Source organism: Plecotus auritus, assembly GCF_963455305.1.
Source record: "Plecotus auritus genome assembly, chromosome: X".
In the NCBI taxonomy this organism is placed as follows: Eukaryota; Metazoa; Chordata; class Mammalia; order Chiroptera; family Vespertilionidae; genus Plecotus; species Plecotus auritus.
Window position 1 is genome coordinate 38,043,682 of NC_137784.1, and position 144,179 is coordinate 38,187,860.

The 144,179-nt window shown below is 38.8% G+C and overlaps 1 protein-coding gene across 2 annotated transcripts; it reads left to right on the plus strand.

Moving 5' to 3' along the window:
* The first annotated feature begins 20,651 nt into the window (after positions 1–20,651).
* On the plus strand, positions 20,652–115,311 carry LOC308240630 (charged multivesicular body protein 1B2). 2 transcript variants are annotated; one of them, XR_013959817.1, is made up of 10 exons: positions 20,652–20,798; positions 49,554–49,651; positions 63,548–63,694; positions 66,480–66,548; positions 66,624–66,731; positions 71,985–72,028; positions 75,194–75,266; positions 75,741–75,797; positions 91,732–91,819; positions 115,240–115,311. XR_013959817.1 is itself a non-coding variant. In XM_080653962.1 (8 exons), the coding sequence occupies exons 1-8, from the start codon at positions 20,783–20,785 to the stop codon at positions 75,783–75,785; spliced, it is 600 nt and encodes a 199-aa protein (XP_080510088.1). In that variant the 5' UTR covers positions 20,652–20,782; the 3' UTR covers positions 75,786–77,414. The 2 variants fall into 2 exon arrangements, 1 of the variants encoding a protein (XP_080510088.1); XM_080653962.1 differs by lacking the exons at positions 91,732–91,819; positions 115,240–115,311 and having other exon boundaries at positions 75,741–77,414.
* The last annotated feature ends 28,868 nt before the right edge of the window (positions 115,312–144,179 follow it).

Genomic DNA, 144,179 nt, shown 5'->3' on the forward strand with positions numbered 1-144,179 from the left:
AAACAGATGGAAGAACATACCATGTTCATGGATTGGTAGAATCAACATCATCAAAATGTCCATACTACCCAAAGCAATCTATATATTCAATGCACTTCCCATTAAAATACCAAGGGCATATTTCACAGATCTAGAATAAACTTTCCAAAAATTCATCTGTAATAAAAAAAGACCCTCAATAGCTGCAGCAATCCTGAGAAAGAAGAACAAAGTAGGTGGGATCTCAATACCCGATATCAAGCTGTACTACAAAGACACTGTTCTCAAAACTGCCTGGTACTGGCACAAGGACAGACATATATATATCAATTAAATAGAATACAGAACCCAGAAATTGACCCAAACCACTATGCTCAATTAATATTTGACAAAGGAGGCATGAACATACAATGGAGTCAAGACAGTCTCTTCAATAAATGGTGTTGGGAAAATTGGACAGATACATTCAAAAAAATGAAACTAGACCACCAACTTACACCATACACATAAATAAACTCAAAATGGATCAAGGACTTAAATATATGACAGTAAACCATAAAAATACTAGAGGAATCCACAGGCAGCGAAATCTCAGACATATGCCAAAGCAATTTCTTCACTGATACTGCTCCTAAGGCAATGGAAACTAAAGAGAAAATAAACAAATGGGACTACATCAAAATAAAAAGCTTTTGTGCAGTAAAGGAAACCATCAACAAAACAACAAGAAAGCCCACTCCATGTGATAACATATTTGCCAATGTTATCAACGATAAGGGTTTAATCTCCAACATTTACAGGGAACACATACAACTTAATAAAAGGAAGTTACACAACCCAATAAAAAAATGGGCAACTGATCTAAATAGATACTTTTCGAAAGAAGTCAGAAGGAAGGCCAAGAGACATATGAAAACCTGCTCAAAGTCAATAATCATCCGAGAGATGCAAATCAAAACAACATTGTGGTACCATCTCACACCTGTCAGAATGGCTATCATCAACAAATCAACAAATGACAAGTGCTGGTGAGGATGCGGATAAAAAGGAACACTCGTGCACTGCTGGTGGGAATTCAGACTGGTGCAGCCACTGTGGAGAACAGTATGGAGTTTCCTCAAAAAGTTAAAAATGGAACTCCCATTTGACCCAGTGATCCCACTTCTAGGAATATATCCCATGAAGCTAGAAACACAAATCAGAAAGGATATATTCACCCCTATGTTCATAGCAGCACAATTCACCATAGCTAAGATTTGGAAACAGCCTAAATGCCCATCAGCATATGAGTGGATTAAAAAACTGTGGTACATCTACACAATGGAATACTACACTGCGGTAAAAAAGAAGGAGTTCTTACCATTTGCAACAACATGGATGGAGTTGGAGAGCATTATGCTAAGTGAAATAAGCCAAGCAGAGAAAGATAAATGTCACATGATCTCACTCATTTATGGAATATAATGTACAACATAAACTGATGAACAAAAACAGATCCACAGGCAGAGAAACATCGATCAGAACCTCAAACCTCAGGGAAGGTAGGGGAGGGTGGGGGTAAGGGGGAGAGATCAACCAAAGGACTTATATGCATGCATATAATCCTAATCAATGCACACAGACTACAGGGTGGTAAGGGCATGAATGGGGGGTTTGGGGGATAAGGGGGATTAAGGACACATATGTAATACCACAATCAATAAAGAAATTTAAAAAAAAAGGTGGGGCTGATCAGCAGCCCTGGTGGAGGCCTGTAGAGAAATGGAGGCGCGGCTGCTGATTAGGCCCGGAGCTAAAGAGAGAGGCCTGTGCTGGTCAACAGTTGCCACAGAGGCTGTGGATCAGACCCTGCTTCTCTCTTCAGGCTTCTCTCCATGCCTGACTCGCAGCCCCCTCAGCAGTCAGCGCTGACTGCAGGACTCACTTCGGTTGGTCGAGCCTCCTGGTCGTTGCAGATGTGATTGACCCAGGGTTTTTATATATTAGGATTATATTATATTATTATATTATATATATTATATTATATTATATTATATTATATTATATTATATTATATTATATTATATTAGTGGCCCAGTGCATGGATTCATGCACATTGAAAGGAAATTAATTAGAAGAAATATTTTAGAAGCCAGGGAGGAACCACGGGGGAGATTGGCTCCAGGGCGTGTCCCACGCATCTTGCCCAGTCCCTATTGACTGGACCCCAGCAGCAAGCTAACCTACTGGTTGGAGCATCTGCCTCCTGGTGGTCAGTGCATGTCATAGCGACTGGTCGAATGGTCTAATGAACTGTCAGACACTTAGCATATTAGGCTTTTATTATATAGGATTATATTACATTATATATTTCTGTTTTTATGTGCTCTCATTGTTTACTGACCAATTAGTCTATATAATTCTAGCAAACATCAATGAATTATTTCATGATTCATACCTATTTCTAGCCCTCTCATTTTGGAAATGTGCTTTCCTGGGCCTATCTAGAAAATCAGCTATCAAGTTCAGCAGATTATATGCATCTATATCCCTATAACTTTTGGGTTTTTCAACTATGCTTTATAAAGTTAATACTTTCAATATTTTCCAATCTTATTTCTGTTTTTCATCCTGGGTACTTATAATTTGGACGTTTTAAAAATTTTAATTCTTATCCTGTTCTTTATGTTTATTTGGGTTCTGAAGACTTCTTTGTTTTCCTATCGTTACCCTTATCTTTGTTGTTGTTGTTGTTGTTACTTTAATAGTAAGCAAACTCTCTAATTTCAATTTGAAAATTTTAAATCTTTTGATCTCTCTAGACCAGTGGTTCTCAACCTTTCTAATGCCGCAACCCTTTAATACAGTTCCTCATGTTGTGGTGACCCCCAACCATAAAATTATTTTCGTTGCTACTTCATAACTGTAATTTTGCTACTGTTATGAATCGTAATGTAAGTATCTGTGTTTTCTGATGGTCTTAGGCGACCGTGCTAGCGGTTTTCAACCTGTGGGTCGCATTAGAAAGGTTGAGAACCACTGCTCTAGACATTATGAAACTTTATCACTATTCTTTGCCACTTTAAAGATGTTGTTGGGTACCTGTACTTGCCCAAAAATGTGAATAAAATAATCTTCTTATTCCATTTCTTTTTCTTAAAGGGCTATATTATTTTAGCAAGTGTAGTCTTTAAATCCTTGATATCCTCAACATTTCACTGTCACTCTCTAAAAGATATACTACCTCACACCAGTCAGAATGGCTATTATCAAAATGTCAACAAATAACACATGTTGGTGAGAATGGAGAAAAGGGAAACCCTGAGCACTATTGGTGGGAATGCAAATTGGTGCAGTGACTATGGAAAACAGTATGGAGATCCCTCAAGAAACTAAAAATAGATCTATCATATACCAGCAATTCCACTTCTGGGTATTTATCCAAAGAAAATGAAAACATTAATTTAAAAAGGTATATGCACCCCTATGTTCATTGCAGCATTATTTACAATAGTCAAGATATGGAAGCAACCTAGGTGTCCATTCATCGATGAATGGATAAAGAAGATGTGGTACATATAAACAATGGAATATCATACAGCAATAAAAAGAATGATATATTGCCACTTGTGACAACATGGATGGAACTAGAGGGTATTATGCTAAATGAAATAAGTCAGATAAAGACAAATACCTCACCACATAGTTTCACCTATATGTGGAATCTGAAAAAAAAAACAACAATAACAAGAATCCAACAAACAAATGAACAAATAAAATCAAAATAGACTCATAGACATAGAGAACAAAAGGATAGTTGCCAGAGGAGAGGGGGGATAGGTGAAAAATGTAAAGGGGAATATAGTCAATAATAATGTGGTAAGTTTGCATGGTGAAAGATGATTACTAGAAGTAGTGAAGTGATCGCATTGTAAGGTATAAAAGTGATCACATTGTAAGGTAATCACTAAATAGTACATCTGAAACTAACATAACTAATATAATATTGTATATCAACTATACATAAATAAATAAATAAATAAATAAATAAATAAATAAAGCAATCAACACTAAGGGATAACTATAGCCAAGAGAAATACAGTTATAGAAGCTGAAATTTAGTATGAGAATCCCCTTTTTTAAAATAGGAAAAAGCTTTTATTCAAACACACAACTTCAATAACACAGGGGAAAATGTACCCAATTACCAGTAAACAAATTGGTTTTAGTAGACATTCTATCTTTGCCATACTTCTTCCAATGTAGAAATTCCAACCAAAGCCATCAACTATAGGCATGTATTCCTGTTACTAGTCTCTAATCAATTCCATAGGATTTGGAGACAGATGAGAAATATCTCTGCTACCAGGAAGTTTCTATCCATTATAAGCTTTCATATGCCTTTGATTTTTTAGTTATGCACTTTCTGTGCAGATTTCTGACACTTCCAGAACTCAGTGAGCAATAACATTTAATCTTTAAAGTAAATTACCACTGAATTACATTAATATTAAGAATATGTGTAAGTAGCTACATAGAATTCAGATTGAAAAGAATGGAAAATGCTCAAAAGAATAGGAATAAAAATTAAGACTTTGTAATCCCCTTTTAGCTGCTATTATTTACAATTGTTATAATAATGTTTGCAATCAAGTATACTTTACTATGAAGCAGAACAATTTTCACATATTAGAAAATACAGGGTGTCAGGAAATTAGTATATACTTAAATAAACACCTAACTTTGAACAATTTTTTATACCTCAGGGGGGTGGGGGGGATATAGACACATATGTAATACCTTAATCAATAAAGAAAAACAAAACAAAACAAAAAATTAAATTACTGGGTGAGGAAATGTCAGAGTAAAGCAACAATAGAAAGTGTGTCAGGAAAGCAGAAAGCATACAGAGTAAATATGTATCAGAGCACTAGACATATTTTGGCATTTAAACAGATTGTTTAGATATTTCTTAAAATCCTCAGTAACAAGACAAAAAGCATGTTAAAATACTTTATATTTTTCTTAGATGTTTTTTAGGTTTATTATTTTATGATTTCAAATTTCAAGGCCAGAAAGGATTAAGGATTTTAGGAATTCATTATTTCTCATATTCTCATATTGTCTTTCTTAATTTTTTGTAACTTTTGTACTTTTATACTGGATTTGATTAATGGGTGTTTTATCACTGTGCATAAAAATGTTTAGACTACTATGCATAACATATATAATAATGTTGGAAAATACTGAATAGCCTCTAAAATAATCAACAAACTATTTTTGTAAATCAAAAGAAACTTGATATAAGTGATAATCCTTCTGGAGTAATTTTTCTTAAGGTATTATTAATATCAGTACTATGTCAAAATGAATTAAGAAATATAAAATCTGAATTCTAATCAGAATTGAACGGTTAATGTAAGACTAATTTTAAAATTCACAATAAAAGGGATCATGTTACATTACGATTAGTAATACATACGGAATTATTGGATTGTGGTCATTTCTCATTATCTATCTAGGTTAAAAAATATGACAGCTTTTAGGCTCTGGAATTGCTATACTGATATAGATTAAAATTCCAGCTCTGCCACTGAATAGCTATGGAGTCATGGGTAAATTACATAAATTATTAAAGTCTCACACTGTTCATTAATAAAATGTATATAATTTTTATCTACATGGATACAATGAAAATTAAAATGGGAAAATATACTATGTAATATGCCCAGCATGGGTACCTCAAACATTATAGAGCCTTCAATAAATATTGAAAGCAGCATGATGAAACAGAAAAAGAATATGATAGTCTCCGAATCCTACTATACCAGGGCTTGAATCAGAATATTTGTAATTTATAAACTATGTTAGTATGAATAAATTATTTAATCTTTGTACCTTAGTTTTTTTATCTCTAGAATCAGGGTTAATGATGATACACTTTAATGGCTGTTGGAAGATTAAGAGAAAAAGCACAATGAACATTCAATAAAACACCCATTCTTTTACCCTTGCCTAAAAATAAAATGGAATATATGTGACTCTTATCTTTTCTAAAAAATCCATATCTGGTATGCCACTTTAAAAACTTTCAGCTCTTGTATCCTTTGTAAGACAAAGGATAACTGAGCAAGTGATTATCAAAAATGTGAAATAATAAACTATAGCCAAAATACTACTTTTTAACTTTTTATTGGAAAGTATTATTTCTTTAAGTGCATTGTAATAAAAGGGCAAAATTCTGAAGTTATTTTATATGGGGTAGGGAAAAAGTAGATTTACAGTTATTTGTATGGAAAATAATATAGTCTATACTAATAAAAGGGTAATATGCTAATTAGACTGGGAGACCTTCCGGATGTCCTTCCGGACAAAACCATGGTGGCAGGGCAGAGGCAGAGGCGGTTAGGGGTGATTAGGCAAGGAGGGGAGGGCAGTTGGGGGTTATCAGGCTGGCAGGGACGGGGAAGTTGGGAGCGAGAAAGCCAGTGAGGGGGCCAGTTGGGGGCGAGCAGGCTGGCAGAGGGGGTAGTTGAGGGTGAGCAGGATGGCAGTGGGGGGACAGTTGGGGGCAAGCAGGCCAGCAAGGGGGGGCAGTTGGGGGTGAGAAGGCTGGTGGGGGTGACAGTTGGGGACGAGAAAGCTGGCAGAGGGGAGCAGTTGGGGGAGACCAGGCAAGCAGGCAGAGTGGTTAGGGGCAATCAGGCAGGCAGGCAGGTGAGCAGTACACAGGGATTGGGCCTAAACTGGCAGTTGGACATCCCCCAAGGGGTCCCAGATTGGAGAGGGTGCAGGCCAGGCTGAGGGACACCCCCTCATGCACGAATTTTGTGCACTGGGCCATTAGTAATTAATAAATATCAATCTACACTAATAAAAGAGAAATATGTAAATTGACAATACCTCCATGATGCCCACCAGCCAATCAGGAGGGAATATGCAAATTAGCAGGGCAAAGATGGTGGAGGCCCCGCCTCCCAGCCACTCCAGGCGTGGAGTGGCCTGGCGGGGCAGGATGCCTGCTATGAGGGAGAGGGCGGGATGTGGAAGGAGCTACAGGAGCAGCGCTCTGGCCAGAGCAAAGCGAAGACTGTAGACTCCGGCCGGAGTCAGCGAGATGCCTGCAGACTCCGGCCGGAGTCAGTGAAGACTCCAGCCAGAGTGAAGGCGGAAGGCGGTGGCCAGAGCAAAGGCCTGGGTCTTGGGTACTGGAGGAAAACTGGTGCCAGCAGCCAGGTGAAGGAAGGCCTATTGCACGAATCTTCGTGCAATAGGCCTCTAGTAAAAGAATAAACTCTGTTTTGCGTACTCACAACCATAAACCTACTTTTGCCCTACCTTGTACAGTAAGTAACATTAAGATCGATATTAAAACCAAAGTGCTAGAAAAATGAGACATTTTACTATTTTCTCAATGATAATACTTATTACATTATTAAGGTTTCATAATACACTTATGGAATTTATTTTCCATAAGGAATATACACACATACACTCACCGACCACTAGAGCTATCTAGTGTTATAAATAAATAATGACACTGACAATACTATCAACTTAACATTTTAAAAATGCATATAATAAACTATTAAACAGCACAAGTAAGACTTATGAATTAGTGAACTAAATGTCTACTAAAGTGATTTCACAGCTGCTATAACGTATTTCTATTATAAAAAATGGTGACAAGAACAACAGTACTATTACTATAATTATTCTACTATTGATGTTGTTTCTCTTAATGATAATAACTTCTCTCTTTAATTGAACATTAGTTCTATTTCTTGTGGTCTGCTATATACAGTCATATATCCTTAAATGACACAGATGCATCTTGATAAATGTGTTGTTAGGCAATTTTGTCATTGTGTGAACACCATAAAACACACAAAAACCTAGATAGTATAGCCTACTACACACCTAGCCTATATAGTATAGCCTATAGCTCCTAGGCTACAAACCTGTACAGGATGTTACTGTATTGAATGAATACTGTAGGCAACTGTAGCACAATTGTGTATCTAAATTTTATGTGACTGGCAGTCCTGTAAATTGGTTTACATCAGTATCACCACAAACATGTGAGTAATGCATTTTGTTATGGCATGATGGCTATGATGTCACTAGGCAATAAACCTTTTTCAGCTCCATTATAATCTTACTAGAGGCCCGGTGCATGAAATCGTGCACTGGAGGGGGGGGGTCCCTCAGCCCAGCCTATTCCCTCTTGCAGTCCATGACACCTCGGGAGATGTCTGCCTGCCAGCTTAGACCTACTCCCTGTAGGGATCGGACCTAAGCCGGCAGGCGGACATCCCTCTTGCAGTCCGGGAGCCCACGCTCCTTACTGCCTGCTTGCTTGCTGCTCATTACTGCTCAGCTCCCTGCTCCTTAGTGCTGCCGAGGAGATGGGAGAGGCTCCCACCCCTGCTGCTGCACTCACTGTGCTGCCCCCTGGTGGTCAGTGCACATCATAGCGACCAATCGTTCTGGTTGTCCCGCTGTAAAGGTCGCTTAGGATTTTATTATATAGATGGGACCACTGTTGTTGACTGAAACATTGTTATGTGGCACACAACTGTTCTATTTAGTATATTATCTCATTTAATCCTTACAATAACTATGATTAAGGTATAACTACCCTCATTTTATAGATGAGGAAACTAACTTGCAAAAAGTCATAGGTGTCAGAGTCAGGATAAAACAAAACAAAACAAAACCTAAGGCTCACATTTAAAAAAACAAAACTATTACTGTCTCCTAATATTTCTAGAAGCTTTAGTTTTAGACTGCTATAAATTAAATATATAATTTCCCAAAAATCTTGTTTCTTTCACAAATTTTTAAAACAAAAGCCAAGCCATGGAAATTTATACATTGGATAATTCCAATATTCTTACATAAAAATGAGCAGAGTACTTACTCTGTATCAGGCAAGTTTCCTTAATATTAGCTATACTGCTAATTTAATTGAATCATTAAAAAAACAAAAGTACTTTGAAAATCTAGAAATGTAATTCCTGGTAATCCAATATGGTACTCAAAATTTTAAGTTATAAAGTCTACTCTACAATGTTTTGCTAAGACCAAATTTGAGTACCAGCATATAAGTACCATATTTCCAAAATTTCATAAAAATAGCCAAAGAAATATGTACAGAGGAAAAAAAAAACTGGCATCATCACAAATTTCTGGAATGATACCTACATACCAGAAAAAATTTTTGAGGAATTTCTGTTTGACATAGAATAAATGAGGCCTGGCTGAAGGAAGGCACCAAATTATTCCTAATAAAGAAAAGTGGCATCAAGAAGTGAGGACCTTACCAGTGAGTTCACACACAAGATCTTCTATCTGGAAGGAAGGAAGGAGGGAAGGGAGGGAGGGAAGGAGAGATGGAGAGAGGGGAAGGAAGAATCCTCTTTTGGAGATAAAGTATATATATTTGCAAACATAATCTCTGGAAGGATATTTATAAGTACCAATATAAATATGTTACTTATTGGTGGAGGAGGAAACAGATCAGGCAGTGAGGGACATAAATGGGATGGAAACAGACAGACATATATGTGGTGTGTGTGTGTTTTCACTTCGAGCCTATTTATTCAAACTAAATAAAACAAAAATAAGCAAACAAAAGAGGTCCCTGATCTCTCATCCTCCTCTACAACCACCCTATTCACTCACTTTTAACTCTTCATTTGGCTTCTACCTCTCCTACCCTAAGTACACTGAAACTCTTCTTATGTTCATGCACAGAGTACCTACTGAGAAATCTAACAGGCACTTTTTAATATTATTTCATTTCATATATAGATAAATGAACAAATCCAGAAATATTTTTTGAGGTAGAGCCCAAAGGACTTGGTGACAGATTCAATCCTATATAACAAAAACCTAATATGCAAATTGCCTCGACTGAAGTTTGACTGCTCGCTATGATGTGCACTGACCACCAGGGGGCAGCACGAAACATGGTGGGTGGCGGTGATGAGGCGCTGACAGTGGGCAGCAATGGAGGTGCGCTGCCAGCCCCGATGGGCCCCAACAACAGCGGGACCACGGCAGGATGGTGGAGCAAGTGAGCGGGCGGCACCAGGCCAAGGCAAGTGCAAGTGGGGCCCATCGCCCTGCCGATTGCCCCGCAGACGGTGACCAGCGGTTGCAGCAGGGGGCAGGGCCACTGCCTGGCTCCCAGGCACTGAGGGAGCCAGGTGGGGAGCCCGGCCCCCGATTGATTGCCCTGCAGGCGGAATGGTGGAGCAGGTGAGGGGCAGCACTGACACTTCCATCACAGAGAAAGGGCAAATAGCAAAATTAAAATATTTCTTCTAATTATTTTCCTTTCAATGTGCAGGAATCCGTGCAACAGGCCACTAGTGTATAATATAAGAAAGAGGAAGGAGTGAAGAATTAATCCCTTTTTTCTGGCTTGAGCAATATGGGCAATTGGTGCTACTTACTGAACTGGAGTAAAGAGAGACAAATCGGCTTAGTGTGTTGGTGCATGTGTGTGCATTGCAGTGGGGGTAATCACTATTTCACATATAGACATGTTAAGTAGGAGATGCGTAAGAGACATCAGCTTATAAAATAGGCAGTGGGTTTTTGAGGCTAGAGTTTGGAGGAGAGGTTGAGCCTAAAGTTCTAAATTTGGGAGTAATTTGTGTATAGATGGTATTAATAGTTATAGAAATGGAAAAGCCAATAAGGAAGAGAGCATATAGTAAGAAAAGGAACCAAGAGAGATGCTTCATGAACTCTAATTTTATATATTTATTAAAAATATGTTTTTATTGATTTCAGAGAGATGAAGGGAGAGGAAGAAAGAGATAGAAACATTGACAAGAAACATCAAAATCGATCAGCTGTCTCATGCACGCAACCTACTGGGGATCAAGCCCGCTATCCAGGCATGTGCCCTGACCGGGAATCGAACCAGTGATCTCCTAGTGCATTGGAGGATGCTCAACCAACTGAGCCACACTGGTTGGGCTGAACGGTGATTAATAGTGAATTAATCACTATTAATTCAATAGTGATTACCCCCACTGCAATGCAGGTAGACAAAGAGGAACCAGCAAAGGAGATTGAGGAGTGAGAAAGAGGAATGAGTAAATCAAGGAGAATATGTTATCATGGAAACTAAGAAAAGAAAGCATTTTAAAAACAAGGGTGTGACAGGCCAAGACATGGAGATAACCAAAGTGTCCCTCAATAGATGATTGGATAAAGATGTAGTACAAAATATACAATGAAATACTACTCCACCATGAGAAAGGATGAAATACTACCATTTGTGAGAACATGGATCCACTTTGAGAATATCATGCTAAGTCAGATGGAAAAAGTTAAGAACCATATGATTTAACTCATATGTAGGGTATGAAACTGAAAGTAACAAATGAACAAACGAAAACTCATAGACACAGATAACAGTATGGTAGTTACAGAGGGAAGGGGGGTGGGAGGTAGAAAGGCTAAAGGAGGCCAAATGTATGGTGAGGGAAGAAGATTAGATTTAGGTGGTGGTTATACAATGCAATATACAGATCATGTATCATAGAATTGTACACTTGAAATCTATACGGTCTTATTAACCAATGTCACTCCAATAAATTTAATTAAAAATAAAATAAATTAAAGAATAAAAACCCAAGAGTATGGCTAAATTTTTGTCATATTTCAATTAATGGACAGTGAAATATGTGGATTATAAAAAATCATTTAATTAAGGCCACTGAAACATTTTGTAAGAAAAAGCAAATGAAAACAATGTACCTTTGAAGTAACTTTTTAAAAAATAGATTTTTATTGATTTCAGAGAGGAACGGAGAGGGAGAGAGATAGAGACATCAATGATGAGAGAGAATCATTGATCGGCTGCCTCTTGCACACCCCACAGTGGGGATTGAGCCTGAAACTGGGGCATATGCCCTGACCAGGAATGGAACCATGACCTCCTGGTTCATAGGTCAATGCTCAATCACTGAGCCATGACAGCTGGGCATTGAAGTCACTTTTTAAAAAAACAAAGGAATGACTCATGGCAGTAAAGATAAAATTTTAACATTTATCAAATTCTGCTCTAACCTGGATATATTTTTAAAAATGAATACCATGCCCCATTTTATGTTAAGGATATTAGTTCAACAGGAAAATTTGTTTTTATATTCAGTGTCTTCTAAATTAATATAATTAAGTTAGAAAAATGCAGTGATTGGTAAATTATGAAGTCAATACTTATGTATTGCCCTAGCTGGTTTGGCTTAGTGGATAGAGCATCAGCCTGAGGACTGTAGGTCCTGGGTTCGATTCTGGTCAAGGGCACATGCCTGGGTTGTGGGCTCAATCCCCAGTAGGGGGCATGCAAGAGGCAGCCAATCAATGATTCTCTCTCATCATTAATGTTTCTCTCTCTCTCTCTCTCTCTCCTCTCTCTCTCTCTCTCTCTCTCTCTCTCTCTCTCTCTCTCTCTCCCACTCCCTTCCTCTCTGAAATCAATGAAAATATATTAAAAAATTATGTATTAACCTGCCATTGTCTTTTAAGACATTTCCAAACAATCTATAATAATAAAAGGGTAATATGCTATATAGACTGGACGTCCTTCTGTATGGCATTCCGGACAAAGCTGGTGCCAGAGGGAAGCCTGGGTTCCGAGTGCCTGCCGGCAGCCAGAGCAAAGCCAGCCCAGGTCCCAGGTTCCTGCCGGCAGCCAGAGGGAAGCAAGCCTGGGTCCCGGGTGCCAGAGGGAAGCTGATGCCAGCAGCCAGGGGAAGGAAGGCCTACTCTTGCATGAATTTCATGCATCTGGCCTCTAGTATAATATACAGATGATGAATCATTAGAATTGTACATTTGAAACCTATATAATTTTATTAACCAATGTCACACAATACATTGAATAAAATATAAAAAATGGGTTAAGGACTTACATGTAAGGGCTGAAATCATAAAACTCTTAGAAGAAAACATAGGGAGCAAACTATATGACATCAGTCTGAGTATTATCTTTTTGGATACATTAACTTGAGCAAGGGAAACAAAAGCAAAAATAAACAAATTGGACTTCATCAAACTAAAAAGCTTCTGCACAATGAAGGAGACCATTAACAAATTGAAAAGGAAAAACCTACTAAACAGTAGAATATATAAGAAAGTCATACAACTTAGTAACAAAAAATGAACAATCCAATGGAAAAATGGGCACAGGACACAAAAACATATTTCTCCAAAGAAAACATACAGAAGGCCAACAGACATATGAAAAGATGTCCAACATCACTAATAATCAGGGAAATGCAAATCAAAATCACAATGAGATACCCACCTCACACCCACCAGAATGGCTATTATCAAAAAGTCAACAAATAATGTGTGTTGGGGAGGATATGGAGAAAAGGAAATCTGTGTGCACTGTTGGTAGTACTGCAGATTGATGCAGCCATTGTGGAAAACAGTATGGAGATTCTTCAAAAAACTAAAAATAGATATACGATATGACACAGAGATTCCACTTCTGGGTATTTATCTGAAGAAAAAAATTCAAATATATATATATATATATATCCCTCTATTCATTGCACCATTATTTGCCAAAATATGGAAGTAATCTAGGTGTCCATCCACAGATGAATAAAATATATTATATATATACTAGAGGCCTGGTGCATGAAAATTCATGCACTGAAAGGGGTGTCCCTCAGCCCAGCCTGCCCACTCTCACAGTCCGGGAGCCCTCAGGGATGGGGAAGACAGTGTCCCCATCACACCTCTGCTGCTGCCACAGCTGGCAGCACAAGCCTCAGCCAGTCCTGGTTACCTGAGCCTCAGGTGGCCTTGGGTGGCTGGGCAGCCGCCATCCAAGGCTTGCCTGTGCCTCGGGCTGGCCCTGGGCAGCTGAGGAGCTGAGAGCGGGTCCGGCTGCACCATGCGCCTGCCGCCCACCCTGGCTGAGTTGAAAGGACTGGGGGACTTAGGCAGGCTGAGGGGACTGGGGGCTTCCACCTTTGTGATGGTATGGCAGTCAATTTTCATATTCCCTCTTTATTAGATAGGATATAATAGAACTAGAGAAGCCATGGGCAAACTACGGCCCGCGGGCTGGATCCGGCCCGTTCGGCTGTTCTATCCGGCCCGCGGAGCTGAAAGAGCGGAGGGTTCTCTTGCTCTCCCCTCCACTCCTTTACTTTGAATTTATATTAGTTCACACAAACACTCCATCCATGCTTTTGTTCCGGCCCTCTGGTCCAGTTTAAGAACCCATTGTGGCCCTTGAGTCAAAAAGTTTGCCCACCCCTGAACTAGAGGCATGGAATTCATGCACTGAGTGTGTGTGGGGGGGTCTCTCAGCCCAGCCTGCGCCCTCTCACAGTCCGGGAGCCTTTGGGGGGGTGTCTGACTGACAGCTTAGGCCTGCTCCCTCTGGGAAATGGGCCTAAGCTGGCAGTCGGACATCCTTAGGGCTGCCATGGAGGCCGGGAGAGGCTCCCACCACTGCTGCTGTGCTCGCCAGCCATAAGCCAGGCTTCTGGCTGAGCAGTGTGCCCCCTGTGGGAGCGCACTGACCACCAGGGGGCAGCTCCTGCGTTGAGCATCTTTCCCCTGGTGGTCACTGCGCATCATAGTGACCGGTCATTCCATCCTTCGGTCGATTAGCATATTAGCCTTTTATTATATAGGATATTATACAACAATAAAAAGAATGATATCTTGCCATTTGTGACAATATGAATGAATCTACAGAGTATTATGCTAAGTGTAAGAAGTCAGACAGAGAAAGATAAATATCATATGGTCTCACTTATATGTGGAATCTACAAAAAACCCCTAATGAACAAATAAAACAAAAATAGAAACAGAGACAAAAGGGATGGTTACCAGAAGGGAGGGGGTGGGGAGTAGTTGAAAAAGATGAAAGGGGATATAGTCAATAATATTGTGATAAGTTTGCACAGTGACAAATGATTATTTAGAATTAGTGGGGAGATCACATTGTAATGTATAAAAATGTCAAATTACCATATTTTATACCTGAAACTATTATAACTAATATAATATTGTATACCAACTATACTTAAATAAAAAATAAACAAAAATATCTATTTCTACCCTATATCCCAGTAATTCCACTTCCAGTATATACGTTAGAGAACTCTTGCAATGTGTACAGTAAGACACATTGAGTCACTATAGCATTGCTCATAATTGAAAAAAATGAAAGTAACCTATAAATGTCTATCAAGCTAGAAATAAATAAAATACACCATATTCACATGATAGATGATTACATATGTATACAAATGTAGGTACATTAACATAGGTAGATCTCAAAATAAATGTAGAGTAAAAAGTATGGAAACTAGACATATATTAAGTACAATATGTAAATTTCAAAACACAAATGCATATTACCTATTACCTGTGAATACATATTTATGCACGGAAAAGAATACCTAATACCTCATGAAAGTAGTTGTCTGCAGAAAGGAGAACAGAGAATAAAGCTGGGTAACATGGTCAAAAGAGATTTCAACTTCATCTATATTGTTTTATTTATTTTAAGAAGGACTTGAAACAAACGTGACAAAATATCAACCATTGTAAATTCTTGGTGGAGGTGAAGACATACGTTGTTCTTTATATTTTTTATATTTAGAAAATTTATCATAAAATTAAAATTTCTTACAAAACTACAGAAAATCATGTAATATTGAGATAATATGCTATTAAACTTGTTAAAAAAATAACGAATATTTCCTTCTAACATTGAGGAGGCTGATAACTACATATTATAATCATCAAACATCACCATTTATTATTAAAATAACAATGAAATCTTAAAAATCATTATAGAAATGGTAAATATGTGTATATATTTTTCCTAAGTATCCAAGAATATTTTTTCATTATGTTCCTATTCACTTGAATATTGCATTCAGTTTCTGATCTTGTGTCCTTATGCTCATCTCTCACTTCCTAATTATAAATTGAATAATTTTTCTGATCACCTATGGAAGGCACTCAAACCCATTCTTGTCTTTAAACATCTGTTCCTGCCTCATCTTCTATTTGCCTCAGCTCATAGTTTTACCTCTTCTGCAGCTCCAATCTTTTTCACCTGCCACTTGAAGAGTTCTAGGGCTAGAATATTTTGAAAATCAAATAAAAAACAGAACAATGAAATCAGGAAGTTGTTCTCTGCTTGCCTAGTGAAACAATTTTTCCTTCATGAAGAGGAAAGACCTTTAGTTTTAAAAACTTTAGGATTTCTAGGAAACTGAATTTTCTTATGGAAACTAGAAAGAATGCTAGTCAGCTGGAATTCTTCCTTTTACTTTTATAGTAAACTAGAGGCCCGGTGCATGAAAATTCATGCACTGGAGGGGGGGTCCCTTAGCCAGGCCTGCCCCCTCTCACAATCTGGGAGCCCTCAGGGGCAGGAGGCGACCTGGCGATCAGAGGAAGGCGATGCCCCATCACACCTCTGCTGCTGCCACTGCCGGCGGTGCAAGCCTTGGCCGGTCCTAGTTTCCTGAGCCTCAGGTGGCCCTGGGTGGCTGGGCAGCTGCCATCCGAGGCTTGCCTGCTCCTTGGGCTGGCCCTGGGTGGCTGGGGGGCTGAGGGGTCTGGGGGACTCCGGAGGCAGGCGTGCGGAGCGGCTGGGCCCACCTGCCACCCCAGCATGGCTGAAGGTACTGGGCACCACCATCTTGTGGCTGTGGGCACAGCCATCTTTGAGGGTGGGGCAATCAATTAGCATATTCCCTCCTTATTGGCTGTGGGCACCGCCAACTTTGAGGGCAAGGCAGCCAGTTAGCATATTCCTTCCTTATTGGCTGTGGGCGCCATCTTTGCGACAGCATGAGGGTCAATTAGCATATTCCCTGTTTATTAGATAGGATGGGCACCTGAACTATAGAAAGCAAGAAGCAGAAGTGGCCTTATTTATGATTCTTCCTTGCCTATCAGCTATATACATTTAAAAGTACTGGATTAGGAATCAAGGAAGTCTGAATTGACTATAGATTCCATTTCCTAAAAACTTGCCTAAGCAAATATTATTTATCCGTACTTTGTTTTCCCCCTTTTTTTAAATTGGAAAAGGAGGATAAAGCCTACCCAGGCTGCCTCAAGTTACTTCCAGTATAAGAAGTATTTTGTAAACTATGAAATTCCATCCAAACTGAGCTACATTAGGCAATATAGGATTTATATTACTCTATATTAGAATGTTCATTTCCATTACACAAACAGAGGCAATATATAGACTTCTGGGCTCAATTCCAAACTTATGCTATCAGAATCTATAGAGGCGAGGCAAGCCATGTCTATTTTTAACAACTTGACAAATACTATATAATACTACACCATTTGCTTTTCTGGTGTGCTCCTTCCTACGTCAGTGACAGTTTAACTGTTACATACCATTTAATTTTCTAATCAAATTTAAATAATTTGCTAAAAAGTAACAAAAATCTTGTATTGTCATAAAACAACTCAAATTAAAATTAAAAATTAAATAATTTATATTTCAACTGCAATTATTTTATAATTGTTTTTAATTTTAAAAAGCGATGCTCATTATGTGTAACACAGTAGATTGCAAATTATTTAGAGGACTAAGAATCATTAATCATGCAAATAACTCAATTTCCTGGGGGGAATTATTATAATTTACCACATTAACTTCATTCATGCCAAACATTAGCATATTCAGTAGTTGCTGAGTTAAGATACTGCATTGGTTCTTTAGATCTCAATTATCCCAGTAAAACTTCACAAGTATTTTAAAGCACATATTTGTAAGTATCCATAGGTGATCTGAGTTTATCAATATGTGACTGATGTTTCTTCAGTTAAACCTTCATGTTTAGAGTTAGCTAAGTCCCCAAATAACAATTTGGGTGGTCCTATACCTATTGTCTTTATCATTATAGCCCTGTTATAAAGGTGAAAGGAGAAGAAAGTAGTTGCCTGTTAGGTGAGACAGCATAGGCATTATTACTAAATCTGATAGAGTGGAAGAAATAAAGCTAAGATCCAAGATAACCCAAAACAATGAGAAATTTGAATAAATTTCCAGATTTCATCCTAACCTGGTTAAGAGACTAATGCTATTGATCTAAATGTGTAACCAGAGTATATAATAATAACAATATATTCTCAGAGACTATATTAACCTGGAACAACCCAAATGGATGGGTTGGAGAATGGAGAATGGATGAATAAATTATGAAATATTCATACAGTGGAATACTTTAGAGCAGTGAAAATGAATGAACTATGGTTATATGTAACAACACAGATAAAAAGCATCATAATGAGTTACAAAAGCAAGTCAAGAAGAAGAAGCAATATGATTTCATTTGAACCAAGTTCAAAAACATGCAACACTAAATAACATAATATTTAGGAATGCAAATAATATGGTAAAACAATAAATAAAAACAGGAAAATTATAAAGAGCGAAGGAAAAGAATATGATTAGGAAAAGGGGTACACAAAGGAATTTAAAGGGAATGCTCATTTTCTTTTCTTAAATTGGGTGACAGGTCACAGGTGATTGCTGTATTGCATTTGTTTATTCTGTACTCGTGATTTGCAAATATTATTTTATAGGTTTTCAATATTTAACAAAACAAAATTTAATGTCTTTCCTTTTATACTTTCTTGTAATAAAACAACTTTATGATTTTAACAAATTTCAATTCATTGTTTTCAACAGCAGCAGCTACAAAAGAATATACATATATTTTAGTTTTATTACTATGCCTAAGAATAAAATCTAAATCTAACTTTTAGAAATAAGACATCCAATAAAAATTAAAGCAATTTTTGGAGTCAAAATTAGTTCAGGACTCATACATTAAAACTTCTTAATCTTTTAAGATAAAGACTATGTATATATTTTTTTCACTTAAGATGGGCATAAATAACAAATTTCCTAACTGAACAAATATCTTCAGATCTTGGTTTTACTAAAAACCTAATCCTATCCCTAAGGAAACATCTCTTAAGAAATTCAACAATTGGCCTAACTGGTTTGGCTCAGTGGATAGAGCGTCGGCCTGTGGACTGAAGGGTCCCGGGTTCGATTCCGGTCAAGGGCATGTACCTTGGCTGCGGGCACATCCCCAGTGGGAGGTGTGCAGGAGGCAGGTGATTGATTGTTTCTAACTCTCTATCCCTCTCCCTTCCTCTCTGTAAAAATCAATAAAATATGTTTTAAAAAATTCAACAATATGCAAAAACACTTTAAAATATTTTGAAAGACTTGTTCTTATTGGTTACCTAATTATAACAACAAAATCTTTACATAAAACCTGGAAATGCTTAAGCTTTAGTGGATTGTTCTGGTCTATATGTGAATTTATTCAAACAACTGTGTTAATAAATATTAGGCTCCTAGGGAATAACTTGTACAAAACATTTTTTAACCTTTATCCCCAAAATAGTTCTCAAATGGTGAAATACATTGGTTAGCATGGAAAGTGATGAAGCAATGAAATCTACCAAGTTTTGTCTGTCCCTTGGGAAATATATGTTACTTCTCAAATACCCATTCATACATAGAAAGAGATAAAAAATAAAAACAATATTTATACTGTTTCTTCTATGGAAGTGGTTTCCAGATTAACCTAATATTAAAAAAGGTTTGTTTTTCCAGCATTAAGGGTTTGTAATTAGGAAACAGTCTGAAGCCTACCAATCATCATTAACAGAAAAGTAAAACAGCAGCTTTTGGAACCACTTTGATTCAATAGGAAACTTTCCTAAAGATAAAAAGAAGCTCAGCCCATTGTGTACTCATTATTGTCCCCAAATATTGAAATTTTAAAGATTAGGAAACATTTAAAGCCAAATTTATAAAATCCCTCAGTAAGAGAATAATTTTCCTAGCTATTTTCAACAAAGTAATATCTCTTAGCTCTTCCTTGGACTTTCCAAGAATTCTGAAATGCAGTGACACCAGCGTCAAAGATCAGCTTCCTTCCTATAAATCTAGAGATGGCGTCTTATAAATTATATTTGGTTGTTTTAATAAGTCACATATAAACCACCAACCGTTATTTAGTATTTCGATTAACCTCTCCGCCAACTACAGTTTAGAGATATTTAGTAATTTTCATATTTTACACCTTCTATTGTAAAAAATAATCATTTTGTTACGAATATATGTCTCACAGCAACTTTACCTCTTACAACTAAGTTTACTTTTTTTGTCCTGCCCTAAAAGTTTAAGGATCACGATCCTTTTTAAAACTTCAACTGAATGAACATCACGTTTAAAAATTGCCAACCCCACTTATCCCTTAGGTTCTTATTTCATATGATTATAGCTTTTTTAAAAAAAAGTACTTAAAAGCCCTATACCTTTTTCCTTCATCCGTAAGATTTAAGCTCTGAGAACAGAATTGAGGGGCCAAAGATAGTATGAAATCTGAGGGAAGAGGTGGGACGCAAGGTTAAGAGCTCGGAACTAGGTTAGCTGAGCGAGCGAGGAAAACCGTTAGGCGCCCGAAGGTACCGGAGGGGGAGGGGCGTAACCGCTTGCCCTGGAGTTCCCAGGCCCCCCAGCGACAGCAGCCCACCCTAACCACCTTCGTTGGTGGCAGCCATTTTGGCATAACCCCAGCTCCGCCCCTGGAGCACTGACAGCTCCGCCTCCCAGTGGGCATTGCGCAGAAACAGGAAGTGGGATCTCAAACCTAAATGCCAGGCTAGCCGCAGGTCCAGACCTGGACGGAATTCTGATCGTCCTCTCATAAAATCTGTGCCGCTGTCCGGGCTGTCGTCACCTAAGAAAAGTCGTGGGGCCATGTCGAACTTGGAGAGTATCCTTTCTCGTCTGATAAACTGCTGCTAGGGCTTTAGGGAAAGAAAAGTGGGGGGTGTGCGGGGGGAGGGGGGAGAGAGCTGGGGCTGGAGCCCAGGGAAGAGCTCCGTGGCGTTATCTTTTAGGTCTAGTTGTAGAAGGGCAAGGTAAGCGCCGGCAGCTTTTTTTGGTGTGTTTTTGTTTGTTTTGTTATTGTCTTCTGGTAGCCGTGGCCACCCTACAATCAGGGGACTTGGAACTGAGTCACTGGATTGGTTTGAGAACATTCTTGAGCTTGAACCCTCCCTCGTTCTGTCACTTGTTCTTTCAGTGGAACTATCCACTTCTTAGCAATAAATCCGAGAGGATGGTGTGGAAACAGGCTGCAGGAGTTTGCCTGAGGTTTGGAGCGAAGGTATAGGTTTTGAATGCAGTAGCTTCTGTGGAACTTCTTCCTTTTTCTCGATGGAGGTGACTGATAACAAGGTAAAGTGCTTAATATCGCCCCTTCAAAGTCATTTGAATGCGTGTGTTAGTAATCTGATTTAGCATATGAGGAAACTCATCCTTACCTAAAGCTATAAAAATTCATCAGTTGCACCTGCATTCCCAATGAAGCAAGAGGATTAGGAATCAAGCTGTGTGAAACCCTGAAATGAAGAAGGATGAAATTGCTTTTCTCAACTGAAATACCATCACAGGTTTTCCATGTCGCTGTAATTCCTCCCTTATTCCAGGAGTTGGCATTATAGAAAATAGAGTAAGTAAGTTGGTATCTTGCCATTGAATGAAACTTGGCAAAATGACAAAATGTAGATAATAGTATTTGTTTGATAGCTCATTTTAAAGCTCTTTGCCTTCATTAGTTTAGAAAGACTTTTGGTGAGAGGATTACATTATATAAGTCATACAGGGAATATTGATAACACATACTAGGCTGAACTGTCCAAGATAAACCAAGAATAAAGTGTGAGAAGGTGCAGAATAGGTCATTTTATGAACAGAGTAGATGACTAAAAGGCCCAGTTATCACTGCACTTTAAAGGATATAATTTATGAAAGTGTAGCCCTATTAAATGATTTTTTAAAGCAGTATAATAAAGGAAACACAACTGGACTAAGTCAGAAAATCAGTTTCTAATCCAAGTTTTGCCTCGTAAGAAACATATGAATTAGAGGGAGTCATATGGCCTCTGCAGGCAAAGTTGACTCATCTGTAAAAATACTAACCGACCTGTCAACCTTATAAGGCTGTTATGAAGATAAAATGAAATGGAAAGACATACTAAATCATAAAGTTTTGAACATGCTGTTAAATATTAAGAAATAGAGTACTAATTGCTATCTCCCAGAACTTTTGGAAGGATTTGAGGTAATAGCTCTAAAATTGCTTTTTCTATTCTAATAATGCAAATTAATTTTTCTCTACCTAAGCCTACCCTATGTGATTTCCAATAACAAGATAATTGGTTACTAATTCTTTTGCTGAAATTTATGTATGTGTGACCATAATTAAAATTAATGGTACTGTTATCAATAGTTTATACCATAAAAATGAACTATTAGCTACCCTTCAGTCTGTCAGAAGAAGTGAGGAGGTGTAACTTGACTCATCTGTCAATGGTTACTTCTCTTGGTTCCATTTTGTAGATTCCAGACCTTTTTCTTGTAGTATAGAGGAGGAAATTTCATACTGACTCAGACCTGTCTTTCATAAATAACTAACTTGAACTGAAACTTGAGTAATATTTATTTGTTGCCTATATTTAATGCAGCATTTAAGAAGATTTACAGCATATAAAAAGATTAAATGTGCTAACAATGGAATTAGCATGATAATTGTGACTTCTGTGTTTGGACAGTTAAAACACACTGAATTTATCATGGTGGATTAGATCAAATCTCACTTTAAAAAACTCAATGGAATGACCAAATTTATTTGTTGTAACATGTTCATATAGGTGTTTTACAAGTATATAATTAATAGCAATATGTGTGCAGTATTAATACAGTGTGTTTCAGGAGTAGTGTTGATTAACTATAGGAATTATACAATAAAAGAGGAATAATTAAGGATACTTTCCTACTTCCCTACTACATGCTCTTATTTTATTTTATGTTTTTTTGCTTCTCTCTGCTATTACCCCTCTTTTGGCATTTTGTTGGATCAAATATGCTTCGTTCTCAGGAAGCTTTCCATGTCATCTTTCTAATCTAACCCACCATCCCCAACAAACTAGAGATCTGAGAGCACCAGTTCCTACTCTGTGGTTCTTTTCCCATGTTTTCCCTTCCATTGTAGCCATTTTTCCACTATTGTAATCAGATGCTTGCTTATCTATCTCTTACATTAAATTGAGTTCCTTGAGGGACATGGTAATTATTTATTTAGTCTTTGAATCCTCATTTCATTGCACAGAACTTGGATGCAAAGTGGGTAAATGACCTTCTGTTAAGCGTTAATTATGAATATATATTGAGTCTCTTCTGTAGGCTGAGCAATGTAGCCAGACTGTTGATACAGGGGATTATAAGACCCATTCCCAACTCTGAGCAACTTTTGATCTAACTGAGCCAGGACACACTTGGGGTGGGGGCGGGGAGAAGGTGGGTAAATAGCAATATAAGACAGCACATACTAACTTAGATGAATACTAGAACAGTGATTCTTGATCCCATGTTTGGATTTACTAAACTCCTTGAAATTGTATGCAAAATTTTCTGTCACTATGTGCCTTTTTTCTGCGGGAAATATCTATAGCTGACATCTGTTTCTCCAAGGGATTCTAACCTGAAAAAGGTTGAGAAATAATAAAGTAGATAATGGGTACTGCATACGTTCTGAGAGTACAGAAAGGACTCTGAACTGGACTGGTATCATTGTCTCCTTTTGTAGTCTTCCATATAGATGAGACTGTGTTTTAGGCAAATATTGTTAGTTATCTTAAAAATGTCTGTTAACCGCTATGAATGGCTTTATATCCTAAAGCAGAACTAATTACTTATCAGAATCTCTGAGGCTTTGCTAGTGTTGACAAATGTATTGTGATTTTTAGACCAGGATATTAATAATATTTTGTATTTTACTAGAGGCCCGGTGCATGAAAATTCATGCACTGAAAAGGGGGGTCCCTCAGCCCGGCCTGCCCCCCTCACAGTCGGGAAGCCCTCAGGGGTGGTAGGTGACCTGGCGATCAGGGGAAGGTGATGCCCCCATCACACCTCTGCTGCGGCCACTGCCGGCAGCGCAAGCCTTGGCTGTCCCTGGTTACCTGAGCCTCGGGTGGCCCTGGGCAGCTGGGCAGCTGCCATCTGAGGCTGGCCTGCTCCTTGGGCCAGCCCTGCGGGACTGAGGGGACTGGGGGACTCTGGAGCAGGTGTGCAGAGTGGCTGGGCCCGCCTGGGGGCGGACCTGGCCTTGCCATGTGCCTGCCACCCTGGTGGTGCTGAGGGGACTGGGTGCCGCCATCCTGTGGCCATGGGCGCCACCATCTTTGAGGGCAGGGCAGTCAATTAGCATATTCCCTCCTTATTGGCTGTGGGCATCGCCATCTTTGAGGGCGGGACAGTCAATTAGCATATTCCCTCCTTATTGGCTGTGGGCGCCCCCATCTTTGAGCGCGGCACAGTCAATTAGCATATTCCCTCCTTATTGGCTGTGGGCACCACCATCTTTGTGACGGCGTAAGGGTCAATTAGCATATTCCCTTTTTATTAGATAGGATTCTTTATTAGATAGGATGTGAGCGTGAGGCAGTCCGCGTTTCTGAAATTCAATGACATGAATTTTAGCTATTACTTTGCCAAATAAATGGAATTTACATATATCATTTAAAAGAGCATTCAGCTTAATATTAAAAACTCTGGCTACCAAGTCAGGTCTGTTTTCAACTTTTTGCCAGCGTTGTAAATTGTTTGTAATATCTGCCCATTTGGGGTTGCATGTCATGGTTATGAATAAATTGGGCTTGCCATACTTCATTACAATTGCCATAGCATCCTGATATCGCTGCTGCATATTTCCGGGACTACCCTCAAAAGATGACGGAAATATTATCATTTTACCAATTGGCACATTGCCATTTTCAGATCTAGATTTGAGATAATCCATCAAACCACCATATTTTTCAACTCTCAACTTAGATTGGTTTGCTTTAATGAAATTTATCTGATTGGCCTCCATTTTTGAATATGAATCCACAATAAACTGTTGAGTTAATTGTCTTACATTTAAAATAGGATTGAACGTGTCTCGCACAGAGAGATGAAATCCATAATACTGCATTTGTGTGATTCGTGTCCTTACATTTTGTCTAGTATTATTGTCGAATACACTGTTGTCTCTGAGTCTTAATGCAATATCTGTTCCCCAGCCTTTTTCACCATGTGGAAAAAGAATAGGATATGTCATTGCATCTAATGTAGGAAACAGGATACCGATTTGTTTCATTTTAGTGGCATTCGGATTATTGGGATCTGGTTTACAATGAATGAGCAAGTCCCTTTCAAAAGGAGGTTCTCCATCTTCATTTCTGAATATGACAGCAACCTCGGTTACACGGTGAGAATTATATCTACCTGGGTCACTGTTACAATCGTATTTGATCGCCTTTGTTACTTCTGTGGGAGCAATACCTTTTGCTGCTGCTTCAGATTGGGCTTCCTTTTCTACCTCATGTAGCATCTTGTATGATTTTGTTAATTCATTTATTTCATGCATGAAGTTGTTGATGTTGATCATGAGTCTTTCTGAGCAGCCCTGGTTTTCTGGCATTGCTAAACTTTTACTTGTCGCTTCGGCTGTATCCAAAATATAGAGTTGAGCAAACTTCCAAGAAACACCATCCAAAGGATGTAAAGTTCCAGTACGGTGATAAACTTGTCCATGTATTCTAAAACAGTATGTCTCATATCCTGATGGTGATGCAATATTTGCACCCATGGAAGCAAAAGCAAGAGAACTATTTATGAAACGAATATTTTCCATGAAATTTTTATGGTCAGAATCTTTGTTTATCATTAAATTTTTTAAATATGCTGGGTATTCTGGAAAATGTATTTCATTTGGACAGGCTTTACCTTTGCTACAACATTGAGTAAATTTCCCATCAGATGGTGTTTCATCAGAGAAATTTAGTGATAGGCAAAATTGACATCTAACAGTCATTCCACCACAAATATGTTTGAGAATTGCATCCTCATGTACTCCATTTTCGCTGAGAAGGCAGTTCCTACCAGTATTGATAGTACATGTTGATGACTGCTCTTTAGACATATTCTGTCGTTGCCACCACCTTCTTTCAACTTCAGACGCACATTGGTCTTTAGACATTTTCTGTCGATGATGCCGCCTTCTTTTGCCTTCAGAGCTACGTTTTGTCAATAGCAGCTTTTCAGATACATTCTGTCACCAACACCACCTTCTTTCAGCATCAGAGGCACATTGGTCTTCTGACATTTTCTGTCGATAATTCTGGCTTCTTTCGGCTACAGAGCTACGTTATATCAATACTTGCTCATTAGACATTTTTCCATCTCCCTGCTGTCAGGATCTGAGATGCAGGTGAATGAGAGTCCTGGCTGTGAGTTGTCTGACCAACGGCTGATTCTGGCTGATTCTGTGGGGGTGTGACTCCCTCCTCCCTGCTGTCAGAGTCTGGGCCAGTGACCACAGGGACACAGCATCAAGTCTGCCTGCATCGGGATACCCAGAGTCAAGTCCCAGCCCACTTGCGTGTGGCTGTGCCCACACAGAGGGATGCAGCATCCAGCCTCATGAAGGGGCTGAAAGGACTGAGGGACTTTGGCCGCCTCCCCGGTGGGGCTCAAAGGACTGGGGGACTCTAGGCGGCAGCAGGCAAATGGTGCAGCTGGACCCGCCTGGGGGACTCGGGCTTCCCCTACCCCAGCGGCGCTCAAAGGACTGGGAGACTCTGGCGGGGCTGAGTGGACTGGGCGCAGCCATCTTGTGGCTATGGGCACCGCCATCTTTGTGGCGGTGTGATGGTCAATTTGCATATTTCCTCTTTATTAGATTAGATGTGACTGTAGTCTTATAATTTATGGACTGACTAGCTATTAGGATGTTGTGTCTTAGAAGAAGTATTGCAAATAATGATTACTTATGGTTTATCATTTAATGTCATTTGAGTACCAATTCTGAGCAATTTGCTATGAAAGTTAAAATGCAAATAGAAATATAAGTTGAGCTGGATTTGTGTTCCTTTTAATTCTTTTATTCAGCAATTACTCCTCAATTATCCATCTCTAGGTTTCAGTTTTCCCATCTGTAAAATGAGGAAAGTTAAGTGATCGCTAGGGTTCCTTTCAGTTCTGATGTGTTTTTGTGATCCCCAACTCTATCTCCCAGAAACACACAGGGATGAACAAGATGCAGATAGCTGAAAAGGGGGAAATGTAGATATATCATGGCACTTCTCATAAAATGTATATATAAACTTTCTGTGGTATTGGTACCACTGCTTTATTTTGGAGCAGGCAGGTGCTAGTGGAACATTTTTATTTCCTTCCTCTTACCTCCTTTTTTTTTCATCCTCTACTTTCCTGTGCCCAAATGATTACATAATCCTGCTTTTGGCACTTGGAATCCAAGAGCTTTCTGTCCTACTGTGTTTGAATAACTTACTTTTACTTGGTGTTGCTCCACCCACTTCAGAGAGGCAGGCAGGACCTGAGATTTCTGCCATGAATTTCTTCTAGGAATCTTGAGGAAGTAGATTGAAATCTTAAAGCAAGGCTTCCTTCTGTATACAAAATGAATATGTTGAACCCTAATTATTCTTATTTATTTAAATTTTAAAGCAATCATCTATTAAGACATAATTGATTTTCATCCTTTGCTTCTCAGTAGTGTAATTGCAAATAAATGAAACCACATAGAATGTTTTAAATAGACAATGGGACATTTTATTCCCTGACTAACCACATTACCTAATTAAGATAGGTCACTTAGCAAAGTCATGAAGTGGTAATGATAATTTATTGAGCACCTACTATGTGTCAAACTTTGTGCTAGGGCTTTTGTATATATTATCTCAAACTCTCAACAACACTAGAAGAACCCTAATTTTATGGAAGAGGAAATTAAAGCTAAGAAAGCCAGAAGATTATAAGCATATGGTAAAGGATCTGGCCTGATCTCCAAAATCTCTGCTGTGTTTGCTTTTGCACAGTGACTCCACAACTTACAGTGAAATTCTGTTGTGTTTGATAGGGTTATATAGAGCTACTTTTTCTATATATTGACATTCCACTTGAGATTTTGTTGAAAAGAGTGTAAACAATCATGAATCTCCATAATCACTTTAGGGATAGCCTACTTTAGATGATCATGAAGAAAAATCTGGGTCATAGGTATTTCCTATTAAAAGGTACATTTTTTTATTGTCTAAAGTTTTACATTTGTTTTCTTTTTCCCCAATTGACCCCCCCCTCGCCAGCCATTCCCACCCTAGGCAAGCCCCCACCGCTTCAGTGCCTATGTCCATTGGATATGCTAATATACATGCATCCAAGTCCTTTGGTTGCTCTCTAACCTACCCCTCCCTCCCCTACCTTGGTCTCTGGATCTATTCTTGTTCATCACATTATGTTGATCATTATATCCCACATATCAGTGAGATCATGTGATATTTATCTTTCTCGGACTGGCTTATTTCACTTAGCAAAATGTTCTTCACTTCCATCTATGCTGTTGCAGATGGTAAAAGTTCCTTCTTTTTTATAGCAGCATAGTATTGCATTGTGTAGATGTACCACAGGTTTTTAATCCACTCATCTGCTGATGGGCACTTAGGTTGTTTCCAAATCTTAGCTATTGTAAATTGTGCTGCTATGAGCATAGGGGTGCATATGTTCTTTCTGATTGGTGTTTCTGGTTTTTGGGATATAGTCCTAGAAGTGGGATTACTGGGTCAAATGGGAGTTCCATTTTAAACTTTTTGAGGAAACTCCATACTGTCTTCTGCAGTGGCTGCACCAGTCTGCATTCCCACCAGCAGTGCAGTAGATTTCCGTTTTCTCCACATCTTCACCAGCACTTGTCATTTGTTGATTTGTTGATGATAGTCATTCTGACAGTGTGAGATGGTATCTCATTGTTGTTTTGATTTGCATCTCTCGGATGATTAGTGACTTTGAGCATGTTTTCATATGTCTCTGGGCCTTCTGCGTATCCTCTTTCAAAAAGTGTCTATTTAGGTCCTTTGCCCATTTTTTGATTGGGTTGTTTATCTTCCTTTTGTTAAGTTGTATGAGTTCTCTGTAAATTTTGGAGATTAAACCCTTATCGGAAATATCATTGGCAAATATGTTCTCTCATGCAGTGGGCTTTCTTGTTGTTTTGTTGATGGTTTCTTTTACTGTGCAGAATCTTTTTATTTTGATGTAGTCCCATTTGTATATTTTCTCCTTAGTCTCCATTGCCCTATGAGCTGTGTCTGTAAAGATACTGGTACAACATATGTCTGCTATTTTGCTGCCTATGGAGTCTTGTAGGATTTTTATGGTTTCCCATCTTACATTTAAGTCTTTTAGCCATTTTGAGTTTGTTTTTGTGTATGGTGTAAGTTGGTGATCTAGTTTCATTTTTTTTGCATGTATCTGACCAAATTTCCCAGCACCATTTATTGAAGAGACTGTTTTGACTCTATTGTATGCTCTTGCCTCCTTTGTCAAATATTAATGGAGCATAATGGCTTGGGTCTATTTCTGGGTTCTCTGTTCTGTTCCATTGGTCTATATGTCTATTCTATTTTTTAAATATATTTTATTGATTTTTTTACAGAGAGGAAGGGAGAGGGATAAAGAGTTAGAAACATTGATGAGAGAGAAACATCGATCAGCTGCCTTCTGCACACCCCCTACTGGGGATGTGCCCGCCATCAAGGTACATGCCCTTGACCGGAATCGAACCTTGGACCCTTCAGTCTGCAGGCTGATGCTCTATCCACTGAGCCAAACCAGTTAGGGCTATATGTCTATTCTTGTGCCAGTACCAGGCAGTTTTGAGAACCGTGGCTTTGTAATATAGCTTGATATCTGGTATTGTGATCCCTCCAACTTTGTTCTTCTTTCTCAGGATTGCTGTGGCTATTCCGGGTCTTTTTTCATTCCAGATGAATTTTTGGAGAGTTTGTTCTAAATCTTTGAAATATGTAAAAGGTACATCTTGATGTAATGTTTTAAATTTTAATTTAGTCGAATTGGAAGGTGGGGAATTAATACTTTCAGAATATTAGAAATAATTGAAATGTTCACATGATTAATTTGATTTCCTTATTATTTCCTTATCAATCCCAAGGACCAGGTAAATTAGGTTTTTGTTCTTGCATGGATTTTGACGGGAGGAGCGAAACCTTTTGCCATTAATGGAAGTGTTTGAGATCAGTTTCTCAGAGTGAGTGATATTGTTTATGTTAGCTACAAAGCAAGCCTGGTGCTAAGTGCTAAACCTCACAGGGATTAAGAGTAGGATTTTAGGCAGGGTGAAAATAAGGGTACATTAGACAAAGGAACTGTATATGAAGCCACAGTCAGGTAACCATTGGAGACCAACATCACTGATGCACAGGTTGCTGGAGCCTGGGATAACTCAACATCTAGTCTAGGACCTTATACTTCTTTCTATAAATGATAATAAATATTACTCTTCAGTCTTTCTAAACTTTCAGTCAATCAATAATAAAGTATTTCAGCCACTGCTTTTTCAGTGGGCAAGGAAAAACAAAAGCTGTCTTAATAGCAACCACTTTGCCAAGTTGAATTTATGAGTAGTCAGTGAAGGAGATTATTCTGCCAGTGTTATTTTTCCAAATAGAAAAATACTCCTGGAATTTATAGCCAACTAAAGTATTTAAAATATTGCACTGCATATCAAGTCTGGTTCATAGCTCAATTTAGTAGTTGAATTGATTCCATTATTTTCCACATCAGCAATCAATTCCCCCACCTCAGTATAGAGGATATTCACTTATTGTAGTATACACAAAGGATGATAATTTGAATAGAAGATACCTGAATTTAAGAATCTTGTGCTCTGCATGTAAAAATTACCCAAGAGTTATAGAGGTAAGGTTTTAGATTCAGCGATGTTTTGATTTCTGGCCTGGGTCAAAATATTTATCAGAAAAACACTGGTTTTACAAGTTGTCTGAACTACATAGACACACATGAATATATTTGACAGTGGTGATAGTCTAAGATATGTAGTCCTTCTATGTGTATTCATGTGATAATACTTATTTCTACTTAAACTATATTAAAAATGTTGGTAATCTTGTCTCTGCCATATTCTTTTGCAAGGTTGAGGTCGGAGAATTCATCTCCTTACTCATTTCTGAATGTATAGAACTATTTGGAATAGGAACTGGTAAAAATTCACATATCCTTAATGTACATCTAGCCTCATCATAGTATATATTTCTTAAATTTAAAAAAGAACTTGGCTAGAGGAAAGGGAGAGAGAGGGTAGGGAGGGAGAGAGGGAGGGATGGAGGGAAGAAGATGAGAGAGAATAAGAGAGAATGAGAATGAATGTGTACACACATACATTTTCTACTTTTATGGGATTGAATTGCTAACTCTGAATTTATTATAAGTGTAATTTTCAGAACTGCTAGTAATTATGATATAATCAAATCTCATACTTTATTTTACTAATCATGGTTGCATTATATGAAGGACTTTTCATGGTTAAAATATTACTGCTGGCAACTAAAAGTAAATTGTATTTTAAATCATTTGAGTTCCTTTAAATTTTAATTTATAAGTATTTAAGAGTATTAAATTTTAGACTATTTACTAAGCCCAATATGTTTTCAAATAGAAAATATTCCTGGTAGGAACATATAATTTGATTGTGCAACATAATAACTGTCTACAAACAGCTCTTTTCCAAAAAGGAACATTTTAAAATTGTCTTGTTCCTCATTCTTAGTTACTTATATACTTTTAAGGGGTGAACATTTTATTTATTTAAAAATATTTTTATTGATTTCAGAGAGGAAAGGAGAGGGAAAGAGAGATGGAAACATCAATGATGAGAGAGAATCAGTTATTGGCTGCCTCTGGTATGCCCCCCACTGGAGATCGAGACTGCAACCCAGGCATGTGCCCTTGACCGGGATTGAACCTGGGACCCTTCAGTCCACAGGCCAACACTCTATCCACTGAGCCAAACTGGCTAGGGCATGGTGTGAACATTTTAAACAATAGCCATTCCATATAATGGGTAATTGAGAAAATTGCCATATACAGGGAAACAGGTTTTTTATTTGAGTGGCCATTTGTTTTAATATTCAAATCAAAATTATACTTCTTTATATTTTAGAATACCAATAAGGCACATATTCCATATATTGCATTATTACTTGGTTGCTTTGGGAATCATAATCACACACAATATTTCTACACTGAAACGTATGATAAATTAAAGACTGTTACTTGTTGAGATCAAGATTTGTCATCAAATTTTTCTAGTGAGGTCATGTTTTACTACCAAATATTATATATAACTTTCAGTTTTCAGAACTGTTTGAATTTTTGATTGTGGATAAGTGATCATGGAGATAGATAAACAGATAGGAAAGGAGGAAGGAAGGGAAGAAAGAGCAACAGTGCATTTCAATATATACCTACATATTTATAAGACTATATATGTATATCATAAGAATCAAATAGAGATCCATGATCTCTTATCATGTTGCTAATGATAGCAACAGAAACAATATTTCAACTATTCCTGTGGAAGAAGATAACTAAATCAGTGTTTTCTAAACCTAGATATCTGTGAGAATCATCTAGTGAGCTTTTAAAAACTACAGATTTCAGAGACCCATTCCAGATCTACCAAATTGAACATTCCAGAGGTTAGGTTCAGAACTCTGTATTTTTAAAAGCGTTTTATTGGTTGACTAGTGGCCTAGGGCACGAATTCGTGCACATTGAAAGGAAATTAATTAGAAGAAATAGTTTAATATTGCTATTTGCCCTTTCTCTGTAATAGAAGTGTCAACGAAATTCACGATTGACAATGACAGATCTAAACACACATGTGCAATTGGCGCCAGCGAGAGCTTTATATATATCATGCATACATGAGTCAACTTAGCCTTTTATATATATAGAATAAACTTGCTTAATTAGATCTGCTTTGTAATTAGGTAAACTTTTTCCAGCCCAGTGAAGAACCCCAACTTCTCTTTCAGGTAATTGTCAGCAACACAGCAGTAAATATCAACAAAAGCAGATTATTATTGTAGATCATGCAGGGAGAACAAAGGTTAAAATATTTAACTGCAGCAGTGTTGGACTATATTCTGCACAGTGAGAAAACCTGAAGTCATTTTCAAGGTTCATCATTTCTTATTTCTTTTCAGTTGGGTCTAGTTTCTAAGCTTTCTAAATCTCCATTTTCTGGCTAATGAAAAGAAAATAGGATTCCACCAAGTCTCCTATCTACCTACTTCAGGACTTCTGTGAGGATCAAATGAGATGAGGCACAGGAAAACACTTCACAGACATTTGGTTAAAGTGTAAAATATTTGCACCTGACTATATAGCATGTCGTGTTCCTGGGCTGAAGAAACTCCAAGGAAGCTAGTTGCTAGGAAGAGGAAACCGGGAGTTGCTATGACATCATTACCAGGCACCCACAGCCACCGTATCCGGGCTGGGCTGGGCTGGGCTGGGCTGTGGGCCACATTTTGCACCATGGGGTCTTGGCAGCATCGGCTGCAATTTGGTGGGCTGTTGCTCTGGGGTGGTGGCAGGGCCTGTGTCCCACTTGGGGGAAGCCAAGTGTTGTTTGTCGGCGCCAGGTCCACGGTGCTGTTTCTCTGTAAATGGCCAGTGCACATCACAGCAGCTCCTGTGTTGAGCATCTGCCCCCTGGTGGTCAGTGTGCATCATAGCAACCAGTGAGACTGTCAGACACTTAGCATATTAGCCTTTTATAAATATAGACTAGAGGCCCAGTGCACGAAATTTGTGCACGGGGGAGGGAGGTGTCCCTCAGCCCAGCCTGCACCCTCTCCAATCTGGGACCCCTCGAGGGATGTCCAACTGCCCGTTTAAGCCCGATCCTGGTAGAATCAGGCCTAAACGGGCAGTCGGACATCCCTCTCATAATCCAGGACTGCTGGCTCCCAACTGCTCGCCTGCCTGCCTTCCTGATTGCCCCTAACCGCTTCTGCCTGCCAGCCTGATCACCCCCTAACCACTCCCCTGCCAGCCTGATTGATGCCTAACTGCTCCCCTGCCAGCCTGTTTGCCCCTAACTGCCCTCCCCTGCAGGTCTGGTCACCCCTAACTGCCCTCCCCTGCAGCCCTGGTCACCCCTACCTGCCCTCCCCTGCAGCCCTGGTCACCCCTAACTGCCCTCCCCTGCAGGCCTGGTCCCCCCAACTGCTCTCCCCTTCAGGCCTGGGTCCCCCCCAATTGCCCTCCCCTGCAGGCCTGGTCACCCTTAACTGCCCTCCCCTGCAGGCCTGGTCGCCCCCAACTGCTCTCCCCTGCAGGCCTGTGTCCCTCCAAACTTCCCTTCCCTGCAGGCCTGGTTGCCCCCAACTTCTCTCCTCTGCTGGCTTGGTCACCCCTAACTGCCCTCCCCTGCAGGCTTGATCACCCCCAACTGCCCTCACTTGCAGGCCTGGTCCCTCCCAACTGCCCTCCCCTGCTGGCCTGATCGCCCACAACTGCCCTTCCTTGCAGGCCTGGTCCCTCCCAATTGCCCTCCCCTGCCGGCCATCTGTGGTGGCCATCTTGTGTCCATATGGGGGCGGCCATCTTTGACCAATGGGGGTGGCCATTTTTGTGTTGGAGTGATGGTCATTTTGCATATTACCTTTTTATTATATAGGATTAAATTTATATTAAGTACAAACAGGTTCAACTTACCCAAGTTGCAATATTGCTACACATTTTTAAGTGTTGTCCATATACTAGTATTATTTAATACATGCTTTGGATTTTTATTTTTATTTTCAAACATTTTTTCTAGGGGATATACCAAGGAATGGGATTTCTGGGTTGAAACATATGTGTACTTTGAATTTTTTATGTAGATGTTTGTATCATGTGAAAAATAATGATGCTTTGATGATTTCCAATGTAATTTGTATACCTTTTATTTCTTATCATGTTTGTTAGGACTCCAGAACAATGCTTAATTACAACAAAAAGTTATAGCAGGATGTTTTTTTTTACTGATTTTAAAAGGAATTCTAAGTATTTGCTATTAAGGATGATGTTTTTTGTAGATTTTTCTTTTTAATCCTCACCCAAGGATGTGTTTATTGATTTTTGGGAAGAGAGAGAGGGAGGGAGGGAGAGAGGAAGGAAGAGAGGGAGACGGGGGTGGGGGGAGGAGGGAGGCTGGAAACGGAGGTAGAGGGAAACATTGATGTATGAGAAGCATGCATCAGTTGCCTCCCATATGTGCCCTCACTAGGGATAGAACCCACAACCTAGGTATGTGTCCTGACCAAGAATTGAACCTGCAACCTTTTGATGCATCGGATGACATACCAACCAGCGCTAGATTTTATATATATACTTTTTTTTCAGGTTAAAGATTATTTTTCCACCCAGTTTGTTAGGAGTTTGGTCATGAACCAGTCATCTGAACGTTGGTTTGATGAATCCATTAAATGTTGGATTTTAGTAAATGACATTGGGGGATGAGGGCATGTATGGGAGTGGGGTGTGGGGGGGTAATGGTAAGATATGTACACATATAATACCTTAATTAAAAAAATTAAATTAAATTAAAAAAAACACACACAAAAAAAACAACTTTATTGTTGAAAGTATTACATAGGTCCTCCTTTTCCCCCCATTAACCTTTCCCAGCTGGCTCTTGTCCCCCTCCCCCAGGTCCTCACCACCCCATTGTCTGTGTCCACAGGTTATGCATATATGCATATAAGTTCTTTGCTTAATCTTTTCCCACCCATCCTCCCCTGCCTTCCCTCTGAAGTATCTATCACATGATCTCACTCATATGTGTAATCTAATGAGCCAAATAACCTGATGATCAAAAACAGACCCAGAGCCCTAACTGGTTTGACTCAGTGGATGCAGCTTCACCCTGTGGACTGAAGGGTCCCTGGTTCAATTCTGGTTAAGGGCACATGCCCAGGTTGTGGGCTCAATCCCCAGTGCGGGGTGTGCAGGAGGCAGCTGATTGATGATTCTCTCTCATCGTTGATGTTTCTATCTCTCTCTCCCTCTCCCTTCCCCTCTGAAATCAATAAAAACATGTTAAAAAAAAAAAAAAACAGACCCAGAGACATAGAAGCATCAACATACTGTTAAATGCTTATTCTTTATATATTGAGATTGTTGTCTGTGTTTTCTTCTTTAATCTCTGAATGTGGCTTAAATACATGGATAGATTTTTTATATATATATATATATATTATTGATCTTTTTACAGAGAGGAAGGGAGAGGGATAGAGAGTTAGAAACATCGATGAGAGAGAAACATCGATCAGCTGCCTCCTGCACACCCCCTACTGGGGATGTGCCCGTAACCAAGGTACATGCCCTTGACCGGAATCGAACCTGGGACCCTTCAGTCCATAGGCCGACGCTCTATCCACTGAGCCAAACCGATTAGGACAATGGATAGATTTTTTTAATTATAAATTACCCTTGTATTTCTAGGATAAACCCATTATGAATATGAAGTCTCTTTAATACATTGCTTGATTTCTAATATTTGTAGTATTTTTGCATCCATGTTCATAAATGAGTTTGATCTATAATTGTCCATTCACATACAGTATTCTTTTTTTGATTTGGATTTCAAATTTGAGATGTGTTCCTTTTTTTATTCTTTGGAAAGTTTGTATGAGGCAGGAATTGCTTCTTTCTAAAATGATTGATATAACGTACCAATCATGAAAACCATATAGGCTGTATCTGTTGTTAATTAATTTCTATGTTAAAATATTTTAACATTGAATCAGGAATTTAGAATTATTTACTTATGTATTTATTAGTTCTTTAATTCTAGGATTGTCCATTTTGTTTAAGACTTTTAGTGTATTGCCATTATGTTCATAATTTAGTATTTTCAAATATCTTTATTGTATCTGCAGTTACTTCTCCTTTTTCATTCCTGCACTATATATATATATATATATATATCTTCTCTTCTTTATCCATCAGATACACTAATGTTATTAGTCTTTACAGAACTCACCTTGGGATTTTTTACCTTTTCTATGAAATCTTTGTTTCTATTTTTTACTCTTTCTTTTTTCCTTCTTTATACTTCCTTTGAGTTTGTTCTATACTTTTCCTCATGTTGTGAGATGAATGCTTATTGTATTAATTTTTAGCTTGCCTTTTAAAATTTGAAATTTTAAAGCTAGAAAATTCCATCTGCGTATGGCATTAGCTGTACATCCTACAAGCCACGTTCTACTCATTCCATTGTCAATTCTATTTTTAATTGTTCATTTTAATTTCCTCTTTAATCCATACGTAGATATAGGGTTTTTTTTTAATTTCTGAATATATGCCTTAATAAACTTTTAATCTTAGAACAGCTTTAAATTCTTACAGAAAAATTGTGAAGAGAATTCCCATATTAATTACTTCATCATGGAGTTGTGGTAATACAGCAAGTCCATCTGATATTTGTTATTTCAGATTTGTTTTTTTGACCTAATACATGATCAGTTTTCATAATGTCTCATATGCTTGAAAATTATGTGTATTCTCAAATTATTGGTTACAGGATTGGCTATAATTCTCTATGTGTTTATTAAGGTTCTTAATAGGGTATTTTTTGTTTGTTTGTTAATTCTCACTGGAGGCTATTTTTCCATTGATTTTTAGAAAGACTGGAATGGAGGGGGAGAGACAGAGAGAGAAATATTGATGTGAGAGAGTCCACATGGATTGGTTGTGAAAGGGCAGAGACTCCATTTTTGTGCTAGGCCCTTCATCCTGTCCCCAGAATAACCTCCCTTCCGAGAAAGACTACAAGAAAGCAGCTAGGCTCAAATTGGGCTATACTGTAGCATGCTCCTTCACCCATCAGGTGCCAGGGCCAGCCTGACAGGTTGAACCGGGGCTGAGGTAGGGAGGTGGGAATTGAGAAAATAAAGAAAGACAGGAGAGCGGGATCGGGAGGACTACAGATCATCGAGAGACTGCAGCAAGTTTATTAACTGCATAATGCCTTTTGTGCACAAAACACTGAATAGGAGGTCTGTTAAGAGGAATGTATTCTTTGTTCCTCTTAATCTCTAAGGGAGAGACAGAGCAGAAGGACAAATTCTCAGTACAGCAAATCTCATTAAACAGTTACAGACTTCTTGGTAAGCTATGAAAGGTTGCTCTCATTCTACTGATAACCACCATCCAAACAAGCCTGGGAAAACTGTGTGGGTAGGGGACAGCCTTGCTAGTCCCTTCAGGTGACCTGGAACTGACCAATCGGGGTCAGCCAACTCAGGGTACCCTCCCCCTGCCCCAGACCCCTATAAAACCTTTGTCCTGTTGAAGCTCTCTCTCTCTCCACCTCACCGCTGCGCTGGTGTGTGTGTGTGGGACTGAGCTCGAGCTAGCTCAAATAAAGGCTCTTTGCTTTTGCATCAGACTCGGCTCCCTGGTGGTCTTTGGAGATCACGAAATCTGGGCATAACAGTTGCCTCCCGCGGGAGTTTCAACCAGAGCCAGAGATTGAGCCGGGAACCAAGGTATGTTCAAATCCTTGAGCAGAATTGAACCCAGGACTCTTTAGTCTGAGGGCCAATGCTCTAGCCCAGTGGTCAGCAAACTCATTAGTCTGCAGAGCCAAATATCAACAGCACAACGATTGGAATTTCTTTGGAGAGCCACATTTTTTAAACTTAAACTTCTTCTAACGCCACTTCTTCAAAATAGACTCGCCCAGGCCGTGGTATTTTGTGGAAGAGCCACACTCAAGGGGCCAAAGAGCCGCATGTGGCTCACGAGCCGCAGTTTGCCGACCACGGCTCTAGCCACTGAGGCAAACTGGCTAGGGCTTAATAGGGTATTTTGTAACTTTTCCCTTCTTAATTTTGTCAGTTATTGAGATAGTTTTGTTAAAATCTCCCAAGCTTGATCATTTTCGCTTTGTCAGTTTTTTTTCCTTTTTTTATATGTTTTTATTGATTTTTAGAGAGGAAGGAAGAGAGGTAGATAGAAACATCAATGAGAGAAAAACATCATCAATTGGCTGCCTACTACACACCCCCTACTACTGGGAATTGAACCCATAACCTGGGCATGTGCCTCAATGGGAATTAAAAAAGTGACCTTTTGGTTCCTGGGTCAATGCTCAACCACTGACTCATACTAGGTGGGCTGTCAGTTTTATATATGTATACACAAAGATACTTTGAGGCTATGTAGAGGTACACAGACATTTAGAATTATTTAAACAACTTGTAAATATACTATTTATCATTTTTTAAAATCCTCAACTGAGGATATTTTTTCCATTGATTTTTAGAGAGTGGAAGGGAGGGAGGGGCAGAAAGAGAGAAAGAAAAAGAAACATCATTGTGGGAGAGACACATCAATTGGTTGCCTCTCGCAAACACCCTAACTGGGGATGCAGTTCGAACTGGCAACCCAGGTATGTGCCCTTGACTGGGAATCAAACCTGCAACCCCTCTGAGCCCAGGCTAATGCTCTAACCACTGTTCAGTGGCTAGGGCTGTATTATTTTTTTTAATTCTTTATTGTAAAGTATTACATATAGTATTACATATGTTTCCTTTTTCCCCTATTGACCTCTCCCCGGCCATCCCCACCCCCCAGCTCATGCCCTCACCTCCTAGTGTGTGTGTTCCTTGGTTATGCTTATATGCATGCATATAAGTCCTTTGGTTGATCTCTTACCCACCACCCTCTCCCCTGCCTTCCCTCTGAAGATTGATGGTGTGTTACATGCTTCTCTGTCTCTGTATCTATTTTTGTTAATCAGTTTATGTTGTTCATTATATTCCACAAATGAGTGAGATCATGTGATGTTTATCTTTCTCTGAATGGCTTATTTTGCTTAGCATAATGCTCTCCAGGTTCATCCATTCTATTGCAAATGGTAAGAGTTCCTTCTTTTTTACAGCAGCGTAGTATTCCATTGTGTAATGTGCCACAGTTTTATAATCTACTCATCTGCTGATGGGCAGTTAGGCTGTTTCCAAATCTTAGCTATTTTAAATTGTGCTGCTATGAACATAGGGGTGCATATGTCCTTTCTGATTGGTGTTTCTGGTTTCTTGGGATATATTCCTAGACGTGGGATTCCTGGGTCAAATGGAAGTCCATTTTTCACTTTTTGAGGAAACTCTATACTTTTTTCCACAGTGACTGCACTGGTCTGCATTCACATCAGCAGTGTATGAGGGTTCCTTTTTCTCCTCATCCATGCCAGCACTTACCTTTTGTGGATTTGTTGATGATAGCCATTCTGACAGGTGTGAGATGGTACCTTATTGTCATTTTGATTTCCATCTCTTGGATGTTTAGTGACTTTGAGCATGTTTTCATATGTCTCTTGGCCTTCTGTATGTCCACTTTCAAAAAGTTTCTATTTAAGTCCTTTGCCCATTTTTTGATTGGATTGTTTATCTTCCTTTTGTTATGAGTTCCCTATAAATTTAGGAGATTAGGGCCTGATCAGATATAACAATGGCCAATATGTTCTCCCATGCAGTGGGCTTTCTTGTTGTTTTGTTGATGGTTTCTTTTGCTGTGCAGAAGCTTTTTGTTTTGATGTAGTCCCATTTGTTTATTTTCTCCTTAGTTTCCATTGCCCTTGGAGCTGTATTGGAAAAGATATTGCTACGACCTATGTCTGATATTTTGCTACCTATGGATTCTTCTAAGATTTTTATGGTTTCTCGTCTTACATTTAACTCCTTTATCCATTTTGAGTTTATTTTGTGTATGGTGTAACTTGGTGGTCTAGTTTCTTTCTTTCTTTCTTTTTTTTTTTTTGCATGTACTTGTCCAGTTTTCTCAGCACCATTCATTGAAGAGTCTGTCTTGACTCCATTGTAAGCTCTTGCCTCCTTTGTGAAACATTAATTGAGCATAATGGCTTGGGTCAATTTCTGGGTTCTCTGTTCTGTTCCACTGGTCTATATGTCTGTTCTTATGCCAGTACCAGGCAGTTTTGAGAATAGTGGCTTTCTAATATAACTTGATATCTGGTATTGTGATCCCTCCAACTTTGATCTTTTTTCTCAAGATTACTGCAGCTATTCGGGGTCTTTTTTTTGTTTTGTTCCATATGAATTTTGGGGGAGTTTGCTCTAGGTCTGTGAAATATGCCGTTGGTATTTTAATGGGGATTGTATTAAATCTATAGATTGCTTCGGGTAGTATGGACATTTTAATGATGTTGATTCTTCCATTCCATGAACACAGTATATTCTTCCATTTGTTTATGTCTTCCTCTATTTCTTTTTTCAATGTCCTTAGTTTTCCGAGTACAGGTCTTTTACCTCCTTAGTTAGGTTTATTCCTAGGTATCTTAATATTTTGGGTGTAGTGGTGAATTGAGATTTTTGTTTTGTTTTGTTTCTCTTTCTGTGAGTTAATTATTGGTGTATAAAAAAGCCATGTATTTCTGTTTGTTAATTTTGTATCCTGCTACATGGCCGAATTCATTTATTAAATCTAGTAGTTTTTTTTTAATTCAAGAAAAATGATTTTACGTATAATAATGTTACATTCAATAAACCTTAATATTTCAAGAAAATGATTTTAAATATAATATTACTTGCGATAAAAATTAATATTTCAAGAAAAAAATTTTACATATAATATTACCAAAACTGTACTAAAATAGTATATCACAAAACTTGTAGAAAGTATTAAAAATCTGCAAATAACGATTATTTCTATTATATTCTAAAAATTTATTTTATTATTATTTTTTTATTGTCTAAAATTTTACATGTCTCCTTTTCCCCCAATTGACCCCCACCCCAACCATTCCCACCCTGGGCAAGCCCCCACCGCCCCAGTGTCTCTGTCCATTGGTTATGCTAATATGCATGCATACAAGTCCTTTGGTTGCTCTCTAACCCACCCCCTACCATTTGTCTCTGGATCTATTCTTGTTCATCAAATTTTGTTGATCATTATATCCCACATATCAGTGAGATCATGTGATATTTATCTTTCTCCAACTGGCTTATTTCACTTAGTATAATGCTCTCCAGTTCCATCCATGCTGTTGCAAATGGTAAAAGTTCCTTCTTTTTTATAGCGGCATAGTATTGCATTGTGTAGATGTACCACAGGTTTTTAATCCACTTATCTACTGATGGGCACTTAGGCTGTTTCCAAATCTTAGCTATTGTAAATTATGCTGCTATGAACATAGGGGTACATATATCCTTTCTGATTGGTGTTTCTGGTTTCTTGGGATATAATCCTAGAAGTGGGATTACTGGGTCAAATGGGAGTTCCATTTTAAACTTTTTGAGGAAACTCCATACTGTCTTCCACAGTGGCTGCACCAGTCTGCATTCCCACCAGCAGTGCAAGAGGGTTCCTTTTTCTCCACATCCTCCCCAGCACTTGTCCTTTGTTGATTTGTTGATGATAGCCATTCTGATATGTGTGAGATGGTATCTCTTTGTTTTGATTTGCATCTCTGGGATGATTAGTGACTTTGAACATGTTTTCATACGTCTCTGGGCCTTCTGTATGTCCTCTTTCAAAAAGTTTCTATTTAGATCCTTTGCCCATATTTTGATTGGATCATTTGTCTTCCTTTAATTAAGTTGTATGAGTTCTCTGTAAATTTTTGAGATCAAATCCTTATATGAAATAACATTGGCAAATATGTTCTCCCATGCAGTGGGCTTTCTTGTTGTTTTGTTGATGGTTTCTTTTGCTGTGCAGAAGCTTTTTATTTTGTTGTAGTCCCATTGGTATATTTTCTCCTTAGTCTCCATTGCCCTGTGAGCTGTGTCTGTAAAGATATTGGTACGACATATGTCTGCTATTTTGCTGCCTATGGAATCTTGTAGAATTTTTAAGGTTTTCCCGTCTTACATTTAAGTCCTTTAGCCATTTTGAGTTTGTTTTTGTATATGGTGTAAGTTGGTGATCTAGTTTCATTTTTTTTTGCATGTATCTGACCAAATTTCCCAGCACCGTTTATTGAAGAGACTGACTTGACTCCATTGTATGCTCTTGCCTCCTTTGTCAAATATTAATGGAGCATAATGGCTTGAGTCTATTTCTGGTTTCTCTGTTCTGTTCCATTGGTCTATATGTCTGTTCATGTGCCAGTACCAGGCAGTTTTGAGAACCGTGGCTTTGTAATTTAGCTTGATATCTGTTTTGTGAAACTTCCAACTTTGTTCTTCTTTCTCAGGATTGCTGTGGCTATTCGGGGTCTTTTTTTATTCCAGATGAATTTTTGGAGAGTTTGTTCTAGATCTTTGAAGTATGCTGTAGGTATTTCAATGGGGATTGCATTGCATCTGTAGATTGCTTTGGGTAGTATGAACATTTTAATGATTTTGATTCTACCAATCCATTAACATGGTGTATTTTCTTCCATTTGTTTATGTCTTCCTCTATCTCTTTCTTCAATGTCATGTGGTTTTTTGATTACAGGTCTTTTACGTCCTTAGTTAAATTTATTCCTAGGTATCTTAATTTTTTTGGTGCAATGGTAAATGGGATTGTTTATTTCATTTCTCTTTCTCTGAGTTAATTATTGCTATATAAAAAGGCCATAGATTTCTGGGTTTTAATTTTGTATCCTGCTACATTGCCGAATTCATTTATTAGGTCTAGTAGTTTTTTGATGGAGTCTTTGGGTTTTTCTATGTACAGTATCATGTCATCTGCGAATAAGGACAGTTTTACTTCTTCTTTTCCAATTTGGATGCCTTTTATTTCTTCTTCTTGAATGATCGCTATGACTAGCACTTCCAGTACTATATCAAGCAGGAGTAGCGAAGGTGGGCATCCCTGTCTTGTTCCTGTTCTTAGGGAAATGAGTTTAGTTTTTGCCCATTGAGTATGTTGTTGGCTGTAGGTTTGTCATATAAGGCTTTTATTATGTTGAGGTATGATCCCTCTATTCCCACTTTGCTGAGAGTTTTTATCAAGAAAGGTTGTTGGATTTTGTCAAATGCTTTGTCTGCATCGATTGATATGTTTGTGATTTTTGTCTTTCAATTTGTTTATGTGATGTATCACATTTATTGATTTTTAGATATTGTACCATCCTTGCATCCCTGGAATAAATCACACTTGGTCATGGTGTATGATCTTTCTAATGTAATGCTGAATCTGATTTGCTAGAATTTTGTTGAGGATTTTAGCATCTATGTTTATCAAGGATATTTGAATGTAGTTCTCTTTTTTATTGTGGTGTCTTGATCTGATTTTGGGGTTAGGTAATGCTCGCTTCATAGAAAGAGCTTGGAAGTGTGCCTTCCTCTTGAATTTTTTGGAATAGTCTGAGGAGGATAGGTTTTTGTTCTTCTTTAAATGCTTGGTAGAACTCGCCTGTAAAGCAGTCCAGACCAGGGCTTTTGTTTGCTGGAAGATTTTTTGATCACTGTTTCAATTTCTTTGGTAGTTCATAGGCCTATTCAGATTTTTTCATTCTTCTTGATTGAGTTTTGGGAGCTTATATTTTTCTAAGAATATGTCCATTTCATCTTAGATTGTGCATTTTGTTGGAATAGAGTTGTTCATAATATTATTTCATAATTGATTGTATTTCTATGGGATCGGTTGTTCCTTCACCTCTTTCATTTCTGATTTTGTTTTTTTGGGTCCTCCCTTTGCTTCTTGGTGAGCCGGGCTAGAGGTTCATCAATTTTGTTTATCCTTTCAAAAAACCAGCTCTTGGTTTTGTTGATCTTTTGTATTGTTTTTTGGTCTCTGTGTCATTTATCTCCACTCTGATCTTTATTATTTCCTTCCTTCTGCTTATGCTGGGCTTTTCTTTTTGCTCTCTTTCTATCTCTTTGAGCTGCAGGGTTAGATAATTTATTACCATTGTTTCTTGTTTATTGACATAGGCCTGTAGAGCTATGAAGTGCCCTCTCTAGAATGCTTTCACTGTGTCCCATAGATTTTGGATTTTTGTGTTTTCATTGTCGTTTGTTGCCATGATGCTTTTTATTTCTTCTTTGATCTCTTTGGTGCCCCAGTCATTGTTTAATAGCATGCTATTTAGCCTCCAGGTGTTTGATTTTTTATTGGTTTTATTGTAGTTGATTTCTAATTTTATGCCATTGTTTTCTGAGAAGATGCTTGATATGATTTCTATCTTCTTGAATTTGAAGAGACTTTGTCTGTGTTTCACAGCATATAGTGTATCTTTGAAAATGACTCATGTGCACTTGAGAAGTATGTATATCCTGTGGCTTAGTGGTGAAATGTTCTGAAGATGTCAATTAATTCCACCTGATCTAGTGAGTCATTTAGGATTGATGTTTCTTTGCTGATTTTTTGTTTAAAGGATTTTTCCAGTGGTGTTAGTGGGGTATTAAAATCCCCTACTAGGACTGTATTGCTGTCAATCTATCCCTTGATATCCTCCAGAAGTTTTTTATGTATTTGGTGCTCCTGTATTGGGTGTATATATGTTTACCAGATTTATATCCTCTTATTGAACTGCTCCCTTTAGTATTATGAAGTGGCCTTCCTTATCTCTTGTTATGGCCTTCACTTTGAGGTCTAATTTGTCAGACATAAGTATTGCTACCCCAGCTTATTTTTATTTTTATTTCCGTTCGCCTGGAAAACCTTTTTCCATCCCTTCATCCTCAGTCTGTGTGAGTCCTTTGTTTTGAGGTGAGTTTCCTGTAGAGAGCAGATATATGGGTTATGTTTTCTTATCCACTCAGCTACCCTATGGTTTTTTATTGGCGCATTTAATCCATTTACATTTAAAATTATTATTGCTAGGTACTTCTTTTGTCGCCATTTTTATTCTTTGTTCCTTCTTCGCTTCCTATTTCTTACTTTTACAGCAGTCCCTTTAGCAGTTCTTACATTGCTGGTTTGGTGGTAATAAACTCTCTTAGTCCTTTTTTGTCTGTGAAGCTCCTGATTTCCCCCTCAATTTTGATTGATAGCCTTGCTGGGTACAGTATTCTTGGTTTCAGACCCTTCCTTTGCATGACTTTATACATTTCATTCCATTCATTCTAGCCTGATGTGTTTCTATTGGGAAATCAGTTGATAGTCTGATGGGAGATCCCTTGTAGGTAACTTTCTGTCTCTCTCTGGCAGACTTTAAGATTCTTACTTTGTTGTTGGTGTTTGCCAGTTTCATTGTAATGTGTCTTGGTGTCGGTCTTTTGGGGTTCATTTTGCTTGGGACTCTGTGAGCTCTTGGGCTTGTGTGAGTTTTTTCTTCCCAATATCAGGGAAATTTTCTGTTATTATTTCTTTAGGTTTTCTATTCCTTGCTCAGTTTCTTCTCCTTCTGGTATCCCTACTATGCGGATGTTGTTTCATTTTGTGTTGGCCCAAAGTTCCCTTAGGCTCTCCTCCTGTTTTTTAAGTTTTTTTCCTAGATGCTGCTCTGCTTGGGTATTTTTTCCTATCTTGTCTTCTAGCTCACTGATGTGATACTCTGTTTTTCCTAGTCTACTGTTGATGGTTTCTATTGTGTTCTTTATTGTAGTGATATCATTTTTCATTTCTTCTTGGTTCTTACTCATATTGTTGAATTTGTCTTCCATCCTTTTTAGTGTACTTATGACCATTGCTGTAAATTTTTTTCTCTGACCTATTGCTTGTGTCCATTTCCTTTACTTCTTTTTCTGGTGATTCCTTCTTTTCTTTAATATGCAGGCTGTTTCTTAATCTCCCCATTATTGCTGCTCTCAAGGAGTCCAGTTATGTAGATCTCTCTCTGCTGCGTTGACCTATAGTCACAAAGTACATCATGACAAGACACAACACACAGGGCACTAAACACAAATGTATTCACAATACTAATAACCCCAAATAAAGGTGACCACCAGAGAAAAGAGATTAGGGGATAGAAAAGAGTGCAAAAATGATATTGAGAAAAGGAAAAAAAATGTAAAAGAGAAAAGAAAGAGAAGAAAAAAGAAGGGGAAAAAATACATGTATATGGGGAGAAAACAACAACTAATCTAAAAAATGCAAACAACTAACACCCAGAGATGAATGCAAACTACAAACAACTAATCCAAAAAATGCAAACAACAAACCCAAGCAACAAACACCCAGATAAATCTGAGGAGGCAGAGCTTATTTCCAGAAGGTAAGGTCAAGGAATTGAATGAATTGGGAAATAACCACAATTTAGTATAGAGGAGGTAGAAAGAGAATGAGTTTATAAGCAAAAAAGTAAAAAGCAAGATACAAAAAAAGAATATATATATATATATATATATATATATATATATATATATTAAAAAATATATAAATGAAAATGTATATATATATATATATATATATATATATATATCCCTTTCTTTAATCTATCTATTATGTATTTGTCTGTTATTTAAAATGGAGAATAGAGAGTAGATAAGCATGAGTTTTTGATTGGAATTAATTAAGCTAGTAGTAGAAGAATAGAACAAGTGAGGAGAGAAAAAACAGAAGCAAAACAAAAGAAAAATACAAACTAACAATCAACAACAGACAGAAGGAAAGAGAAAGGAAAAAAAGGAAGAAAAAATTTCTATAGTAAAGAAAGAGAAGAGAGAAGTGTGCATGGACTTAGGGCAGGGGATAGGAAATTAGATATATGAGTTAGATAAATTTTTAACAGGGTGTAAAAAGAAAGGATAGAGAAAAACTAAAGCAGGAATAGGGTAAGAGCAACAGGAGGAAAAAAGGGCAAAAGTGAGGAAGAGAGTGTTGGCATAAAGAAAAATTGAGATTGAGTAAAATAATGCTAAAAGAAAAAGAAAAATAGAATATAGAACACTAATTCCAAAATAAAATAAAATAAAACAAAGAAAAAATAAAATAAAACTTTAAAAAGGTAAACTAATAGTAGTTATAACAACAATTAAAAATAAAAATATAATAATAAAGTAAAATCAAGTGAGAAAAAAATTGAATTTCTTAAGTAAAAGATAAAAAACAAAAAAAGTGAAGTAGTGAAGGTCGTTCACTTCCTCTACTGTTCTCCTTGGCACATCTCTTTCCTGTCAGGTGGTCAGCACAGTGTTGATGTTCCCTGTGATCCACTGCTCCTCTGTGTCATAGGCCACAACCTTGTTTTTAAGCAGGTGGGATCTCTCTGCTCACTTTGTTTCTCTGCCTGCCCTAAGTTGTATTTACACAGGAGTCAATTTCTGACACAACCCCTGGGTGGCAGTGTTTCAGTATTAATATCCAGGACTAAATGGACCCGCTACCCAGTGTTTAGACTCTTCTTTCCCAGCCGCATTTAATAATGGGTTGGAGGGACGGACTGCTCATAGCTGGTTTCCTGTTTGTCTCTCCTTATTCTGATCCCCAGTTTCCACAAAAACCACTTTCCCCTGCAGTCTCAGTGACTGTTTTTAATTGGAAGATCCTATGTACTGGACTTAGCAAGCAAAAGCATGGAGGAAAAAAAAAGACAAAAGAACTGCACCGACTCACATATTTCCCCCCCTGGCACTGCACAGCTGATGTAGAACTTCAGGCTGCCTTTCTGGGCACAGATTCTTATGGCTGTGGGCTTATATCTAGAGTCCCCCTTTGCCAGCAGTGGAACCCCTTCCACTTTCAAGGGCTACACTGACCACCAAGGGCCACGGGTTTGGTGGAGCGCAGTCTCCCTCTGAGAGATCCTGCTGCACGCATTTCTCCCTCCAGCCGGATCCCGGATCTCACCTTCCTCTAGGTGATCTCTGACCTTTTCGTCCATGGATTGCCTCACCAGCTTTGTTTAATTCACCAATTACAGGTGTATGTTATTCAATGCAGCTGTTCCTTCTATCTGCTCTGTGAGAAGGCACAGGGCCCATCCGTGAATTTGGCGCCGCTTTGTATCCCCCTAAACCAGTGGTCGGCAAACTGCAGCTTGCAAGCCACATGTGGCTCGCGAGCCGCAGTTTGCCGCTCTGTTGACTAATGAGTTTGCCGACCACTGACCTAGACTCTCGATTCCAATAATTACAGGCTGTTGTTGTTCCTTGTGATTAAGCCCCTATCCCAGTGGTTGGCAAACTCATTAGTCACTCATGGAGTCTAGGTGTTCATGGTTTCGCAGCTGAGGCAGCTGGTCCCTGGGCATTGTGGTTGTAGGGTCTGGGGAGGTATCCAAGGTCTCCCCGGTTGAAGATAAGGCTGGGCTTCCAATCACAGCTGCTCTCCCCTTCAAGATGGCGTGGTCTCTGCTGCAGAGCCGGCCACTCTGGGAGAGATTTCAGCAGCAGTAGAGGCTGCCCGGTCAGGGGAGCTTGGTCTGCCAGTCCCCAACAGTCCTGTGGAATATAGCTGTCCCTCACTCACAAATACAGACACTCCCCACACGTCCACGCACTCTCCTTTTGCTCTGTCATTCACACACTATCTTGCAGCCTGCCGTCCCATTGGCAGCCATTTTTGTAATGAAGTTTTTAAATTAAAAAATGTGTAATAGATAAAAGCTTTTCTATTTTCTCTAATACTTTGTGAATAGTTGGTTTAAATAACATAATTTTATCTGATAATTTTTATAAATTTAACATCTCATTTGCAGTTAGTTATTGGGAAATGACTTTTTTGGAATAGCCTTAACATATATTTATAGAACACCTATTTAACTTGAAGTTTGCTGCAAAAGAGCTTAATAGGAATGCCAAGAAATGTGATAAAGAAGAAAAGTCTGAAAAGGCTAAGATTAAAAAGGTAAGCTACTTTTATTATTTTTATCTTTTTAAAATTCATGATAGCACAATTAATCATGCAAGAGTGAATGTTTCAGTTTATTTTACATTGAAGAAAGATTACTGGCTTAGAGAAAGACAAATATCACGTGATCTCACTTATATGTGGAATCTAATGAACACAATAAACTGATAAATAAAATAGAACCAGAGACATGGAAACATGGAACAGACTGACGAATTCCTGGGGCAGGGAGGAACTGGGTGGTGGGGGAGAAAAAGGGAAAAAGTGGGGTGCATTTAGAATACTTTCAACAATAAAGATGAAAAATAGAAAGATTTCTGGCTTTAGCATTCTAAACCAAATATATATTAAAATAAATTATTTATTATCTGACATAGTTAATAATGGCTCCTTTTTGTTTATTACTACTTACATTTTCAAGTGTGGCTCACATACAGAGTATAACTGTTCTGTTACCTATGTCTAAAGATTGCCCTTTGGTTTGTAGCCCAAACTACTCTTAGAAGTATAAAGCCTATATGTAAGAATAAAATTTAATGTTTTTTGGTTCATTTTAATTTCTATAGTCTCTGAAGTTTTATATCTAAGCAGTGTATAGTATTAATGTGTATTGTGTGTGTGTATTTGCTAGGAGGTTGAACTGCAAATAGTTGTACTCATGGCTATAGTATACTTTACACTAAAAGGATCAAAGCAAAATCAACAATAAAAAGCCATAAAAAGAAGGAAATCCTTCCATTTGCAATAGTGTGTATAGACCTTGAGGGTATTATGCTAACTAAAAATAAGTCAAACAGAGAAAGGCAAATACATGTGATCTTACTTATGTGTAATCTTAAAAACAACTCATGGATAAAGAAGAGGTTGATGGTATCCAAAGGAGGGGTAGGGGAGGTGAGTGAAAAGGGAGAAAATGGTCAAAGTATACAAACTTCTGGTTATAAAATAATTAAGTCCTGGGGTCCTAATGTACAACATGGTGACTATAGCTAATAATACTGTATTGTATATATGAAAATTAAAAGAATAGATCTTAATAGTTCTCACAAGAAAAAAAATTATAACTGTGTGTGGTGATCGATGTTGACTAGAAAAAAAATGGAAAGTGTGAAATTGCATGTTCCATTATCTTTATTACATTGCTCTTTATATTATTGAAGAATTGGAAAGAAAATAAATTCCCAGCATTAAGGGATTTTTAAAATTTTGTATTAAATTTATTGGGGTGACATTGATTAATAGTATAATATAGGTTTCAAGTGTATATTTCTTTCTTTTTTATTGTTTAAAGTATTACAAATAGTACATATTTCTCCTTTTTTTTCCCCACTAACCTTCCCCCGGCCTCCCCTACCACCCGGCACATACCCTCACCCCACCCCCCAATGTCTTGTATCCATTGGTTATGCTTATATGCTTGTATACAAGTCCTTCAGTTGATCTCTTAACTCCCCCCCCTCAAACCCTCCCCAGCCTTCCCACTGTAATTTGACAGTCTGTTTGATGCATCTCTGCCTCTGTATCTCTCTTTTTGTTCATCAGGTTATAATGTTCTTTATTATACATAAATGAGTGAGATCATGTGGTATTTTTCTTTCACTGACTGTCTTATTTCACTTAGCATAATGCTTTCCAGTTCCATCCATGCTGCTGCAAATGGTAAGAATTCCTTCTTTTTTATAGCAGCGTAGTATTCCATTGTGTAGATGTACCATAGGTTTCTAATCCACTCATCTGCTGATGGGCATTTAGGCTGTTTCCAAATCTTAGCTATTGTAAATTGTGCTGCTATGAACATAGGGGTATATATATCCTTTCTGATTGGTGTTTCTGTTTTCTTGGGATATAGTCCTAGAAGTTGTATTACTGGGTCAAATGGCAGTACCATTTTTAAATTTTTGAGGAAAAGCGATACTGTTTTCCACAATGGCTGCACCAGTCTGCATTCCCACCAGCAGTGAAGAAGAGTTCCTTTTTCTCCGCATCCTCTCCAGCACTCGTCATTTGTTGATTTGTTGATGATAGCCATTCTGCCAGGTGTGAGGTGGTACCTCATTGTTGTTTTGTTTTGCATCTCTCGGATGATTAGTGACTTTGAGCATGTTTTCGTGTGTCTCTTGGCTTTCTGAATATTTCCTCTTTTGAAAAATGTCTATTTAGGTCCTTTGTTTATCTTCCTTTTGTTAAGTTGTATGACTTCTCTGTAAATGTTGGATATTAAACCCTTATCGGAGATAACATTGGCAAATATATTCTCCCATGCAATGGGTTTTCTTGTTGTTTTGTTGATGGTTTCTTTTGTTGTGCAGAAGCTTTTTATTTTGATGTAGTCCCATTTGTTTATATTCTCCTTAGTCTCTCTTGCCCTAGGATCTGTGTCTGTAAAGATATTGCTACAACATACACTGAGTGGCCAGATTATTATGATCTATGAACGCATAATAATCTGGCCACTCGGTGTATATCCTGTATAATAAAAGGCTCATATTGTCCCATCGACCAGGAGTTCGACCAACAGGCAGGCTGGCAAACTGCCCATGTCCCTTCCCCCTGGCCAGACTGGCCAGACCCCACCCATGCCGGGGAGGCAGTTGGGGGTGAGCAGGCCAGCTGTGGAAGCAGTTGGGGACAGCACACTGGCATGGGGGGCAGTTGGGGGTGATCAGGCTGGTGGGGGACATTTGGGGGCGAGCAGGCTGGCAGGCAGAGTGCTTAGGGGCAATCAGGCAGGCAGGCAGGCAGGTGAGCAGTTAGGAGCCAGTAGTCCTGTATTGCGAGAGGGATGTCCGACTGCCAGTTTAGGCCCAATCCCTGTAAACCGGCAGTAGGACATCATTCGAGGGGTCCCAGATTGGAGAGGGTGCAGGCCGGGCTGAGGGACACCCCCCCCCCCTGCCCAGTGCACAAATTTCATGCGCTGGGCCTCTAGTATATATATACTGAGTGACCAGATTATTATGCGTTCAGAGATCATAATAATCTGGCCACTCATTGTATGTTTGCAATTTTGCTGCCTATGGAGTCTTGTAGGATTTTTATGGTTTCTCGTCTTACATTCAAGTCCTTTAGCCATTTTGAGTTTTTTTTGTGTGTGTGTTTTTTTTTTTTTTTTTTTTTTTTTGTGTGTGTGTATGGTGTAAGTTGGAGATCTAGTTTCATTTTTTTTTTTTGCATGTATCTGACCAAATTTCCCAGCATTGTTTATGAAAGAGACTGTCTTGACTCCATTGTATGCTCCTGCCTCCTTTGTCAAATATTAATTGAGTATATGGCTTGGGTCAATTTCTGGGTCCTCTATTCTGTTCCATTGGTCTATATGTCTGTTCTTGTGCCAGTACCAGGCAGTTTTGAGAACCGTGGCTTTGTAATTTAGCTTGATATCTGTTTTGTGAAACTTCCAACTTTGTTCTTCTTTCTCAGGATTGCTGTGGCTATTCGGGGTCTTTTTTTATTCCAGATGAATTTTTGGAGAGTTTGTTCTAGATCTTTGAAGTATGCTGTAGGTATTTCAATGGGGATTGCATTGCATCTGTAGATTGCTTTGGGTAGTATGAACATTTTAATGATTTTGATTCTACCAATCCATTAACATGGTGTATTTTCTTCCATTTGTTTATGTCTTCCTCTATCTCTTTCTTCAATGTCATGTGGTTTTTTGATTATAGGTCTTTTACGTCCTTAGTTAAATTTATTCCTAGGTATCTTAATTTTTTTGGTGCAATGGTAAATGGGATTGTTTATTTCATTTCTCTTTCTCTGAGTTAATTATTGCTATATAAAAAGGCCATAGATTTCTGGGTTTTAATTTTGTATCCTGCTACATTGCCGAATTCATTTATTAGGTCTAGTAGTTTTTTGATGGAGTCTTTGGGTTTTTCTATGTACAGTATCATGTCATCTGCGAATAAGGACAGTTTTACTTCTTCTTTTCCAATTTGGATGCCTTTTATTTCTTCTTCTTGAATGATCGCTATGACTAGCACTTCCAGTACTATATCAAGCAGGAGTAGCGAAGGTGGGCATCCCTGTCTTGTTCCTGTTCTTAGGGAAATGAGTTTAGTTTTTGCCCATTGAGTATGTTGTTGGCTGTAGGTTTGTCATATAAGGCTTTTATTATGTTGAGGTATGATCCCTCTATTCCCACTTTGCTGAGAGTTTTTATCAAGAAAGGTTGTTGGATTTTGTCAAATGCTTTGTCTGCATCGATTGATATGTTTGTGATTTTTGTCTTTCAATTTGTTTATGTGATGTATCACATTTATTGATTTTTAGATATTGTACCATCCTTGCATCCCTGGAATAAATCACACTTGGTCATGGTGTATGATCTTTCTAATGTAATGCTGAATCTGATTTGCTAGAATTTTGTTGAGGATTTTTAGCATCTATGTTTATCAAGGATATTTGAATGTAGTTCTCTTTTTTATTGTGGTGTCTTGATCTGATTTTGGGGTTAGGGTAATGCTCGCTTCATAGAAAGAGCTTGGAAGTGTGCCTTTCTCTTGAATTTTTTGGAATAGTCTGAGGAGGATAGGTGTTTGTTCTTCTTTAAATGCTTGGTAGAACTCGCCTGTAAAGCAGTCCAGACCAGGGCTTTTGTTTGCCGGAAGATTTTTGATCGCTGTTTCAATTTCTTCCTTAGTTATTGGCATATTCAGGTTTTTTGATTCTTCTTGGTTGAATTTTGTGAGCTTTTTTTTTTTTAAGTATATGCCATTTCATCTACATTGTCCATTTTGTTGGAATCGAGTTGTTCATAGTATTTTTTAATAATCCTTTGTATTTCTGTGGGATCGGTTGTTCCTACACCTCTTTCATTTCTGATTTTGTTTTTTTTGGGTCCTCTCTCTTTGCTTCTTGGTGAGTCTGGCTAGAGGTTCATCAATCTTGTTTATCCTTTCAAAAAACCAGCTCTTGGTTTTGTTGATCTTTTGTATTGTTTTTTTTTTTTTTTTTTTTTTGGTCTCTATGTCATTTATCTCCACTCTGATCTTTATTATTTCCTTCCTTCTGCTTATGCTGGGTTTTTCTTGTTGCTCTCTTTCTAACTCTTTGAGTAGTAGGGTTAGATAATTTATTACCATTGTTTCTTTTTTTTTTTTTTTTTTTTTGACATAGGCCTGTAGAGGTATGAAGTTCCCTCTCAAGAATGCTTTCACTGTGTCCCATAGATTTTGGATTGTTGTGTTTTCATTGTCATTTGTTGCCATGGTGCTTTTTATTTCTTCTTTGATCTCTTTGGTACCCCAGTCATTGTTTAATAGCATGCTATTTAGCCTCCAGGTGTTTGATTTTTTTATTGTTTCTATTGTAGATTTCTAATTTTCTGCCATTGTCATCTGAGAAGATGCTTAATATGATTTCTATCTTCTTGAATTTGAAGAGATTTTGTCTGTGTCCCAATATGTGGTCTACTTTGAAAATGACCCCTGTGAACTTGAGAGGAATGTATATTCTGTGGCTTTGTGGTGAAATGTTCTGAAGATGTCTTGGTGATCTTGCAGAGTTCCCTACTTGAACTATTTGGATTCTCTTGATGTAGTTGGATCTTGAATGTTAGTTTCTCATTTGTGGATGAATTCTCTTCTTGGGTTGGTAATGTGACTCTCCCCCAGCTTCGTTGTGCACGTTGTTTTGGATGTGATTGTGGTTCCGGCTCTTGTGGCAAAGGTTTTTTGAGGTCTCGCTAGTATGTTATCACTGTGGGTTCCCAGAATCCAAAGTCTGGAAGGAAGGAGTCCCAGGGTCTGGGACTCAGGTACTGTGACTTTGGCCAGTGTGGTGTGACTCCTGCTGGATTAGCATCGCTTTGCAACTCACTGCGAGGGGCAATGAGTCCATGACAGTGTGTTGTGGGGGGGGGGGGCGGGTGTCTCCTAGTCTCTGGTTGAGTCAGTGGGACTCTGGCCAAAGTGATTTCCCGCTCTGAATCACGAGAGGGTTCAGGATCCAGTGGATGGGGATGTGGGAATCTCAGGGTCTGTGGCTGAAATAAAGTGACCTTGTCCAGGGAGGCAAGTCTTCAATAATTCACTGAGCTGTCCAGAGGTAGGCAGCCTGGAGAGGGATGTCGTGGATCCTACTGAGGGAGCTGTGCGCCCCTGTTTGGAGAGGCACATGCCCAGTGGCAGCACACAGAGGGGCCCAGGCGCCTTCTGCTGGGGGTGTGATATTGTGGTGCCCATACACTGGATCAGAGCAATTGTGGTGTGCCAACCGGCCCCATGGAGGGTGAAGTCCCGGTTTCTGCTTCGGGGGGATGTGCACCCTTGGTTGGATATGCATGCCCAATGGCTGCTTACAGAGGTGTCCAGCACCATCTGCTGGGGCAGTGGGCTCAGGAGGCCCTTGTGCCGGAGCGGCACTACCACAGGGACTGGATTCCAGTGGCTGGGGTTGTGCCTTGTGGCAGTTCAGAGAAGCCTGGCAGTTTAGTGGCCTCAGGGGCCTTGCGCACTGGATCGGTGTGACTGCAGTGACCAGAGGTTGGCAGCTGAGGAGTGGGAAATCCGAGTTTCTGCTGCGAGGCCTTGAGCTCTTGGTTGGATACAAGTGCGCCTAGTGGCAGCTCACAGAGGCACCCAGGAGTCACCTGCTGGGGCAGTGTCCTCAGGGGGCCTGCGTGCTGAAACCACACGACGCGGTGTCTGATGTCTGTGGGTAGGCAGCCGGGAAGGGGCAAGTCCAAATTTCTATTGCCAAGGCCGTGTGCCCTTGTATGGATATGAGCACGCTGATCTGGGGCTCAAGGAGGCACCCAGGAGCTGCCTATAGGGGCAGCGGGCTCAGTAGGCCTGCGTGCTGGAAAGGCGCAACTGTAGTGTCCAGAGGTCAGCAGCCGGGGAGGAGGATGTCCCAATTTTTGCTGCCTTGTGCCCTTGGTTGAAATTGCGCATGCCCAGTGGGGGCTCACAGAGGCACCCAGGAGCCATCTGTCAGGGTGGTGGGGCTCAGGGGGCCTGAGCTCTGGAAAGGCGTGACTACGGTGTCCTGAGGTTGGCAGCTGTGGGGTGGGAAGACTCAATTTTTACTGCCGAGGCCTTGTGCCCTTGGTTGGATTTGCGTGCGCCCAGCTATGGCTCACAGAGGCACCCAGGAGCCGTTTGCCAGGGTGGCACACTCAGCGTGGCCCTTGCGTGAAGCCGCGTGACCGAGGTGTCTATGGGCAGGCAGCCAGAAGCGGGGTTGTGGGGAGTCAAAATTTCTATTGCTGGGGCTGTGCACCCTTGTTTGTATACAAGTGCTACCTGCGAGGGCTCACAGTGGAACCCAAGAGCTGCCTTTGGGGCGGTGGGCTCAGGAGGCCTGTGCTCTGAAAAAGCGCGACTGTGGTGTCCGGAGGTCAGCATCTGTGAATTGGGTAGACTCAGTTTTTGCTGCTGTGTCTTTGGTGGTCTAATTTGAGTGCACCCAGTGGTGGCTCACAGAGGTACCCCAGGGCTGTTTGCCAGGCGGTGCACTCAGAGAGACCCTTGCACTGAAGCTGCATGACTGAGGTGTCTCTGGGTAGGCAGCCAGGAGTGGGGTAAATCCGAATTTCTACTACTGGGGGCCTTCTTCCCTTGGTTGGGTTTGTGTGCACTCAGTGGTGGCTCACAGAGGCACCCAGGAGCCGTTTGCCAGGGCGTTGCACTCAGTGTGGCCCTTGCGTTGAAGCCGTGTGATCAAGGAGTCTGTGGACATGTATCCGGAAAGGGGGGGACTCATAATTTCTATTGCTGGGGCAGTGAGCCCTTGTTTGGATAAGAGTGTGCCCAGCGGGGGCTCACAGAGGCACCCAAGAGCTGCCTTTGTAGCCTTGGGCTCAGGAGGCCTGTGCTCTGGCAAATCACGACTGTGGTGTCCAGAGGTCAGCAGCTGTGAAGTGGGAAAACTCAGTTTTTGCTGCTGTGACCTTGGTTGAATTCACACACGCCCAGTGGTGGCTCACCAGGGTACCCCGGGGCCTAATGCCAGGGCAGTGCACTCAGATAGGCCCTCACACTTAAGCCATGTGACTGAGGTGTCTGTGGGTAGGCAGCTGGAAGTGGGGGAAATCTGAATTTCTACTGCTGGGGGCCTTATGCCCTTGGTTGGGTTCACTCGCACCCAGTGGCGGCTCACTCAGGCACTTAGAGGGGCTCTGGCGCTAAAGCCGCACAACGGAGATGACTGTGGGCAGGTATCCAGGAAGGGGGAATCCAGAATTTCTACTGCTGGGGCAGTGGGACCTTGTTTGGATAAGAGCGTGCCCAGCGGGGGCTCACAGAGGAACCCAAGAGCCACCTTTTAGGCCTTGGGCTGAGGGGGCCTGCATGCTGGCACAGAGCTACTGTGGCATCCAGATATCAGCAGCTGTGACGTGGGGAAACTCAGTTTTTGCTGCTGTGCCCTTGGTTGAATTTGAGTGCGCCTAGGGGTGGCTCCTAGGGGAAGCCCGGGGCTGATGGCCAGGGCGGTGCACTCAGATAGGCCCTTGTGCTGAAGCCATGTGACTGAGGTGTCCCTGGGCAGGCAGCCAGGAGTGGGGGAAGTCTGTATTTCCACTGCCGGGGCCTTATGCCCTTGGTTGGGTTTGCATGGGCCAAGTGGCGGTGCGCTCAGGCACCCAGTGGAGCCCTGGCACTGAAACTACACGACCGAGGTGGCTGCAGGGAGGTGTCCAGGAAGGGGGAATCAATAATTTCTACTGCTGGGGCAGTGGGCCCTTGTTTGGGTAAAAGTGTGCCCCACGGTGACACTCGCTTGCAGCCTGTGGAGTGGTGTGCTCAGGCAGCATGTGCGCTTGAAAAGTGTGACTGTGGTGCTGGAGAAGTGCGACTGTGGCATCAGGAGTTCAGCCACTGGGGAGGGGGAAGTTTCACTTACTGCTGCGGGAGCATGCATCCTTGGAGGTGGAGGTCCCAGGGTCTGTGAGTCTGCAGGTGGGGCAGCAGGATTTTGGCTGGAGTGGCTGCCAGGTCTTGGGCAGTGCCAAGGCCTGTCTGGGTGGTGGTGTTGATGAGTTCCTAGAAGAGGCCGCTCTCCCCTTCAAGATGGCTTGGGCTCTGTGCCCAACTCCCACAGTCTGGGGAGTGCCGGCAGCAGTGGTAGTCTCTCCCTGTCCAAGAAAGCCTGGTCTGCCAGCCCCTGCTACTCCTGCCGGATTTAACGGTCCCTCCCTCACTCACACACATACCACACACATCCACACACTCTCCTTTCACCGCCTCACTCACACCCTCTCCCTCACCTCCATCCTGCCTGCCGCCATCTTCCGACCCCTCACACTCAATTTTGATTGATATCCTTGCTGGGTATAGTATTCTTGGATTCAGGCCCTGGCTTTGCATGACTTTGTATATTTCATTCCATTCCCTTCTGGCCTGATGCGTTTCTGTTGAGAAATCAGTCACTAGTCTGATGGGGGATTCTTTGTAGGTAACTTTCTGTCTCTCTTTGGCTGCTTTTAAGATTCTTACTTTGTCGTTGGTGTTTTCCAATCTACACTAATAAAAGAGAAAGATGTAAATTGACCGTACCTTCGCGACACCCACCAGCCAATCAAGAGTGAGTATGGAAATTAACCCAACAAAGATGGTAGGTTAATTTGTATACACAGGTGCCGAGCGGCCAGGGGCGGGACGCTTGCGTTGTCCTCATGGCGATGACGCAGGTGTTCCGCACCACCCCAGTGACTCCGGGCCTCTAGGCAGTGTGGGAAGGTGGAAAGGCGGCTCTGGGCGGAGCAAAGGCATAAAGTCAGCTCCGGCCGGAGCAAAGGCGGTGCCGGCAGCCAGAGGAAGGAAGGCCCATTCTTGCACGAATCTTCGTGCATCGGGCCTCTAGTTTAATTATAATGTGCCTTGGTGTCGGTCTTTTGCAGTTCATTTTGTTTGGGACTCTGTGAGCTTCTTGAGTTTTTTCTTCCTGATATCAGGGAAGTTTTCTGTCATTATTTCTTCAAACAGGTTTCCTAATCCTTGCTCAGTTTCTTCTTCTGGCACCCCTATTATGCAGATGTTGTTTCGTTTTGTGTTGTCCCAAAGTTCCCTTAGGCTCTCCTCCTGTTTTTTAAGTTTTTTTTTTCTAGATGCTGCTCTGCTTGGGTATTTTTTCCTACCTTGTCTTCTAGCTCACTGATGCGGTCCTCCGCTTCTCCTAGTCTACTGTTGATGCTTTCTATTGAGCTCTTTATTGTAGTGATGTCGTTTGTCATTTCTTCTTGGTTCTTCTTCATTTCCTCTTGGTTCTTACACATATGGTTTTAATTTGTCTTCTAACCTTTTCAGCAACCTTATGACCATTTCTCTGAATTCTTTCTCTGACATAGTGCTTTCCTCTATCTAGTTTACTTCCTTTTCTGGTGATGCCTCCATTTCTTTCATATGTGGTCTATTTCTTTGTCTCCTTGTGATCTCTTCTCTCCGGGTGTCTGGTTATGTAGCTCTGCCTCTCCTGTGTTGACTGAAAGGCACAAAATACAACACAACATGGCACAATGCACAAGGCACTGAACACAAATGTATTCACGATACTAATAACCCCAAATAAAGGTGACCACTAGAGAATAGAAAATTAGGGGATAAAAAAAAGAGAGAGTGCAAAAATGATATTGAGGAAAGGAAAAAAGTAAGAGAGAAAAGAAAGAGAATAAAAAAAGGGGGAGGAACTGTATGTGGAGAAAATGCAATAGAACAACTAATCCAAAAAAATGCAAACAACTAACATCCAGAGATGAATGCAAACTACAAACAACAACTAATTACAAGCAAGGAGAGGAAAAATAGAAGCAAAAAAAAAATGAGAGAATCAATCACACAAACAAAAAAACAATCTATTCAATAATCCAACAACAACAATAGGACAGAGAGAAAGAAGGGCAAAACCAAACAAAATAAAACAGAAAACATAACACAAAACAAAACAAAAAAAAAAAAACCAACAAACAAGAAAAATGGGAAGAGAGAGAAAAAATTGGATACTGAAGAAAGAGAATAGTGAAGTATGTTTGGACCTGGAGCAGGGGATTGGAAATTAGATATATAAGTAGGATGAATTTTTAGCAGGGTAAAATGAAGGAACAGGGAAAATATAAAGCAGGAATAGGGTCAGAGAAACAGGACAGCAAAAAGGGAAAAGTGAGGAAGAGAGTGTTGGCGTAAAGGTAAAGTTGAGATAGAGTAAAATGATGCTAAAGAAAAAATGAAAATAGAATGTAGAACATTAATCTCAAAATAAAATAAAGAGAAAATAAAATGAAACTTTAAAAAAAGGTAAAATATTCCTATATAATAAAAGCCTATATGGCATCACACTCTTGAGCAAGGCCCTCGCGTAACGCCGTCACAAAATGACTGCCACAAGATGGCTGCCACAAGATGGCCATGTGCACAGTGGAGGTGGGGCCTGGTGGCTGCTCCTAGTCATGAGGCCTGGGGGTCCCGTGGCTCTGCGCAGTGTGGAGGAGGCCAGTCCCCGCATCTCCGCCCCCTCGTGTGGAGGAGGCGAATCCCGGCAGAAGAGGTGGGTTGCAGCAGGGGAGGGCAATTGTGGGAGATCAGGCCAGCAGGGGAGGGCAGTTGTGGGTGATCAGGCCAGCAGGGGATGGCAGTTGTGGGCGATTAGGCCAGCAGGGGAGGGCAGTTGGGGGCAATCAGGCTGGCAGGGGAGCAATTAGGCATCAATCAGGCTGGCAGGGGAGCAGTTAGGGGGCAATCAGGCTGGCAGGCAGAGTGGTTAAGGGCGATCAAGCAGACAGGCAGGTGAGCGTTTAGGAGCCAGTGGTCCCGGATTGTGAGAGGGATGTCTGCAGGGATTGGGCCTGAACCAGCAGTCGGACATCCCCCGAAGGGTCTCAGATTGGAGAGGCCATTTTGAGGGACACTCCCCCATGCACAAATTTCATGCACCGGGCCTCTAGTAGTAGTAATAATACTGTTTAAAAATAAAAATACAATAATTAAAAAGGTAAAATCAAGTGAGAAAAATTCTTAAGTAAAAGATAAAATATAAAAATGTGCAGTAGTGAAGGTCATCACTTCCTCTACTCTTCTGTTTGGCATGCCTGTTTCCTGTCAGGTAGTCAGGACAGTATTGAAGTTCCCTGTTTTCCACTGCTCCTCTGTGTCATAAACCATAATTCTATTTTCAAGCAGTCAGTATTTCTTTGTTTCTCAGCCTGTCTTTAGTTGTATTTACACAAGAGTCAATTTCTGACACATCCCCTGGGTGGCAGTGTTTCTGTATTGACATCCGGGGCTATAAGTCCTCTCTACCCAGTATTTATATTTTGTTTTCCCTGCCACACTTAATACTGGTTAGGGGGAATGGACTGCCCCAGAGCTGGTTTTCTGATTGTTTCTCCCCACTCTGATCCCCAGGTTCCACAAAAACAACTTTCCCCTGCAGTCTCTGAGAGTGTTTTCAATTGGGTGATCCTATGTACTGGGCTTAGTAATCAAAAGCAAGGATTTAAAGAGAAAAAAAGCCAGAGTAAGTGCACGAACTCACGACTTTTTCGCCCTGGCACTGTATGCAACTCTGCACATGTCTCTGTGCACGTCTTTTTCCCCTGGCACAGCACAGCTGGTATATTGGTAACACTTCAGGCTGCCTTTTTGTGTCCAGCCCAGCTATGGGTTGATTTCTAGAGTTCCCTTCTGCCAGCAGCCCTGTGGACCCCCTTCCACATTCGCGGACTACACTGGCCCCAACGGCCGCGGATTTTGTGGGCGCAGACTTCCTCTGTACCTCTAGAGCTCGCTGTGTACGTTTCTCCCTCCAGTCTGGATCGCAGACCTTACCTTTCTCTGGGAGAAATCTGACCTTTCCATGAAAAGGTGCAGAGCTTGTTCTAGTCCGCGTATTCGTGCTGCTTGAGACCCGGTGTTTGTGGGTTTGCAGCTGGTCCCTGGGGGTTGTGGTTGTAGGGTCCCGACAGGTATCCAATTCTTCCTGTTGAAGGTAAGGCTAGGCTTTATGATCACAGCCACTCTCCCCTTCAAGATGGCACAGTCTCTGTGGCAGAGCCAGTCACTCTGGGAGAGATTTCAGCAGCAGTGGAGGCTTCCTGGTCAGGGGAGCCCAGTCCGGCAGTCCCCAACAGTCCCTTGGAATATAGCTGTCCCTCACTCACAAATAGATACTCCCTGTATGTACAAACACTGTCCTTTTGTTCTCTCACTCACACACTATCTTGCAGCCTGCCTTCCCATCGGCATCCATCTTCGATTTCCCTCGTGTATATTTCTATGGTACAAGATCTGTATATTGTACTATGTGCCCACCAGGATCTTAATCTATGCATGTTCTCAATTCTTTTTTACTTTTGTACCTTCTCCATTTTGCTTCTGTGGAGGTCTATCTGAGCTATTTAATATTTTCTTCTAAACTGACTTTTAACTTTAGCCCTGGCCAAAGCTATTAGTGCAAGAAAAGCCTAGATCTGTGTTAGTTATATTTATTTCAAATAATACATTTAAATAATTAAAGTGAAGATGGTTGCCTTGTGTATATCCAAAGTAAATTTATGTACTCTCTGTAGTGTTTGTACCAGTCACAAGGAAAGCCCTGGTTAGTGGTACATTGATGCTACCAGCCTTTAGAAATGTTGATGTAGTTATAGTATATTTGACTTAAAAGGATGTGTTTTTTTAAATTAGATGAGAAAACAGTATGTCTTATGCATTTACTTTATAATAAATTTATATTGTAATAAGTAGGTTTATGTACTTGGAATACTATAACACTAAATAAAATATTAACAGTGGTAATGGCTCAGTCATGGGATTGTGAGGAATTTTTAAAGTATGATTTTAAACTTAAAGAACTATAAATTCTCATTTTATTTCCTGAAAAACTAATTATGAAAGCTCTTAAATATTATTAAAAATTGTCTTCACCACTATTTACTTCTTGCTCTGTGTGAAACAGGCTATTCAGAAAGGGAATACTGAAGTTGCAAGAATACATGCTGAAAATGCAATCCGCCAGAAGAACCAAGCAATTAATTTCTTGAGAATGAGTGCTAGGGTTGATGCTGTGGCAGCCAGAGTTCAAACTACAGTAACAATGGGCAAGGTAAGGCTTAATATCTATAAACAGTAGGAACTCTTTTTTTCCATGTAATAATTTTATTATTATTATTATTGATTAAGGTATTACATATGTGTCCTTATCCCCCCATCACCCCCCCCAATCATGCCCTCAGCCTCAGCCCCTGTTGTCTGTATCCATTGGTTATGCTTATATGCATGTATACAAGTCCTTTGTTTGATCTCTCCCCCTTACCCCCACCCTCCCCTACCTTCCCTCTGAGGTTTGAGCATCTAATCGTTGCTTCTCTGTCTCTGGATCTGTTTTTGTTCATCAGTTTATGTTGTTCATTATAATTCACAAATGAGTGAGATCATGTGATATTTATCTTCTCTGACTGACTTACTTCGCTTAGCATAATGCTCTCCAGCTCCATCCACACTGTTGCAAGTGGTAGGAGTTCCTTCCTTTTTATGGCAGCATAGTATTCCATTGTGTAGATGTACCACAGTTTTTTAATCCACTCATCTGCTGATGAGCACTTAGGCTGTTTCCAAATCTTTGTTATGGTGAATTGTGCCGCTATGAACATAGGGGTGCATATATCCTTTCTGATTCCTGTTTCTAATTTCTTGGGATATATTCCTAGAAGTAGGATCACTGGGTCAAATGGAAGTTCCATTTTTTAGTTTTTTGAGGAAACTCCATACTGTTCTCCACAGTGGCTGCACCAGTCTCCATTCCCACCAGCAGTGCACAAGGGTTCCTTTTTCTCCTCTTCGCCAGCACTTGTCATTTGTTGATTTGTTGATGATTGCCATTCTGACAGGTGTGAGATGGTACCACATTGTCATTTTGATTTGCATCTCTTGGATGATTAATGACTTTGAGCATGTTTTCATATGTCTCTTGGCCTTCCTTATGTCTTCTTTCAAAAAGTATTTATTCAGGTCCGATGCCCATTTTTTGATTGGATTGTTTATCGTCCTTTTGTTAAGTTGTATGATTTCCCTGTAAATGTTGGAGATAACATTGGCAAATATGTTCTCCCATGCAGTGGGCTTTCTTGTTGTTTTGTTGATGGTTTCTTTTGCTGTGCAGAAGCTTTTTATTTTGATGTAGTCCCATTTGTTTATTTTCTCTTTAGTTTCCATTGCCCTAGGAGCTGTATCGGTGAAGATATTGCTTCGGCATATATCTGAGATTTTGCTGCCTATGGATTCCTCTAATATTTTTATGGTTTCCCATCTTATGTTTAAGTCCTTTATCCATTTTGAATTTATTTTTTCTGTATGGTGTAAGTTGGTGGTCTAGTGTCTTTTTCTTTTTCTTTTTTTGCATGTATTTGACCAAATTTCTCAGCACCATTTATTGAAGATACTGTCTTGACTCCATTTTATGTTCTTTCCTCCTTTGTCAAATATTAATAGAGCATAGTGGTTTATGTCGATTTCTGGGTTCTCTATTCTATTGCATTTGTCTATATGTCTGTTCTTGTGTCAGTACCAGGCAGTTTTGAGAACAGTGGCTTGGTAATACAGCTTGATATCTGGTAATGAGAATCCTCCTACTTTGTTCTTCTTTCTCAGGATTGCTGCAGCTATTTGGGGTCTTTTTTTTCTTCCAGATGAATTTTTGGAGAGTTCATTCTAGGTCTGTAAACTATGATGTTGGTATTTTAACGGGGAGTGCATTGAATCTATAGATTGCTTTGGGTAGTATAGACATTTTAATGTTTTGATTCTACCAATCCATGAACACGGTATGTTCTTCCATCTGTTTATGTCTTCCTCTATCTCTTTTGTCAACGTCCTATTGTTTTCTGAATATTGGTCTTTTACCTCCTTAGTTAAGTTTATTCCTAAGTATCTTAATTTTTTGTGCAATGGTAAATTGGATTGTTTTTTAATCTCTCTTTCTGTAAGTTCACTATTGGTGTATAAAAATGCCATAGATTTCTTGACATTAATTTTTTATCCTGCTACATTTCCGAATTCATTTATTAAGTCTAATAATTTTTGATGGCATCTTTAGGGTGTTCTGTGTACATTATAATGTCAGATGTGAATAATGACAATTTTACTTCTTCTTTTCCAATTTGGATGTCATTTATTTCTTCTTATCTGATCGCTGTGGCTAGTACTTCCAGTACTATGTTGAACAGGAGTGGTGAAAGTGGGCATCCCTGTCTTGTTCTTTTTCTTAAGAGAAATGGTTTTAGTTTTTGCCCACTGAGTATGATGTTGGCTGTAGGTTTGTCATATAAGTCTTTTATTATGTTGAGGTATGATCTTTCTATTCCCACTTTGCTGAGCATTTTTATTCAAAAAGGGTGTTTGTTGGTCTTTGTCAAATGCCTTTTTTGCATTAATTGATATGATTATATGATATTTGTCTCTCAATTTGTTTATGTGATGTATCACATTTATTGATTTGCAGATATTGTCCCAGTCTTGCATCTCTGGAATAAATCCCACTTGGTCATGGTGGGAACTCTTGATTTAAGTTTAATGAGAGTATTAGGAGTTGCCAGAAATCTAAATCCATTGGAAGGTGCTGTAGATCGCTAGTAAAGGCCTTTATGGGCAAGAGATACATGGTCAAAGTACTTAGTAAGGAAAGTGATTTTGACAGTGGCTTTTAAAGTAAGATTTATGAATTGTCTTCCAATGAAGAATCAAAGACCAAACATACATACTGTACTTTTACTGTTAAAGAAAGGGTAGGCAAATTTTATAGGTTGAACTGTAAATATTATACTTAAGAGAATACCTGGAGTTTGAGATTACTTATAGCATGCTCAATCTTTTTTTTTTAATACTTCCAATAGGTAACCAAGTCCATGGCAGGTGTAGTTAAATCTATGGATGCTACATTGAGGAGTATGAACCTTGAAAAGGTAAAAAAAAAATTTGATGTTCAGATAGCATCTTTTCTGTATAAGTTTTTCTCATGACCATATTTCTTTTTATAGATTTCTGCCCTGATGGACAAATTTGAACACCAATTTGAAACTCTGGATGTTCAAACACAACAAATGGAAGACACAATGAGTAGTACTACAACCCTAACAACACCACAAGTAAGAATAGTTTCTTTACTTAGAATTACTTTTTAAAAATTACATGAAAAAAAAATAAAAATAAAAAAGTAAAAATTACCTGAGTTCATAATATAATGGCTTTGTGAGCCAAAATCATCTCTAGAATGTGAAGTAAACATGGTGTATCCCCAAAATACAAGTAGGAAGTTATGCTTTGCCCCTGGATTCCTGAGGACATGTTGGAAGATGCCATTCCTTATCTTATTTTGAAATTCTAAAAGTTATACTAGGTCATATGTCTAGAGAGCTTGGAATTTGGTTCTACCTGGTTAATCAAATGAACAAAGAAAGAACCTGGTACTACTACTTTGCTAATATGGAGAAAATGTAATTTACAGAATAGGTTAGGAAGAAATCAGCAACTGTACATTGATATTTTAATTCCAATGACTCTTCTCACAAAAAGGTAAATAATAAGAGAACAAGCTTATATTTAGGTTTTAGAGTAAAAAAAGAAAGAATTCATGCGTATATCCTATAGTGAGCATATATAATTAGCCATTACTTTTATACTTTCTCTAGAGCAAGCATGTCAAACTTGCGGCTGACGGGCCCCATGCCTTGAATTTGACATGCTTGCTTTAGAGCCCTGATCCCCCAAATGTGGTTCAGGAATCAAGAACATTTTATCATCTGGAAGCTCATTAGGAATGCAGAAATTTAGACACCCCCCCCCCCTCCACAGTCATTGAAACAGAATCATTTTAACAAGATTCCCAGGTTATTTTTATGTACCATGTTTGAGAAGCTCTGTCTTGAATTTTCTTATTCAAACACCTTAGGTGATCCCCAGGTGATTATATGATGTTCAGATAGCATCTTTTCAGTGTAAGTTTTTCTTATGCCCACAAGTTTAGGAAACACAAGTGAATTGGAAAAATGACTTGAAGTCAGGACACTTGGATTTCTATTCCCCACTCTACCACTAATTAACTTTGGAACCTTAAAATATTTACAACCATGGGCCTCAATATATGTAGCTATAAAATGTAGGGCTTGGAACCAATGATATGAAAAGGCCTTTTACTTCTGAAAAAAATCTTCAGATTTATTCACCCAACATTTGCTGAACACCTTGTGTTTAAGGTATTGTGCTAGGTGCTGGGGATAGTCAAATATATGCAAAACATTCTAACAGAAACAGAAAGGGATCTGGTTGAACACACTTAGTTACCTACATTTTTATAACCTGCTAATGAGCAGTTCGAATTTAAATGGGAATATCCACTTTGGAAAGGCAATTTGGTAATATCTACAGTCTGTTTTTAACGTAACAGCCAGAGTGATCCTGTTAAAATTGTCAGATCATGCAAATTTTTTGCTCAAAATCCTCTAATGGCTCCACATCTCCCTAAAAATAAAAACCAAATTCTTTACAATTGCCTGTAATACCCTATGGGATCTGCCCCTCCCTGCTTCTCTGACCTTATCTCCTGTTACTGCTTAGCACTCTATCAGGCACTTGGCCTCCTTATTAATTCTCAAACACACCAAGTACATTTCTGTCTCAAAGCTGTTCCTCTTTCAGTTTCCTTTGCCTGGATGTTCTTCCTCCATCCAGCAGATATCCTCATTGCCAACTCCCCAACTTCTTCAGTTCTTTGTCATTTTCTAAATGAGGTCTTCCTAACCATCCAACTTAAAAGTACATCAAGAGCATACCCACCATTCCCTATACACTCCACATCCCTGCTTTATTTTTTTTCATAGTACTTATCACCTTCTAATATACCATATAATTTTTAAAACTTTTTATTTGCTCCCCTTCATGTGCACACTCTAGAACAGTGGTTCTCAACCTTTCTAATGCCGCGACCCTTTAATACAGTTCCTCATGTTGTGGTGACCCCCAACCATAAAATTATTTTCATTGCTACTTCATAACTGTAATTTTGCTACTGTTATGAATCGTAATGTAAATATCTGTGTTTTCCGATGGTCTTAGGCTTTACAGCAGCAGTTCTCAACCTGTGTGTCGCAACCCACAGGTTGAGAACCGCTAGCAGGGTCACCTAAGACCATTGGAAAACACAGATATTTACATTAAGATTCATAACAGTAGCAAAATTACAGTTATGAAGTAGCAATGAAAATAATTTTATGGTTGGGGGTCACCACAACATGAGGAACTGTATTAAAGGGTAGCGGCATTAGAAAGGTTGAGAACCACTGCTCTAGAATGTAAGCTTAAAGACGGCAAGGATAGCCCTGGCCAGGTAGCTCAGTTGGTTATAGCATGTCCCTATGCACTAAGATTGTGGGTTCAATCTCTGATCAGGGCTCATAAAAGAATCAACCAATGAATATGTAAATAAGTGGAATAACAAATTGATATTTCTCTCTCTTCCTCTCTCCCACTCTTTTCCCTATTCTTCTCTTCCCCCTTCCTCTCTCTCTCTAAAAATCAATTTTAAAAAAGGCAGGAATGTTTATCATTTTTGTTCATTGATGCATTCCTAGCACTTAAAGTGATATCTGGCATAAAATAGTTCTCAATTAATATTTGTTGAAGTAATCAAAGTATATGAAATACATGTAACTTATAAGATAGTACTTTTACTTCCAAATATATACACAAAGAAACCCGTGTGTATGTACAAAGATGTTCATGGCACCATCCTATATAATAAAAGCCTAATATGCAAATCGACCAAACAGCAGACAATCAGTCGCTATGACGTGCACTGACCACCAGGGGGCAGACACTCAACACAGGAGCTGCCCACAGGCCCCAGGCCTGCCAAAGCAGGTGCCAGCAGAGGGTCCCCCGCCCCCGCTGGTCACTCCACAGAGGGAGGTGACCAGTGGTGGGGGCGGAGCCGGCAGGCAGCACCAGGCTGGCCAAGGCGGGTGCCAGCTGGGGCCCTGGTTGCCCCACAGATCGGCCCTGATGGCCTGCCAAGCCTAGGGACCCCACCCGTGCATGAATTTCATGCACTGGGCTTCTAGTTATCTATAACTGGGACAAATTAGGGGGGAAATCTAAATGTCCAGCAATTGATGGATAAATGAAATAGAATGTATTTCTATACTGTAGTATTACACATGAGTGACTGTGAATGAACTAGATCTCAACAGAATTAGATCTTACAAGTTTGAATAAGAAAAGTAAGTTGCAGAATAGTATGCATAGTATAATACTATTAAGTAAATCTTAAAAACACAAATAATGCTATGTTAGATATACTAAAGTAAAGACAAAAAAATGTAATTGCACATAAGTATTCAATCTATTATTTTCTGAACTTTTCCTGCATTTTAGGAACACCCCAATCCTATCTAATAAAAGAATAATATACAAATTGACCATCATTCCAACACACAAGATGGCTGCCCCCATGTGGACACAAGGTGGCCACCACAAGATGGCCAGCAGGAGAGGGCAGTTGGGAGGGACCAGGCCTGCAAGGGAGGGCAGTTGGGGGTGATCAAGCCTGCAGGGGAGGGCAGTTAAGGGTGACCAGGCCGGCAGAGGAGGGAAGTTGGGGGTGACCGGGCCTGCAGGGAAGGGCAGTTGGGGGGGACCCAGGCCTGCAGGGGAGAGCAGTTGGGGGGGACCAGGCCTGCAGGGGAGGGCAGTTAGGGGTGACCAGGCCTACAGGGGAGGGCAGTTAGGGGTGACCAGGCCTGCAGGGAAGGGTAGTTAGGGGCAAACAGGCTGGCAGGGGAGCAGTTAGGCATCAATCAGGCTGGCAGGGGAGTGGTTAGGGGATGATCAGGCTGGCAGGCAGAAGCGATTAGGGGTAATCAGGAAGGGAGGCAGGCGAGCAGTTAAAAGCGAGCAGTCCTGTATTGTGAGAGTGATGTTCGACTGCCCGTTAAGGCCCAATCCCATGGATCGGGCCTCAAGGGGCAGTCGGACATCCCTTGAGGGGTCCCAGATTGGAGAGGGTGCAGGCTGGGCTGAGGGACACACACCCCCGTGTATGAATTTCGTGCACCGGGCCTCTAGTAAATTCAATAAAAAAGAAAAATAAATGAAAATTAATAAGTAAATGAAAGAGAACAAGAGAAACTAAGGCCCAATAGCAAGATTAGTGAGTTGCTTAAAATCATACACCTTGTTAATGGTAGCACTTGGACTATATCTTAGAACTCCCACCAGTATGTCCAAAATATTTTTTAACAACTAAGTAAAAAACAAGAGTTGTTTTGATTATTAAGACTCTATTTCCTGAGAACTCCTGTACTGTAGTAAATATCTCAATATACTTATATTTTCTTCATCTCTAAATATTTTTAAAGAGTAATCCTTAATATAAAAGTTGTATCAACTAGCAGAAAGAACAAATGTAATTAATATATAATTCAAATCTATTACACTTCAAATATAAGCAAAGTGAGTTAGAAAAGAGCTTTATAGCCCAGTTGGCGTGGCTCAGTGGTTGAGCGTTGATCTATGAACCAGGAGGTCATGGTTTGATTCCCAGTCAGGGCACATGCCCAGGTTGCAAGCTCCATCCCCAGTCTGGGGCATGCAGGAGGCAGCTGATCAATGATTATCTTTCATCATTGATAAGTTTCTATCTCTCCCTCTTCCTCCTTCTCTGAAATCAATAAAAATATTTTCTAAAAAAAAAAATAAAGAGCTTTATATATTGCTTCACTTTCTTAAAGAGAGCTACATTACCCAGGTTTCAAATTATATGTGAATATCACTGCATAAATGCCTGGGAACTCAATTTTTTTTCCATCACCATTTATCCCCTCTATGCCCTCTTCCACCTCCACCCATCCTCCTCCCAGCCCCCACCCCCATCACCACACTATTGTCCATGTCCATGAGTTCTCTCTTATTTTTTTCTTTTTTGCTCAAACCCTCCATTCCCTCCAACACTCCACCTCCCCTCCAACCAGAGCTGTCTGCCTGCTCTCTCTCAGTCTGTCTCTATTTTGCTTGGTAGTTCAGTTTGTTCATTAAATTCCACATATGAGTGAAATCATATGGAACTTGTCATTCTCTAACTGGCTTATTTCACTTAGCATAATCTTCTCCAGTGCCATCCATGCTGATATTTTTAATATAACCTCATAGTTTAAAGCTTTATTATTTAACATGATTCTGAAATAAATATTTTTGAAATCAGCTCCCTCTGGTGGTAAAAAATATTTTAAAAAAGTTTTTATTTTAAAAATTGCAGACCAGTTTCCCCTTTTTAAACAAAATCAAAAACAGAAACCACCCAAAGAGCAATTGTCATTAAAATACAAATTCTCATATTCTTATTCTAGAGCCAAGTGGATATGCTGCTTCAAGAAATGGCAGATGAAGCTGGGTAAGAAATTATTCAGGGGATTTAGTTAATCTTGATTTAATATCTGGCAGTCCTAAAATTTGTAGTGTGGATAAAAATATTTGTTATTGCCACCGATGGTCAGAGTTAGGATTTTGACCCTAGAAGTTAGTGTTGGAAGGGCCTTTGAAATATCCATCTCTTTGCTATGCTCATAAGAATGTGATTTTGTTCAGATCATTCTAGTATTTTCTTAAAAATCTCTGGCAGTACATTCATTTATTTTGTAATAAGAAATGGAGGAAGGTAATTGAGAGAGGCAGGAGTGTTCAAACATTTTCTCAGTACCTTCTGTATTTATCAGATATAGCAAATATTTGGATTCTTTTTACAAAAAAAAGTGTCTTTCAAAAACAATTCTATGTTAAGCCCAGTTTGAGTCCTGCAAATTGAGCAAGATGTGCAAAATGGTCCAAGGGTTTTAAAAGATGGCAGCACCTGAGGGTATTTTTTCCTGTTGAGTTTTAGAGAGAGTGGAAGAGAGGGGGAGAGACAGAGGGAAACATCCTTGTGAGAGACACACATTGATTGGTTGCCTCCCGTACACACCCAGACTGGGGCCAGGGATTGAGTCTGCTATGGAGGTATGTTGCCTTGACTGAAATCGAACCTGCGACCCTTCAGTCTGTGGGCCAGCACTCTAACCACTGAGCAAGACCTGCTAGGGCGATCATATATATTTTTTTAAATAAGTAATTGACACCTTGTATTGTTATTAGAAATATGGTATTTATTAATGGACTATTTATTTCAGGCCCTTTTTTGTTTGAGGGGAATGACTTGCCCATGATAATGTCTGTGCTATAGAAGTCATGTTATATCAGTATTCTAGAGTCTAGTATCTAACAGTCAAACCTCAGTTCTCAAACATCTTCCATCTTGAACAGTTTGGTTCTTGACCAAATTGTTCATGAAAAAAATGTCTGTTTGTCGTACAAAATTTTAAAAGTTCGGTTCTCGACCTGACAACCCTTTCATGCAGATACCTGTATGATCAGTCATGCGTCTCTCGAGCAACAAAGGAGAGAATGTGCAAGTGTGAATCAGTTTACTGCTAAACCTTGCATTGTTAAGATCGCAGGAAATTGTGCTGTGAATATTTTTTTTTTGCTTTTGTTACTGCTTATTATTAATAAATGTATACAGTAAGTCATCATGGGTCCTAAGAAGGTTAGTGATAGCAGCAAAGTGAAAAGGAAAGTTGTGAAAACAATGTTAGAGCTTAAAAAAGAAAAACTGTAATGGCATAGTATGATAGAGTGTCTGATCTGGCTACCGAGTTTGGCATTGGGAAATCAATAATTAGCACAATTTTAAAACATAAAGCAGCCATCAAGAGTGCTGATGTTGTTAAGGGTGTGGAAGTACGAAAAAAGGATCACAGGCAATTAAGAAAGGTTAAAACAGGGAATCATTTGGAGGTCTGGAACAGATTAATTCAACTTACATTATTTCTAATGGGCAAAAATGATTTGGTTTTTGAACAAATCACTTCTCGAACAGACTTCTGGAACAAATGAAGTTCAAGAACCAAGGTTCCACTATATTTAGTTCAAGAGACAATTGTGGGTAAAGAATTTTTTTTTCAAAAATAAGTATAAAAACTGGGTGATACTGAAGTTTTATACTTTATCCTCAAAGGTAGAGTAATAAATTAAAATAGGGTTTATGTACTCTATCCTTTTCTCCTGGAAAGGGAAGAATTGAAGACACCTAGAAAATAGAGTTGATGAATATTATTTTAATGTGTAAGCTAATACCTGATTAGAAAGAACAGATGAGTTTATCAGCTCTTTAAATAACTAATGTGTCAATAGTGAATTAAAACCCAGGTTAATAAATCAGATTTGCCATATTTGACAATAGGACTGGCAAGTAGGTTGTACATACACTGTTTTTCTTTGTTTCCTGATATAGGTCATTTTTGTTAAGTAGTTAAGAGACCAAAGCATTGTGTATCAGAAGACTCCATCTTAGTAACATGAAGCTAAGGACTTATTTCTGTTCTTACCAAAAACTAAATAAGAAGATTGGGCTTGAAAGTACAGCAAAGGTCTTTTAAAATGAATATTGCCACATTACAGCCTTGCTGACCCTCAGTGGAAATCAAGTTTATTAGATAACTTTTTGAGAAGATTTAGAACAGGATTTTTTCAACCTTGACACTATTGACATTTTGGGTTACATAATCCTTGGGGCTGTCCTATAAATTGTAGTATGTTCAACAACATCTCTGGTCTCTACCCATAAGATAACATCCCTACACCATTGTGACTGTCAAAAATGCATCCAGGCATTGCCTGATGTTTCTGGGGACGGGGGGTGGGAGCAAGGTTGGGGGCCAAAATCAAGAGAAATTAGTTATGTCAATAATGGATGGCGACTGGAACAGTAGAAATAGATAGATCACTGATGTAGAAATACTGATGCCCATCCTTAAAGATATTTAAGTATCCAAATTCTGTTTGAGTTTGTGATTCCCTCAACAAAATTTTAGTATAGCATATCTTTACCTTTTAAGTAACGACTCTCCTAATGACTTTTAAAGTTACTGTGTTCTCTGTAGTGTTTTCAAACTGAAGTTGGCATACACTGGTATAGATACAAGCAGAAAGGCTAGCTCATATCTTAGAGGAGTAGGTAAAACATAGATTAACATCATAGGCCTTGGAGGCAGAAAATCCTGGGTTCAAATCCTATTTATCACTAGGGTGGCTCTTGGGCAAGTGAGCTTAAGTTTTTTAAACTTCAGTTGTGTGAGATGGATGCAAGTAATGATTCCTGCTAAGGGTAGCTCAGGAACTAGAATACTGAACTTGAAGTTAACTCAAATGTTAGATATGGATCCTGAGGCTACATTTATCTAATCTGTTTTATCTTTTTTGGCATATTAAATTCCCTTTATAATAGGAGTCATATAGTAACCTCAGTGTCTTTTGTTCAGATGACCAATCATTTTCCTGCCTTTTATTAGCTTTTCTATTTACATTTATAAAATGTAACCAGTTTTATCTTATTTAAATTAAGGTAAAATGCTAGGTGGAATATTCAAATTCGCAATATTCCTGTTTCATTATGTTTATAATTATATAAGGAGTAAAGTGCCTATATTAACATCTATTTATGCTAATTACTTTAAAATTGTAGCCTTGATCTCAATATGGAACTACCACAGGGTCAGACAGGATCTGTTGGCACCAGTGTTGCGTCCATGGAACAGGTAGAAGTTGTATTTTGTCTTGATTAGTATGAACTTGATGTGTGAATTAAATAGACATTGTATATATATTTATATATAAGTAATGTGTGTATGTATGTATGTGTATGTATGTATATATATATATATATATGTATATATATATATATATCTTTTTTATAAAGAGTGCTTTCTACTATAATATGACATCATCATAAATTAGCAAACTGTGTTTAGTTAGCCTTTACTTCTCAATGATGGACATTTTCTCTTTGCATGCACATTTCATTTAAAGATTGAATTTGCTTCCCTTCATAGCTTCTGCTTTATTTAGTTCTCAATTTATTCTGAAATGTTTTTAAAAGTATATTCTTAATGTTAGTTTTTGTGTGAATTTTTAGACAATATTTTAATCTTATTTAAAATATGAGCTATTTAAAATATTAGTGATTTATATTTGTTGCAGCCTTCTAACTTTTAAATTTTAACTTTCTTTAGGATGAACTATCACAGAGACTTGCTCGTCTACGTGATCAAGTGTAATTTAAAGAACTGGTGCTTTTGTTTACTTCACCTACTTCTGAAAAACTTCATGTGTATATATAGATAAGTTGCACTCCAGTTACATTAAGAGCACCATATGTTACAGAATGCTTAAATGCTATTTATAATGCTTTCTTTTGCCATGTTGTATTTTCTAATACTTTAAGAAATTCCAGAGAGTTTCCACCTTGACATATTTTATAGTTTTGTATATTATATTGTAAAATGTGAGGGACATTTTTTAGATGACTTTGACCAAGCTAGCATTAATTTGTTGTATATGAAACATTCTCCTTAAAAATTGCATAAAAATATGGCAACAAAGTACTACAAAGGAAAGTATAGCATAAATATTTTGGTTTCTTTTAATTCAAAGTTGTTTTAAATCTCTGCATTCACATGTGATGCATAAAAGTAAAAGCAGGGAGACCAAGTTTACTTAACATGCTTACATAGCCCAAAATACCTTATTTAGTGTCATACGATGGGTAATGCTATTTTTTAAAAAAATGCATTTTTTATTTCTAGAGAGAGAGGAAAGGAGAGGCAGAGAGGAGAAACATCGATGTGAGAGTGGAACATCCATTGGTAGCCTCCTGCATGCGCCCTGACCAGGAATCGGATCAGCAACCTTTTGGTGCATGGCAAGATGCCCAACCAAGCCACACTGGACAGAGAGACAAAGCTTTTTTTTGTTGTTTTATGTTTTGTGTTTATTTTTGCTGTTCAAGCACAAATGCAGTTGACTTTTATTCTGTGTTAATCAGCTTTTAAATTTAGATTATTATTGGATTTTTTAACCAGTAATTTAATGTGAAAAGCCACGGTCAGCGTGACTTTCGGGTTCAAAGGCTTGGAGAAAGAGCTGACGTGCAAATTAAAACACAAGACAAGAAATAATAATTTTGAAATTATGGGGGAAGCCAGGGAAAACTTAACTGTAGTAGTCAAGTTCCACTGAGTCTCCGTTCAGACTGCTTTTACTTACTAGAATACACAATTGCCTTTTAGGAATGCAAACAGACATATCAAAGGTGATTGTTTAGTAAATAGTAAGATTATCAGGTTAGAGGGGAGTTTGCTTTAGGCCAGTGGTCGGCAAACTCATTAGTCAACAGAGCCAAATATCAACAGTACAACAATTGAAATTTCTTTTGAGAGCCAAATTTTTTAAACTTAAACTTCTTCTAACGCCACTTCTTCAAAATAGACTTGCCCAGGCCGTGGTATTTTGTGGAAGAGCCACACTCAAGGGGCCAAAGAGCCGCATGTGGTTTGCTGCATGCAGTTTGCGACCACAGCTTTAGGCCATTGAGTCAGCAATAGGTAATAAAATGTAAATTCACCCTGTGAATATCAAAGGAGCCCAGGTCAGCCTTCTGAAGGACTTCTCGCATTTATATTAATTACTGTTGATCTTGGTTTCCAGCAATTTAATTACTATTATTCCGAATTTCTGAAATTAAAAAAAAATCATAGATAATTTTCCAATATAACTAGAAAAAATATACACGATTAAATTAATCAAAGTTTGCGTAGTTTTTAAATTTTTTCTTTGCTAAATCACTATTGTTAAGACTCAGAGAAATTTAACCTTACATACTTTCAAATGAAATTGAAACACATTTTAAATGATTCTCCTTATTTCTACTCTACCCTTGATACACGCCGTAGTTTGAAAGATTAATACCATTTACATTTTTCATATGATTGTTTATTGCTTTTTGAAAATCTTAGCCTAGATTTTATTTTTTTATTTTTTAAAAAATTTTTTATTAAGGTATTATATGTGTACATATCTTATCATTGCCCCCCCCACCCCACTCCCATACATGCCCTCACTCCCCAATGTTTTGCATCCATTGGTTACTCTTATATGCATGCATACAAGTCCTTCAGTTGATCTCTTATTTCCCCCACCTCTCCCTAACCATCCCACTGTAATTTGACAGTCTGTTTGATGATTTACTGCCTCTGTATCTATCTTTTTGTTCATCAGTTTATACTGTTTTTCATTATCCCCAAATGAGTGAGATCATGTGGTTTTTTTCTTTCATTGACTGGCTTATTTCACTCAGCATAATGTTCTCTAATTCCATCCAGGTGCCTACAAATGGTAATAATTCCTTCTTTTTTATAGCAGCATAGTATTCCATTGTGTAGATGTACCATAGTTTTCTGATCCAGTCATCTGCTGACGGGCACTTAGGCTGTTTCCAAATCTTAGCTATTGCAAATTGTGCTGCTATGAACATAGGGGTGCATATATCCTTTCTGATTGGTGTTTCTAGTTTCTTAGGATATATTCCTAGGAGTGGGATTACTGGGTCAAATGGGAGTTCCATTTTCAGTTTTTTGAGGAAACTCCATACTGTTCTCCACAGTGGCTGCACCAGTCTGCATTCTCACCAGCAGTGCACGAGGGTTCCTTTTTCTCCGCATCCTCGCCAACACCTGTCGTTTGTTGATTTGTTGATGATAGCCATTCTGACAGGTGTGAGATGGTACCGCATTGTCGTTTTGATTTGCATCTCTCGGATAATTAGTGACTTTGAGCATGTTTTCATGTGTGTCTTGGCCTTCCTTCTGTCTTCTTTCGAAAAGATTCTATTTAGGTCCGTTGCCCATTTTTTTATTGGATCATTTATCTTCCTTTTAATAAGTTGTATAAGCTGCGTGTAGATGTTGGAAATTAAACCTTTATCAGTGATAACATTTGCAAATATGTTCTCCCATACAGTGGGATTTCTTGTTGTTTTGTTGATGGTCCCTTTTGCTGTGAAAAAGCTTTTTATTTTTATGTAGTCCCATTTGTTTATTTTCTCTTAGGCTTCCGTTGCCCTAGGGGCAGTATCAGTGAAGAAGTTCTTTTGGCATATGTCCGAGATTTTGCTGCCTGTGTATTCCTCTAGTATTTTTATGGTTTCCCATCTTATATTTAAGTCCTGTATCCATTTTGAGTTTATTTTTGTGTATGGTGTAAGTTGGTGATCTACTTTCATTTTTTTGCATTATCTGTCCAATTTTCCCAACACTATTTATTGAAGAGACTGTCTTGACTCCATTGTATGTTCATGCCTCCTTTGTCAAATATTAATTGCGCATAGGGGTTTGGGTCGATATCTGGATTCTCTATTCTATTCCATTGATCTATATGTCTGTTCTTGTGCCCGTACCAGGCTGTTTTGAGGACAGTGGCTTTGTAATACAGCTTGAAATCTGGTATTGAGATCCCTCCTACTTTATTCTTCTTTCTCAGGATTGCTGTGGCTATTCGGGGTCTTTTATTATTCCAGATGAATTTTTGGAGAGTTCTTTCTATGTCTGTGAAATGTGCCGTTGGTATTTTAATTGGGAGTGCATTGAATCTATAGATTACTTTGGGTAGTATGGACATTTTAATGATGTTGATTCTACCAATCCATGAACATGGTATGTCCTTCCATCTGTTTACATCTTCCTCTATCTCTTTTTTCAGTGTCCTGCATTTTTCTGCATATAGGTCTTTTACCTCCTTGGTTAGGTTTATTCCTAAGTATCTTAATTTTTTTGGTGCTATGGTAAATGGGATTGCTTTTTTAGTCTCTCTTTCTGTAAGTTCACTGTTGGTGTATAGAAATGCCATAGATTTCTTGGTGTTAATTTTGTATCCTGCTACATTGCCAAATTCATTTATTAAGACTGTTAGTTTTTTGATGGAGTATTTCGGGTTTTTTATGTACAATATCATGTCATCTGCAAATAAGGACAGCTTTACTTCTTCTTTTCCAATTTGGATGCCTTTTATTTCTTCTTCTTGTCTAATTGCAATGGCTAATACTTCCAGTACTATGTCAAACAGGAGTGGTGAGAGTGGGCATCCCTGTCTTGTTTCTGTTCTTAGGGGATATGGTTTTAGTTTTTGCCCATTGAGTATGATGTTAGCTGTGGGTTTATCATATATAGCTTTTATTATGTTGAGGTATGATCCTTCTATTCCCACCTTGTTGAGAGTTGTTATTAAGAAAGGGTGTTGGATTTTGTCAAATGCTTTTTCTGCATCAATTGATATGACTATGTGATTTTTATCTCTCAATTTGTTTATGTGATGTATCACATTTATTGATTTTCGGATATTGTACCATCCTTGCATTCCTGGGATAAACCCTACTTGGTCATGGTGTATGATCTTTCTGATGTACTGCTGGATCCGATTTGCTAGAATTTTGTTGAGGATTTTGGCATCTACGTTCATGAGGGATATTGGCCTGTAATTCTCTTTCATTGTGTAGTCTTTATCTGGTTTTGGTATTAGGGTGATGCTGGCTTCATAGAAGGAGCTTGGAAGTGTTCCTTCCTCTTGAATTTTTTGGAATAGTCTGATGAGGATAGGTTTTAGTTCTTCCTTGAATGTTTGGTAAAACTCCCCTGTGAAGCCGTCTGGCCCCGGGCTTTTGTTTGCCGGAAGCTTTTTGATGACTGCTTCAATTTCTTCCATAGTTACTGGCATATTGAGTTGTTTATAGATTCTTCCTGATTGAATTTTGGAAGGTTATATTTTTCTAGGAATATGTCCATTTCCTCCAGGTTGTCCAGTTTGTTGGAATATAGTTGTTCGTAGTATTTTTTAACAATCCTTTGTATTTCGGCGGGATCTGTTGTTATTTCACCTCTTTCATTTCTGATTTTGTTTATTTGGGTCCTCTCTCTTTGCTTCTTGGTGAGCCTGGCTAGAGGTTCATCAATCTAGTTTATCCTTTCAAAGAACCAGCTCTTGGCTGTGTTAATCTTTTGATTGTTTCTTTGGTCTCTATGTTGTTTATCTGCACTCTGATCTTTATTATTTCCTTCCTCCTTCTGCTTACACTGGGCTTTTCTTGTTGCTCTTTTGCTAACTCTTTGAGTTGTTGGGTTAGGTAATTTATTACCATTGTTTCTTTTTTTTTGCAGTAGGCTTGTAGAGCTATGAACTTCCCTCTCAAGACTGCTTTCGCTGTGTCCCATAGATTTTGGATTGTAGTGTTTTCATTGTCATTTGTTGCCATGATGTTTTTTATTTCTTCTTTGATCTCTCTGGTAACCCAATCATTGTTTAATAGCATGCTGTTTAGTCTCCATGTGTTTGATTTCTTTGGGTTGTTTTTATTGTAGTTGATTTCCAGTTTTATGCCACTGTAGTCTGAGAAGATGCTTGATATGATTTCTATCTTCTTGAATTTGAAGAGACTTTGCCTATGTCCCAATATATGGTCTATCTTTGAAAATGTCCCATGTGCACTTGAGAAGAATGTATATTCTGTGGCTTTAGGGTGAAAAGTTCTGAAGATGTCAATTAATTCCATCTGGTCTAGTGAGTCATTTAGGATTGATGTTTCTTTGCTGATTTTTTGTTTAGAGGATTTGTCCAATGGTGATAGTGGGGTATTAAAGTCTTCTACTATGATTGTATTGCTGTCAATCTCTCCCTTGATATCCTCCAGGAGTTTTTTTATGTATTTGGGTGCTCCTGTATTGGGTGCATATATGTTTACCAGAGTTATTTCTTCTTGTTGGATTGCTCCCTTTAGTATTATGAAGTGGCCTTCCTTATCTCTTGTTATGTCCTTCACTTTGAGATCTAATTTGTCAGATGTAAGTATTGCCACCCCAGATTTTTTTTTCAGTTCCATTTGCCTGGAAAACCTTTTTCCATCCCTTCACCCTCAGTCTGTGTGCGTCTTTTTTTTTGAAGTGGGTTTCTTGTAGACAGCAGATATTGGGTCTTGTTTTCTTATCCAATCCGTTACCTTATGTCTTTTGATTGGGGCATTTAATCCATTTACATTTAAAGTTATTATTGATAGGTACTTATTTGTCGCCATTTTTATTCTTTAACCCTGTGTTCCTTCTTCGCTTCCTTTTTTTTTTTTTTTTTTTTACAGCAGACCCTTTAGCATTTCTTGAATTGCTGGTTTGGTGGTAATAAATTCCCTTAGTCCTTTTTTGTCTGTGAAGCTCCTGATTTCACCTACAATTTTGATTGATAGCCTTGCTGGGTACAGTATTCTTGGATTCAGACCCTTCCTTTGCATCACTTTGTATATTTCATTCCATTCCCTTCTGGCCTGATGAGTTTCTGTTGAGAAATCAGTTGCTAGTCTGATGGGGGTTCCTTTGTATGTAACTTTCTGTCTCTCTCTTGCCGCTTTTAAGATTCTTACTTTGTCGTTGGTTGCCAATTTAATTATGAAGTGCCTTGGCATCGGTCTTTTGGGGTTCATTTTGCTTGGGACTCTGTGAGCTTCTTAGATTTGTGTGGGTTTTTTTCTTCCCTATATCAGGGAAGTTTTCTGTCATTATTTCTTCAAACAGGTTTTCTATCCTTGCTCAGCTTCCTTTCCTTCTGGGACCCCTATTATGCGGATGTTGTTTTGTTTCATGTTGTCCCAAAGTTCCCTTAGGCTCTCCTCCTGCCTTTTAATTTTTTTTTCTAGGAGTTGATCTACTTGGGTTTTTTTTTCCATCTTGTCTTCTAGCTCACTGATGCGGTCCTCTGCTTCTTCTAGTCTACTCTTGATGCTTTCTATTGAGATCTTTACAGCAGCGATGTCATTTTTCATTTCCTCTTGGTTCTTCTTCATTTCCTCTTGGTTCTTGCTCATATTGTTGAATTTGTCTCCCATTCTTTTCAGACACCTTATGACCATTTCTCTGAATTCTTTCTCTGGAAGGTTGCTTGCCTCCATTTCATTTACTTCCTTTTCTGGTGATGCCTGCTTTTCTTTCATATGTGGGCTGTGTCTTTGTCTCCCCATGGTCTCTCTTCTCTGGATGTCTGGTTATGTAGTTCTCTCTCTCCTGTGTTTATTTAAAGGCACAAAATACAGTACTACCAGGTACAACACACAAGGCACTGAACAGAAATGTATTCACGATATTAATAACCTCCAATAAAGGTGACCACCAGAGAAAGGCAAATTAGGGGATAGGAGAGAAAGAAGAAGAGGAAAAAGAAAGAAAGACAAAAAGGGAGTGTCAAAATGAAATTGGGAAAAGGAAAAAAAAAGTGAGAGAGACAAGAAAGAGACTAAGAGAGAAAGGGGAACAAACTATATATATGGAGATACAACTCCAATAGAACAATCACTAATCCCAGCAAATGCCAGCAACAAGTACCTGGGGATTAATACAAACTACAACACCAACTAATATTGAGTGAGGCAAGGGAAAACAGAAGCACAAAACAAACAAAAAATAAACAAAAGAAGAATAAGCAAAACAATCTCACAAAAAAGCATAAAAATTCGATATAATCAACATTCAAGCAAACAACAACCAAAGGACAGAGAGAAAAACAATTTTTTGGATAGTTAAGACAGTGAAGAGAGAGGTGTGTAAGGACTTGGAGCTGGAGATTGGAGATTAGATATGTAAGTAGGGTGAAATTTTAACAGGGGGTATACAGAAAGAATAGGGGAAATCTATAGCAGGAAAGGGGTAAGATAAACAGGACACCGAAAAGGGTAAGGTTAGGAAGAGTGTGATGGCATAAAGGCAGAGTTGAGATAAAGTAAAACGATGCTAAAGGAAAGATGAAAATAGAATGTAGAACACTAATCCCAAAGTAAAATGAAGAGAAAATAAAATGACACTTAAAAAAAAAGTTAAAATAGCAGTAGTAATAATACAGATTGAAAATAAAAATGTAATAATTAAAAAAGTAAAATCAAGTGAGGAAAAAAGAAAAAAAATTAGTGTCTTGAGTAAAAGATGCAAAAAATGAAAATAAAAAAGTAAAAAATAATAATAAAATGTGGAGTAGTGAAGGTCATTCACTTCCTCTGTTGTTCTGTTGGCACGCCTGTTTCTCAGTCCGGACAGTATTGCAGTTCCCTGCGTTCCACTACTCTTCAGTGTTGTAAGCCAGTCCTGATTTTAAGCAGGCGGTGTGTCTTAATTTCTCCTATTCTTTTATTTTTGATTACACAAGAGTCAATTTGTGATTCAGCCCCTAGGTGGCAGTGTTTCTGGATTGACTGCTGGATCTATCTATGGCCTCTCTAGTCAGTGTTAGAGCCTTCTTTCCCTGTGGCACTCACTACCGGTTTGTGGGAGTGGGCTGCCTCAGAGCTGGCTCTCCGATGGTTACTCCCCGCTCTGATCCCCAGGTTCCAGAAAAATAACTTTCCCCTGCAGTCTCCCAGGGTGTCCCCAACTGGGTTATCCTATGTATTGGGCTTCGTAATCAGAAGCAAGAATTTCAAGAGGAAAAAGCCCAAGTGTGCGAACAATAGGTCTGCGTGTAAGTCTAAGCAGCTGGCACACCTTTGAAATTCTTAGGCTGTCCCTGCATGTCAGATCAAAATGAGTTGCCTTTTAGAGATCCCTTCTGTTAGCATCTCTGAGGACCCCCTTCCACATTCACGGATCACGCCAGCCCCAACAGCCACGGATTTTTCTAGGCTCAGACTTCCCTGGTCCTCCAGCTCCCACAAAACGCGCATTCCTCTCTCCCACTGGGACCAGAGACCTCACCTTATCCCAGGCTAAATCTGACCTTTCTGTGGTGGAGTGTAGAGCTCCTCTGAATCCACGTGTTTGCGCCAATTGAGGACCGGTGTTCTGGGTCTCGCAGCTGTTCTGTGGGTGCCGCAGTTGTGGGTTCTCAGGCTTCTGATAAGCTCCACTTTCCCATTCAAGATGGCGCAGATTCCGCGTCCAAGCCCGCAGCTCCGGGAGGGGACCCAGCCGCATTGGGGGCTGTCAGGTCAGGGGAACCCCGTCTAGCAGTTCCCCACCTTCTTCTGGAGTTTAGCTGTTCCTTAACTTGCCAACAAACACTCCTCATGTGACCCTCAGCTGTTCTTTTTTTCTACTCCGGGACAAGGCTCAGAACACGTTTGTCTATTCTGCCACCATTTATCCTCCCTCTTAGCCTAGATTTTAAAAGCAACCAACAAAAAGTAACAGAGAAAACAAAATTGAATCAATTCAAATTACAACTACCATAAGCCCTGGTTAAGTGTATTTGTCCTTTTAAGAAAAAAACTCTTTAATAACCAGAAGAAATGAAGTAGAACTAAATGTTGGAATAAAATGTTTTGCCTAGCCATGAGAATAACTTCCAGAGCAATGGAAGTTGGGTGTACAATGTAGGGGGTTGGAACACAGAATAGTCCTAACGTCAAAAAAAGACTAAATCTGGAAGGCCAGGATCCTTGGGGGAAAGCATTTGATGGCCAATTGTACAATTTCCATCTCTCCAGAAATAGTTCTGTTTTACCCAACTAAAAGGAACAAATGCTTGCAATTTTCTCCTATAACAGTCTCAAATGTGGAGAAGTGACCAAGTTATATTTTAGCTGGTATACTGCTAATCTATGTTAAGTAGGTAAAGTGTTTCTCATTACTTACTGCATGAGTGATTCATGAAAGAATTTTAATATTTCATTAAGTTTTGTTGAAGAGCAGACCCATTGTTAAGTCATGAAGGCATTCAAAGAGCAATTATGGAGACTTTTTTCCTAAGTATTCACCATTCATATATGTTTCCTATTGTAAGTGAGAGTGTATAAATGACAATTATTTTTACTGGGTAATGAAATTAGAAATTACTCTTTTGCTAAGTTTTAGTTAAACCTACTTAACTTTCTTGGTACTTGACTAAATGGTATGACTTCAGTGTGGTAATCTTCCATTTTGTTTATAATTCACTAGAGGCCTGGTGCACTAAATTCATGCATGGGGGAGGAGGGTCCCCTCAGCCCAGCCTGCACCCTCTCCAATCCGGGACCCCTCGGGGGATGTTCGACTGCCGGTTTAGGATCAGGCCTAAACCGGCAGTTGGACATCCCTCTCACAATTCTGGACCACTGGCTTCTAACTGCTCACCTGCTTGCCTGCCTGATTGCCCCTAACTGCCAGCCTGATCACCCCTAACTGCCTCTGCCTGCTGGCCTGATCATCCCTCACTGCCCCCTGCCAGCCTGGTCACCCCAAATGGCCCCTCTGCCTGCCTGATCACCCCTAACTGCCTCTGCCTGCTGACCTGATTGGCCCCAACTGCCTCCCACCCCTGCTGGCCTGGTTGCCCCCAACTTCCCCCCTGCAGGCCTGGTGGTCCCACGCATCCTGCTGCTTGGTCATTTGGTCTCCCCTCACTGCCCACCCTGCCGGCCTGGTCACCCCATGTGGCCTGTTATTCAGTTATTTGGTTGTCCCTTACTAACCCCCCCTGCCGGCCTGGTCGCCCCACGCAGCCTGCTGCTCAGTCATTTGGTCACCCCTCAATAACACCCCTGCTGGCCTGGTCACCCCACACAGCCTGTTCGGTCCTCTGTTTGGTTGTGATGGTCACTTAGGCTTTTATATATATAGATGCTTTGTCCTTTTTACTGAAAGTGTAAGTTTGTTCATTATTGGAACATCCTGGGAGGCATAGAAGAGATTATTACAGACTAAAATATCTATGAAATAGTTATCTCGTTTTCCATTGGTGGGAATTGTAGCTTTTGTTCATTTAAATTCAATAAAAAGTGTTAATTGTGAATATGGCTTAATTAAATCTAGAAAAATATATGGTTCTGATCTAAAAATAAATGTTCATAATTTTGCTTAATAGCCATATCAGATTTTTTAAAAAAATATTGTTCTTTGATAGACACCAGGTTTTACTTTTGGATTTATTGATTACCTTATACCAGTGGTTGGCAAACTTCAGCTCGAGCTGTAGTTTGCCGCTCTGTTGACTAATGAGTTTGCTGACCACTGCCTTATACATATAGCAGAATTTTATTTTTTGCATTTTTTTTCTTAGACCAAGAGTCATGCAACCTGTAAATTCTTACCTTGTTAGTATAAATTACATTTATAGTTTGATAAGTGATTTGATAATTGAAAAGTAACACATGCCAGGTTATACTGTCTTGAAAAGTGGATATCATATCACCTTTCATTTACCTTCAGTTTTAGTTCCTTATCAATCAAATTTCCTCCTGATTTTTTCCTAAGTATTTGACTATATCATTTGATAGAATATGTAAGATCAAATGCTCAGAAACATTTTACTGCACTTTCACCCTACAGACAATATGGATATTATTTTACCATCATTACTCTGAACTCTGTTTCAGATAAATTTCTTATCTCTGCTTCATTTGTCTCTTCTTCTGGAAAATTCTCTAGTGTTTTCATTTGGGGTTTGTTTCTTTGTCTCCTCATTTTGGTTGTCTGTTTGGCTTTGTGACTATGTATTAGGTAGATCCTCTACACCTCTCAATCTCTAGTTCAGGATAGTATTAAAGGCTGTTTCTGACTAATTAGATCAAGCAAAGCCTCCAGAGACTGCCTCTGCCTACAGACTGATAGGATTCCAACTTGAATTGTCCTCCAGGCATTTGTCCTCCCGTGTGGCAAGAGTTTTTTTTCAATAGGGTGGGGCAGTTGCTTCTGCCTGGAGGCTAATTGTTTTAATCTCTTAAGTGGCCTCAGGGCAAGGTATTTTCCAATAGGGTGTGTTGTCTTCCCCTGAGGCAAGTAAAATGTCTATGTGGGAAAGATGTCCTCTGCTCTGTGAGGGAATGAATCAGTCAAGGAAACTTGGGGTGTCTGCCTTCTGAGCTCTATCCCCCAAATCCCCAATCCTGGCTTCTGCTCTCACAGCTCCAGTCCACTTCTCTCTCCCTCTGCTGGATCACAAAGTGGGTGGCACCTCAGGGAATTTTGTGCATTGGCCCTTTAAGAGGGTGCCCGAATTTTTAGCTGTCGCTCCCTGACGACACCCTGCTGCTTTTCATAGCCAGATGTTATGTGGGTACCCTCCTCAGTTTTGGTGCTCTCTTCTGGGGGTCCCAACTTGGGGATTAGATCCCATACTTCTCAGTGGCAATCCCCCACCACTAAGATATCTCTCCATGACTTCAGCCAGCAATGATATGCTAGTTCTGGATGGTGGACAAACGGTGGCAATGCAGGTCCAACCTTCTTTGGTTTGGTCCTGGGCAACCTGCAGTGAAGCACAGCTGCTGATTGCTAGTATGGCAAGGCTTCTTCACTGTCTTCATCTCTGGACTGTTTCTCCTCTTGTCGTGAGGGCCACTGCTATTTTGTGGCTGGAGCAATCTGGTCAGTTCCTCTCTGGGATCCATTGTTGCAGGAATCCACAAGGGCTTGGAGGAGTTTTCTGGAAATATACAAACATATTCTCGACCACGGGTTAATAAAGGAATCTTTTCTATAAACTAGACTTGAGATCCTTTCATTTTTGCCCAAACGATTTTCCTTTGGCTTATTTTGACACCATTTGTGTTTTCATGGGTGTCTTGCCGTCAGTATTACAAATGAAAAATAATTTTCAAAGTAAAGAATTTAAAGCAATTAAGGCTTGATGTAATTTACTTATAGGATATTTTTCTTACAGGGGATTATTCTACTATCCCCCCTTTTTTGATTTAAATATTATTAGGAGGCCTTTGGAAATCTTACAGTGCAGTGTTGATAATTTTTAATTTTAATATTCTGCACAGAAATATGACTGTTTTGGACTCATTGCATGTTAAGCAAGTTTACTATGAGATGAACCATTAGTAAAAAATTAGTTAATGCTTCAGGAACAGTTTCCTGCCCAGTACAATTAAGTTTTCTTGAATATTCACTTATATCAATTAGCCAATTTAAATCAATCTGAAATAAGGTTAATTTTTTAACTTTACTTGTCCTAGGTCAGTGGTCGGCAAACTCATTAGTCAACAGAGCCAAATATCAACAGTACAATGATTGAAATTTCTTTTGAGAGCCAAATTTTTTAAACTTAAACTTCTTCTAACACCACTTCTTCAAAATAGACTCACCCAGGCCATGGTATTTTGTGGAAGAGCCATACTCAAGGGGCCAAAGAGCCACAAGTGGCTCAGGAGCTGCAGTTTGCCGACCACTGTCCTAGGTTATGGATGGTAAATGACATTAATTAAATTTCTGCTATTAGTCTTTCAGTAACTTTACATAAGGTTTGTTAAGAATGCAAAAACACAAATTACTTACTTTTCTTTATGGGGCCTAATATATTGATTTTTAATTATAGTTTTCCAGGCATTTGAAGACAGTCTCCTTATTTCTTTCCAGAATGATTTCCAGGCCAGCTTTTAAAGTTTCTCTTAAAAGCCTTCATTTTTCTTTTTTATAGCAAGCAACAAATGTAACAAACATAGTTGCTTTTTGGATGCTTACCAATACTGTCTGGCCATGTAGTCACATTAAACGACTCCCCTTACATTTATGGTGACTACTATTTATTGTCAGATTAGTACTTTAACAACAATCTTTAGTTTACCCTGTAAATATTAGCAGAAGAGATTTCAAAATTTTTAAATTTATCCTTTTTATTAAGCTTAGAATTATATTTTTAAAGAGTATCCCCTTTGGCTTATGTGCATATTTAGAGGGATTATGGGAGGCCTCAGTAATTTTCTTAGACTTTACTAGGATTCAACTGATTATAAAAATATTGGCTTCTCATATAACTTAATTTATATGAGACCTTGGTTATATTTTAAAAATCTAATTTATTAAGTAATTAAAATAGGGATCTTTATTTAAAAAGCAAAGCAAGTAAATTTAGTAAACTTATAAGTCTGATTCACAAGGCACAAATGCTGCCCCACCTCCAGGCAGCTAGAGGCTTTTTGTCTTTTAAATTTCCATTGCTGAAAAATTTGGCTGTATTTAAGAAATATATTGTTATTTTATTTTGCCCTTCTTATAGGTCAAAACCTTCATAACATTTAAAATATATGTATATAAGTAAAATATAGTTATTAATTTTTATTTGATAAAGTTTTCCATGTGTTTTCAAGTATATTAAATCAGTTTAGTTTCAAAAATTTTTCTTTTAAGAAGAGAAAAAATTCTTTGAAAAAATTTCAGGGCCCATGAAATGCTCTAAAAGTTATTATTGTTTATAGCCTTGAAATGTAACTTGGAAAGACCATCATGTATATATGGTGATGGTATATTAATATATTAATTCTATATTGGGATCATAGAATTAATCCTCTTTTTCAATTAGACCAATAAGCGATATATTTTGAATTCCTAATTATTTCAGAGAAAATACAAAAACTATTTTCTTAAAAATAAATTTTTATATTTTAGGTATTTAGTTACCACAACTATATAATTTTTCCCAATTTAATTTGAACTTTAAACTTTTAAAGCTGGCAAGTCAAATATTTAGCAGTTCTCAGGTTAGTAACACCTTTATATTTTAAAGAATAAATTTTAAAAATACAAAACATAATCAATCAATAGCTTTAATTCTGTCCTCTAGATTTTTCATAAGGCAAATTTATTTTAAAAATTTATTGTTTAATTAATTTAGCAAACTACCAAAGTTTTAAGCTGCCAAAGGAGTTTGGAGGAAGTCTGTAGCTATTCAAATGCAAAATCATCACATTCCTTCCTTAGAGATTGCTTTGGGAAGCCAGCCTTCTTAATTAACAAATGGTATAGCCAGTCTTCACCTGGGCTACTTATATTTTTTAATTAACATATTATTTATTGATGTTTCAACAATTTTTTGAGATTCAAATCCAATTATAATTATTTTAAGGCATTTTCTTTGGCAAATTTTTGTAACAGAGACAATTTACTGATTTTCTTGGTGGTTTTAAGGTTAACTTTTGAATGGGGTCCATTATTATTTAAATAAACTACCTTTCACTATGGAAATACCAATCTTGTTGCTAGAACCAGTTTGTATCTTTTTCTGGGTCAAATCCGCCATCTTTCTGAGGAAAAAACAGTCTTTGGGATTTTATTCTGTAGCATTCGTAAAGAGAGTCAAGTTTAGCTCAAAACTCTAAAATCCGAAATTTGACAGTTGCGCGCATTTGTTTTTAGTTAGCTTTTCTCTCTACACATGCACAGAAATCCCAGATATATTTCTAAATTTTATAAAACTTTTCATGGTGAGAAGGAGACTTTTTAAAATAACATACTCAGGGAGTGGGTGTCCATACAGGATCACCACGTGTCTCCCTTCCCCCACATCCTGCTTGCTTTGAGGGGGGGGGGAATTAAACAACTGTTTCAGCTGCATTTCTTTTCCCAATTAAAGGCATGCTTAATAGAAAAAGACAGATTTTAAATTTTTTCCTATTTCGCTTTCCAAAGTAATGACTAGCCCGTATAGTAATTTTTGCCATCATTTGCTCATCCCAACGTGTTCTTCGGTAATTTTTAAACAAAGTATTAGAGAATCTCTTTGCAAGAGAGCTGATAGCTCCACCCTCTCCAGCCGCCTTTGAATCTCTCCGCACCAGAGGCAGATTCAGCAGCAGGGCTTTATTTCTTATTACAGATTTGCAATTCCAAATACGAATTAGGATTTTAATTTGAACAAGAAACCACATTAAAGATGAATTTTGCCTTTTAACTGAATTCTTCCCCATTATAATCTGACTTAAAACAAAAGACTTTTCTTGCCCACTCTGGTTTCGTGACTTCCAGAGCTTGGTACAAGGTTTACACATAGTTCAATCTTACCACCATACCAGTGTTGTTTTATCCGCTCAGGCAAATTCTTCTCCAAATGTCCATATTTTGGGCGCCAAGTAATGGCGGGGTTCTTGATACAGCATCTAGAAGGGTTCAGGAATCTGGAGAAGCTCTGTGTGTAAACTAACAAAGAGTCCAGAGATAAAACATAATTTTGGAAGGCATTATGGGGAGTCAGAGAAGACTTAGCTAAAGGAATTAAGTTCTTCCTTGTCTCAGGACCCCCTGCTTTTTATTAACACAAATTGTCCTAAGGCAAGGTAGATATACACTTCAAAGGCCAAGGTTTAGTACACAGAATTCATTGTCAGATTATCAGGTTTGGGATAAACTGCCTTCAGCTGTTCAGGTGTTTGGCCAGCAGGAGGCAATAACATGTAGATTAAGATCCCCTTAGCTGTCTGGCAGCAAGCAATCATCTATGCAAATCTTTTAGGTGTGGGGAAATGCCCTCGGCCATCTCCAGATGATTCAGCCCTGCTGACAGGCTGGAATTGGTTTCTGGCACCTGTGAATCAACTTAGGTAAGCATCATGGGCTTTATTATTTTGTCTGGTTAATTTATTACCAGTCATTGCACAGAGAGGAAAAAGGAACAGGAGATAGGACAGGTAAATTATGATAAGAGATGTGTTTTCTTTATAATTTAGAAAATTATGGGAATGGAACCTCTTTCCAGACTATCTGAAGCGAATCTAAGGGTATTATATCTATAAAGAAAATAAGAACACAGTGATTGATAAGATGCCAAAGACAAACTTAGCCTAATTTTTTATGGATTTACTTAAGTTAATAGATAAGAGCTCCAAGATAGTTTTAAATTGGCTCTAGTGTAGACAGTGGAGGGAAAAAGCCCTGGATCCAATCTTCAGTGATTGATATGGGTTTGTAGCCCTAGCTCTGATATTATCTTCTAACTTGGATAATTCTTTTACCCCATTCTGGGCCTTGATTACCTTTCTACAAATCTTTTCAGAGTACAATAGGTCTGTACTTAAACTCATAAGTACTTCTGCAATTTTAAGCGAAAAGAGATCTAACAAAACCTATTTTACTATATATAGGCCAATGATTTTCAAGTGGTGTGCTGCAAGAATTTATAAAATATGCAATACCTGACTATTTAGTCAGGAGCACTGACCTCTTTTCCCTTAGATTGTCAAATAAAAAATGACAACAGCCAATACAACAATAGTCATCCAGTGTGAATGAATCAAAACTATACCTATATTTTTTTTGTCTGAACAGCAAAATTATATTTTTGGCATGCCAACGAGTTTTAGTAATGAGTTTATGTGTGCAATGAGATGAAAAAGGTTGAAAATAAGTACTATAGGATAACTGATATAAACGGAAGTTAAGTTCTTATAGCATTGCATCAATATTATAATGAAAACAACATTATTTGAGGAACTGCTGTATATTGGTTGTGTAAATTGAAGCGAGTTGCTGTAGTATGGTACATTCCCTCTATTCTCTGTTTACTACCATTCCCCAAAAATAATTCCAGATGCCTCATTAAAGGTGTATTGGTCTTAGAATCTTCTGTCTCAGGAAACCTAGGGAACATCTAGTTTGCTCCACCACCCATTTTACAGAAGGGGAGAACAAAGAGATTTAGATCTACTGTATTTGTTGACCATCTACTGTGTGTTAAGAATGGTTTTGGTTACTTTGATGTACTGTAGTTTATTTAATCCTCAAAAGAATCACATGAGCTGGTGGATTATTGTTATCCTGATATTTAGAGAAAAGGAAATGTTGCTTGAACAAATTACCAAGATTTATACAATTACTAAAAAGCAGAGCTAGGATTTTATTACAAATGTGTCTCACTTCAAATCCAGTGCTCATGGCACTGTTCTACAACTGGGTTCTAACTGGAATCACAAAGCAAATCTTTTTATATTTCATCCACATTTTAGGTGAAACATACTAATAAATTCTTGACTTAGAGGTAGTTCACCTCGAGACAAAGAGGTGTTTATCAGTGTGTTCTTATGAAAGAATTGATTTTTCCCCCTGACCCATCTGAGCTATCAGAAAAATATAAATTTCTTCCAATTTGGAAATCATAGCCATTTTCCATAAGTTAACAAATGGAATTAATTTGTTACAAAGTCAGCAAAGTTTTATTCATACTCAGGCTTTTCATTTTCTAAACTGGATACAGTCCTAGAAATGGGATTACTGGGTCAAATGGGAGTTCCATTTTAAACTTTTTGAGGAAACTCCATACTGTCTTCCACAGTGGCTGCACCAATCTGCATTTCCACCAGCAGAGCAGGAGGGTTCCTTTTTCTCCACATCCGCGCCAGCACTTGTTTGTTGATTTGTTAATGATAGCCATTCTGACAGGTGTGAGATGGTATCTCATTGTTGTTTTGATTTGCATCTCTCGGATGATTAGTGACTTTGAGCATGTTTTCATATGTCTCTGGGCCTTCTGTATGTCCTCTTTCGAAAAGTGTCTATTTAGATCCTTTGCCCATTTTTTCATTGGATCGTTTATCTTCCTTTTGTTAAGTTGTATGAGTTCTATGTAAATTTTGGAGATTAAACCCTAAACTAGAAAAAGTTTCCAAGCAAAAAGATAAATTGGTAAAAATCATTAGCCTGAAATTGCAAAAATAAAATCTGTGCAGCCAACTGGTGAATACTTTTTATATTCTTGTAAATATACTACTTTCCTACTGTAGTAGCAGGTACGAAGTTTTTGAAAATGCCTGACTACAAATAAATGACTAATGTGCCTGTGGTATTTAATAAGTATATATTAACCACTGATCAGATCACTAAAAATTTTCCAACCTTCAGTTAGAAAAGTCCAAGTAGAACACTAAAAGGAAATTTATGTCTACTAAAATAAGTTACTTGTTTTATGTTCTCAATTTTATTTTTTATGTGTTCTCAACTTTAGAAAGGAAAATGTCTTCATTTTATATGTTGCTTGATTATTAATATGAAGTTGGGTCCCATGTTCCAAATGAAAGGTTATAAAATGAACTCTGCTTATTTCTAAGAAATCTTATTTAAACTTGATCATGTCAGCAATAGATATATTTAGCTTTTGCTTTATAAAAATTACATGAAATCATTGGGAGGAAAAAGATTAAAAATTTTGGAAAATGTTATCATGTGGTAATTTTATATTACTTACAAAAGGGGTTTTGGTGTCGAAGTAACACAATAATTAACAAAGCCTTTCTATATGGACTTTTAATAATTTCTTCTTTAGATTCAATAAGACAAAGTCTAAGAGCTATTGAGATTAAGTGAATGATGTAATGGGAGAGTAAGATCACCAAAATGGAAACATAGGTTGTCCCTGACTTTGTGTCCCCTCAGAAAAATAACAAGTATTCAAGAACAAAACACCACTGAGAGAATTCTAGAACATGGGTATGAGGCTAAAGCACCCCTCCATTCCCGCACCACAGAGACCAAGACAGACTACATTAGAAGAGTAAGATAAGTGATCCACATTGACCGCATTGCCTATTCCCCATGCCAGCACCATGCAGAGCGGTCTCCCCTGAGCCTCTGCTTTCTCCATTAGGAAACGAGAACCCAGGGACCAATCAGCTCCCCCCCCCCGCCCCCAGCATTGTAGGTTGCTTTGTGGGAGTCCCTACTCAAATCTTGCATCACAGGGAATTTAGAGGAATGTGTAGGGCTCAATCACTGTAAATCTGAGTGTGACAGAGGGGGTAGTGGCTTGCAACAACCAGCACAAAAATCTTGGCAGACCAAGTTCCTACCTGCAGTGCCCAAGTAGTAATCACAACCAGTTGCTTTGCTCATCTTCAGAACAAAGTCTGTGGTGCACTCTGACCAGGGAACTTGGCAGGGTGCAGATCTGCCTGATTTGGATTCTCAAACAATTAATTTGCCTGCCTTAGAGGCAGGTTTGCCAACACCCAAGCAAGGAGCAAAATTACAGTCCCACCTCCTGTATTGTTGGTATTTTAACAATATTAATTTTTTCAGTCCTTATAAGAAATGCTAAAAGGAGTTCTTTGAGTGGAAGTAAAAGAATGTTAACATAAAAATGTACAAATCTCATGTTAATTGTGGATATATAGTTTGCAATATGTTAATAGAAGTGCATAATTACTTTACATCTCTAGTTTAATAGTTAATACAAAATGTAAATTGTAACAGAGAAGTAAAAGTGTAAAGCCTATAAATTCTGTTGAAGTTATTAATTTAAAATAGGGTGTTATAAGTTTAAGGTATTTTATATAAGCCTCATAGAAACCACAAGGAAAAATCTTCTAGTAATTATACAAAATAACACGACAGAGGAGAGAAGATGGCTGCCGACGGGAAGGCAGACTGCAAGATAGTGTGTGAGTGAAAACGCAAAGGGAGAGTGTGTGGTCGCACGGGAAGTGTTTGTTGGTGAGTTGAGGGACAGCTATACTCCAGGAGATTGTGGGGGACTGCTGGACGGGGCTCCCCTGACCGGGCAGCCCCCACTGATGCTGGGTTCCCACCCGGAGTGACCTGCTCGGACGCAGAGATTGCACCATCTTGAAGGGGAAAGTGGATGTTATCGGATGCCTGAAAAGCCCGGGGAATCTACAAATATGGCACCCACTGAACAGCTGCAAACCAGAGAACACCAGTTCCCAATTGGCGCAAGCACACGGATTCAGAGGAGTTCTACACTCCACCAAGGAAAGGTCAGATGTCGCCTGGGATAAAGTGAGGTCTCTGGTTCTGGCAGGAGAGAGAAATGCACATGCGGGAGCTGGAGAACCTGGGGAAGTCTGCGCCTAGAAAAATCAGTGGCTGTTGGGGCTGGCATGATCCATGAATGTAGAAGGGGGTCCACAGAGCTGCTAACAGAAGGGAACTCTAAAAAGCAACCCATTTTGATCTGACGCAAAAGGACAGCCTAAAACTTTTAAAAGTGTGCCGACTGCACACTTTCCAAGGGGAAAAAAAAAGACTGCACAGACTTGCGCGCATCCCCAGAGTTCGCACACTTATGCTGGCTCTCTCTTTTTTCTTTTTCCTCTTTAAATCCTTGCTTCTGATTACTAAGCCCAATACATAGGATCACCCAATTGGGAACACCCTAACAGACTGCAGGGGAAAGTTGTTTTTCTGGAACCTGGGGATCAGAGCGGGGAATAACCATCAGAGAACCAGCTCTGGGGCAACCCACGCCCACAAACCAGTATTGAGTACCACAGGGAAAGCAGGATCTAAGCACTGGCTAGAGAGGACCTATAGACCCGGAGGTCAATCCAGAATCACTGCCAACCAGTGGTTGAATCACAAATTGACTCTTGTGAAAACACAAATAAAGGAATACAAGAAATTAAGATGCACTGACAGATTAAAAATCTGGACTGGCTTACAACACTGAGAAGCAGTGGAACTCCGGGAACTTCAACACTGTCCTGACTAGGAAACAGGCATGTCAAACAGAACAGTAGAGGAAGTGAATGATCTTCACTACTGCACATTTTTATTTTTATTTTTTGTATTTTTTCATCTTTTACTTAAGAAACTATTTTTTTTCTTTTTTCCTCACTTGATTTTACCTTTTTAATTATTACATTTTTATTTTCAATCAGTATTATTACTACTACTACTATTTTACCTTTTTTTAAAGTGTCATTTTATTTTCTCTTCATTTTACTTAGGGATTAGTGTTCTACATTCTATTTTAATCTTTCCATTAGCATCATTTTACTCTATCTCAATTTTACCTTTATGCCATCACTGTCTTCTTAACTTTTCCCCTTTTGTTGTCCTGTTTCTCTTACCCTATTCCTGCTTTAGATTTTCCCTATTCCTTCTTTTTACCCCATTAAAATTTCACCCTACTTATATATCTAATTTCCAATCCCCTGCTCCTAGTCCATACACACTTCTCTCTTCTCTTTCTTCACTATCCCCAAATTTTTTCTCTCTGTCCTTTTGTTGTTGTTTACTTGATCATTGATTATACCAATTTTTTATGCTTCTTTGTGAGATTGTTTTGCTTATTCTTTTTTCTTTGTTTTGTTTTTGTTTGTTTTTTGCTTCTGTTTTCCCTCACCTTGCTTGATATTAGTTGTTGTTTGTAGTTTGCATTCATCTACAGGTACTTGTTGCTGGCATTTGTTGGGATTAGTGGTTGGGTTGTTCTATTGGAGTTTCTCTCCATATATATAGTTTGTTCCCCTCTTCTTTCCTATTCTCTTTCTTTTCACTCTTACTTTTTTTTTCCTTTTCCCAATTTCATTTTTGCACTCCTTTTTTTTCTCCTTTCTCTCCTATCCTCTAATTCACCTTTCTCTGGTAGTCACCTTTATTTGAGGTTATTAATATCGTGAATATATTTCTGTTCAGTGCCTTGTGTGTTGTACATGGTTCTGTTGTATTTTGTGCCTTTAAATAAACACATGAGAGAGAGAACTACATAACACAACAACCAGAGAAGAGAGACCATGGATAGACAAAGTAACAGCCCATATATAAAAGAAAACCAGGCATCTCCAGAAAAGGAAGTAAACAAAATGGAGGCAAGCAACCTTTCAGAGAAAGAATTCAGAGAAATGGTCATAAGGTGGCTGAAAAGAATGGAAGACAAATTCGACAATATGTGTAAGAACCAAGAGGAAATGAAGAAGAACCAAGAAGAAATGGAAAATGACATCGCTGCTAGAAAGAACTCAATAGAAAGCATCAAGAGTAGACTAGAAGAAACAGAGAACTGCATCAGTAAGCTAGAAGACAAGGTAGGAAAAAATACACAAGTAGGGCAGTTTTTAGTCCAAAAAAAATTACAAAGCATTAGGAGAGCTTAAGGGAACTTTGGGACAACACGAAACAAAACAATACCCGCAAATAGGAGTTCCAGAAGGAGAGGAAACTGAGCAAGGAATAGAAAACCTGTTTGAAGAAATAATGATAGAAAACTTACCTGATATAGGGAAGAAAAAACCCACACAAATCTAAGAAGCTCACAGAGTCCCAAGCAAAATAAACCCTAAAAGACCGACGCCCAGGCACATTATAATTAAATTGGCAAACACCAACGACAAAGTAAGAATCTTAAAAGCGGCTAGAGAGAGACAAAAAGTTACCTACAAAGGAACCCCCATCAGACTAGTGACTGATTCCTCAAAAGAAACTCATCAGGCTAGAAGGGAATGGAATGAAATATACAAAGTCATGCAAAGGAAGGGTCTGAATCCAAGAATACTGTACCCAGTAAGGCTATCAATCAAAATTGAAGGTGAAATCAGGAGCTTCACAGACAGAAAAAGGACTAAGGGAGTTTATTACCACCAAACCAGCCATTCAAGAAATGCTAAAGGGTCTGCTGTAAAAACAAAAAAGAAATTGGAAGCGAAGAAGGAACATAGGGGTAATAAATAAAAATGGCAATAAATAAGTACCTATCAATAATAACTTTAAATGTAAATGGATTAAATGCCCCAATCACAAGACATAGGATAACGGATTAGATAAGAAAACGACCCATATATCTACCGTCGACAAGAAACCCACCACAGAAAACAAGATGCACACAGACTGAGGGTGAAGGGATGGAAAAAGGTTTTTTAAGCGAATGGACATGAAAAAGAAAGCTGGGGTAGCAATACTTATATCTGACAAATTAGATCTCAAAGTGAAGGACATAAAAAGAGATAAGGAAGGCCATTTCATAATACTAAAGGGACTAATACAACAAGAAGAAATAACTCTGGTAAACATATAACCCGATACAGGAGCACCCAAATACATAAAAAAAAAAAACTGCTGGAGGATATCAGGAGAGAGATTGACAGCAATACAATCATAGTAGGAGACTTTAATACCCCACTATCACCATTGGACAAATCCTCTAAACAAAAAATCAGCAAAGAAACATCAATCCTAAATGACTCATTAGACCAGATGGAATTAATTGACATCTTCAGAACATTACACCCAAAAGCCACAGAATATACATTCTTCTCAAATGCACATGGGTCATTTTCAAACATAGACCATATATTGGGTCACAGGCAAAGTCTCTTCAAATTCAAGAAGATAGAAATCATATCAAGCATCTCCTCAGATCAAATAGCATAAAACTGGAAATCAACAACAATGAAAACAATCCAAAAAAATCAAACACATGGAGACTAAACAGCATGCTATTAAACAATTACTGGGTTACCAGAGAGATCAAAGAAGAAATAAAAACCATCATGGCAACAAACGACAATGAAAAGACAACAACCCAAAGTCTATGGGGGACAGCGAAAGCAGTCTTGAGAGGGAAGTTCATAGCTCTACAACCCTGCAAAAAAAACAAGAAACAATGGTAATAAATTGCCTAACCTTACAACTCAAAGAGTTAGAACGAGAGCAACAAGAAAAGCCCAGTGTAAGCAGAAGGAAGGAAATAGTAAAGATCAGAGTGCAGATAAACAACACAGAGACCAAAAAAACAACAACAAAAAACAATACAAAAGATCAACAAAACCAAAAGCTGGTTCCTTGAAAGGATAATCAAGATTGATGAACCTCTAGCCAGGCTCACCAAGAAACAAAGAGAGAGGACCCAAATAAACAAAATCATAAATGAAAGAGGAGACCTAACAACAGACCCCACAGAAATACAAAGGATTGTTAAAAAATACTATGAACAACTCTATTCCAACAAACTGGACAACTTGGAGGAAAAGGACATATTCCTAGAAAAATACAACCTTCCAAAACTCAATCAGGAAAAATCTAAACATCTTAATAGGACAATACCTATGGAAGAAATTGAAGCAGTCATCAAAAAGCTTCCAGCAAACAAAAGCCTGGGGCCAGAAGGCTTCCCAGGGGAGTTTTACCAAACATTCAAGGAAGAACTAAAACCTATCCTCCTCAAACTATTCAAAAAAATTCAAGAGGAAGGAACACTTCCAGGCTCCTTCTATAAATCCAGCATCTCCCCAATACCAAAAACAGATAATGACAACACAATGAAAGAGAATTACAGGCCAATATCCCTCATGAACCTAGATGCCAAAATTCTCAACAAAATTCTAGCAAATCGGATTCAACAGTACATCAGAAAGATCATACACCATGACCAAGTAGGATTTATCCCAGGAATGCAAGGATGGTACAATATTCGCAAATCAATAAATGTGATACATCACATAAACAAATTGAGAGATAAAAATCACATAGTCATATCAATTGATGCAGAAAAAGTATTTGACAAAATCCAACACCCTTTCTTGATAAAAACTATCAACAATCTGGGAATAGAAGGATCATACCGCAACATCATAAAAGCCATATATGACAAACCCACAGCTAACATCATACTCAATGGGCAAAACTAAAACCATATCCCCTAAGAACAGGAACAAGACAGGGATGCCCACTCTCACCACTCCTGTTCGACATGGTACTGGATGTATTAGCCATTGCTATCAGAAAAGAAGAAGAAACAAAAGGCATCCAAATTGGAAAAGAAGAAGTAAAGCAGTCCTTATTTGGAGATGACATGATACTGTATATAAAAAACCTGAAAGACTCCATCAAACAACTATTAGACTTAATAAATAAATTCGGCAATGTAGCAGGATACAAAATTAATGCCAAGGAATCTCAGGCATTTCTATACACCAATAGTGAACTTACAGAAAGAGACACTAAAAAAGCAATCCCATTTACCATCGCACCAAAAAAAATTAAGATACCTAAGAATAAACTTAACTAAGGACGTAAAAGACCTATAAGCAGAAAACATCAGGACACTGAAAAAAGACATAGAGGAAGACGTAAACAGATGGAAGAACATACCATGTTCATGAATTGGCAGAATCAATATCATTAAAATCTCCATACCTCCCAAAGCAATCTATATATTCAGTGCACTCCCCATTAAAATTCCAATGGCATATTTCACAGACCTAGAAAGAACTCTCCAAATATTCATCTGGAATAAAAAAAGACCCTTAATACCCACAGCAATCCTGAGAAAGAAGAATAAAGTAGGTGGGATCTCAACACCAGATTTCAAGCTGTATTACAAAGCCACTATTCTTAAAACAGCCTAGTACTGGCACAAGAACAGACATATAGACCAATGGAATAGAATAGAGAATCCAGATATCAACCCAAACCACTCTGCTCAATTAATATTTGACAAAGGAGGCTTGAACATACAATGGAGTCAAGATAGTCTCTTCAATAAATGGTGTTGGGAAAATTGGACAGATACATGCAAAAAAATGAAACTAGATCTCCAACTGACACCATACACAAAAATAAAATCAAAATGGATAAAGGACTTAAACATAAGACAGGAAACCATAAAAATACTAGAGGAATCCACAGGCAGAGAAATCTCAGACATATGCCGAAGGAACTTCTTCACTGATACTGTTCCTAGGGCAATGGTAGCTAAAGAGAAAATAAACAAATGGGACTACATCAAAATAAAAAGCTTTTATACAGCAAAAGAAACCATCAACAAAACAATAAAGCCCACTGTATGATAGAACATATTTGTAAATGTTATCACTGATAAAGGTTTAATTTCCAACATCTACAGGCAACTTATACAACTTAATAAAAGGAAGACAAATGATCCAATAAAAAAATGGGCAACTGATCTAAATAGAATCTTTTCGAAAGAAGACAGAAGGAATGCCAAGAGATATATGAAAACATCCTCAAAGTCACTAATTATCTGAGAGATGCAAATCAAAATGACAATGCGGTACCATCTCACACCTGTCAGAATGGCTATCATCAAGAAATCAACAAAGGACAAGTGCTGGCGAGGATTCGGAGAAAAAGGAACCCTTTTGCACTGCTGGTGAGAATGCAGACTGGTGTAGCTACTGTGGAGAACAGTGTGGAGTTTCCTCAAAAAAACTAAAAATGGACCTCCCTTTTGACCCAGTAATCCCACTTCTAGGAATATATACCAAGAAACTAGAAACACCAATCAGAAAGGATATATGCACCCCTATGTTCAGAGCAGCACAATTCACCATAGCTAAGATTTGGAAACAGCCCAAATGCCCATCAGTAGATAAGTGGATTGGAAAACTATGGTACATCTACACAATGGAATACTATGCTGCTATTAAAAAGAAGGGATTCTTACCATTTGCAGCAACATGGATGGACCTGGAGAGCATTATGTTAAGTGAAATAAGTCAGGCAATGAAAGAAAAATACCACATGTTCTCACTCATTTATGGACAATAAAGAACATTATAACCTGATGAATAAAAAGATAGATACAGAGGTAATAAAGCACTGAACAGACTGTCAATTACAGCAGGAAATCAGGGAAGTGTGTGTGGGGGGGAAAGAGATCAACCAAAGGACTTGTATGCATGCATATAAGCACAACAAATGGACACAGGACACTGCGGTGGTGGGATGAGGGCATGCGACAGGGGGTAGGGAAGGCTTGGGTAAGGTCAATGGGGAAAAAAAGGAGATATATGTATTACTACATGTAATACTTTAAACAATTAAAAAATAAAAAATAAATATATAAATAACACGACAATAATGTCAAAGCATACTGATTTCTAAAGACATCAAAACACACACACAAAAAAACACAGAAAGATAAACAAGGAACAAGGGATCTGCAAAATAACCAGAATACAACAAAATGTTAATTGTAAGGCCTTACCTATCATTAATTACTTTAAATATAAACAGATTAAAATATCTAGCCGAAACCGGTTTGGCTCAGTGGATAGAGCGTCGGCCTACGGACTGAAGGGTCCCGGGTTCAATTCCGGTCAAGGGCATGTACCTTGGTTGCGGGCACATCCCCAGTGGGAGGTGTGCAGGAGGCAGCTGTTCGATGTTTCTCTCTTATCGATGTTTCTAGCTCTCTATCCCTCTCCCTTCCTCTCTGTAAAATATCAATAAAATATATTAAAAAAATATCTAACTTAAAGATATGAATGGCTTAATGGGAAAACACACACACACACACACACACACACACACACACACACACACAAGAACAAACCAAAAAAAATCACCACCAAGACCCAATAACATGCTATCTATAAGAGACTCACTTTAGTCTTAAAAGATACATAAACTGTAAAATGAGATTTCAAGCAGATTTTAACCAAAAAAAAGCAGGAGTAGTTATACTGATATCAGGCAAAACAGACTTTAAACCAAAAATGGTAAAGAGAGATAAAGTAGGTCATTATATAATAAAGAGGTCAATACATCAACAAGATATAATAGTTGTAAAGTTTTATGTTCCTAATATTAGAGTACCTAAATATACAAACAAAATCTAACATAGCTAGATGGAGAAGTGCACAGTAATACTGTAATAGTTGGGGACTTTAATAACCCACTCTCAAGAATGGGTAGATCATGCAGACAGAATCCATAAGGAAACAGTGAATTTTAACACTATAGACCAGTGGACCTAACAGACATATGCGGAGAATTCTATCCAACAACAGAATATACATTGTTTTACATAAAACATTTTCTAGGATAGACCATATGTTAGTCCACAAAACAAGTATTAGCAAACTTAAGATTGAAATCATACCAAGTATGTTCTCTAACCACAATGGCATGAAACTAAAAATCAGTAAGGGGAAAACTAAACTTCACAAAATATGGAAACTAACATTGTCCTAAACAACCAATGCAACAACAATAAAAAGAAAATGAAAAAAATTGAGACAAAAATCAAAACACAAAATAGAAATACAAAGAACAGACTGACAGCTGTCAGAAGGGATGGGGGTTGGAAGCTAGGTGAAAAAGGTGAAGAGATTAAGAAAAAAAATCAGGAGAAACCAAGATGGCGGCATAGGTAAACACCTGAATTTGCTGCCTCGTACAACCACTTCAAAACTACAACTAAAAGACAAAACGGACATCATCCAGAACCACAGGAAGGCTGGCTGAGTGGAAATTCTACAACTAGAAGGAAAGAGAAAAGCACACTGAGACTCAGAGGAGCTGCGGAAGTAAAGTGCAGAGGTACAGAGGCACACGCGTGGAGAGGGCTGGCAACTGAGTACGCAGCTGGCTTTTTTAATCTGCAGGGAGACACAAGCTCCTGACTGCTCTGAACACCAGTTCCGGGCGAGACTCTGGGGACCCAGACTCCTCTGGGGAGAAACTGGATTGTCTGGCAGTGGGCGGAATGCGAGGGCAGCTTTCTCTCAGAGGTGCTTGCAGCAATTACCAAGAGACATTGAGACCCGGGGGCCTATTAGGGCAGGGCTGATGGGAAGCCATTGCTGTTTGCTCCACCCTGAGACTCCGTCCCATCCAAGCTGTATGCAGAGGCTTTTGCATATGAATGTCCTGGTTCTTTGCAACCTAAAATTACCTATCAAACTGCAGCTGACTCAGAGAGACCCAGAACATCCAAAAGAAGGCCCAAGGCCCCACAGAAGCTTGCATTTCTTCACAGCTGGGCCTCACCTGGGCACCTCCAAAACCCAAACAAATAAGAGGAATCTGCAGATCTCTCCATAGCTCCGGCTGGGTGGCCTCAGGCAGAGGCTACATTAGCACCTCCTTGGAGATCCAAGAGCCAGTGTACCCTGGGGTCAGAGTAGGACCATCCAGATTACAACTCCTCAGATCCATAAGGGACACACTCAGGGGGCAGACTCAGTGAGCACCAAAGCCCCACTGAAGCAAGTCTTGCCTCATAAGGGTGTCTCCAGCACAGAAGTTCTCCCATCGTAGACACAGCAGATCCTCACAGCCAATTGGCCTGGAGGTCAATTCCTCCCAGTGATACCAATAGCAATCAAGGCTTAACTACAACAAGACTGTGCATGCAGCCCACAAAGGGGTGCACCAAGAGTGTCCACCTCAGGTAACTGGGGAGGCAGAGCCACTGGGACCTATAAGACACCTAGCACACAAAGCCACTCTATCAATTCAGGGAAATAGCCAAAATGCAGAGACAAAGAAACAGGTCACAAATGACAGAAATGGAGGAAAGCAAACTACTGGATATAGAGTTCATAACCACGGTTATAAAGTTTTTCAAAAATTTTCTAGAAACCACTGATAAATTTAGTGAGACCCTCAAGGATATGAAAAAGGACCAACTAGAAATTAAGCTTACACTGACTGAAATAAAGAATAATATACAGAGATCCAACAGCAGACTAGAGGATCACAAGAATCAAGTCAAAGGTTTGAAATCTGAAGAAGCAAAAACAACCAGAAAAGCAAAAAGAAAAAAGAATCCAAAAATATGAAGATAGTGTAAGGAGCCTCTGGGACAACTTCAAGCGTACCAACATCCGAATTATGGGGGTGCCAGAAGAAGAGAGAGAGCAAGATACTGAAAACCTATTTGAAGAAATAATGACAGAAAACTTCCCCCACCTGGTGAAAGAAATAGACTTACAAGTCCAGGCAGCGCAGAGAACCCCAAACAAAAGGAATCCAAAGAGGACCACACCAAGACACATCATAATTAAAATGCCAAGAGCAAAAGACAAAGAGAGAATATTAAAAGCAGCAAGAGAAAAACAGTTAGTTACCTACAAGGGAGCACTCATACGATTTTCAGCTGATTTCTCAACAGAAACTATGTAGGCCAGACGGGAGTGGCAAGAAATACTCAAAGTGATGAATAGCAAGAACCTACAACCAAGATTACTCTACCCAGCAAAGCTATCATTCAGAATTGAAGGTCAGATAAAGAGCTTCACAGTTAAGAAAAAGCTAAAGGAGTTCATCACCACCAAACCAGTATTATATGAAATGCTGAAAGGTATTCTTTAAGAAGAGGAAGGAAGAAGAAGAAAAAGGTAAAGATATAAATTATGAACAACAAATACATGTCTGTCAACAAGTGAATCTAAAAATCAAGTGAATAAAAAATCTGATGCACAGAATAATCTGGTGAATATAATAGAATCAGGGGCATAGAAAGGGAGTGTACTGACAATCCTTCGGGGGAAAGGCGTGTGGGGGGTGCGGGAAGAGACTGGACAAAAATCATACACCTATGGATGAGGACAGTATGGGGGGGTTAAGGCAGGGGGTGGGGTGGGAACTGGGTGGAGGGGAGCCATGGGAGGGGACAAAGAGGAACAACTGTAATAATCTGAACAATAAAGATTTAATTAAAAAAATAAAATTGGGGTCATAAAAATAAAAAAAACAATAAAAGAAAAAATCACTCAGACAACAGTATGGTGATTATCAGAGGGAAAGAAGAGTGGGAGTAGGTAGAAGAGTGAAAATGGGATAAATGGTTGTGAAAGGAGACTTGACTTGGGGTGGTGAACATACAATATAATATACAGATAATGTTTTATTTTATAGAATTGTACACCCGAAACATATAATTTTATTAACCAATATCACCCCAGTAAATTTAATTAAAAAAACAACACACAGAACTTGTGAAATGTGGCAAAAGCAGTTCTAAGAGGGAAGATCATAGCAATAAATACATTAAGAAACAAGAAAGATCCAAAATAAACAACTTAACAGTATGCTTTAAGGAACTGGAAAATAAAAACAAAATGAGCCCAAAGTTAGCATAAGAAAGCTAATGAAGAACAGTGCAAACACAAATTAGAGAACAGAAAAACAATAGAAGAGGTTAATCAAACTAAGAGTTGGTTCTTTGAAAAAATAAAATGATAAAACCTTAGACTTAGCTATAGTATAAAAAGACAGGACCCAAATCAAGAAAATTATAAATGAAAAAGGAGACATTAAAACATGTACCAGAGAAATTGAAAGGCTAATACCAGGCTACTAGAAACAAACTGGACAACCTAGAAGAAAAGGGGAAAAAAACCTTAGAAACGTGCAATCAGGAAGAAATAGAACATCTGAATAGATCGATTATTAGTAAAGAGATTGAATCAGTAATCAAAACTCTTCCAATGAAGAAAATCCCAGGACCAGATGGTTTCATTGGTGAATTTGACCAGACATTTAAAGAAGAATCAACACCAGTCCTTCTCAAATTCTTCCAAAAGATCAAAGAGGAGGGAACATTCCCAAACTTATTTAATGAGGCCAGAATTATTCTGACAACAGTACTAGAAAAGGAAACTATATGCCAATATCCCTGATGAATATGGATCCAAAAATGTTCATAAAATACTAACAATCTACATTCAGCAGCACATTAAATGCATTTTTCACCATGATCAAGTGAGATTTATCCCTGGGGTGGAGGATGATTCAACATAGTCAAATCAGTTAATGTGATACATTAATAGAATGAAAGTATAGAATCATATGATTATCTCAATAAATGCAGAACAAGGATTTGAGAATTCAATATCCGTTCATCAATTTAAAAAACCACATTAGGCACAAAAGGAACATGTCTCAACATAATGAGGGCTATATGTGACAAGCCACACCTAACATTATACTCAGTGGTGAAAGTTTGAAAGCTTCTCTTCTAAGATAAGGAGCAAGACAAGGTACCCACTCTCACTACTCCTATTCAACATAGTACTAGAAGTCCTAGCGAGAGGAATAAGGAAAGAAAACAGGTATCAGAATTGAAAAAAGTACAACTTATTTTCAGGTTACATGATTTTATATATTAAAAAATCCTAAAGACAACCAAAAACTGTTAGTTCTAATCAATGAATTTAGTAAAGTGGCAGGATACAAAGTTAATATGCAAAAATCAGTTGCATTCTTATATACTATTTTCTGAAAAAGAAATAAATTGCTCTAATTTGCAATAGCATCAAAAACAATGAAATACTTAGGAATAAATTTAAGGAGGTAAAAAATCTCTACAAACTATAAGACATTGATAAAATTGAAGAAGATACAAATAAATGAAAAGGCATCTCATGTTCATGGATTGGAAGAATTAATAGTTAAAATGTAAATATTATAAAAAGCCACCTATACATTCAATACAATCTTTATCAAAATTTCAATGGCATTTTTTAAAGAAGTAGAAAAAATTACTCCTAAAATTTACCTGAAACCACAAAAGATTCCCACATGCCAAAAAACAAACAAAAAACCCTGAGAAAGAATAACAAAGCAGGAGGTGGCACAGTTCCTGATTTCAAGCTATACTATAAAGCTATAATCATCAAAACAGTATAGTGCTGGCATAAAAGCAGACAAATGGACCAATAGGATAATATGAAGAACCCAGAAATAAATCCAAGCATATACAGCTAAGTAATATTTGATAAGGGGACCAAAAATATTCAATGAAGAAAGTACAGTCTTCCATAAATGGTACTTGGATAAATTGGAGTCACATGTAAAAGAACAAAACTGGACCCACATCTCACAGCACTCACAAAATTTAACTCAAAATGAATTAAAGACTTAAACATAAAACTTGAAACTATGAAAATCCTGGAATAAAACAAGAATAAATCTCCTGGGCATGGGTCTTGGTGATGATTTTTGGATATGACACCTAAAGCACAAGCAATGAAATAAAAAATAAGTGGGACTACATCAAACTGAAAAGCTTCTGCACAGCAAAAGAAACTGTCAACAAAGTGAAAGGAAAACCTCTGGAATGGGAAAATTGCAAACCATATGTCTGATAAGGAGTTAATATCAAAATTATAAAAAGAATTAATACAACTCAATAGCAAAAAAAACCCCAAAATAACCCAATTTAAAAAGGGAGGGAAGACCTGAATAGATATTTCTCCAAGGAAGGTATAGGAAAGGCCAACAGGTACATGAAAAGATGCTCAACATCACTAGTCATTAAGGAAATGCAAATTAAAACCACAATGAGATATCACCTTTCTCCTGTCAGAATGGCTATCATCAATAAATCAACAAACAAGTGTTGGCTAGGATGTGGAGAAAAGGGAACCCTTGTGCACTATTGATGAGATTGGAAATTGTTACAACCACTGTGGAAAATAGTATGGAGGATCCTCAAAAAAATAAAAATAGAACTAGTAAATAATTCATCAATTCTACTCTGGGAATCCAAAGGAAACAAAAATACTAAATCAAAAAGACATCTGCACTCTCGTGTTCATAGCAGCATTATTTATAATGGCCAAGACATGGAAATGACATACTAGTAAGTGTCCATGGATGGATGAATGAATAAAAGAAATTGTGGTAAATATATGCAATTGAATATTATTCAGCCATAAAAAAAATGAGGATAACCCACCATTTGTGACAGCCTGGATAGACCTTGAAGTCAATATGCTAAGTGAAATAAGTCAGACAGAAAGACAAATACTGTTATAATTCCACTTATATATGGAGTTAAAATAAAACTCAGAAAAAGATCAGATTTGTGGTTCACAGGGGCAAAGGGTCGGGGGGGAGAGGAATTGGAGGAAGGTGGTCAAAAGGCACAAACCTCCCATTATAAGACAAATAAATACTACAGATAAATAAGTACAACATGATGGCTAACACTGCTTTCTGATATATAGGAAACTTGTTGAGCATACATCTTAAGAATTTTCATTGTAAGGATTTTTTTCCTCTTCTTATTTTATTGTATTATATAAGAAGGTGAATGTTAGCTGAACCAAATATGGTAATCATTTTTGCAATATATGTAAATCAAACCATCATGCTGTATGCTTTAACCTTATACAGTGTTGCATGTCAATAAGTTCTCAATGAAATGTGATGGAGGATGCTTTTCCAAGTAATGGAAAGATAGATTCCCATTATTTGGAAAAAAAAAACAACAACACCTATGGAGATTTACCAGTTGAGTGTGCTTTTTTTAAGATTCTACAGGTAGAAATGACTATTTACAAAAGAGAGAAAATTGAATCCAGAGCCAAATTCATTATTCCCATTAGTTTTGCACTCATTGTAAGCATCATGAAGAACAGGCATTACTTAGGGATAGGAACACCATTCCACTTTTAAGGGTCCTGAACTTATCTTTCTTCTAACTGACCAAGAAGGCTTCCTGTTGCTATAAATCTCAAAGTGGTACTATACCTGAGCCAGCCCAATTCTTACAAGGTGGAGTGTGAGGATGATGGGAGTTCCCTTGTAGGTAACTTTCTGTCTCTTTCTTGCATCCTTTAATATTCTTTCTTTGTCATTAATGTTTGCCATTTTAATTATGATGTGCCTAGGTGTGGGTCTTTCCGGGGATTCATCTTTATTGGGACTCTCAGTGTTTCATGAACTTGTGTGACTTTTTCCTTCACCAGTTTAAGGAAATTTTCTGCCATTATTTCTTCAAACAAGTTCTCTATTTCTTTCTCAGATTCTTCTCTTTCTGGTACCCCTCTCATAAGAATGTTGTTACATTTCATGTTGTCCCAAAGCTCCCTTAGACTCTCTTCCTGCTTTTTATTTTTATTTTTCCATTTGTTGCTTTGAATGGGTGTTGTTGTTTTTTCTACCTTGTCTTCTAATTCGCTGATTCAGTCCTCAGCTTCTTGTCTACAGTTGAATCCTTCCAGGGTCTTCTTTATTTCAGCTATATCATTTCTCATTTCCAATTGATTCTTATTTATTGTTTCAGGTTCCCTTTTCATGTTGGTGTACCTCTCATTAAGACCCTTATAATTCTGATTAAGCTACTTGTAGTTCTCATTGAATTATTTGAGCACCCTCATTACTATTACTCTGAATTTTTTATCTGACAAGTTACTTGCCTCCATTTTATTTAGTTCCTTTTTCTGTTGATTCCTCCTTTTCTTTCATTTGGAGATTTTTTTTTCTTTGTCTCCCTACTTTAATTTCACTTTGTACTTGTTTCTCTATATTAGATAAAACTTCTATGCCTCCCAGACTTTGTGGTGTGGTCTTATGTAGTAGGTGTTTTGTGGGACCCAGTGATGCAGTCTCTTAGCTCTCCTAAATGGGTGCTCTAGGAATGCCCTTGTTTGAGTTATTTTGATTCTTCTGTTGTAATTTGGTCTTGAATGTTATTGTCTTGTTCATCAGTGGAATCTGCTCTCAGGCTGACTATGTGACTTACCACTGACCACATTGTGCGAGCTGTTGTGGAGGTTCTGACAGAACAGAACAAAATTCTACACAATAAAACACATAACAAAAAAAAAAACACAAAACAAAAACATACACAAGACCCCTACAGCAACAACAAAAGCAACCACCAGAGAAGAGATAATTAACAAAGAGAAAAGAGACCATGAGTGATAGAAGAAAAGAAAGGAAAAATACAAAGAGAAAACACACAAACAAAATTTAAAAAGCGGGTGGGAAGAAAAAGGAACATGAAGTGGCAGAGGTGAAATAATGAAAATAAGAATAAAGAATTAGAGTAATAAGGGAAGGAAAATGGTTTGAAATAAAGGAGGACATTTTTTGAAAAGGAATATAGAGAAGAAAGACAAACCCAAAATAAGAAAAGGAAAAAGAAATGAGTAAGCAGGCAAAAAAGAAAAGAAAAAAATTAGTAGGAAAGGGAAGTGGAAAATTAGATATATGAATGAAACAATAGAGACTAAATAATAACAAATTAATCAATAAAGCAGATAGTTAAAGAAAGGGAAGGGAAATTAAGAAAAGGAAAAAAAGAAAGAAAAAGTGAAATGGTTTTCAGCAGAGTTTAGTGCCTCATAGGAGCTCCCTTTTGGATCCTGCTCTTCAAATGACTATGGCTGACTGTTGACTGCCAATTCTAGGCTTCTCCAGTACTTAGGTGCTAACCACTGTCAGAAACTGTCCTCCTTTGGCTTTCAACAACCTGATTGAAGCTCCAAGTGATCCACAATTTGTGTCTGTCTCCACAGGACTTGGCTGCAAGCAGGAGGGTCCAAGCTGCCCTGTAAAATAGGTTTGTTAGCAGCATAGGGCCTAGGGCTGGGTCAGTTAGCTTCCCCAGGTTCCCTAAGCTCTGTCTCTGCCCACCTTCACTTACCAGCCAGCTGTCAATCTTAATCACTCAAACGTCTTTTTCTGAAAGGGCTTTAGGTGGAACAGGAGTCTAGACCTCTGGGTCTCCCATGATGGGGGAGCACAGTTCAGATTTCAGGGAGAGTGGTGGGTGTGTTTCTCTGTCCCAGAGCTACTCCTCTGTCAGCGGCCCAGAATATTACTCTACCCTCAGGTGGGTAGAGATCCTTGTATGCACTCCAGTGGGACCAGCTGAAAATCTGGAGTTTCTATCAACTCTTCCCTGGATAGTCGGGCAGAGCACCCCACTCCCAATCCAGTCACTGATGTTTCCTGAGATTATTCAAACCCATAGGTTTGCCTCTGCTATTGTGTCCTCTGAACAGGTCAAAATGTAGGGTATGGCAGGCAGGGCTCCTGTAGGTGGGGAAGGTATTATCACCTAGGGCAGGGTTTTTCCCTGGTCCTTAGCTGTGGCTTCTGGGAGTGACTAGCTTCTCTCATGAAAAATGGCTGTTTTAGTTTGGGGATATGACTGAATTCAGGACTCCCAGCTGCTGCTTTTCTATGTAACCCCCCAAAGCTTCCTACCCCATCCTCGCCTTAGGCACCTTGAGTCTGCACCACCCTCCCTGCACCAAAGCCTTGGGTGAGTAGCTGCAAATAAAACTGCTCTGGGTTAAAACAAAACAAAACAACAAAACAGAAACTGAGGTTTTCTCTCTGACCAGCTCAGGTCTACTATCTCCAGACTCCACTGTGGCCAGCAGCCTTGCTGCCTTTCACAGCTGGATGTTACGTGGGCTGCTAGTCTAGGCTCTGGTTCTCTGGGCTGTGGAGCCCAGCCTGGATTTCAGGCCTCAATCTTCTGAGCCAACCGAGCCTTCTGTGTCTGAAAGCTCCCTCCTCACTCTTGGCCTGCCGCCCCTGGAAGCTGAGTCAGCCCCTCATCATGACCTCGCCCCTCCTACTGCTCTCCAGGTGTTTTCTGTCCTTCCTTGATATAAGTCTACTCCTCAGCTGGACCTCAGTTGGTAATTCAGGTGTATTTTCCCCACTTTAGTTTTATTTCCAGTCTGATTCTGGGAGGAGGTGCAAGAAAGGTCTGCCTATTTGGCCACCATTTTTCTACCAAACACTATTCTAAATGTTACCATGTATTAATAACTCTTTTAGTCCTCACAACTTCTATATTACAGATGAAGAAATTAATAAGGGGCAGGGCTGAAATTCACACCAAAGCATTTATTTTAGTTTTTTTCATTTGCAGTGACCCCAAATAAGCTCAGATGACATCTGCTAAAGAGGATTTATTATAATGATATGTGGAGAAATACAGATGTCAGAACACCATTTTTATAATCATACAACTAAGCCTCCTAGATAATTGGAATTTTGACATACTCAGGATACCATAGTAGCTCTAGAAGTCTAATAAGATATATGGATTATGAAAAACATATCTTTTGCTCCTGCCTCTAATATTATAGCATTGTGGTGATGCAATGATCACCATTATCTACTTACTCTTATCTGTTTCTACTGCTCCAGTCAGCACCAATTAATGCCATACCAATCTGGTTTTCTGCGTATCATGCCCCTAATCCCTCTCCCTCACCACCAAATTCAAGAGAGGATCTGATGGGATCATCATTCCACTAGGCCTCCTGCTGGTTGAAACTCTCATTTTAGACTGTCTCATAGCCAATTGAAAAGTCCATTACATATGCTATCTGAGTGGGATGATCACCTAAGGATAAGAACATCCTCAGAAGAGTACAGTGAACATAAGAAACATCTTAAATGCCCTTTCCTGTACATTGACTAACTCTAAGCCCATTTATGGTTGTACCAGTATCACTTCTTTTTTATTTTGGTGTACTAACATTTTCATGGCACTGAGTCCTTACACCTTTTCCATTATTTTAATAGTACAATACTGAAATCCAAGATCAGGCCCAGAAGGCATAAGTTTGTCTCTGGTGTCCAAGCTTTCCTTTTAACACCCATCACCCTTCTTCCTCATCATGTGTCAGAGTCTGTTGCTTTCCTGAGAAAGAACACTTATTATGTACCGGGAATGTCACAAACATCTCTCATATTTATCACAACAATCTCAAAAAGTGCTATCTCCATTACTACAATGTTAGCACCTATTGCTCAAATTCTGTCTATTAAGATAATTATCACCCTAACTGGTTTGGCTCAGTGGAGAGTGTCGGCCTGTGGACTGATGGGTCCCAAGTTCGATTCCAGTCAAGGGCACGTACCTTGGTTGTGGGCACATCCCCAGTAGGAGGCAGCTGATTGATGTTTCTAACTCTCTGTAAACAAACAAACAAACAAACAAACAAACAAACAAAAACAACAAAAAACAAACCCCTCAATAAAATATATTTTAAAAAAAGATAGTTATCTTACCTGGTCCCAAAAATGGAGAGCCTATGATGTGAGAAATGGTTCAATATCACACATATATTAAAACAAGGCAAACCAATAAAACTTTGCCATCAGTCACAATGTCTGTCTTTTCACTATTTGACATTCATTTGAGTTGCTTCTTTTTATGAAAAATCCTTGAAATAAATATTCCAATAAGCTCTATTAAATATTCACACATTCAGTGTGAATTTCTTTATCTATATACAGCAGCAAGTCAACTGCTTAGACTAGATATTAGAGAAATAGAAATTAAGTCAAAATAGGTTTTGACTGGGGTGAAGGTTAATGCATGTAATGCCCACTGCTCAGAACTAGAGTGTTAGAAAATTGGGATGCCAGGTTTGGGCAATGTGAGGGGAGTCCCTGGCAGAGTCACTAAAGTGAATGTAGGAAATGTATGCTGGAGGCAGACTTTGTCAATCTACCCACTGGGTTTAGTCTGTCATCCCAGAATTGATTACCCCAGTAGCTTTCAAGACTGGAGCATAAATTAGCCAGCCTCGGTGTATTTGTCATAACCGCCCCAGTCACACTGGAAAACACCTTAATTTCTCTGACACTTTTCAGTGGGAAGTAATCTGATCCCAACCTTCTTGATGTGCTTTGTAAGCCTTAACATATGCTTACACATTTATTGAATCCTTCTATAAACATGTGCCTATTTATTGCTATCTTTTCCAAATTGCAGGGGAATGTGAAGAAGTGGAAATGAAAGCTCTCATAAAATACTGCTGGAAAGAAAAAAAAGAAATCATATAAGGTAACATGCACAGTAAATGATGGGGAAGACCTGCCCAAGTTAAAAAGAACCAAGAGCTACAGTCAACCAATACGACTTGGATTCTTCCAGTAATGGTCTGCCTCTTGCCTCCCAGAATGGGCCATATATTTTAAAACAGCTCTCTAAAAAATCTTATTAAATATAAATTTTAATACACTGGCCCTAATTCTGCCATGTGAAAAGCTATAAAAAAAAGCATAGTTCCTTTCCATATTATAATTATGCACATGATTTTCTGAAGACCCTGTATATCTATGTTTTTAGTACTATAACACTATTTTTAAAAATCTTTATTGTTGGAAGTATTACATATGTCCACTTTTGCCCCTATTGACCTCTTCCACTCCCCAAAAATAGAGCACTTCTTAAAATTGAATTTATTGGGTTGATACTGGTTAATAAAATTATACAGGTTACAGGTATACAATTCTACAGTACATTATCTGTATATTGTATTGTGTGTTTGCCACACCAAGTCAAGTTTCCTTACTTCACCATTTATTCCCCACTTTCGCTTCTACCTTCCCCACCCCCCTTCCTGCTTGTAATCACCATACTATTATCTGTGTCCATTATTTTTTTTTTCCTTTGCTTAATCCCTTCACCCTTCTCACCTAGCCCAGAACCTTAGGCAGAGGAACTGAATAGACACTTCTCCAAAGAGGACATACAGATGACAAATAGGTGTATGCAAAGATGCTCAACATCACTAATTGTCAGAAAAATGAAAATTAAAACCACAATGCATGAGTGGGGGGGGGGCAATGGGGTGATAAGGACACATATGTAATACGTTAATCAATAAAGAAAAAAATTAATAAAAAAGTAAAACCACAATGGAATATTCCTTTACAACTATCAGAATGGCTATCATCAAGAAATCAACAAACAACAAGTGCTGGTAAGGATGTGGAAAAAGGGAACCCTCGTGCATTCTTGGTGGGAATGCAGACTGGTGCAGCCACTGCAGAAAACAGTATGGACTTTCCACAAAAATTTAAAAATGGAACTGCCTTTTGACCCAGAGATCCCACTTCTGGGAATATTCAAAGAAAACAGAAACACTAATTCAAAAGAATATATGCAACCTTATGTTCATTGCACCATTAGTTATAATAGCTAAGATCTGCAAACATCCAAAGTGTCCATCAGTATATGAGTGGATAAAAATGAATTGTGGTACATTTAACCAATGGAATGCTATGCAGCTGTAAAAAATATGGAATTCTTACCATTTGTGACAGCATGGATGAACCTGGAGAGCATTATGCTAAGTGATATAAGCCAGTCAGAGAAAGACAAATACCATATTATTTCACTTATATGTGGAATATAAAGAACAAAATAAATGAACGAAGTGGAGACAGACTAATGGATACAGGGAACAGGCTGACAGCTGTCCACTGTTTTGAAAACAGCACAGGGAAGCTGACAGGACTCATCATCCTACAAGGATGTCTCTTGCCCCAGAGCAGGGGTCCTCAAACTTTTTAAACAGGGGCCAGTTCACTGTCCCTCAGACTGTTGGAGGGCCGGACTATAGTTTAAAAAAAAACTATGAACAAATTCCTATGCGCAGTGAGGGCCCAGGATGAGTCGGCTGCTAAGCAGGACAGGCAGCGGCACCTGGCGGGCCAGATAAATGTCCTCGGCGGGCCGCATGTGGCCTGCAGGCCACAGTTTGAGGGCCCCTGCCCCAGAGTATCTCCACACTATCTCTCAACTGAGTTAAGTTCCACTGTAATAATATATTTGAGGTTTATTAAACATTAACACTCTTTTGGAGGGGAACCTTAACTAGTAAAGTTCAAACAGTGCTTCTCAAAGTATAATGCTGAAATCAGTAGCATTACCATCTCCTGGAAATTTGTTAGAATTCCACATTATTGATGCCACCTCAGACCTAAGCAGTGTTATTTACAATAGCTAAGATCTGGAAACAGTCCCAGCACCCATCAGTAGATGAGTGGATAAAAAAGAAGTGGTGCCTTTATAGAATGGAATACTGTGCAGCTATAAGAAAGAAAGATCTCTTACTCTTTGAGACAGCATGGATGGACCTGGAGAGTATTATGCTAAGTGAAATTTTTGCCAGTCATAGAAAGACAAGTATCACAAGATCTCACTCATATGTGGAATCTGATGAACAAAAGAGATCCAGAGACATGGAAGCATGCAACAGACTGATGAATCTCAGAGAAAAGAAAAGGAAGAGATTAACCAAAGAACTTATATGCATATATGCCTTGCCCATGAACATAGACAATAAGGTGGTGAATACCTGGGGCGGGGTGGGAATTGGGTGGTGGGGCAAGGGGGAAAATGGGGGACATCTGAATAAAGATTATCTATCTATGTATATCTATCTATCTATCATCTATCTATCTATCATCTATCTATCTATCTATCTATCTATCATCTATCTATCATCTATCTATCATCTATCTATTATCTATCATCTATCTAGCTATCTAAAGTATGGGTGGAAGAAGTAATCTGTTTTAACAAGCCTATACAGGCAGTGCTCGGGTTACCTTGGACTCGAAGTACGTTGTTTCGTGGTTACGTCACCATCTCCCATTTATTTATATAAAAACAAAGTTCTGCCCTAAGTTGTTTGGCTCAGTGGATAGAGTGTTGGCCTGCGGACCAAGAGGTCCCAGGTTCGAAGCCGGTCAAGGGCATGTACCTTGGTTGTGGGTACATCCCCAGTAGGAGGTGTGCAGGAGGCAGCTGATCGATGTTTCTCTTTCATCAATGTTTCTAACTCTCTATCCCTCTCCCTTCTTCTCTGTAAAAAAAAATCAATAAAATATATTTTTTTAAAAAAGTTCCATCATTTTGATGTATGTACATATGTGTTTTATGTTTTTTATTATTTATTTACCACAAGTAAAGGTCAGTAATTGTTATCTTTCTTTTATTTATTTATTTATTTTTACTGTTTCACTTCATTACTGCTGTGTATGTGCTCCATGTGAGTGACGTAGGTGCTTATGTAGGTGGGTTCCAACTTACGGCGAAAATAGCGTTACATTGTGCCATAGGAATGGATCTCCCATGTAACCCGAAGACCTACTGTAATGATTCTGATGCTTGCCCTAGTTTGAGAACCATTCCCTTAGTAGGATTAAATTTACCAAATATTTTTTATCCTGAACAGTAGATTATTATTATTGTAGTTGTTTAAATATGATTTTATTGATTTTAGAGAGGATGGGAGAGGGAGAGAGTATGAAACATCAATGATGAGAGAGAATCATAGATTGGCTGATTCCTGCACGCCCCCTACTGGGGATCTAGCCCACAACCTGGGCATGTGCCCTGACCAGGAATCCACTCTGATCTCTATTATTTCCTTCCTTCTACTTACTCTGGGCTTTTCTTGTTGCTCTCTTTCTAATTCTTTAAGTTGTAGGGCTAGATAATTTACTACCAGTTTTTCTTGTTTTATGAGGTAGGCCTGTAGTGCTATGAACTTTTTCTCAGGACTACTTTTGCTGTGTCCCTTTGATTTTTGGATGTTGTCTGTTTATTTTAATTTGTTTCCAGAATGCTTTTTATTTCTTCTTTGATCTCTTTGATGCCCCAGTCATTGTTTAATAGCATGCTATTTAGCCTCCAGGTGTTTGATTTTTTATTGGTTTTATTGTAGTTGATTTCTAATTTTATGCCATTGTGATCTGAGAAGATGCTTGATATGAGTTCTATGTTCTTGAATTTGAAGAGACAGTCTGTGTCCTAATATGTGGTTTATCTTTGAAAATGTCCCATATGCACTTGAGAAGAATGTATATTCTGTTGCTTTGGGGTGAAATGTTTTGAAGATGTCAATTAGCTCCATCTGATCAAGTGAGTCATTTAGGCTGTTTCCTTGTTGATTTTTTGTCTAGATTTATGCAGTGATGTCAATGGGGTATTAAAGTCCCCTACTATGATTGTATTGCTGTCAATTTGTCCCTTGATATCTTCCAGAAGTTTATTTTTTTATGTATTTGGGTGCATATATGTTTACCAGAGTTATATCCTCTTGTTGTATCAATCACTTTAGTATTATGAAGTGGCATTCCTTATCTCTTTTTATGGCCTTCACTTTGAGGTTTATTTTCTCAGATGTAAGTATTGCTACCTGAGCTTTGTTTTGTTTTGTATTTTTTGTTTTTCATTTCCATTTGCCTGAAAAAAATTTTTCCATCCCTCCATTTTCAGTCTGAGTCCATTGTTCTGAGGTGTGTCTCTTATAGACAGCATATATATGACTCATGTTTTCTTATCCATTCAGCCACCCGATGTCTTTTTATTGGAGCATTTAATCCATTTACGTTTAAGGTTATTATTGATAGGTACTTGTTTGTGGCCGTTTTATTCTTTATACCTGTGTTATTTCTTCCCTTTCTATTTCTTCTTTTTACAGCATTTCCTTTAGCATTTCTTGAATTGCTGGCTTGGTGGTAATAAACTCCCTTAGCCTTTTTTAGTCTGAAAAGCTCCTGATTTCACCTTCGATTTTGATTGCTAGCCTTGCTGGATAGGGTATTCTTGGATTCAGTCCCTTGCTTTTCATCACTTTGTATACTTCATTCCATTCCCTTCTTCTCTGATGTGTTTCTGTTGAGAAATCATTTGATAGTCTAATGGGAGATCCCTTGTAGGTAACTTTCTATCTCTCTCTATCTCTTGACGTAACCACGAAACAACGTACTTCGAGTCCAAGGTAACCCGAGCACTGCCCTTAAAATTCTGTTTTTGTTGTTAACGTTTGCCATTATAATTATGACATGTGTTGGTGTTGGTCTTTTGGAGTACATCTTATTTGGGACTCTGTGCTTGTGTTACTTTTTTCTTCCCCAAGTCAGCTAAGTTTTCTGTCATTATATCTTCAAATAGGTTTTCTAATCCTTGCTCCTCTTCTTGACCTTCTGGAAAAACCTATTATGTGGGTTTTGCTTCCTTCCATGTTGTCCCAAAGCTCCCTTAAACTCTCCTCCTACTTTTTAATTTTTTTCTCCAATTGCTGTTCAGATTGGGTGTTTTGTTTTTTTTCTACCCTGTATTCTAACTCACTGATCCAGTCCTCTGCTGCTTCTAGTCTGCTGTTGAAACCTTCTATTATGTACTTTATTGAACTTATATCATTCTTTATTTTCTCTTGATTCTTACATATGTTGGTGAATTTATCATCCAGATGGTTTATCATCATCATGACCATTAATCTGAATTCTTTCTCTGACATATTGCTTGCCTCCATTTCATTTAGTTCCTTTTTTGGGGTTTGATTCCTCCTTTTCTTTCCTTTGGGGATTGTTTCTTTGTCTTCCCACTTTTGCTGTATCTTTCTGGCCCTGGCCACCCTGCTTGGGGTTTGAGAGTTCAGAAACCATTAGTCCATAGTCTGTTTCCACCTTGAGTCTCACACATTTATTGTATCTGCTTTGAGCTATATTCCCTTCTCCCATGGATCTGTTCCCTCAGTTTTCCACTTCAGATGCTTGGGGTGGCAGGGGTGCATGCACAGTTCCTCTGGTGTGTGACTTCCTGTGAGGACTCAGAGCCCTCTGGCATGCAATTCATTGTGCTGTCCCAACACCTGTGGCAGGGTGGTGCCCTAGGTCCCTCTGGCAGCGCACTTGCAGTGCGGTCCTGTAGCCCCTGGCTGGGCACACTGGATTGCTCTGGGTCACCTTGTCAGCCCTCTCCTGTGGCCTAGAGTGGGGCACACCCTGGGTTTCTCCAGGTATCCCTGGCAGCACTGTCCTGGGGGCTGGAATAGAGCAGGCATGAGTTGCTCTGGATTTCACAGTCAGAGCTCTCCTATGGCCCTGAATGGGGCATGTACTGGGTTGCTCTGGGTTGCCCCAGCAGGAGGTCCTGGGGCTCGGGTTGAGCGGGTGCCAGGTGGCTTCAGGTCAGACTGGCAACATGGTTCTGGGGCCCAGGATGTGGGTGGGGCACAGGGGTCCCCCAGGCTTGCACTCATGTCAGGGTCCTGGAGCTGGATCCTGGCACACTAGGTCTCAGTGGGCTATTGAGGAGGTCACTCTGGTGAGCATTCACTGCAGACATCTGGGAGGCTGCTGGGAGATACTGCACCACTCACTGCCAGAGCACGGTGGTAAATCCATGCAGGTTATGACTGGCAAGTGCATTCTACAGGCATCCTCTGCCCTTCCTTATTGAAAATTGTCTCCTCAGCTCTATCTAATTTGTTAATTCAGAGTGGATGTTCTTCAATGTAGTTGTTTTTTCTGCCTGGCCCCAGGAGAAGGTGCACGACACATCTGCCTATTCTGCCTCCACTTTCTTCTCTTTGTCATTAATTGTTGACAGCTTTAATACCAAGTGCCTTGGAGAGGGCATCTTTGGATCGAGGTAACTAGGCATTCTGTTTATTTCTTAGATTTGAGAATCTAGTTCTTTCCATTGTTTTGGGAAGTTCTCATGCACTATTTGTTTGAATACTCTCCATTCCATGCTCTCTCTTTTCCTCTTCCACAATGCCTATCCTATATAATAAAAGCCTAATATGCTAAGTGTCCAGTATAATATGCTAATGATATGCTAAGGCTGCTCAACATGATGTGACTGACCACCAGTGGGCAGACAGTTGACTGGTCAATCAGTCGCTATGATGTGCACTGACTACCAGGGGGCAGATGCTCTGACTGGTAGGTTAGCTTGCTGCTGGGGTCTGGCCAATGGGGACTGAGCAAGATGGGCCAGACATGGCCCTGGAGCCCTCCCACAGTCCCTCCCTGGCTGGCCAACCTCCTGTGTCTCTTTACAGCCCCGATTGTGCACCAGTGGGGTCCCTTGGCCTGGCCTGCACCCTCTCACAATCCAGGACCCCTTGGGAGATGTTGGAGAGCCAGTTTCGTACCGATCCCACAGGCCAGGCCAAGGGACCCAACTGGTGCACGAATTTGTGCACTGGGCCTCTAGTAATTCTAGTATTGCTTTTTCTGATTGAGTCAGATAGGTCTTATAGATTTATTTTATTTCTCTTTATTCATAGTTCTCTCTTATTCCCTTTGCATCATTTCTTAATTCCTGTCTTCAATAGCACTAATTCTGTCCTCCATTTGGTTAGTTCTGTTTTCTGTGCTCAGTACTTCACTCTTAATCACCTTAATTGCAAGCTCATTTCCAGGATACCTGGGTGGTTCTTTTTTAAAGTTTCAATATCTTTAGTAAAGTACTTGTTTGGTTAATTTATGTTTTCTGAGAGCACTGAATTGCCTGCCAGTAGTTTCTTGCATCTCATTGTATATTTTCAGAAGTTCAATCTTGAAATCTGTCATTTATATCACATATTTCCATGTGTTCCAGCTAGTTTTCTGGTGATTTTTCATTTTCTTTTGGGTGATCCTTGTTACTGTGGTTATTCACGGTATTTATTGTCCTCCTTTGCCTATGCATTTATATCTGAAGAGGTTTTTCTACTATTTTCCAGTAGATGGTGCTGAATTGCAAGATTTTTTACCTCTGTGATCTTTCAGTCTTGAATCTCAGCAGCTTCTGTAGGACAGTACAGGCATACAGCTTGGGGGTTGGGTTTGTTTTGCTCTCACTGTAATGGTGACCCATGCCCTTTGTGGGGTTCTGCCCCAGTACCCCTCCTGGGGATTGGTCACAGAGGGATACACTGGTTATACTGTAATAGCTTTTGATTTATAGATAATATGCTCCTGGACCCCACTCCAAGGGCAACAGGAAGTGAGTTTTGGAAGTCCAAGTGGTTGTAGGCCTCTGTGGTTCTGTTTCTTTTTCTGAAACACCATCACAGCCTAATCATGGAGAACTGCATAGCAGAACCTCATGCTCTGTCTGGAGTCTTCTGATTCATACACTGTTCGCTCCTTTGCTGCTCACCCTGTTGGACAGCTCCCTCTTCCCCACAGCTCCCTGTTCCTCCTGGCCAGAGGAAGCACCCACTACTGCTGGTTTTCACCCCTCTCCTGGCTAGCCAAGATGTGAACTCCCAGATACATGGCTGCGTCTGTGGGCCATCTGCACTTTCATCCCTTCTTGTCACCTCATTTTCAGTTGCCCACCTTTGGATGTTTCAATGCAAGGGTCTCTCAGGCATGTGTCTGTTTTGAGTAGGGATTTCTTTGTTGAATTATAGTTGGTTAAGTTGTGGAAATTTAAGGAAAGGACAAGGGACTCTCTCACATTGCCATTCCTCTGATGGCACTCCTCAGTGAATTTTTTTTAAAATATATTTTTATTGATTTCAGAGAGGGAGAGAGAGATAGAAACATCAATGATGAGAGAGAATCATTGATTGGCTGCCTCCTGCACACCCCCACTGGGGATTGAGCCCATAACCCAGGCATGTACCCCTGACTGGAATCGAATCTGGGAACCTTCAGTCTGCAGTCCAACACTCTATCCACTGAGCCAAACAGGCTAGGGCCTCAGTGAATTCTTAATACCAATGTGGTAATTAAGCTTTCAACAATAATAATTTTATCTGATACCTTTACTTAATCAGAAGTTGCCCCCTTTCCTTGCTACAGAATATCACTCTAGCTGATGGGAAAGGAGAAGAAAGAAATTAAAAAATAAAAAGAGGGTCATTTGCCCATACTATGGGGAACATTTTAAATGAGGGTAAATTGAGACAAACTGAAGCCTTTCAAATTCACACAATTCTTATTACATTAATAACTCCTTCTCTGACCTATACTTTCTACTTCTTCCTTCTGTTTAGGTAATTTAAAAGTAGTCTTTCCTATAATTAGCAACATTATTGAATATGGACTATACACAGGATCCTAGAATTTCTTCAATGTTAATTGTCCTGATTTTGATAATTGTACTATTGTTATATGTGATACTGTATTTGTTTTTTAGAAATACTGATATTTAGGGTGAAAAGTTATAATTTTTGCAGCTCACTCTCAAATTGTTTAGTAGGAAAACCAAAAAGAGAGAAATAAATTTAAAAACATTTTTTTTAATCTGGAAAAAAAGTCAGTATTTTTTCTTCAACTAAAACAGTAGGCTGTAGCAATAGCTCACATTTTCATGTCCCAGGGCCATACAGTTGAAAACTGACAGGACTGGGACAAAACCCTGTGACTTCTGCTTCTAATTTTATTGTTTAAAAGTAAGTGTAATGGCATCTAATCTTAAGGATTTTTTTTTTTACTTGAAACCTATGGAAAATGAATCCTAAATTTGAGGAGAAAATACTATTGATACATTTTTCTTTAAACTCCAATTTTGTTGAAAAACGCACTTTAGATGATGGCTTTTCTAAATTTTCAAGCAAATGAAGCAAATACAGTTATCTCCTTAAGCTAATTCACAAAGCATCTTAAGTACTCTCTTAATATAAATGTGATCCAGATGTTGCCAGACATGAACTGTCAAAATATGGTGTGTCTGTTTCAGTGAACTCAGTGAATCACAACTTATTTGTTTATTCTTTCTTTTTTTTTTTTTTTTAAAGATACATTATTACATTCACCCTCATGTAGAATGCACTGACTGTTGTTTGAACCATGTCCAATAAGGGGGCATTGAGAATCTCAGATGTGGATAGATTCCACATAGAGGTAGAGAGAATATATATTTAACTTGGGAATGTTTTCCAAATATAATATTATTTGAAAACCCAATTTGACACATTAAAAATGTACATCATCTTAGTACTTTGCAAAGAACCTTGGGAATCAGGGAAAGCTGCAGATTTATAAGTTGCTCTTGGCAGAAAACAGCATGAAGGATGTTTACCAATATTCAGACACACTGTTTAGTCCATGATTTGGAAATAATGTGGTGTTCATTAAATTGTTCTCAGAGCCTTAACCGGTTTGGCTCAGTGGATAGAGCATCGGCCTGTGGACTGAAGGGTCCCAGGTTTGATTCTGATCAAGGGCATGTAACTTGGTTGCGGGCACATCCCCAGTAAGGAGTGTGCAGGAAGCAGCTGATTGATGTTTCTAACTCTCTATCCCTTTCCCTTCCTCTCTGTGAAAAAATCAATAAAATATATATTTTTAAAAAAATGGTTCTCAGAGTTTGCTTTGCTTTCAAAAGGAACTCACTCTTTTCTCCCTTTGATCATATTATTGTATTGATCTCAGATGCACAAACTGAACCATTTTTCATCATGCTGGTGAAGAAAGGAAAATGAGAGAAAAAGAAACAACTTGGCAGAGTTCTTCCATTATTCTCGAGCCAAGAACTGGATGTTCCAGAAGCTTCAAGACAGCTGGTAACTATATTGAACATTAGATATTTTGCTACACTTATGATGTGTTAATTTAAATTCCTTTGACATTGAGCAGCAAACATGGTAGATGACCTCCTAAATGAAACTGAAGAATGGGCTTCTGCAAATCAATGATCATTTCAATGTTGTTGAGCAGGAACACATCTTGCAGGTCTGTGGGGAAAGGGAGCAGGATAGACTGATATGACAAATGGAAGCTGGAGGGACTACACACAGCTCCTAAGGTGATTAACCACTGCTACCCCACATGAAAGCCAAATGAGAGATAAACAGGAGCTGAAATATTAGACAGTAAATCACAGGGCTGAATTATGAAGCACTGCTATAGGATGCTTCCAGATATTTGATAAATGTTGGGTAGTGGATTAAAGCGAGACACGGTGAAGTAGAAGGATAGTCAGAAAGCTTATCTAGCATGAAGGCCAATTTCTACTTGTTTAATTTCATTGATACATTACTAGTGGGGAAAGAAAATAATCTTAATATAGCATATACTCTCCACTCCTCTCTGTCTGGATAATTGGTTACTTGAAAATTATTTTTGCTGGCTATTTCCTATCTGAATTAGTTTTCACCACCCCTTGACATCTCCAAAAAATTCAAAAAGGAAGGAAAGAATTGTGTTGTGACCTCTGTCTCATTGAAATATGATTCCATGTGCCAAAATGGAAAACCATGTAACAAGTCCGAGATACTATTAATAGGACAATTGAACACCCTGTATACAACCTAGGTAATGTTTAAGGAATTTAAGATTGTGCTTAAAATGAAAAAAAGTGAGGAAACTCAAGGTCTGGGCTGACTTTCTCTCTTCTCTGGTGTTTGGACAGTAAAAAGTACAAATAAAATAATGTGAAAACAGGTGAAAGTGAAAAATCAAAGCACCAAACAGAAAAAGAAAAACCTTTATTTTTTAGTCATTTTCTGATACTCGATTTTATCTATTAAAAGTCATAGGCAATTTTATTCCTGGACATTCTTCCTGTTTCTACACTACCAAGAGATACTTTTGTATGCATGGTATGTACACTATCTCTCAAGGACTTGAAAATGATTAAAAAATGAATGAGAATGAATTAAACCATATTCCTGGTTGTACATTATGTTGAACATTATAAAAAGTTACTGAAAAAATCAATTCACTCATATTTTTTTCTAAAAATAGAAAAGAAAAATAATTTTGTTAAAGAAACAAAAGGGAAGGATCATTGATAGAGGATGAATAAGTACATTAGAAGCAAAGACAGCAAGCAGAGGAACTTCATGGAGTTATTCTCAGGATTCAATGAGACAATATATGTCAAAGTGCCTGTTTCATAGTATTACTCCAAATATAATAATAATAGCTAACAGTTATATAGTAAGTATTATGTTACAAACATTGTTATGTGCCATTTTTTCATTAATTTATATAATTGTAATGACCCTATAAAGTAGGCACTATTGCCCTAGCTGGTTTGACTCAATAGATAGAGCATTGGCCTGTGGACTGAAGGGTCCTGGATTCCATTCCCATCAAGGGCACATGCCTGAGTTGTGGGCTCAGTCCCAAGTAGGGGGCATGCAGGAGGCAGCCAATCAATGATTCTCTCTCATCATTGATGTTTCTTCCCTCCTCCCCCACAAAGTCAGAGCTGGGTCTTCTTTTTTTTTTAATTCTTTATTGTTTAAACTATTACATATGTCCCTTTTCCCCCCATTGACCTTTCCCAACCCCCAGCCGAGGCCTTCACCCATCTATTTTCTGTGTCCATTTCATCATTGATGCTTCTATCTCTCTCTCCCTCTTCCTTCCTTTCTGAAATAAATTTAAAAATATTTTTTTAAAAATAAAGGAAGCACTATTATTATCCTTATTTTATAGTTAAAGAAACTGAAGTACAGAGTGGTAACATAACTATGAAGTGGCAAAGCCAGGATTCAATCAAGCAAAGTGGCTCTTAGATTACTGTCTACCAGTAAGAATTTTCAAAAGAAGACAGGTCCAAGAAAAAAAAATTCACAAAAGAAAAATAGACACCAAAAATTTAGAATGATGAAAACATGGCTGGATTGTTTTGACTTCTGAAGGTGCGTATTTTTGAAAAAGCAGTGGATAAATTTGAGAGTATTTGTTTAAAACATGAGCAGCAACAATAATAACATTAATGATAAATAACACTTATTCAGCCTTTCTTACATAGTTAGTCCCATATTACTTTTCAGTCATTCTGAGCTATAAGAATTCAATAAGCATTAGTAAGTACTAATATTTCCTATCATAATTATTAAGGTCACAATGCAGTAGGAGGAATGTAACATGTGCACAAATAACTAGAATACAATGTACAAAGTGCAAAGTAACAAGAAACATTAAGATAAAGTGAGCAAAACTAACCGGATTTGCTCAGTGGTTTAACGAATGTCAGCCCGGGTTTGATTCCAGGCAATGGCACATACCTTGGTTGCAGGCTTGATCCCCGGTCCCAGTTGGGGGGTGTGCAGGAGGTAACCAATTTATGTGTCTCTCTCACATTGATGTTTATCTCTCTGTATCTCCCCCTCCCTTCCACTTTCTATAAAAATTAGTGAAAAATATCCTTCAGTGAGGATTAACAACACACACACACACACAAATAAATAAGAAAAACACACAGGAAGATAAAGTGATCAAGGAGTTCAGAAGCAAGAGAGGGCAGTTCTGGGTAAGAAGATATATGGTATTGATAATCAAAGATGGTTTAAAAGAGATAGCCATTTACAAGAAGGAAATTGAAGAGAGGGTAAGAGTTACAAAATGAAGAGCAGAAAGAGAAATCAAATTCTTACCAGAACATACAGAGACAGTGAAATGCACAGCATGATTTGTGAATATCAGGTAATTCATTTTGGTTGTGAAGGAGCTGTAAGAGATGAACTCAGAAAATTGAAATGATATCAAATTTGAGGAATGGGAGACTTGAATATCATCATAAGGACTTTCAACCTCATTCTGTGAGAAGTGAGGAGTATTGGAGACATAAAATTATTTTGGCACAAATAAAGAACTCAATATTAGGAAAAATAGCCTAGAAACAAATGAAGGCTGAATTAGAAAGTAAATAAAGGCAATAATCTAGTTAGGTAGCTACATATTACAATAGCCAGTTGATATTGACACACACAGACAAAGAGATTATTTTTTTTCTTTTTAAAAAATTTTACAGATGTCTCCCCTTTTTCCTCCCATTGTCCCCACTTCACCCGGTTCCTGCCCTGCCCTGCCCCACCCCAGGCCTTCACCAACTTATTGTCTGTGTCCATAGGTAAGATCTTTGGTTAATCTCTTTCTACCCATCCGTCCTCCCTCCCCTCTGAGATTTGTCAGTCTGTTCCATCTTTCCATGCTTTTGATTCTATTTTATTCACCAGTTTATTTTGTTCATCAGATTTCTTGTTCATTTATTTACTAGTAGATTTTTAGATTCAGTTGTTGATAGATATATATTTAATGCCACTTCATTGTTTATATTTTTTCTTTTTATCTTCTTCTTCCTCTTATTAAAGAATACCCTTCAGAATTTCATGTAATACTGGTTTGGTGGTGATGTACTCCTTTCGTTTTTTCTTATCTGTGAAGCTCTTTATCTGACCTTCAATTCTGAATGATAGCTTTGCTGGGGAGAGTAAAGTTGGTTGTAGGTCCTTACTATTCATCACTTTGAATATAACTTGCCACTCCCTTCTGGACTGCAACAGTTCTGTTGAGAAATCAGCTGACAGTTGTATGGGCACTCCCTTTTCTCTTGCTGATTTTAAGCTTCTCTTTGTCTTTAACCCTTGGCATTTTAATTATGATGTGTCTTGGTGTGGGCCTCTTTGGGTTCCTCTTGTTTGGGACTCTCTGCACTTCCTGGACTTGTAAGTCGATTTCTTTCACCAGTAGGGGAAGTTTTCTGTCATTATTTCTTCAAATAGGTTTTCTATATCTTGCTTTATCTCTCCTCCTTCTGGCACCACCATAAAGTGAATGTTGGTATGCTTGAAGTTGTCCCAGAGGCCTCTTACACTATCTTCATATTTTTGGATTCTTTCTTTTTTTGCTCTTCTGATTGGGTGTTTTTGCTTCCTCATATTCCAAATCATTGAATTGATTATTGGAATCCTCTACTCTACTGTTGAATACCTGTAAGTTATTCTTTATTTCAGTTAGTGTATGCATAATTTCTGACTGGTCCATTTTTCATGTCTTTGACATTATAAGTTTCTTGAAAGTCTCACTAAGTCCCTTGAAGCTCTCACGAAGATTCTTGAGTAACATTACAACCATGGTTTTGAACTCTGTATCTAGTAGATTGCTTCATTCTATTTCTTTCATTTGTGACATGTGTGTTTTTTTGTGTCTCCACATTTTGGGCGCTTCACTGTATTTGTTTCTATGTATTAAGTAGAGCTGCTATATCACCTGGAATTGGTAGAGTGGCCTTGTATAGTAGGTATCCTGTAGGGCCCAGTGGAAAGTCCTCCAAAATCACCTGAGATGGGCACTCTAGGTGCACCCTTGTGTGGGCTGTGTGCACAATCGTGTAGTTGAGCCTTGATTGCTGTTGGTGTCACTGGGAAGAATTGACCTCCAGGCCAATTGGCTGTGAGGTCCAGCTGTGACTATAGGGGGAGAGCTGCTGTTCAGGAAATACCTCTATGGAACAGGACTTGTTTAAGTGGGCTATGGTGCTCACTGAGTCTGCTCCTTGAGTGTGTCAGTTGTGGATGTGTAGATTTGAAATCTGGTATGGTCTGAAGCTGTCCACTAGGTTCATTGGCTGTAGGGTCTTCAGAGAGGTGCAAAGTCAGCCACTACCTGGGGTCACTTGGAAGGAGCTACAGAGGGATCTGCAGATGGCTGCTATTTGTATGGTGTTTGGAAGTGCCCCGTCGAGGCCTAGCTGTGAAACAAGGCAGGCTGGTGCTAGTGCCAGGTCTTGGACCTTTTATTGATAGGTTTGGGGAACACTGACACCAGATGCAGCTTGTTTGAGAGATTTTAGGAAAGTGTGAAGCCTGAACCATGACAGGCCATTCATATGGGAAAGCTGCTGCAAACAGCTTGTGTGGGGCTGCAAATTGGATGGGGCAGGGTCTCAGGGAATCACCAGGGTGAAGCAAACAGTGTGAGCCATGCTGATGGAGACTCAGATATGGCCCCTGCCAGTCAGCTCTGGGATGGAGGAGTTCCTAGCACAGGACCAATGACCCCTCTGAGAATCCCATCTGGGTGAATGCAGCCCACGAGTTCCTGCCCTGATGCCAGACAATCCAGTTCCTCCTGTATGTGTCTGGGTCCCTCAAAGTCACCTGACTTTGGAGCTCAGAGGGATTGAGTCCAAGTAAGTTCATGCACCAGACCTTTAAAAGGGTCTACACCTGGTCTCCAGCAGCTTCAGTGTCACTCAGTCAAAATCCCCAGTAGTTTCCACAGCCCATAGTATTGGGACTGCTCTTCTAAGCTCTGGAATCTTGGGCTTGGGGTCTGGTGTGGGGCTGGGACCCCTTGCTCCTCATGGGTGGCCTCCACAGAGACGATCTCCCTCCAGATTGTAAAAACGGCACATGTGGGTGTTGGACCAGCCCATTCCACACCTCAGCCCCTCCTACCATTCTCAGTGTGCTTTCTTATTTACTTCTCTAGTTGTAGGACTTCTATTCAGCCAGCTTTCGGGCAGTTCTCAATGATGGTTGTTCTGTATTTTAGTTTTAATTTTGATGTGGTTGTGGGAGGTGGCGAGTACCAGCACTTACCTACGCCACCATCTTGGTTCTCTGATTTTTTTCTTGGTCAAGGGCCAAGTCAACATATATTTGTCCAAAATATACTCACTAAGTTCCTATTGTCAGCCAGGCACTTGGTGTGTTGAGCAGAGTCCCTCTACTGAAGGAATTATACCTTTAAAATCTCTTAGAAACACATCCTATGATAAAGGGAGATTTAATAAACAAAACTTCACTTTTTTTAGGAAACAATTTGAACTGTACAAATAATCATCTCATAGAGATGGATAATAATTGAGCATGCAAATACTCATGAATGCACAGTCAAAACCTGTACAATAACCAGTAGATGGCAATTGTAAACTCTTAGGCAAAAATACGTGGTTTTCAACTCATAAGATAAAGGAAGAGAGAAAAGGATGAAAGAGAAGAAGAAATAAGGAGATAATGAAAAGATGTATGAATGGAAGGGAGTGGGTGAGTGGGAGATGGAAGGGTGACAGAAGCTATGCTTGCAATTCAAAACTCTCTCTGAGATATACTTAGTTCAGAGCTGCTTTCCAGTAGTTAAATTTGGAGCTAACCCTGCTGGTGAGGAAACATTTCTATTGGCTTCCAGGCAGATATTGAATAAGAGAATGTTCTTACTCCATAATCTCTCCAACTGAGTTCAGTAAAAAGAGGAAGTAGCTGTGTTTTAAAAATTCTACATAGGCTTTTTGACCCTGGGTAGTGAGAAATGTGACTTGAAATATGTCATAACTATTCTGCTCCCTGGTTGTCCTTTTTTTAATAGTTAAGTGGAAAATCCTACCAGAGGGAGAGCAAAGTTGGAATGAATAACTTCTCAATATATTACTGGGGGCATTGACTAAATTCAAAACAAAAAGGGAAATTCTGGTCAAGCTGACCTTTTGAAATCTAGATGGATAGTGTCTCAAAAGGAAGAATTACGCACAAAAATGCCCAAAGTTGGATATTGGCTGTGGTCCAGTAATGGATAGGGAATTACAGGACTAAAGCTAAATAAGGGAAGGAAGGATGTAGAAGTCCATTTTGCCTTTTTTTCTTTGAAAATATAAATTTATTCTACTTGCTTTTAGTGTGGTCAGAGTATCTTGAGGTAAATAAACATTTGATCTATCTTACTGAATAGAGATGGGAAGATTAGAAGTTTAGAGATGTTAAGGGAAATTTTTACCCAAATATCCTGTCTTTGCAACTGCAAATTTCTGTAGGTCAGAAATAAGACATGAGTCTCACCAGGCTAAAATCAAGGGCTGTGTTCCTTTCTGGAGAACCTGGGGGAAATTCTATTTTATTTTCTCTTCCAGATTTTAGGGGCAAACTTCATTCCTTGGCTCAGAACACCTTTCTCCCATCTTCAAAGTCATCAATATTGTATCTATCTGACCATATTTCTCCAGTCACATCTTTTCTTTATATTGAATTTGTTGGAGTAATACTGGTTAACAAAATTATACACATTTCAGGTGCACAATTGTATAATACATCATCTATATACTGCATTGTGTCCTCAACACCCAAAGTCAAGTCTCCTTCCATCACCATTTATCCTCCACATAACATCCTCAAATTTCCCTCACACCTCCCTCTGGGTATCACCACACTGTTGTCCATGTCCATGAGTCTCTTATTTATTTTGTTTTTTCTCAATCCCTCCACATGCCCTACCAAACCCCTTCCCAATAGCTGTTAGCCTGCTCTCTATCTATGAGTGTCTATATTTTGGTTGTTAGTTCATATTATTCATTAGGTTACATATATGAGTGAAATTGTATAGTACTTGTCTTTCTCTGACTGACTTATTTAGCTTAACATAATGTTCTCAAGGTCCACCCATGCTGTCACAAAGAGAAAGATTTCCTTTATTGTGGCAGAGTAGTATTCCACTGAGTAATTGTACCATTGCTTATTTTTATTTATTTTTAAAAATATTGTTGAAATAATTATATATGTTTCATTTTCTTTCAATGACCCCACCCTTACCCCCTGCTCCAAGCCTTCACCACACTATTGCCTATTGTCTGTGTCCACAGGTTATGCATATATACAAGTCCTTTGGTTGAATATTTCCCACCCACTCACCACCACCTTCCCTCTGATTTCAACAGTCTGTACCATGCTTCTGTGCTTCTGGATCTATTTTGTTTATAAGTTTATTTTGTTCCTTAGATTCCACATATGAGTGAGATCATGAAATACTTGTCACAAAAAGTAAGAGAACCTTTTTTTACTGCTGCACAGTATTCCATGGTGTAAATGTACCACAGCTTTTTTATCCACTCATTTACTGGTGGGCACTTAGGCTGTTTTCAAATATTAGCTATTGTAAATTGCACAGCTATGAATATAGGGGTGCATGCATTCTTTTTTTTATTTTTTCAAATTTTTATTAAGGTATTATATGTGTACATATCTTACCATTGCCCCCCCCCACCCCACTCCCATACCTGCCCTCACCCCCCAATGTTTTGCATCCGTTGGTTACTCTTATATGCATGCATACAAGTCCTTCAGTTGATCTCTTATTTCCCCCACCTCTCCCTAAACTTACCGCTGTAATTAGACAGTCTGTTTGATGCTTTACTGCCTCTGTAACTATCTTTTTGTTCATCAGTTTATAATGTTTTTCATTATCCCTAAATGAGTGAGATCATGTGGTATTTTTCTTTCATTGACTAGCTTATTTCACTTAGCATAATGTTCTCTAATTCCATTCAGGTGTCTACAAATGGTAGTAATTCCTTCTTTTTTATGGCAGCATAGTATTCCATTGTGTAGATGTAACATAGTTTTCTGATCCAGTCATCTGCTGACGGGCACCTAGGCTGTTTCCACATCTTAGCTATTGTAAATTGTGCTGCTATGAACATAGGGGTGCATATATCCTTTCTGATTGGTGTTTCTGGTTTCTTAGGATATATTCCTAGGAGTGGGATTACTGGGTCAAATGGGAGTTCCATTTTCAGTTTTTTGAGGAAACTCCATACTGTTCTCCACAGTGGCTGTACCAGTCTGCATTCCCACCAGCAGTGCACGAGGGTTCCTTTTTCTGCGCATCCTCGCCAACACTTGTCGTTTGTTGATTTGTTGATGATAGCCATTCTGACAGGTGTGAGATGGTATCGCATTGTCGTTTTGATTTGCATCTCTCGGATAATAAGTGACTTTGAGCATGTTTTCATGTGTCTCTTGGTCTTCCTTCTGTCTTCTTTCGAAAAGATTCTATTTAGGTCCGTTGCCCATTTTTTTATTGGATCATTTATCTTCCTTTTATTAAGTTGTATAAGCTGCCTGTAGATGTTGGAAATTAAACCTTTATCAGTGATACCATTTGCAAATATGTTCTCCCATACAGTGGGGTTTCTTGTTGTTTTGTTGATGGTTTCTTTTGCTGTGCAAAAGCTTTTTATTTTGATGTAGTCCCATTTGTTTATTTTCTCTTTGGCTTCCATTGCCCTAGGGGCAGTATCACTGAAAAAGTTCTTTTGGCATATGTCTGAGATTTTGCTGCCTGTGGATTCCTCTAGTATTTTTATGGTTTCCCGTCTTATATTTAAGTCCTGTATCCATTTTGAGTTTATTTTTGTGTATGGTGTAAGTTGGTGATCTAGTTTCATTTTTTTGCATGTATCTGTCCAATTTTCCCAACACCATTTATTGAAGAGACTGTCTTGACTCCATTGTATGCTCATGCCTCCTTTGTCAAATATTAATTGCGCATATTGGTTTGGGTCGATATCTGGATTCTCTATTCTGTTCCATTGATCTATATGTCTGTTCTTGTGCCAATACCAGCCTGTTTTGAGAACAGTGGCTTTGTAATACAGCTTGAAATCTGGTATTGAGTTCATTCCTACTTTATTCTTCTTTCTCAGGATTGCTGTGGCTATTCGGGGTGTTTTTTTATTCCAGATGAATTTCTGGAGTGTTCTTTCTAGGTCTGTGAAATATGCCGTTGGCATTTTAATGGGGAGTGCATTGAATCTATAGATTGCTTTGGGTAGTATGGACATTTTGATGATGTTGATTCTACCAATCCATGAACATGGTATGTTCTTCCATCTGTTTACGTCTTCCTCTATCTCTTTTTTCAGTGTCCTGTAGTTTTCCACGTATAGGTCTTTTAACTCCTTGGTTAAGTTTATTCTTAGGTATCTTAATTTTTTTGGTGCGATGGTAAAAGGGATTGCTTTTTTAGTCTCTCTGTAAGTTTACTATCGGTGTATAGAAATGCCATAGATTTCTTGGCATTAATTTTGTATCCTGCTATATTGCCGAATTTATTTATTAAGTCTGTTAGTTTTTTGATGAAGTCTTTCGGGGTTTTTAAGTACAATATCGTGACATCTGCAAATAAGGACAGCTTTACTTCTTCTTTTCCAATTTGGATGCCTTTTATTTCTTCTTGTCTGATCGCAATGGCTAATACATCCAGTACTATGTCGAACAGGAGTGGTGAGAGTGGGCATCCCTGTCTTGTTCCTGTTCTTAGGGGAAATGGTTTTAGTTTTGCCCATTGAGTATGATGTTAGCTGTGGGTTTATCATATATAGCTTTTATTATGTTGAGGTATGATCCTTCTATTCCCAGATTGTTGATAGTTTTTATCAAGAAAGCGTGTTGGATTTTGTCAAATACTTTTTCTGCATCAATTGATATGACTATGTGATTTTTATCTCTCAATTTGTTTATGTGATGTATCACGTTTATTGATTTGCGGATATTGTACCATCCTTGCATCTCTGGGATAAATCCTACTTGGTCATGGTGTATGATCTTTCTGATGTACTGCTGGATTAGATTTGCTAGAATTTTGATGAGGATTTTGGCATCTGTTTCATGAGGGATATTGGCCTGTAATTCTCTTTCATTGTGTTGTCTTTATCTGGTTTTGGTATTAGGGTGATGCTGGCTTCATAGAATGAGCTTGGAAGTGTTCCTTCCTCTTGAATTTTCTGGAATAGTCTGAGGAGGATAGGTTTTAGTTCTTCCTTGAATGTTTGGTAAAACTCCCCTGTGAAGCTGTCTGGCCCCGGGCTTTTGTTTGCTGGAAGCTTTTTGATGACTGCTTCAAGTTCTTCCATAGTTATTGGCCTATTGAGCTGTTTAGATTCTTCCTGAATGAGTTTTGGAACGGTATATTTTTCTAGGAATATGTCCATTTCCTCCAGGTTGTCCAGTTTGTTGGAATAAAGTTGGTCATAGTATTTTTTTAACAATCCTTTTTATTTCTGTGGGGTCTGTTGTTATTTCACCTCTTTAATTTCTGATTTTGTTTATTTGGGTCCTCTCACTTGGCTTCTTGGTGAGCCTGGCTAGAGGTTCATCAATCTAGTTTATCCTTTCAAAGAACCAGCTCTTGGTTTTGTTGATCTTTTGTATTGTTTCTTTGGTCTCTATGTCGTTTATCTCCTCCCTGATCTTTATTATTTCCTTCCTTCTGCTTACGCTGGGCTTTTCTTGTTGCTCTCTTTCTAACTCTTTGAGTTGTAGGGTTAGGAAATTTATTACCATTGTTTCTTGTTTTTGCAGTAGGCTTGTAGAGCTATGAACTTCCCTCTCAGGACTGCTTTCGCTGTGTCCCTTAGATTTTGGATTGTTGTGTTTTCATTGTCATTTGTAGGCATTATGTTTTTCATTTCTTCCTTGATATCTCTGGTAACCCAGTCATTGTTTAATAGCATGCTATTTATTCTCCATGTGTTTGATTTCTTTCAATTGTTTTTATTGTAGTTTATTTCCAGTTTTATGCCACTGTGATCTGAGAAGATAGTTGGTATGATTTCTATCTTCTTTTTTTTTTTAATATATTTTATTGATATTTTACAGAGAGGAAGGGAGAGGGATAGAGAGTTAGAAAAATCGATGAGAGAGAAACATCGATCAGCTGCCTCCTGCACACCTCCTACTGGGGATGTGCCCGCAACCAAGGTACGTGCCCTTGACCGGAATCGAACCTGGGACCTTTCAGTCCGCAGGCTGACGCTCTATCCACTGAGCCAAACCGGTTTTGGCTTGATTTCTATCTTCTGGAATTTGAAGAGACTTTGCCTATGTCCCAGCATATGGTCTATCTTTGAAAATGACCCATGTGCACTTGAGAAAAATGCATATTCTGTGGCTTTGCGGTGAAATGTTCTGAAGATGTCAATTAATTCCATCTGGTCTAGTGAGTCATTTAGGATTGATGTTTCTTTGCTGATTTTTTGTTTAGAGGATTTGTCCAATGGTGATAGTGGGGTATTAAAGTCTCCTACTATGATTGTATTGCTGTCAATCTCTCTCCTGATATCCTCCAGCAGTTTTTTTTTTTTTATGTATTTGGGTTCTCCTGTATTGGGTGTATATATGTTTACCAGACTTGTATCCTCTTATTGAATTGCTCCCTTTAGTATTATGAAATGGCCTTCCTTATTTCTTGTTATGTCCTTCACTTTGAGATCTAATTTTTCAGATATAAGTATTGCTACCCCAGCTTTTTTTTTTTTTTTTCATTTCCATTCGCCTGGAAAATCTTTTTCCATCCCTTCACCCTCAGTCTGTGTGCGTCTTTTTTTCTGAGGTGGGTTTCTTGTAGACAGCAGATACATGGGTCTTGTTTTCTTATCCAATCCGTTACCCTGTGTCTTTTGATTGGGGCATTTAATCCATTTACATTTAAAGTTATTATTGATAGGTACTTATTTGTTGCCATTCTCATTCTTTTTTTTTTTTTAATAAATCTTTATTCAGATTATTACAATTATTTCTCCTTTTTTACCCCATAGCTCCCCTCCACCCCTTTCCCACCCCACCTTCTGCCCTTACCTCCCCCCCACTGTCCTCATCCATAGGTGTATGATTTTTGTCCATTCTCTTCATGAACCCCCCCATACCCCTTTACCCCTGAGAATTATCAGCCCACTCCCTTTCTATGCCCCTGATTCTATTATATTCACCAGATTATTCTGCTCCTCAGGTTTTTAATTCACTTGATTTTTAGGTTGGCTTGTTGATAGATATGTATTTGTTGTTCATAATTTTTTCTCTTTACTTTTTTCTTCTTCCTCTTCTTTAAGAATACCTTTCAGCATTTCATATAGTACTGGTTTGGTGGTGATGAACTCCTTCAGCTTTTTCTTATCTGTGAAGCTCTTTATCTGCCCTTCAATTCTGAATGATAGCTTTGCTGGGTAGAGTAATCTTGGTTGTAGGTTCTTGCTATTCATCACATTGAAAATTTCTTGCCACTCCCGTCTGGCCTGCATAGTTTCTGTTGAGAAGTCAGCTGACAGTCGTATGGGTGCTCCCTTGTAGGTAATTAACTGTTTTTCTCTTGCTGCTTTTAATATTCTCTCTTTGTCTTTTGCTCTTGGCATTTTAATTATGATGTGTCTTGGTGTGGTCCTCTTTGGATTCCTTTTGTTTGGGGTTCTGTGGGCTTCCTGGACTTGTAAGTCTATTTCTTTCACCAGGTGGGGGAAGTTTTCGGTCATTATTTCTTCAAATAGGTTTTCAGTATCTTGCTCTCTCTCTTCTTCTGGCACCCCCATAATTCTGATGTTGGTACGCTTGAAGTTGTCCCAGAGTCTTCTTACATTATCTTCAACTTTTTGGATTTTTTTTTTTTTGCTTTTTGCTTTTTCGGTTGAGTGTTTTTTGCTTCTTTGTATTTCAATTCTTTGACTTGATTCTTGTGTTCCTCTATTCTGTTTCTGGGTCTCTGTATAATATTTTTTATTTCAGTCAGTGTATGTTTAATTTCTAGTTGGTCCTTTTTCATATCTTCGAGGGTCTCGTTATATTTATCGGCCTTTTCTAGGATATTCTTAAAAAGTCTTATAACGGTGGTTTTGAATTCTATATCCAGTCGTTTGTTTTCCTCCATTTCTTTCGTTTGTGATCTGATTCTTTGACCCCGCATTTTCACTGAATCCCTGAGTTGGTAAGGTAGATATTTGTGCTAGGTTTCCAATATTGCCCAGTGGGTCTGCTTCCCCAGTTAACCTGAGGTGGACACTCTTGGTGCACCCCTTTGTGGACTGTGTGTACAGCCTTGTTGTAATTAAGTCTTTATTGTTGTTGGTATCACTGGGAAGAATTGACCTCCGGGCCAGTTGGCTGTAAGGATCAGCTGTGTCTATGCTGGGAGAAGCCCGGTGCTGGAGACAGCCTTATAGGATTAGACTTGCCAAATTGCAATAGCCTCTGTGCTCAGCTTGGATGGGGTGGAGTCTCAGTCTTGGCTTCCTGTCAGCCCCGCCCCTGCGCGCATGTGCGCTTTCAGTCCTCCGCCTTCCCCAGCTCGAGTCTCCGCCTGAGAGTCCAGACTCCCCCCACAAGAGCGTGGGTCCCCAGGGGCTCGCCTGGAACTGGGGTTCACTGCAGTCAGAACTGGGGCTCGGTGCAGTCAGAATCCTCTGACTCCCCTCCACTAGGGAAAGCCTGTGGCAACCCCCGCAGCCTTTGTGCGCACCGGCGCGGCGCGTGTGCGCACTTTCAGTCCTCCGCCTTCCCCGGCTCCCGAGTCTCCGCCCGAGAGTCCAGACTCCCCCTACAAGAGCATGGGTCCCCAGGGGCTCGCCTGGAACCGGGGTTCACTGCAGTCAGAACTGCGGCTCAGTCAGGATCCTCTGACTCCCTTTCACTAGGGAAAGCCTATGGCTACCTCCGCAGCCTTTGTGCGCACTGGCCCGTGTGCGCCTTCAGACTTCTGCCTTTCCCAGCTCGCGGTCCGAGGCTTCCTTCCCCCTTCCGCCAGAGGAAGTCAGCCAAGCTCTCAGCCGCCCTTCCTCTCTGCGTGCACAAAGCCCCTTTGCCGTACCTCCAATTCTCTGTGAGCTTTTCTCCTTCCTTCTAGTTGTAGAATTTTCACTCAGCCTGCTTTCCTGTGGTTCTGGATGGTGTCCGTTCTGTCTTTTAGTTGTAGTTTTGAAATTGTTGTGTGAGGCAGCAGTTTAGGTGTTTACCTATGCCGCCATCTTGGTTTCTCGCCATTCTCATTCTTTACCCCTGTGTTCCTTCTTCGCTTCATATATATATATATATATATATATATATATATATATATATATATATAATTTTTTTTTTTTTTTTTTTTTTTTTTACAGCAGACTCTTTTGCATTTCTTGCATTGCTGGTTTGGTGGTAATAAATTCCCTTAGTCCTTTTTTGTCTGTGAAGCTCCTGATTTCACCTTCAATTTTGATTAACAGCCTGATAGGTGCAGTATTATTGGATTCAGACCCTTCCTCTGTGTGACTTTGTATACTTCATTCCATTCCCTTCTGGCCTGATGAGTTTCTGTTGAGAAATCAGTTGCTAGTCTGATGGGGGTTCCTTTGTATGTAACTTTCTGTCTCTCTCTGGCCACTTTTAAGGTTCTTTGTCATTGGTGTTTGCCAATTTAATTATAATGTGCCGTGGCGTTGTTATTTTGGGGTTCATTTTGCTTGGGACTCTGTGAGTTTCTTGGATTTGTGTGGGTTTTTTTCTTCCCTATATCAGGGAAGTTTTCTGTCATTATTTCTTCAAACAGGTTTTCTATCCTTGCTCAGTTTCCTCTCCTTCTGGAACCGCTATTATGCAGATATTCTTTTGTTTTACGTTGTCCCAAAGTTCCCTTAGGCTCTCCTCCTGCTTTTTTAATTTTTTTTTTCTAGAAGCTGCTCTGCTTGGGTATTTTTTCCCACCTGGTCTTCTAGTTCACTGATGCGGTCCTCTGCTTCTTCTAGCCTACTGTTGATGCTTTCTATTGAGTTCTTTATAGCAGCGATGTCATTTTTCATTTCTTCTTGGTTCTTCATTTCCTCTTAGTTCTTACTCATATTGTCGAATTTGTCTTCCATTCTTTTCAGCCACCTTATGACCATTTCTCTGAATTCTTTCTTTGACATGTTGCTAGCCTCCATTTCGTTTACTTCCTTTTCTGGTGATGCCTGCTTTTCTTTCATATGCGGGCTGTGTCTTTGTCTCCCCATGGTCTCTCTTCTCTGGATGTCTGGTTATGTAGTTCTCTCTCTTCTTATCCCAGGTGAAATCTGACCTTTCCATGGTGGAGTGTAGAGCTCCTCTGAATCTGCGTGTTTGCGCCAGTTGGGGACCAGTGTTCTGGGTTCGTAGCTGTTTGGTGGTTGCTGCAGTTGTAGCTTTTCAAGCTTCCAATAAGATCCACTTTCCCCTTCAAGATGGTGCGGTCTCCACGTCCTAGCCATTCGCTCTGAGAGGGAACCCAGCCGCAGTGGGGGCTGCCCGTTAGGGGAACCCCATCCAGAAGCCCCCCACCTTCTCCTGGAGTTTAGCTGTCCCTTAACGTGCCAACAAATACTCCCCGTGTGACCCTCAGCTGTTCTTTCTTTCTGCTCTGGGACAAGGCTCGGGACCCGTCTGTCTGTTCTGCCGCCATTTTTTTTCCTAGGATTTAGTTTCTAAGACTAAAAAGAAAATAATGAGAACTGTCAAAGCATATTATTAAGAGGCTTCTTTCTTTTCTCCAGAGCCTAACTGGAAGTGTGCAAGTGTGACATCCTGAGGGCTCTCCAGGAGGAACAGTCTGGAACTGGATGGTGGTAGGGCCTTTCTTTAGGAAGGTTGCCTCTGGTTCCCTTTGCCCTTTTTTTTTTTTTTAAATTGGATTGTTTGTCTTCCTTTTGTTAAGTTGTATGAGTTCCCTATATATTTTGGAAATTAACCGTTTATTGGATATATCATTGGCAAATATGTTCCCCCATACAGTGGGCTCCCTTTTCATTTTGTTGATGGTTTCTTTTGCTGTGAAGAAGCTTCTTACTTTTATTTCATCCCATTTGTTTATTTTCTCTTTTGTTTTTTTGCCCTAGGAGATGTATCCACAGACATTTATTTATGAAAGGTCTCTGCGATTTTTCTGCCTATTGTGTCTTCTAGGATTTTTATGGTTTCACACCTTATGTTTAATTCTTTTATACATTTTGAATATGTGTAAGTCAGTGGCCTAGTTTTATTATTTTCCATGCATCTCACCAATTTTCCCAACAACATTTATTGAAGGGACTATCTTTACTCCATTGTATTTTCTTGCCTCCTCTGTCAAATATTAATTGAGCATGATGGCTTGGGTCAATTTTTGGGTTGTCTGTTCTGTTCCATTGATCTATATCCCTGTTCTTGTGCTAATACCAGGCTGTTTTGATTACATTGGCTTTGTAGTATAATTTGACATCTGGTATTGTGATCCCTCCAACTTTGTCCTTTCTTAAGATTGTTGCGACTATTCAGGGACTTTTTTGGTTCCATATTAATTTGTGGAGTATTTGTTCTAGATCTGTGAAATATGCCATTGGTATTTTAATAAGGATTGGATTGAATATATAGATAGCTTTGGGTAGTATGGATATTTTAATAATGTTAATTCTACTAATCCATGAATATGGTATATTCTTCCACTTGTTTATATCTTCCCCTATATCTTTTTTCAACATCCTGTAGTTTTCCAAGTACCTGTCTTTTATTTTTAAATATATTTCATTGATTTTTTTTTTACAGAGAGGAAGGGAGAGGTATAGAGAGTTAGAAACATCGATGAGGGAGAAACATTGATCAGCTGCCTCCTGCACACCCCCTACTGGGGATGTGCCCGCAACCAAGGTACATGCCCTTGACCGGAATCAAACCTGAGACCCTTTGGTCCACAGGTCAACACTTTATCCACTGAGCCAAACCGGTTAGGGCTTACCTCCTTGTTTAAGTATATTCCTAAGTATCTTAATTTTTTTTGTTGCAATGATAAATAGGATTGTGTTTTTAATTTCTCTTTCTGAAAATTAATTTTTGTATATAAACATGCCATCAATTTCTGGGTGTCAATTTTGTGTCCCACTACATTGCCAAATTCATTTATTAAAATCTAGTAGGTTTTTGATGGAGTAGGTTTTCTATGTACAATATCATGTCATCTGTGAATAATGACAATCTTACTTCCTCCTTTCTAATATGAATGACTGTGGCTAAGACTTCTAGAATTATGTTGAATAAGAGTGGTGAAAGCTGACATCCCTGTTATGTTCCTGTTCTTAGGGAAAATGCTTTTAGTTTTTTCCATCGAATTCTTCAGAATATTTTTTAAATATTTATGAGCTCCTATATTTGTTGCATATGTTTACCAGCAATATATCCTCTTGTTGTTTTAATCCCCTTCGTATTATGTAGTAACCTTTATTGTGTGCTGTGATGTCCTTTATTTTGAAGTCTATTTTGTCAGATATGAATATTTGTACCTTTTTTTTAATTTCCATTTTCATGGATTTTTTTTTCTATCTCTTCACTCTCATCCAGTGTAAGTATTCTCTTCTGAGGTGGGTCTCTTGTAGACAGGATATATATGGGTCATGTTTTCATATACATTCAGATATCTTATGTGTTTTGATTGGAGAATATAATCCATTTACAACTGATATTTTCAGGGCATTGCACACCAAAGCAGCATAATATACTTTATTTTCAAGTGCTAAATGATTGTTTTCTAGGATGGGTCATATGTTAGGACACAAAGCAAGTCTCAACGAATTTGAGAAGATTGAAATCATATCAAACATCTTCTATGACCATAATGCTATGAAATATGAAATCAATAACATGAAGAAAATTGAAAAATAAACAAAAGGCATAGATGCTAAATAGCATGCTACTGAACAATGAGTGGGTTAACAAATAGATTAAGAAAGAAATAAAAATATACCTTGAAAAAAAAAATGAGAACAGAACAACCAAAATCTATGGGATGCAGAGAAAGCAGTCATAAGGGGGAAGTTCATAGCAGTACAGGCTTATCTCAAGAAATGAGAACAAAGTCAGTAGAAGAGTGGAAATAAATGACATAGAAACAAAAAATATG

Bases quoted from the DNA above. Each gene is read 5' to 3' on its own strand.
- LOC308240630 (XM_080653962.1), top strand. The intron at 72,029-75,193 runs GTAAGAAATTAT...TTAAAATTGTAG, and splicing joins GAAATGGCAGATGAAGCTGG to CCTTGATCTCAATATGGAAC. The intron at 75,267-75,740 runs GTAGAAGTTGTA...AACTTTCTTTAG, and splicing joins GTGTTGCGTCCATGGAACAG to GATGAACTATCACAGAGACT.